The sequence below is a fragment of the Archocentrus centrarchus genome, chromosome 21, assembly GCF_007364275.1.
Source record: "Archocentrus centrarchus isolate MPI-CPG fArcCen1 chromosome 21, fArcCen1, whole genome shotgun sequence".
Taxonomy (NCBI): Eukaryota; Metazoa; Chordata; class Actinopteri; order Cichliformes; family Cichlidae; genus Archocentrus; species Archocentrus centrarchus.
In genome coordinates, this window is record NC_044366.1 from 25,800,091 (window position 1) to 25,941,027 (window position 140,937).

Below are 140,937 nucleotides of genomic sequence, written 5' to 3' on the forward strand. Positions count from 1 at the left end.
CTATTTTCCACTAATAAATCCATACATGAACCTGCTCACGAGATAAAAGCCTCGACTTAGCTGGTTATTTTCAAGGGCAGCATAGTGTTAAATGTGCTTTAAAGGGAGGGAGACAAGTGCAAGTGCTGGAATAGTACAGACTGTGTGTGTGTGCATGCATGTGTATGTGCTGGTGGTGGCATTTAAGGGCTTAAAAGTGCTTCACTTTCCATCAGAGTGTCATTTGTCTGTCAGCATTTCTCTGTGTGTGTGTGTGTGTGTGTGTGTGTGTGTGTGTGTGTGTGTGTGTGTGTGTGTGTGTGTGTGTGTGTGTTGTGTGTGTGTGTGTGTGTGTGTGTGTGTGTCACCCTGGATTCTCAAATGGTTGTTCTGTCCTGCAGCTCAGGCTGTCCCATTCATCATGTTGAGAGGAAACGGTGAGGCCTGGGATATGAGCACTGCTTTATTCCTCTCATAATCAAAGGTCATATTGGAGTCCAGTGTTCAAATTGCTTTACCTCACTGCAAAGAAGACACACACATGCATGCAGATGCACACACACACACACACATACAAATTAGTTGTCATGCCAAAATTATACCATGCCAAATATGTTCAATATTTTCCAAAAACAATCAGCTGTAACACCTGCACAGTGACCTCTAAGTATAATTTCATCTTTAATTCTCCATCTGTATCATTCTAACTTTATTGTTATAACTGTGAACTGTTATGATTAAAGGTTTTCATCCAACAATGTGTGCTTCAATTATGCTTTTACTAAATTCATATTCTTTCTGAACCACATGCTTGCTGCACAACCTCTTTAAGAACAGGAGGACCCAGTGCTTTTGCACACTAACCAAAATTTATATTCATGGATGAGGAGGGTGGGGGGGCTATTTGGATGTTTATTATACTTTAAAATGAAGTAATCCGCATTTCGCTGCCTGCGAGGTAATTAATGTGGGGAAATCTTGAATTAAAGATGTAAATCCTGACACTTTGGCAGGGGGGCCGGTAAGGGACAGTGGTCTCCAAGGTCTAGATTATTCTTAGCGTATACCAATTAACACCATGTATCTTCTTTTATGTTCACTTCAATTAAGAGCCTTTACAATTTTTAAGTTCTTTTCTTCTCAGTAGTTAGAGAATGTCAGAGAGACTGATCAAAGGCATTAGCTGCCGTCCGCGCACCATAGGTAATGCTGCTTTGCATAAAGAAATCTGCATATTGCTAAGAAGGTTTTCATTTCATTTTGCATGAATTACAGAGCCAGGGATGCTGTAGTAGATGGAGATGGAGAGATATGATTGTACACCTTTACACAAAGACCAGAGAAAGCCTTCAACACTGAATCACCAAACTTTGTCAAATCTTGGAGGATTCTGACTTCAGCATCAAGGTGACACTATCGAGATGAAACAGACCAACACCAGTTGAATGTTGGAGGTGGGGGGCTTCCTGTTGTTGTTGCATCTGATTGAGGGTTATGCAGGACTTCTGTTAAAAGCTGTAACTATTAAGAGTGTTAATAAGTTAAAGCATGTGCACAGCAATTTTAACACCCAATAACTCCAGCTCCTGAGGTAATCACACCCTGATTTATGTGGGTGATTTTGGTTCAATTGTCTTACAAGGCTAAGCCTGCTTTCTAGATGACCGCCGTTTAATAGGCCTGCAAATCAGGCTGTCTCCAATAGCGTTTTCCTCCATTCGGGATGCTTTTGTTTTTCCTGCTCTTTCATTTCTCTTTTCTTTGCATTACCTTGTTTTTTACCCTCGAGACCAGCGTCCAGCGTTTAATAATAAATCACATAATACATCTAGCACTTTGAGACCTTTCTCATTTGGTTCAAAAAGTTCAGCAGAACTTTATCTGTGTTCTTGTAGATCCATTCATGTGTCTGCATGTGCATGTGTACTTGTTCACCTGTGCACATTTAGTGCTGAAACTCTGCAAACTGATGCAGGAAAAACAAACAAACAACCTGTTCAGTTGTGATAATCACTGCTACTTAATTCCATTACACTGTCAGCCACCAATAAATCAATGAGCAAATGAACTGACCGGCTTTGAGGAATAGCCATCTATTGCTCGTCTGTGTTATTCTATTGATGTTCCACCAACGGCCGTCCTGGAGATATTGAATGCTCTTTAAGCGAAGTGCTGACATCATAATAAAAGGCCACCATGAACTGGCCGGCTGTGCGGTTTAGGAGCTTCGGGCTAAAGAGACGGACGACTTCTGAAGAAGGAAGAAAGGCAATCTTCAAAGTCAATACAACCAAGTGCTCTATGTGGTCCCATTTACTGCACATAATGAAACTACAAATAGCCTCTTATACAAAGCAAACACAGCACATACACAAATGGCACTGCAGTCAGAATAATTATACATAACTGGAATGATAAAAAAACGTGTTCAGTGGTTTCTTTTGACTTCTTTAGTATCACCTCTGACTTGTTTTGAAATCTGTCAGCTTAGTTGAAGTCTTTCCGAAATCACACAAAAAAAAAAAATCTAGATGTGCAGAATATATATTAGAAATGACATTGCATAGAGTTTATTTTTAAATGCACTCAAATGCACTTTCACCTCCGTGTGTGCGCATCTGTCCCTGACTTTTCTGATGACAGTGTATTTAATCCATTGTTCGTGACTTCATAAAAAAAAAAATTGAAGGGTTGGCAAATTCAAACATCAAAACATTAAGTTGGGTGCTATGTCTGTGCAGCTGTGCGTTTTCATAACCCGAGTGTCTCAAAGCATTATTAACAAAAATCTTTTGCTCAGCCTTGCATTTCTAAGGCCAATAAAAAAGCAGCATGAAGAGGCTGCACCGGTGCTGACACTGAGCATACACAGCACAGACAGCCATCTAGTGTCGGAAATGAGCAGATGCAGGAATCTAGCGAGGAGAAAAGGCACTTTACTGCATCCTATACACTGTGTTTACACCTCTATTTAGTTTTAAGGGCCACAAATGATGGATATTTTAGTTGGAGCAGACAAAAGGAAAAATATTTCAATGAACTAACAAAGACTGGATTAAGCGCTGAGTTATTTGTTGTGTGTCGTCATTACACCCACAAATTGGAAGAAAAACTCTCATGCGCTTTTGTACTCTGGAACCAGGAACAGGAGCTACGCTAATGGCCAGAACTCGTCTTTTCAACCCACACAGAACACGGCGCACCCTGGTTTAGCCTAATAGCTAGCCTACTTAACCTCTCCCAAGGATAGAACTGAAATAACAAGGCATCAGCTCCTGGAGACTGTGTCCACCTCTTTCACGAGAAACCTTTCCTTACTCTTACCTTTTACCCCCGTTTGAATTACAACAGCACAAAATGGGAGTTTGTTAATGTATGCAACCCAAATAAACAAAGATTATAAACAAATGTGTTGCATATTGCTATTGTGTGCATATTGGGAGCATGAATATGGATTTGCTGAGCTTTCAAACAAAGACACAAAGGGAGGCCCAACCTGTTGTCGGCTCAGCCCCTTTTTTTTTTCCCTGCTGTGAAATCCCTGCTCCCTTAATAATCACACATCATTATGACAATAGATGTTAGGCAAAACACATAAGCCACACAAGGAGACAGAAACAGACAAACACATAAATACTGTACTACATTATGCATATCATCACAGACTCCTTCAGCCTTAGCTGAAGGAGATGTTTACTATCTCACTCTTCTCGCTGTTGTAAAGGTCTTGGCCCCTGCAGTCATGCACATGCAGGCCTGCTCCTGCAGACTTATCATCTAATTGTTTTTCATTGATCCTGTCTGATCAGGTGCCTAATGTTCATCCTTTTCCAGCGCAGTCTCCCAAGCTCTTCTGCCAGTCCTAATCTGAGAAGTGTGCATCCTTTTCAGTGCTTATAAAACACCCAGACACAAAAACCAGTGAGACAGCAGAGGATTGTTTTTCATACTGTTGTACCGAATACCTCTAGAAAGGCCTTGTGTGTTTATGTGCTCACAGTGTGTGTGTGCTTTTATGAAACGGGATATCGCTTGGCCTTTTGTCAGTTCCCATGCACAGCAGATGAGGACATTTGTGTTCATTTTGTTGCTTTAATTATTTTCAATGAATTGTGGACAGGCAGCAAAGCAGAGAGGCTTCATTACCTAAAGCAAATAGTCTGTGTGCCTTGGACAAGAGAGCACAATAAAGAGTCTGTTTATTTTGGCTTACAGACAAAGAGGCTCATCCTGTAAGGTGAACCAGCTCAAGGATTTAGGATAGAAACTCCAAGCTCCTCCTAAAGATTAAATGATGTCAGCATCAGAAGTGAAGGCCAATGTGTGCTGGCAGGCGCTGAGCTGGACTTCTGAGGGATATTACGGTGTGTATGACTATGAATGGACAGCAGCGAATGCGGAATACATTTTTTTTTCTGCTTTCTTGTTATAATCTGAACCTGGACTGCAGCCACGAGCCCGTTAAAACACACATGCACAGAATTCATCCGTCTTAGAGGAGATGTATCACAGCTTTGGTTTAATATGCAGGCCAGTTCTTGGTGGTATCAGATCAATGGAGAGTTTTAAGTCAGACAAGCCAGTGAGGCAGACAGAAGAGACCATCTTTGGCGCACATTAAGAGAACACTTTTCTTCCTCTTAACATCACAGTTATTGCTTTTTCTGAAGGAGGCATTGAGTAAGACTCAACTGTCTTGTGATGCCCATTAAAAATATTAACTTTAAAGGTGGAGAGTTATTTTTTTTTTCCCCCTCCAGATTGTAGGATTGGGTTACTTTGAAAGTGATGGCCTAATTACACCAACTTAATGTATTGTTATACTCACATATCTCTGAAAAGGTCTGAAATGATAACCTTGACTGTCTGGAAAAACTAAATCTGCTCTTAATATTTGCTATTTTTCCAAGAATAACTGAATTTCATTTAATGATACAAAACAGCAAGTGAATTTTGTTCATATTTTCTTTCTTCTTGATCCTTTTTTGCAGATATAAAGAGACAGAACATGACATTTCAGAGTGATTTACCATAAAATAGTCATCTAAGCCCTCATACTCTACTGCATGGCCCAAAAACAGCCCACCCACATCATAGTTTACCATAAAGCAAGATTCAAGACACTCTGATCTATTTACCTCACTTTGTGTGTATCCTAACTGTGCCATGTATATAAGGAGGCAATCAAATCATCTGTTACAGACCCCCGTTGAGCCTTTCCCTGCCTTCTCCCGTGCATTATTCAGTCTTCTCCTGAAGTAACAGCCGCCCTCTACACGCAGACAAGTCGACCACTAACACGCCACACTAATGTGATGTAAAAATGAATGATGAAATTCAAGCAGGCCAAATGAAAGAGAAACCTGTGTGTGTTTGTGTATGTGCGTGCATGAGCGAATGCTGGATCTGGTGTGTGTGTGTGTGTGTGTGTGTGTGTGTGTGTGTGTGTGTGTGTGTGTGTGTGTGTGTGTGTGTGTGTGTGTGTGTGTGTTCAAAGGTGAGGCCTTGGGTGATGGAGAGTAGGATTCTCTTACCTCCTATAAGTACAGAGGAGGATAAAAGCCAGATGTAATGACCTTGGTATAATGAAGGCCTTGCTGATTTCCATGATTTTCTTGCTTTCATGCCACGAATCTGCTGTTCCATAGGAGGGGCAAGAAGGAAAAAGACGGAGCTCTGTCTGGCCAAACATTTAGCGACCAACAGCATCAGCCCAAAATCGAACACAAACGCTTGTTCCCATGTTCAAGCCATTATGTAAACGATTACTATCTAGAAGCAAATTAATAGATGAAACACATTTTTCTTAATGGGCTGGTGTTTTATTTTTTGTTTTTTCTAGGTGACCAATTTACTTGCAATTTTCTTAATTTTTGAAGTTATTTAGAAAGTGATGTAATGCTTGCTTCTTTTTATCTTGAAAGCAAAGGCAGCATGTTGTCTAGGGCTGCTCAGTGCAGCTAATATGGCACAACGAAATGAAAGGCTTCAAAAGAGCTTTTCCACTTGGAGCTGATGTAGTGCTGTGGCCGACCTCCAAATATGATTAGACTGCAGTAAACACAACAATAGCAAACAATAAACAACTGGTAATTGGTGTGATCCTCCGTTCCAACAAAATCTTCCTTGATTTGCTATGAATTATGAGCATTAATGTGTCTGCTCACCATGCCCCTCTGAGGATATCAAAAAGCTCCCGCTCCGTCTTGATGGGCCTGTCTCATTAAAGGAGAAATGGGGGCCAATGTGAGAAACTGATTAACAGTGCATTCAGCAGAATAACTGGCATGAACTCACCTCTGATTCATGCTGTCTGTGTGCCTCATATAAGATCATTACACTTGAGTGAATTGTTTGTGTATGTATCTGTGTCTGCTTAGAGAAAAAGTAAGAGAAGTATAGCCCTGAAGCAGCCCAAGTGAAGTGCACCCTCTACAGGCAACTGCTACACATTTTACATCCTTGTATACCATCTGCAGAACTAGACTGAAGAAAATGTGCAAATTTTGTAAAGCCCTTCGACATTTAGCTTGCTTGCGAAGCAACATACAGTATACCAAGTTGCACATATACACTATATAAATATGAGTCTATTAAATATCTGTTGACTCTCTTTGGTATGCTCAAAATCAGGTTTTCCTGCTTAAGCCTTCCAACTCCACACATGCACCTCTTTCATTAATATGCGATGAGAGAGAAAATCTCCAAAGACCCCAATAGGCAGATGCATTGTTTCTCTTTTAAAGTCATCTCAGATGGAAAGAGAGAACTTCAGAGCCTCAGTGAAGTGTCTAATGAAAGAAGTCTCCTCCTCCGCGGCTCCATTTCGCATAGCATATTAGGAATCTAAATGTTGACTGAAGACAGTTTGATTCTGTGTCTGTGATTTTCTTAAGGAATAAAAACAGCGTTGCGTGTTTACAGTGTAGCCATGAAAGAGCTACGAGAAGGCTCATCACTACCCGATGCCATTTTGGGAGGCGGAACGTGAGGTTCATACCACAGTTCATTTGAAAGCCATATCAAACAGAGGATTGTTTAAGACCAAGATCAAAGTGATTTCTGGTCAAAAAATATCAGTAGACTATAGCAACATCCTTGTAAAACTCCTTCTTTATGCTAACAATTATTTCAGCAATGTCTGGAAATAAAACAGACACGGTGCACAATGGGCAGAGGCAAAAAAAAAAAAAGAAACAATGACATTTCAGGACTGCTGTGGTAACTCATGTACCTTGTTTGTATTACATGCAATAGAAATCTGAGAGTTTAAATCACCCTGTCAGCCAGAGTTTCATCACATGGAGCTGTGCAACAAAAAATAATCCTCAAAAATAATCTCATAAAGGCTTGTGAGGATAGGAGCAACTTTTTTGATTATATTAATGCAGTTCAGTACAGGAACTTTGTACTTAAAATATGTGGTGCAAAGTGGGTTCCTGAGCAGTTCCTGCACAGAAACAGTTGCAACAACAGGCACTGCGTTTCATTCATCTGCTTACAAAAATAGCTTTGATTTAAATCTAGTGATTAAACATTGCAATACTACTCCTACACTGAAGGATTTTGATTGATTATAGTCATCAAATAAGTCTACTGTATATAATTTATAAATAAAATTATTTGGACTTTTAATGAAAAATTGTAAATGTACTCTTCCACAACGTTAAAAGTCCTATGGATGAGCAACGAAGATGAAATTTGTTTTTCCAGAGTTCAGTATGGTATGTCTCAAAGATATTGATGTTGATTCAACTAAAACAACTACAGTCGTGTTTTGTACGCAGCGCAGATAAAAGAAAGAGGCGCCTGGGGAGGATAAAACCATGTATGTTGCCCTAAATGTTCAGCTGTTAAAAAGAGGGAAGGCGCTGTCTGCATCAGTATGACTTTTACACACAGTTGCGCATTTACTGCTTACATTCATGCCTGGCACCACAGTGTTCATTTATACAAGCTTAAAAAAACACTGCTAATGAAATATGTTGTTTTCTGCAGGATGCTTTTTTGCATTGCATTTTTAAAGGAAAGTTTGCCTTGCGTGTAGCGGAACATTGCGGCGAAGAGTTATTTTAATAGTTGAAACAATATGTGCATAAAGTGCAGCTGAACAAACAGATTAACTACATAATGGAATACAATTTTTAGCATGCGATTTCTGCCAGTTTATGTTGTGTTTGCAAAATATTTGTGGAGTAACATAACCATAACTTAATAATTGTAAATTATTTACCTTTCACAATCACATCTTTTCAACTCACTATTGTGTTGTATTTATTTAGTTGTTATATATTTAAAGTCATAAAACAGAAAAGAAAATATTAAATTCCTATTTTGCGTATCTTCTGGGAAATCTGTTAAAACTACTTGGGCCATTTTGTCAAATTTCAAACAGATGGAGAAGTCATTTGTTTGTCTGATTGGGGCTTGTTCTTATCTTTGTCTCATACAAAAATGTACCAAAACGTGCTGGTTGATAGCAATTACACAACAGAAGTTGAGACCAGTTACGAGCAATTCAGACAGAGGTGGCAAAGTGAGCTCACAAATATGTCACCGTCCGTACTGAGTGAAAGCCAAAGCTAAAGAAGAAGATGTAGATGTTTGGATTAGTATCATAGTATCAGATCCTGTAAGATGGTCAAGAACAGCCAGCTTGAGACAACTATTAGACTGTGTTTGAGTGCAAGTAAAAGCACTTACGGCATTACAAATTAAATAATTCTTCTATATTTAAATGCCATTTTCACATTTTTACACACCAAAAGTTACCCGTATATTAATTACTGAAGAATGCCCTCCCATTATTTATGTAGTTCATGTGGAACTTCAACCACAAAAAAATCTGACATTTCAAAATGGATCTTTTAAATAAAGAGAAACAAGTAGTATCTGAACTTACCAATGTCAAACAAACTTAAACCTTAAAATAACCATGGCCTATTGCTTTTTCTAGTATGTGAGTATGGTATGGTCCAAATATTTCTCTACAGCACATAACTACAACACAACACTTTTAACTTTATTCACTCCCCTTATTAGAGCAGATTGCTTATCGTCTACTTCACAGAGCACCCATATAGCATAGCTGACAGCAGTAAGGGCGAGCTGCACACATAAACCCCTCACTAACACTTTCCTACGCTAACCAGCTGTCCCCCTGTGGTTTCAGCCTCGGCCAAACCTTTGAAATGTCCTTCAAGGCGTGAAAAAAAAAAACAACATGCACACTGCTTTGGGTAAAATCCTATTTGTACACTATAATTACACTTTGAAAAGTTGCAAAGTCTAAAGTTTCAAGACCTTCACTTTTTCTCTTCTCATTTCGGATATTGATTGGGCTCTAAAACACATGTAAGGCTCGCTGCTCTACAGAACAAAGAGGTTTCTCATTACGTGCCGCGCCTCAGACAACTTTGGATGTTTCAGATTTGATTTACTTGCGTTATCAAGGGAAGCAATCAGAGGAATTCAGTCAATATTTTTCACAACTGCGGAATCGCTGTTAATGCGCTCTTAACAACAAGGCTACAGGCACTTTGAATGTGCTTATTAACGAGATAGAGGTTTGGAGTGATAGGTGTCCCTAATGCCTTTCATGCTGAAAAGAAAGAGAAACATCACTAAAGCCTGTCAGCATACAACTGCATTATGGTCTTCATCAAAAAGTAACTTTTTTTTTTTTTTTTGCTTCAAAAATACATCTCTTATGTCAAAAGTCATGATACTCCAGTAAAGCAAAATAAAGCCAGCAGAAACAAATAATAACACATGGAACAAATGCCAAAAAAAGGGATGCTTAAAAAAAATGTTTACAACTATAATCTGTCAATGCCAAAAGTGAAAGATTAGTCCAGGCAAAATTTGTTCTGTTGGCTGCATAACAAACGTAATTACCCAGCAGCATTGCATTTACAGAAACAAACAGTAACTAACATGTTATTTTTGGCTGCAGTGCTTGTGTAAATGAGAAGAATTCCATGTGAAATTGGCGTGCCATTAATACCTAACCCTGTGATCATGAAATCAGTTTTACTAATGCACTCGTTTCATATCGGCCACTTAAGTACAAAAAACATTAAATCAGTGGTTGAAGCCTCATTCTTAGGTCGATTATAAAACATGCTGAAAACAATCCACTCCGTTTTCTTTTCCCTGCAGGTGTCAGATACGGTGTCAATAATCTAAACTGACCTTTCCCTGTGTTGCTTGCTTTCTATGCATGGGGATGCAACAAGGGAGCCACGGTGTCTGGGGCCACTCTTCCCCACAGTAATCAATAAGTATGTCCAGCTCCATATACCCCAGGTGCTCAGCCCAGCTGCTTTGAGGAGACACAGTGGAATCAGGCACAGATGCATCATTGTTATTCATGCATAGAGTTAGGATCAGGACTGTAAGAGGCCAAATTGGGTACACAGGACTAGTTTTCTGGAAATGACTGCTGCACTGATGAACATCTCTCTCCGTACATGATACAAACCAATCATACATTAACAAAGGGAATGCAGATGTTCAGTGTAAATGAGAGCGTCTAAGCATGCAAGCATCAACAATGGCAACCTCATACACTTTACGCCAATTTCCTTATATATACTTATTCATTATATGCTCATTTAGTTTTACAACTTTAAGTAATACTTGACAGCCATAAAAGCACAAACTTTTTAAACACAGCAGATTGTTACAGATAAGAGTAGGCTACATTAATTGACATCCAAGTAGATGGGTTGCGTTATGTGAAACAATCTGAAAACATCTCTAATAATACTTACTGAGTACTTTTGGCGTTGCTTATAATTGGGAACTGTGCAGTGTTAGAATACGTTTACGTTACTTAAGTTAACGAGAAAAAAACGCAGAGCGATAGAAACATCAGAAACCTGTCGACGATTTTAATTTTAACAGGTGTGCGTCGGCGATAGAGCTCGCAGTTCCCACGGGAGAAACCGGCGCGCTGCACTCGCGATCACCTACTGGCACCCCGAGGACGATCTCGCGATAGCGTGGTGTGGTTACCAGGGGAACGAGAGGCCGAAAAGTTGCTCCTGTCTGCTGTGTTTTCTCCCAGAGGGATGAACACGGGAATTTCAGCGTTACTTTTATGTTTTGCCATTAGCCGAACGTACGTTCAGCAGAGTCGCTTATGAAGGAAATGTAGCGTCATATTAACGTATTTGACTTTGCTGTTCATTCACTATAAGGTGAGTACATTTGTTGGCTAGTTGACGCTAGCTTGTTGCTAAAGCTATAGTAGCTAAAGCTGTTGTGGTCCCCGTTCGTCCATAGCAGGACAGTTTTAAGTGGTGATAGCTACTGAAGTATTTACTTTATGTAGCTGGGGGTTTTTTCATGCAATGGAGTTTAATTAGCTTGAAATATTATTGAAGCATTATGGGTTCCCGGCTTTCGCCTGTGGGCTAAAGCATTGACGGTTCGCGCTAAAATTCAATACCGTGAATGAGTGTTGGTTTGTACTCAAAGCTAGGGCTATTTCTCGGGTCATTTTTGTTGTCAGGCAGCCATCCGATTTAGAGTGACCTACTCTGCTGCTCTGACAGTTTCGTGTCATCCACGGACGTTGTGTTGGAAGCAGAGATCTGTGCTGTGAGATTAAAGATGTTCTTATTTCTACGCAGGTACGTCTGTCAGAGGAGGCTTTAGGCGATATTGAGTAAAATGCCGTCACCACAAGTTCTCCAGCCAGTTCTTAAAATGAAAGTGGATGAACTGTTCCTCAGCTGGTTGAGTGAGCCTGCAACTCAGTCAGTACTCAAAGATTATCTTGATCTAATCAAAAGTGGACAGCCTATTGATTTGAGTATTGGGGACGCCCAGGATAAAAGGTCGTTGAGCTTCAATGAAAACAACAATGTGGCATCCCAAAAGAATCTGGCAGAGAAGAAGCCTGCTCCCTTAAGTACACCTTTCAGCAGCCCATCTACCAGTACCCTGCCATCCCGCAGCAGCAGTAATACCAGAATGACTGGACCCAGTGGAAGAGTACTACGGAGATCTGTTAGCACAAAGAAGGTAAACTGCGTATTCAAACAAGTTCAGAGCTTGAGCAATATATAAATCTTTAGCATGATTTTTTTTGTAAGCATGTAACGAATCATTGTTGAGAATTTTATCCAAAAGTTCTTAAGGTGTCAGGAAGAAATCCACACACATCCTCGCCACTATCCTTTTTTATTATTATATTTTTTTTAATCCCAATGGTGTCACACCCCAGAGCTTTTGATTTACTAATGTCAAAAACAAGGTGTGCCACCCTGTTCTTTTTCTACCTGACGCCACCTGAGATTCTTGTGACATGAGGGTGTGTTGCATAGTAATTTGAATATTTTAAATCCATCACATACTGATAGTAAGCATTAAAAAGACTACACCTTAAAGCTAAAAGGGAAACTTCTCTGTGCTTTCTGGTAAGCAAACTATAAAGCAATCCTAGTTTGGGCATTTTTGTACTGCAGCTTATCAGTTTGCTCAGTTTGTCTTTCTAGCACTAGTGCACTTATATGTGTTTAACTACCAATTCATTGGTATATCTGCGGTATGCTGCAATCCCTGCAGTACGAGTATGACCTGTCCACTGAACAGGAAATGCAGTCACTGTGTGTTACCTTATTTGATAGAAATCTATGGGTTTTCTTGTTGTTTCTGGCCATTTTAGAAACAAATAATGATTATTATGCTCACCAAACCCCAATTCACAAAACTAGTTGAAAACATAAACTGGTGGGTTTTTTTTCCAGTTAATAACCACTGTAGGAACAGCTGTGCTAATGTGGTTTAAATGAAGGAGAGAACAGTTTAATGCACTTATAAAAAGGATCTGCCTGAGTTTGAAATTCTGGGTCGATGTTTAAAATGCCAATTTAACCAAAAGGGGAAGTGTTTTGTAGTGTTGGTCACTCTTTAACAGTATCCAACACAACATTTAACTACTGGAAAATTGATACAACACAACAGGTAAAAATCAGCCTCTGCCATTGGTAAATTACTTTTGCATCAAAATATCTCCTGTGTTCTGTAAACATTAATGCTATCCTCCTCCTTATTACATTTTTTAATTAAAAAAAATACCATCTGAGCCAAAACCTATGCTTTGTCACACATAGCATCCATGTCCAGTTTAAAAATTCTTTTAAATGGACCGAGTGTACTATTAACTTATATTTGCTTAACGGCATTCCTTGTAGAGTTTTCTTGCAATTCATTTATTTAAATCTGTGTTAAACTGACTAATTTAAATTTCTAGTTTCCCTCATTTGGCACTAATGTATCTTCTGGGATCTCTGTTTTCTCTGACTGGCCACAAGAGGATGCTGAATGGCCTACAACATCAAAGGCATTCAGAGTCTGTCCACTGTGCCCTGTCACACTGGAGCCTTCTTGTCTGTAGGCGTATGTAGTGATTATTAGTCAAATACTTTCCAAATGTTCAGGCCTCACCCACGAATTAGTGTGGTATGAGAAGTGGGAGTGTCTGAACCTAGACTGTCCCTGGCACTCTGGTTACTTCTTTCAGTCTGTGTGTTATAGATCTTACTGTGCTGTGACTAAGGTATTTTACTTTGGCTTGTTTAAATTATGGCAGAAAAATAGCTACACAAAACACTTATTTTGTAATCTGCTTAAGTACTCATAATCTGTTAGGATCAGAAGTACAATGTGAAAGCCTAGGGTAGTGATAGATTGTGGCCATTAGTGAGTGTGATGACAGTGAGACAACCTGAGACAGCTGGAGGTCCTCAGGATCCCACCTTCTACATGTTAGTGACATGCTAAAGAGGTGTATGAGGAGACGTTCAAGTAGAGAGACCGATGTGACATCTGAAACACCAAAGCAGGAGAATGAGACCTAATGTTTGATTCAACATACATGTTCATATATTAGAATTATGAGCAGTAGTAGTAGTAGTAGTAGTAGTAGTGGTGGTAGTATGTTATAATAATAGCAGTGCTTAACTATGGCCTTCCAACTTACCATGTACAGATAGATAACTTATTAGAATAGAGGACAATACAGTTTATTAACCAATTAAACATCCATTGCAGTTTTTCATCTATTGTATCAACTACAAATTTTCAGGTTAAGATACAAACTCTGTTTAACAAAGTCTCAATGTGAAATAATTCATAGCTATATTTGATTATTTAATAAACTGACCACAAGAGGTAGTAAATTCATTCTTTCAAACTAGATGGGCTTTCTATGTTTCTGTTCTTCATGTTGAGCCTTAGTCACTGAACAGTTGGAGGGCTGACAGGGATGTAAACTTTTTGATTTGCATCTTTTCCTTCTGTGAAATTTGCCCCTCTGATGCCCCCCTCTCCCCTCATCAATATAAGGCCACTGCTGGACAGTTTGTGTATTCTGCTGTGATGTGTCATGGCATGTGGCCACATTGTGTCACTCAATATTAGAGGGATTGTGAGGGTGAATAAATGCAATACTTCTATTTTAAGACAACAAAATGAATTCCTGCATACAGATGCATTCTTCAAAGGATTACTAAAAAATTCGATTTATGTCACACTGATGCAGCCTGGAACAGCTGGTCTGACTTTGACATCAGACACTGATATAGATAGCCTTGGTTCCCTTGTGCTGGCATTAGATACCCAGAACTCTGCCAGTGAGATGAGGTGTGGCAGCACATTCATCTTCTGCGTAATTTACTTTGAAACTGCTTCCATTAGATGCTGCTCATTGTCGGGATATGTAGTCGCAGGTCTTTTATTTACACTATGTACAGTAAATATCAGCCTTCCCATGAATGCTTGGCTTTCAGGGCTGCTGCGTAGCTCAACATGTAAGATCACCTCAGTGTTAAGAGTCCAATCAGTCAAACAGTGAGTGGTTTGAAATATAGGGCAGTAAGAACAAGTTGCATTTGAGGGTTTCACTTTTTCTCGTGTTGTCTGCATCTACATTTGGTATCGCACATTTCTTAAGATGTCTTTTTATAACATGCTTGGTTAAGCGCAGCAACATAGAAGCTATTTGAAGCAGGGGGTCTGGGGTCACATTATCAGTTGCCTGACCTGTCAGAGAGGACCAGGTGTTAAAGTGTTTCCTGCAAGTGCTATTATTTTGGAGTCTCGGTCATTTGTGTGTCAACTTTGTACAATGGCAAATGTTTGTCTTTTTTTTTTTTTTTTTTCCAACTAGCACCGTGAACTTTCTGTAAAACTACCAGATGCATTGAAAGTATATTTCTTGAGTGGTGGCTTCTCCTACTTTTATGAGATTGGAACTAGAGTCTAGTTTTTGGGTATCTAAAAAGTGCGTCTTTTAGCACTTTAATTCCTATTTCCTAGCTTTGTCATTAGTGTCAGAAAAGTTACTCTAAATTTTATAATCCTACTTGAATATCTTACAGTGCCAATAATAGAAAACAAAGTCTGCTGAACTCTGCATTGGTTAATTTACAGTCTAATCTTTACACAGACATTACTGCAGTACTGTGTGTGGTGACTTCTTACCTACAACTTCTTCCTTTAGTGTTACAGATCCTTTGCTCTACTTCTTGTGCCATGTAGGCTAGACTGATTTTTCTTCAGATGTCTGGATTAGCCTCTGCTATGTGTTTGTTGTTTACGTCATGTTTTATTTTTTGGTCTTCCCTGTAACCACTGTGTTATGAGTTACTTAGTTGTATGTTTGGCAAACATTCACGTGTATCTCAAATCCCCATCTCAGACATCCAGTTGTGGTGATTTGAGCTAGAGCGTTCTGGATTTCACTGCAGCACTGGCACAGTACTCTTGCTGGCAAACAGATGCGGCTCTACCAAAGGGTTGTGATGCTTTAAGTCACCTCTGCTTGGATGTTGAAGTCATGTTGCTGGCAGATAGCACTGGTGGATTTGGTCTCTGGAATATCATAGACTCAGAGTGTAAGTTAGCTGAAGCCCATGTAAAATCCAGCTTCAACTTGCCATCTGAGTGAATAAATTGGTAACATGTAGAGCTGCCAGAGGTGGTATATTTCAAATCTCATCTGTAATGCAATTAAATCAACATGACTTGACACATAGTCTTGTACAGATCATATTTAGCAGATAAGAGAATGGACACATGAGGTCAGCCTGGGTTTTCCTGCTTTCCTATTTACTAAGTGACCCATCAGACTGTGGATGTAGTAGTTTAACAGTTTGTTCGTCTGATAATTGCCTCTCAAGGTGATGTTCAGACAGTTTTCCTGCAGTGCCCCTAAGATGATTTAGTTTGTTGTAATGCCTGTTGGAGCTTGTCTAATCTGGTTAATTAAAAGGCACAAACCTCATGCAGAACCTGTGCACTGTCACTTCTCTTCTCACACCCATGGGGTTATTTTTACATGTGTAAAACAACACATTGTTATCCCTGCTGTGTCGTGATGACTCTGTTTATGGAACAGACTTCAGATTTTGTTTGCTCACACAAAAATAGACTGAACAGTAGATGAGAGTTGATACTTTAATGTGGTCTCGTTTTTTGTTTTTTTTTTGGTTTGTTTGGGTTTTTTTTGTTTTTGTTTTTTTGGTTTGTGTTTTCCTTTCCATTTTTCCTTTGTATTGATGAGGATTAACAAAAGGCAAGTGATATGAAATGATTTTATACAAACAGCTTATCAAGCATCAGCAGCTTCCTATAGGGAGGACAACAGGAACTGGGATTGAGCAGAAAACTGTAGACTTTATGGTCCTGTCATCTAAAAATACAATGAGAGTGCTTTTAGTTTTTATGGACAATGACATTAACAGATACAGATTTAGTTATATAGTCTTCTATGCCATTTCTGTTTAATTAGCACTTACATCAGTAGGTGTCTAGGAGTTGGGATTTCCCTGTCTGCAATTCATGCAGTCAAGACAACTACAGCTGTTAGATCAGTGCATTTAAGGAGAATTGATGTAATTGCCGTCATTTCAGGATAACAGCAATCGGAAGTAGATGTTTGTGGACTAAAGATACACTCGTGTTTTTCCAGATCCAGTTTCTTAGATTGCCCAAACAGTGCTTGGTGGTGCTTTTAATAGGCGCAGACTGGTTCGGTCATCAGTCTTTGAATTTGGCATGTCCCATTGCTCCACTCTATTGCCCATCAACTATAATAAGACATGGAATGGCTGGCAGCCCAAGCTTGCAAAGGGAAGGCAAAACAAAGACCACCAGAAGACAGCATCCAGAATATATGAGAAAATGTAGGGCTTATGACTGTCTATATCATCTGATGAGTTGATTCTTGTTATCTGTTATTAAGCAGTCATATCTTTCTTATTCTCTTTACGTGCCCATGCATCAGTAGTTGGTTTTGGCTGCCTTCTCTTCTTGTGATTTATAGTTTGAGGCCGATTTAGTGACAGTAGAAGTAATGTGCAGCTTTCGTTGTATTCCATCACTTCAGTGGTTTTATTTTGAATTTTCTCATTAGTGACTGGATACCTTGTCAAGAATAAGGGAGTCCATAGCCCAAGTATTTAGCTTTCAGAAGGAAAGCCAGATAACGTGGATAGTGTGACATTGTCATATGGAGATCCATCCTTCAGTTGAACTCTGTGACTACTACTAGCTGCAACAACAGGTCTGTCTCTGTACATAACCTTCAATGAGGACTCAGGAATGCAAACTGGAAAGGGCAGATCCATTGCACACCCCCTCCCATCCCACACATACACTAGGTGACTCCCACACACATGCACCCAGTCCTTCCTTATCTCCTCAGCAGCTTTAAGGCAAGGGCTCCCTGACCCTGCTCTGTGTGTGTGTGTGTGTGCGCGCGCGCGCATGCATGCATGCATGTGCATGTTAGGTAGAGGCTGGGACAGAGCAGCAGGCTGAGCTGAAATTGTGAGACCAGATCTGGAATGGGAGAGAGAGTCACAGTAGCAGCTGCTCTCTTGCATTAAGTGGCTCTCACTCAGACGGAGGACAGCCACAGGGACATACACACAGGGAACCTTCACTGCTTCCACTGCCTTTTAACTTACAGTGGTGACTGCAAGTGACTTGCACAGTCAAGGAGATAACGCTGGATTGAGAGTTGTTTTGTGTATATGTGTTCCTCGTCCTGTGTGGAGTGAGGATGAGGATGAAGGAGCTGTCCCTGCGTCAGGACCCTGACCTGAGGAAGGAGCTGGCTCTGCTGGCACGTGGATGTGACTTTGTTCTGCCCTCTCGATTCAAGAAGAGGCTGAGAGCCTTCCAGCAAGGACAGGCAGGTGTTTGTATAAGTGTACGCTGTGTCACGCAGGCTTTGCTGGCCTGTCAGCAAGGGGACAGATCTATTAATGTTGACTGGTATTTATGGGCTTACTTTCTTGGTATTCAGATGTCAGTGTTGCACAATTAAAGAACAGTAATTGTTTAGGTAAATAAAGACAAATTAGTAGTTAACACTTTCTCTTGACACATTGAAATTTTTGCTACCACACAGCTGTGTCCTGTGAAATGTTATTGTGCAATCAGTTCTGCTTTTGTTTGTGAGGTTACAGTTTATAAAGGTGTTCTTCATTTGTACAGAGATATATGAAATGTGTTTCTACTGCGAGCTTATTAGATGATGTTTCATCTTTTGTGTTATGTTATGTTCAGCTGCCTCTCTGTCCTCTTTCAGACCACATCATCGGTAATATGCAAAATGTCAGGTGGCTTAGCAGTAGTGCTCAAGAGCTCTGCTAACGGTTAGCATGAAGTGGGAGAAAGAGGGGACAGTGCGGAGCAAGGCAACAGGAGATGTTTATGTCCTTTTATAGCCATGGCTGACACCAACACAGATGACAAGAGCAGAGGATCATCAGCATTTATCATTTATTAGAGTACAGCCAAACATTTTCAGGCAGTGCTGACAGTAATACTGGTTGAAGCTGGCAGGGAAAGATTTAAAGCCCTCTTGTGTCTAGATCTGTAATTTAAGGCTTTTTTAAGCCATTGTTGAAAGTTTTACAGACATGATGTTAAATGTAGACTTGGTCTAATAAACTTTAGGTAGAATATGTTTGACCAAAATAAACAGCAAGATTATTATTTGGTGTTTTAACTGAGCAAAGTGTGGGTGTGTGTATGTGGTTATCAGAGGCCTCCCAGAATGATTGAGTTAGAGAATTCTTGACTCATGTAAATAGTCTTTGAGGATGACGATTGAGAGCAAAGCGTATTCTGCTCAGGCTGTTTTTAGTAACTGGGTGTTAAGTGCAGCATAACAACACATTTGGCACTGAGTGCATTATGTATTTTTATGTGTAAGGCTATTAAAATATCCTCATGGCTTGGTTTCTACAGCACAGCTCTATGTGAGTCACAGTGGTGATTTTTGTCAGTGATTTTGATATCTTCATAATATGTCAGCTGTGCTCTGTTTGTGTGGTTAGTTGGATTCACTGTGACATGACTGCCTGGGCCTAATATTATGTTGCCATTGTTAGAATGGAGAATATGCTATTTTTTCACTGTCAGGAAACACATGTTTTCCTGGATAAACAAACGTTAAACAAAGGATAAAAGAACAAAATAATGATTATACAGCCTAACAGCACGTGCTGCAAAGCTCTGTCATACAAAACTAATGTTTTCTGCCTGAGATCACAGTAATAATAATAACAGACACAGGTATATGTAAGCTCCAGTATGTAAACTCCAGCATAAAGGCAGGTTTTTGTATTACTAAGGAAACTGGGCAAATTCAGGCATCGAAGGTAAAGACATTACATACAAGCCTCTGCTGTGTACATACAGTGTGTTCCTGCCTTAATTCTCTTTCAGTTCTGTTTCTTGCCTTTAAGCTCCTGTCAATAAAACAAATAAACTTTATTTGTATAGCATTTTTCAAAACATAGCTACAAAGTGCTTCACAGAACACAATAAAATAGATCACACAATAATAAAGGAGAAAAATACCCACAGGTAAAATAACAACAAATAAAAAGGTAGGCTTTCAGGTTTCTGTTTTTAAAAAGATGTTGCTCTCTTTTTGAGGTGCACGTTCATAACATTGCAGTCCGTAACTCTTTTAGTTCCTCAGTGGTGTTTCCCTCCATTGAAGACAACCAGTGTTGCCATAGATGAACGGCACGGGTTTAAGTAATAACACTGTCACTTGTGATTTACGTGGCTACTTGAAAGAGCCATCCGTAATGTGATGTTTCTGCTTTGTTAAGTCACAGCATCTGCTGTGAACAGACTCATTTATTTTATGTTGGATAGTGTTCCTCTCCACATACATGCAGTTATTAGGAGGCTTGTGTTAAAATCTTGTGCTTATTAAAGATGTCACTGGTATTTTTGAGCAAATTATTTACACTCATGTTAACATGGATCGTAACATTTCAGATGAAATCTTAAAATTCTGTGGAAACAAAATCAAAGATTGGTTTTAAAATGACTCAGTAAAACACACTTGTCGTTTAGACCTCAATCACATTGCACAGCATCACAGAGGCTATTAAAGACTAAATATAGTATAATAACTTATTGTAGCCTGTAATCATTATTCAGTAAGAACTAATGACTACTGCTCATTTCCCATTAAGATTTCAAGCAAAGCACCGTTCAGGCCAATCATTTGACTTATGTAACATGAGTTGTCTGCATCATAAAGAGAGAGTACTACTATGTGTAGATTGCTATATACAGTCTGCTTTTATGACTTCTATAAAGCCTGTAAACAGTTTAATAAATAAATGATTATAAGTTACAAATACTTAAAATATTTAAAATCTTTTATCAAATATGTATTAGAGTGAAATATCAGTCACATGAAAAATTGTGATTGCTGAGTAGTCACTACTCTTCCCTGGTGGCTTTTGGGTTGCTGAGAGGCATGGTTCCATGAATGCCAGCAATGTGTAGAGTTTGTGTTCAGGCAAGCCTCGAGCACATGCTGGCATACTTGAGTGGTCTTAGCCTTTGCTAGCATCAGCAGCTAACAGCTTGTTTATCTGTGTTTATCCCAGGCTCAGGTGAGGACGGAGGAGCCAGTCACCACAGCACTGAGTGAAAGCATTCCCAAGTTTTACTTCCCACAGGGCCGGCCCCAGGCCAACCTTAACATTGACAGCCTCATTTCCAAAATTGAGAAAATATTTTCCCAATTCCCAAATGAAAGGGCCACCATTGAGGACATGGGGCAGGTTGCCAAGGTGAGTATATGATTTGTAGCGTGGAGCTGCCGCACAGCAAATTATTTTCATTTGTGCCGTTTGGCTGTTTGCTGATGTTTAAAACCTGATGTTTATTTCCTTGACTTTGAAGAATGTTAGTGATGGCTAGAGGGGAACCTGGGTAAAGAGAGCAATGACAGCTAGGTTTCCTCAGGGAAGTCTTTTAATCATCAAACACTGATTCTCAACCTATCAGAGTTATGTCTTTTCACTGTTCATTTCTGCATTATCGGTCAGGTGTGTGTTTTATAGAGTTTACATTCCTGTTTAATCCTTCCCTTATACAGTGGTTCACAAAAGTGAGTACACCCCTCACAGACTACTTTTCATTGTGTCAAAGTGTCATTTTGTCAGTGTTGTCCCATTAAAAGATATACTTAAATATATGCAGAAATGTGAGGGGTGGACTCACTTTTGTGATACTGTATCTTCTCTAAATCCTAATCACACACTGCCCCATTTCTTCTGCCTTCTTGTCTCCCCAGGCCTGCGAGTGTCCCCTCTACTGGAAAGTGCCATTGTTCTGCTCAGCTGGAGGCGACAGGACGGGCTTCGTGTCTGTTCACAAGTTTGTGGCTATGTGGAGAAAGTAAGACAATAGCTGCTCTTATTCTCACTAGACCACTGGTGCATTCACTCACAGCCAAATGGCTTATACAATGTCCTCTAAACAATGATGACCACTCGCTGGGAGTAACATACATGGCTATTATCTTCTATTATGGCATTTTCCTTTTCATTCCTAAACAAAAATCTTTGCCCTCATAAACACCACAAGGGGAAAGTTGCTGTGCATATATATATATATATATATATATATATATATATATATATATATATATATATATATATATATATATATATATATATATATATATATAGTGTATAAATGAAAACATCCTTTGAGTGTCTTTCTGCATGAAACTGAAAGGAATACCAGGGGGCTTTTATACTGGTGATTTACACTGAATGCAGTTGTGTGCAATAGGCATGCTCTTGTATTAATGTCTAAGGCTCCAGAGAACTGGACAGACCTGCCCTTTGACTTTAGCTCATGACTGAGCCATTCTTAGAAGAGGCCACAACAGACGCTCTCAGAGTTGCTACCATAACACTCCACGCTCATAATCGCCCAGCAGTGATACCGAATCCTAATTTCAGAATGTATTATACCTGCACTTGAGCACTTTTTCATAAAACAATGTAAAACTTATGCTTTTGAAGGAATGATAAAAAGGACAGAACGAACTTAACAGTTAAAGTGGGAGTAACCTTGCAACCATCTGTTCTCTCTTTTCTTCTCCAGAACTCTGCTGACCTGTCACGATGACGCTTCTAAATTTGTGCACCTCTTGGCCAAGCCTGGCTGCAATTACCTGGAACAAGATGACTTTATTCCATTCCTGCAGGTACTGGCTGCAGCACACCCAGGGAGAGGGCTGGACTTGGCAGTATGAGATGGCAAATAGCATTGGCTTGGGTGGTGCAAACTGGGCTTATTTTTTTGGACTGCCCTGCTGAGACTGCTTTTTCATGTGGCGGAGGACTAATTCAGGGACCTTACTGTAAGCTAGTAATATAGTGATGGGAGATTCCCCTGATGGAGATGAAAATGTGGCTCATGTTCTGAACGCATTATAGTACTAAAATAATCACACACAAAAAATAGACTTATGGTTCATTTATTAGCCTCAAAAGACAGGTTTAATTGAGTGTTTGGAAATTCTTACCATGTGGACCTGCTGTGGTGGCTATTTGTATTCTCATCCCAGCTGACAAGCTGTTGGTGTGCCACACAGGCCCCACCCTACACCTGATTCATTTTCATGCTGGCAGGAACGGCGGTCTGAGCTGAACACCCGTTAGCATACCACCAGAGATGCCTTGTGGCTCACGCTGTTTAATTTGTATGGTTCCACTCAGCGAATCGCCTTTGACTGTTTTGATGAATGAAAGGTGGATTGCAGTGGAGTAGATTTGACTGTCCCCGCCTGTTTCCTGTGCCCTGTGATTTATGTGTTTCTCTATGATTTAATTTCTCACAGTAAGAGTCAAAGAGGCATGACGGCTGCCCTGAAATAAGGCCTTTTAATTTCATTGCCACCTTCACATTTATGTCAACAATTCTTTCCTCCAGTAGAAAGATGGGGTGTAGAACAAAGAAATGACATGAGGGAGTTTCATGGCAAGAATATAACTGCAGTTTGAAATGCAGCACCCTCACTGTGACTTTATTGCATTAGGAAGGAGGGAAGGTCACTAAGTAAGCATATTCTTTGTAACCTTCCTACCACTTTGCTGTCAGTTAAAAAAGGCTCATGCTCATCCCAAAACCAGTTGACCCAGATTTTAAAGAAAAATGTAAAATAAAGGGAATTCTCATTTCCCATAAAGGAGAATTTCTTTACATGGCACAATTTATGAAGCATGCGATAAGTCAGAATGATGTAGATAAACACTGTCAGCTCCTGATGTTTAAATCAGTTGTCATTTTTATTCCTCCTTTGTAAGTCATGTGCTCGGTGTACCTGTAAAGAAAGACAGATGTGGTTTGCCAGAATTTAACTGAACGTTTCTTTTTGTTACTGCCGAGGCCATAGTGTGTCATTGAGATGATCATTATCGCTTGTGTTTGGGTTTTTTTGGCTATATAATCAAGCAGAGTAGCATCAAAGTGAGCTGACTTTACTTTATGTTCTCAGGATGTGGTGAACTCACACCCAGGCCTGGCTTTTCTAAAAGAGGCACCGGACTTTCACTCACGATACATCACCACGGTATACCGCCATAATACACGACTGCACTTTGTAGTGAAACACAAAAATGGCATTATCTCGCCAAGATAACACTGTCAGTTGTTTTTCAGGTGATTCAGAGGATATTTTACAATGTGAACCGGTCATGGACGGGGAAAATAACATGTTCTGAGCTCAGGAAAAGTAACTTTCTCCAGGTAATTATACAGAAATGCATGTTAACTGTGTGGAGTTTGCATGTTCTCCCCGTGTCTGTGTGGGTTTTCTCCGGGTACTCCGGTTTCCTCCCACAGTCCAAAGACATGCGCTCAGTGGGGTTAGGTTAATTGGTGGTTCTAAATTGCCCATAGGCAACCATTCACATGTGAGTATGAATGGTTGCCTATTTCTCTGTGTTAGCCCTGCGACAGGCTGGCAACTTGTACAGGGTGTACCCAGCCTTTCACCCTATGACAGCTGGGATAGGCTCCAAAAGGACGGAAGGATGGATGTTAACTGTTTCACTCAGTTTCTTGTTTTTATGTTGTTTTAAGGTTAATAATTAAAGCTATTGTGTTTTAAAATTGTATTAATTTCTCTTTTGTTGCAGCTTTACAAAGCTAGAAACTATCTTTTTTTAAGCTAATCATTTTAGTCACTTTACGTCCTAAAGGAAACTAGCTTTGTAAATGCATATTTACTTCAATCATTTCTATATGTAATGAAAACCTTGGCATATGACAGCATATGAAGCAAGGGGAGTATACTGTTACATGCTAAAAAGAGTATTGTGATTTATTGAAGTAAAATTATGATGAAAGGCTTTTATACTTCCTGCTGGGCAGAATGTGGCATTGCTGGAGCAAGAAGAGGACGTGAACCAGCTGACAGAGTTTTTCTCCTATGAGCATTTCTATGTTATTTACTGCAAGTTCTGGGAGCTGGACTCTGATCACGACCTCTACATAGACCAGAAGGACCTAGCACGACACAATGACCAAGGTGCACAAACACACCCCACTTTCACACACAAAAGCATTCATTTCTTTAATTTAGTCCTTTATTTATGTCACATCAGCATGTATTTTTGGAAAAATATATATAGCCGATGGAAGAGGAAGAGAACTAAATTAACTTTCCTTAAGTCTTCCTGCCAGTGATAGTGCAGTCAGTAAACTTAAACTACCAGTAACAGGAAAAGGCATCTGTAAATGGTATTTGGTCGGGGCTTACTCCTCACAAAACAAACACACAGCCAGGAAAAAGATTTGTCTTTGACACTACCTTCACACACACTCCACACCACATGTTGTTGGTTGATGGTCTATGAGTGAAGCAGGGGAAATGAGACACAAGATCAATAAGAGTGCAGCATATACGCTCAGTTCCAATGACGCCATGTCTGGAACAATTTCTGACACCATACAGTCGAAATGATGACCAGAGGATTTATAGCATTGTCAAGATTAAAAAAATCTACACTAGCCAGTCTGGATTTACAGTCTGTGAGAATGGGTTACATGTGTTGTGAAAAAGTTGTATAGTAAGTGAAGGAGCTGTTGTCCAGGAGAGGAAATACGTATTTTTTTTTTCCCCAAATAGACTTGATTGTATGTGACCTCTTTATATATTTCTTTCCAGCCATCTCACAAAAGATGATTGAAAGAATATTCTCAGGGACAGTAACAAGGTAAATGTAATCAAGTTTAAAGAGATGCAAGTCTTATCTAGTCTCCACTGCTAGCTTTAATACTTTTTTGTGTGTTTTCCACAGGGACAGACGTGTGTATAAGGAGGGACGGCTGAGTTACGCTGATTTCGTCTGGTTCCTCATCTCTGAGGAAGACAAAAAGACTGACACCAGGTATCACTCAACAACACTGATTGCATCATCCTTTTCCTGAGGGGTTTGATCTCTGCTCACATCAGCCGTCTCTTCTTTGACTTTATCTCTGTCTGATTAGCATAGAGTACTGGTTCCGCTGTATGGACCTGGATGGGGACGGGGTGCTGAGCATGTATGAGCTGGAGTACTTCTACGAGGAGCAGTGTCAGAAGCTGGAGGCCATGGCTATTGAGCCGCTGCCCTTTGAGGACTGCCTCTGCCAAATGCTTGACCTTGTCAAGCCTGAGGTCGAAGGTCAGGATCTGTTTTACATTAATACACACTCAGACATTCACACACAAGAGATATTATAGGTTCCACTTTGGCCACAATCACAGTGGCATGCACACACACACACACACACACATTTTCAGGCCAGGTCATTGATCATTAGCTGAGAGGACACTAATAGATGAGAGACGGACTGCTGCCAGCTGCTGGTGTTATTCACACTGTGAAACAAATTCCCTCCAGCACTTTCACTTAAGTTGAAATTAAATTTATGTCCTGAATTGTTTTGGGTTTTTTTGTTTGTTTGTTTTTTAAGGTTTTTTTTTTTGTTTGTTTGTTTTCTTTGTAAATTTAATATCATCAAATCCAAAAACTTAATAATTAACATTAAGTATAGTTTACTTTTTGAATTATTGACAGAGTATGCTGTAGGAAGTCATTATTTGCAGCCATAGTGTGAAATATTGTAACCAAACTGTGTTCATTGGCAGGCTAAAGAGCTCATCCATAAGTCATGCCACACAGTGAGATGAGGGAAACTGTGAGGTGACTTGGTAGATGTCATAGTTGGATCATCAGTATTATGTCTCAGGCCAAATTTAAAAGCTAAAACCCTTATATAGACAGACAACAGTTAGCTAATGTGCATGCCATAAATGACCTGTTTGAAGTGCCTGGTTTCTATTGTCCAGGTAAGATCACTCTGCGGGACCTTAAGAGGTGCAAGTTGGCTCATATCTTCTTTGACACGTTCTTCAACATCGAGAAGTACCTGGACCACGAGCAAAAGGACCCTTTCTCTGTCATAAGGGTGAGTAAGACTGAATTCTGACCAGATGTGACACAGTATTGTGTCTTGTTTTCCTGTCAGTGGATCATGTAACTTGTCATCTTTTTAAGGAGGTGGAGACGGACGGGCAGGAGCTGTCAGACTGGGAGAAATATGCTGCAGAGGAGTACGACATATTGGTAGCCGAGGAGGCTGCCAATGACCAGTGTAATGATGTGTAAGTGTGAGGGTACTCGTGGATCTGTCAGGAATGGCAGCAGTTACCATTCAAGGCTCGGTTTTTCGCAAACAGTTTTTCTTAAGTAAAGATAAAAGAGAAAAGGATTCACTTTCATGTCCACTTGTAGTCTTAAGAAAAGTTATTTTTTTCTTACAAATTCAAAATGCTTTTACATTTAGGCCAGCACCAGAGGCCTCTGAAGTTTGATGATGAATAGGTGATGCAATATGATAAATTGGAATATGGTAGTTTTAGCCTCAGTGTTTGCATTTAGACATTTTTTTTCTCAGTAGTGCAAAAATGAGACTAAAACTGGGATTGATTTTTTTGTTTTGTTTTGTTTGCAAGCCCAAAAAGCAGCAGCTGTAAGTCCTAGCTCCTCCAGTTTAATTTAGCCTTTGCACTTTGTGACAGTTTCTGATCAATTTGTCCTTATTTGTATATTATAAATAGTATATAATTTATATGGCCGTTATTTTCACATTATCTGTTCACAAAAAATGGAAGACAAACTGGATCTTAGTAAACGTATATGCGATTACTTAGATTTGTTTTAGCTATGTTTTGTACAGTAGGCACATAATGTTTGATATGCAAGTCTCCTGATTGTTTGCTAGAGAAATAACTAACATTTGTCATTATTATTAGTGTTTTAGGTCTGGTGTTGTGAAGTCAATGTTAAAATATAGTCTGATAAAATAAGACATTTTGCCATGTTAAGAGTGAAAATTTGATATGAAGTTTATGTATTCACACAGAGTCATAAGATCAACTGAACTTTATTAAGTGAATTATATATTAAGTTTTAATGTCCCACTGCTCAGAGGCTAATGCGCAGCAGCCGAGCCACCCTGAGAGTGACCCAGTGATAAATGAGACTGTTGACAGCTATGTTGTGTGGCGGTTTTAGGAACACCACCGACTAACACTATAAAGCATGGCTGCTAACCAGAGCAGGTAAGACACTGAGGGTGTCACCAGGGTTAAAGTGTTCTCCTTTTCTTCCTCTGTGGGGAAAGTCTAGTCCTAAACCCACTCCTAGCATCTACCGATCCCCACCCCTCCTGACCGATCAGCATACGGCAGATCATTGTTGTGTCAGCCAGTAAGTGTTGTGTACGTGGCCGCTGCTTAGAGCTGGGAGTCTGTTTTTGGACCGGACAGCTTCTGTTTTTAATCCTTCCTCTTAAATAAGTGAACAAAATGCTTTACTTCTTTTTCCCACTTCTGTTCATGCCTTCACGTGGTGCTCCTGTGTCCTTCCCAAGTCTCTAGAAAAGTACTTAGACATTTTGGGGAATATACTTTCTTGCCAAGAATTGGATGGGAATATTTATTACTTTGTCTGCTGCTAAATAAGTATTCACTTCCCCTCAGCCCTGAAGCTCAGATATGTATACTTTATAGCCTGTTTGTTTAATCTGAATTGTTAGAAATGTTAAAAATTTGTTAAAATGATAATAATAAATTCACCTTATGCATTGATGTTGAAATGTTTGCAACATTTGGTGTAAATGTTGGTCACATTCAACATGGTATTACTCTTTAATGGCTTTGAATGACTCCTCTGACTAGAGGCTGGTGAGGGAGGGAAAAATTGGCTGGCCTCATTCAGTCTTGATGTATTGTAAAGTTTTTATACTGGAAATAGGAAGCTTGGTCAAATGGGCACTTTATAAAATGTTCCAGTGTCACTGTTAAAAACGTTATAAAGTTTGAATAAGGCCTGTGAATTTTATCCCACATCTCTAAATTGGATATGAACAGGAGGATTGACAGTGAGAAAAATTGGTTAATTGTTAAATGTGGATGTCTGACTACAGTCCCATGACAGTTTCAAATTTAAGCCTTCTTTTGCCTGATGACGCTGAGTTGTTTTCTCCTTGTGTCTGTTCAGGTACGAAAATCCGCTGAGCCCTTTAGGGCAGCACATCTCCAGTGAACTGGGACTGACAAAGAGACACTTCTTTGAGATCCCCAGCCCGCACTGCAACCTGGACCTGGATGAATATGAGTATGAGGATGACTTTGAATGATTTTTTTTTTTTTTTTGGTCCTGTAGCCTTTTCCCGCAAGCCTGGTGAGCACCTTCCACTCTCAGAAACACAAGTCATGCGCCTGGGTTAGTGGACAAACGTCAGCAAACGGAGTAAACCAGAAAGATGCGGCTGGAGAAACGTCCATGTTAACACGTATTTGACAAAGAAATCATTAAAGTACATGGAGCAGAGGGTAGTTCAATACTGAACCAGATGTTTTACATTTTCACACTTACAGTAAACACCCCAGCTGACTTGATGTCACGAGTGATGCATTTTAGACCTTTGCTCGTTCCCCACACATTAACAGGTTGTTTTCTGCATGTAATCGTTGGACATCAATAATGTTTGGGGCACGTTTGGTTTCATCTAAACATGAGTGTTGCGTAATCACGCTCACATGAGCCAAATCACTTTTGCTACACACTGGAGCTCGTTGACTTTGTTCATTTTTTTTTTTTTTTTTTTTTTTGGACAAAAACCATGCTGATTGGATTCAGGTATCAAACTCATTGGCTAAGCTTACATTCCAGTGATCACAATAAAGAGTTTCCTATATTGCTGTAAAGTCATCAGTGCAGTCGCAGGGAGGTTACTGTAAATGCCAAACAAGCCACCATTAAGCCTTCTGGACACACACATAAGCACACAGTTTCGATAGTCATACGCAGCACTTGTTGTACAGGCCTATATTCATTATGACTTTAATGTGTGTGTAAGATGAGGTTATAATTTATTAGAGATGAATTTATAAATTAATGTACATATTTATTTTGTGCTTGCTGTGCTGTAAATGATTTGAGCAAGTATTTTAGACCTTTTTTTTTTTTCTATGTCACAAAGTACTTCAGTTGACTACTTTGACAGAACAAAAGGAACCATTTTGAAATGTTTTGTGTTTCTTTAAATTAATAATAAAGCCTTGGTTAATGGAAGACTAAAGAAGACAGCCTGTGCAGTTTAATGTGGTACATGATGTAAAAAAATGTTTTTATGTTGTGTATATATAAACACACACACAGGCAACATTTTTCCAGTTGTCTGTTGTCCAATTTCAGCGAACAGTAGCCACAGTTTCCTGTTCTTAGCTTAGCTCCAAAGCAGTGGCTATTCTTCTCAACAAGGTATTTTCACCGAGAAAGCTGCTCACTGGATATTTTTTCTCTGTAAACCCCAGAGATGGTTGTGTGGGGAAAATCCCAGCAGATCAGCAGTTTCTGAAATACTCAGACCAGCCCATCTGGCACCAACAACCATGCCACGTTCAAAGACACTTTTCTTCCCCGGTTTGAGCTTCAGCGGGTCATCTTGACCATGTCTACACATACAAATGTATTGAGTTTCTACCCTGTGATTGGCTGATCAGATATTTGAATTAACGAGCAGTGGAACAGGTGTACCTAATAAAGTGGCTGGTGAGTGTATGTCAGCTGAAAACTATCAATATGGCATTTCAAGTGTGTAAAAAGCGCTGTTGGTCATACTGGAGTACCATTTACCAGACTAACTGCTGTGCTCAAAAAATGCATAAACGTAAAGCTGCTTCTAAAATAACAAAGTGCTGATTGAATTATTCAAAGTATAAAATACATTAACTAGTATGAGGTATAGTGATTTTTTTTTATTTAAATTAATTTACATTAAATACATAACTTGCAGATATAAAAAAAAAACCTAAAATTCTTGACGCTGTGTCTAAAAACAAAAGAGAAATTATTTAGTGTCATTTACAACAATCAAGTATAGTTTACAGTAAAGCTGTTATGTTTAAAATAATAATATGCACATGCTTATACAAATGGTCCTCAAATTAAAGGGGTCTATAAATCATAACACCAGATTAATGCTGGTATTGGTCATTATTTTTTCCATGAAAAGACCAAAACCAATAATTTGCTTTGACTCACACAGTCTGTATCTCAGATCATTTAGTCACTTTTTTTTTTTTTTATTAAATGATCACAAATGTTTTTGTTTTTTTTCTAAAAAGAGGATCTCAGTCGAAACGTCAGAGCACTCCAGCGTTGGCAAACTTTACCAAAACAGGAGTAACTGGAAATAATATCAGGGACTATTTTCAGTTATGGATTAATACACGTGTCGTGGTTTTGGTCTTTGCATGGCAGAATACTGCCACCTTCATCCTTTCTGATTGCATCCTTCTAAAAACAGGATGTGCTGCATGATCAACATTGTACAAAAAAACACAGCAGTGCCTATCGACAGAGGACGCTGGTTACAAGGTGCATAAAAGTAAAACGTCTCTTGAGGTGTTGTCGCCCAGACGGCAGCACCAATTTTCCCGACCTCCTCGTACTCAGACTTCCACCTCCACGGTGCCATCGTCTGGCTCGTTGCTGATGCTGAGTACGGATCCTTCCATGTGCAGTCTTCTCGGTGGAGGTTCCAGAGGGACAGAAAATGGATCTGTATCAGCTGCCCTCTCCTGATGGCTGAAGGGAAAGCTCAGGTTACAGTCATTCATGTGCGACTTACTTTGTAACTGGTTTGAAAGCACTTTGAGCCTCACCTTGGGCTGTAGCTCGGTTTGCGTATTTTGCTGACTTTGGAATCAACAGGGCTAAACAAACAGGGGGACTTGCTTCCTGAAAATAAAAAAAGGATACCCCTGAAGCAGCTGGTGAAAGTGAGGACATCATTTTGTGCTGTCTTACCTTCCCGTTTTTGTTTGGAGAAGGGCGAGCGATTGGGTGGGTTGCCCTTTCTGTCTGAGCTTACATAGGATACAGCGTCCTCCCCTTCAGCTATAGCCAACAGAGATGCACGATAGTAGATGAGTGGCTGCCAGCACTCCTCCCTGAGGTTAATAATATGCTCAGCAGTGTGTTTTTGCAGATAGGAGAACCTGCACAGACATGAACAGGCTTCAGATTTCTGGATTTTCTTTTCCTTTAAAAACCATTGAAACTCCTGCTTGTGGCTTTCAGCACTCACACTGCTTTCTTGTCTGGTCTGAGCAGTTTGCTGGAGAACTCACTGAGGATAGTCAGGTAGGAGAGGTACAGTGGTGTAGGTAAGTCTGGAGTCTGAGTAAACTCTTGGAACACAAACTCTATGCCATTCCTAAACACATATACACACAGAAGATAAAGAAATATGCTAAAATAAATCCAACAAAGAGAAATTAGGTCATGTGCCAACCTGTGGATGAGGACGACACACTCGCGAAACTTGACGAGGTCCCCGAAGGTGAGGGCGAATCGCCTGGCTAGCTCTTTAATGCTGGTGAAAGTCTGGACTCCTGGTTGAGGCCTGCCGCCGCTCTCTTGCTCCTGCTTTAGTCGTATAAACAGCTGGAAGGTGCAGAGAAGAACATCTGTATCTCTCTGCCAGCTAGTGACAGTGAAGTTTACAGGTGTTTATGGAGGGACAATACCTGCTGCAAACAGAGCACGAGTGTGCGAGCACTCTCTATTTTATCCATCTGCCTGGTGCGATACATCGTCTCCTTGATGATGTCTCCAAAGTCATTGTAGTACTGCGGACAAAGAGGGCGAGGATGATACCGGATGTTTAATCCAGAGGTCGTTACTACAGCAACATTTAAGGGGAACCTGTGCGACTAAGACAACCCAAGCACCCCCCCACCACCACCACCACTGCTCAATAAATAAACACTTTTAGTAATAATGCGCCATACTGCTTCTTGGACAAGTTTAGAAATTGGAGTCTCCATTGAGCACAGACTGTATATAAAAGATGGATGTCACCCATTGGTTTATGGATTACTATTTTGATGTCTCAAAGTTAGACAACCATTCACACCTATGGGCAGTTTAGAATCACCAATTAACCTAACCCCAGTAACTGCATGTCTATGGACTGTGGCAGGAAACCAGAGTACCCGAGGAAAAACCCACGCAGACACGGGGAGAACATGCAGACTCCACACAGAAAGGCTCCAGGCCAAGGTGGATTCAAACCCAGACCTTCTAGCTGTGAGGCAACAGTGCTAACCACCAAACCACCATCCCCTGATAACCCTCCTTTCTGAAACAGAGTATGACCAAGATTTACAAAGTGGACTTTATGTTTTATGTAACATGACCCAAAAAGAGTGACTGAGACCAGAAACCCGGCATCAAAGTGTTTACAGGGGTCCTGACAGAGGGCTGTTTTCCCACAGACATCCATAGGACCAGAAGACTTTGCAACCACAGCTTCCTGGTGGCCTTAAAAAGAGTGCAGGTTTCAGGCACTGTGTTGGCTTCACTTTCCAGACCTGGAAGCTAAACCTGTCTGTTTTAACCAGTTTATGGGGTCAACCAACTCACTCATTTTTCAGCACCACTGGTTGCTGCTTGATTCCAATGTAAAAAAAAAAAAGTCTGTTTTGTGTGTGTATTAAACAGTATATGTTGATAGCCACCTTTCGTTTAAGTCTCCTTCAATTCTACTGAATTACAAAAGGCACATTTTGTCTTCTTCTACAAGCTGAGGACTACCATAACACAGAGCCAGGCCAGCTGTTCGTACTGATTCCAGTCTCTATGCCAAGCAGCTGCTACAGAGTTGCACCCATCTCATATCCTCAGTGAACTCTACTCAAAGGTTTATTAGTGTATTGCCCATCATGTCGCACTGCTCCTTCGAACAGTTAACCTTTTACCTTCATGTAGTAAGTGAAGACCTCTGCTGCCATGCTCATCTCCAGCACTCCGTGGATTATCAGCTTGCAGTAGGCTGCGAGCAGATTCCTCCGTTTGTGAAGGTCCTCCAGCCTCTCCACTTGAGAGTTTTCGCTGACTGAGGAAGCCAGATGCAGTTGAGGCGTGCGATTGGTCGTGAAGTGTTCGAGAGCAAAAGAAAGTGGGTTGGGGGGGTGAAGTAAGAAGAGTGATTAATCATGAGAAATCATATAACAGAAAGCAAAGAACAAAGCAGACACAGGAAAGAGTGTTTTAGTTGGTTTCAGGACAATGGCTTTAGCAGGTGGATATCAAAGATAACATAAGGCTGGAGTTATGGTTGTGACACCATGTGGCTTCAATCTTTCACAAGGCTAATAAAATAGGCTCGGAGGTGAGCCAGAGTTAATGGAATTTTCTCACGGAAAGAGATTGCCCTGATTTTATGATTTAACTCAGTGCCCTTGCCCTCTGAGTGATCTCTGATCCAGCAGCTAATAGAAAACACTGTCTATAGAACAAAATCGTTACCAGGCAAATCCAATAAAACAATAGCTTTTTATTACATGTTCAAAAACCAATAATCCTGTATTGTATTTGGTTGAACATTTAAGAGATTCCCACCAGGACAGTTATTGACTTCTCTAGACTATCCCCATATATGGATGCAATATGTCCCTGAAAGTAGATGCTATTTTAAAGATAATAAAATATTTTAGTTATAGTGAGCTATGGATGAATTCATAAGTTTACCTGCAGGACTTTATAAAGAGGGGGGGGGGGACTATGTATTTCCAAGATGTCAATCTTGTTTTCTTCATTTGAGAGCAGACGGGAGCAAACTGCCATCATCCGCTTACAAGCTGCATCGCTTTGCATAACAAAGTCTAACATCCTTTCTTACAAATTAGTCAACCCTGTTTCAGTCTGAGGACATTGACGAGGCTTCCTTTGTAATTGAGGGTCAATTGTCAGGTCAGGTTGGAAATCAGACCCCATTTACAGTCAGCAGGCGGCTCTGTAGTGACTTATTAAGCCGAACGTGTGGCCGTGCATTTAATATCTGCATGTTTTTACCACAGCAGGACGCCACGCTCGGTCGTCAGGCTGATCCAGAGCAGCAACAGAGTGAGAGTGCCATCTGCTGTGCGGTGCTACAATCTGCTCCCCTGCTGCTCACTTCGATATTCTGCTTTTTATTCAAAAACCATTTTTAAAAACAGCTGCAGTTACTTTTCTTCTTGCCATAAAAAAGAACATTAAATCCTAATACACTGCAATGGGGGTAAATAAATAAATAAAAAATGAAAACCAATGCTTTAGACTCTTTTTTTTTTTTGGCTTTTTGTGCCCCCTGCCATTGGCCCCCTTGTCGCGTTTCAGATATCTATGAGTTGTTGAGCCGTTTTCACCAAAGAGTCATTTCCCTCTAAAGTTCTCAGATGGTTTCACTTAACCACATGTTCGAGACCCAAAGAGGTCAAATTATCCATTGCCTCCCATCCACTGCATCTAAGGATTAAAGAAAAATGAATACAAATTTGTAGCATCGGATTTTTGTTTTCTCCTCTTTCCTGACCCATTAATCCTTTTTACGATCCCCAAAGATTCATGCTGTGAGCCTTCAGAGGAGGCCTGATTAAAAGTAAACTTCGCCCAGCTAATGCTGCTTCAGCTTTGATGCATTAGTATTAACAATCCAATCGTGCCATAAATAATACTCCATCACAGGGAGAGTACTTAAGCTCATTTTGCTAATGATACTTTTATTCCTCTGCTCGGGTCACATTTTTAATGCAGTTCTTTTACTCTCAGTTCTGGTGCTTCTTCATTCCCTTTTCCCCTTATTTCCTCTTTGCTCACAATCAAGCATACACAGACATCTTAAACTCTGATTTAAGGTGACCACAGAGAGAGCCACCCAGTGCCTGGGAACTTAAATCTTTCTGAACAGAGGGGCTAAAATATCCTTTAAGATGAGGTACCGATATGCAAAAATATATTTTCATGTTTTCAGATCTTCATAGATTAAAATCTGCAGGAAGGCTGAAGCAGGGGAAAAAAAAAAAAAGCATTCACTTAAACAGGCTGATGCCTCACCCCTGCTCTGGCTGTCACAGTCTGAGCCCACAAAGACGTGCATGCACACAAAGGTCAACAGCGCCCTCTGCAGCTTGGGACTGGGCGTGTAGAGCAGTGGACCGAATGAGGTGGGATCCCACACGTGTAGCTGGTAGGAGTGGGCCGTCAGGACGTCGCACACACCCAGAAAAGCCTGAAATGGAAAAAATGAGAAGAAGTTGTGAAGGGTTGAAGAAGAAGAAAGGGTTGAAATCATCTGTCGTACCTGCTGCCTCGCGCTGAGGTCGCTGTGGGAGAGGCAGTGATGACTTCTCTCACAGAAAAGGCGCAGCTGGAGCCTCTGAGCTACAGACCTCTCCTGAAAAACACACGCACACAGTTAAGTCTTATATGTGTTAACAATGAAATTAGAAAATAATAAAACATACAATACATCACGCACTCACATAGATTAAACTCTTCTCTTTGGTTGCAACTAATTTACTGATTTAGAAAATTCAATCTGAAACCCAAAGACAACCAGTTTACCGTCACAGAAGCCTAAAACAAACAAAACAAAAGTTTTTGTCACTCTGCTTAATTAATTAATTAATTAATATATTAAATAAACACTAGATCCATAAATTAATTCTCTGACTAACTGTTTCAGTCCTAATTCTTCTGTGTTCTGGCTGCTTGTAGTCATTTGTAAATATGATTTTAAGCTTCTTCTTCTGTTGATTCTAAAACAGTAATACACCCACAACAAATCAATGATGAAAATAAAATAAATACAATAACTTCTTCTTTGAAACAAAAAACACTTAAGGTGTTAAGGAGTGAAACTGTCAGTTTAGGGTTACTTAAAATGTCCTTTTTAAAAACAGAAAAGAAAAAAAAAAAACAGCACATTATTTAAACCTCTTAAATCATTCATTCTTTTCCACAAAATATTTCCTTAAGTATAAGGAAGGTAAATCTAGACAGTTGTCTGAAGCATCAGCATCAACCAGCTTAATTAATAAATCAAAATGGGGGAAAAATTACCAGAGTATTCTTGTTCTAAAAAATGCAGATTATTATATATGTTACATTGCTACTAATGCAGGACTGCAACAGTGTGTGCTACTCCCTTTACAGAAAGGCTCTAACCAGAATACAAAGATTAGCACTGAGTACATTAGAGCTTGAGACACAGATGCATTACAGTTTCATAGTTGGCTGCTTCATTAAATTTTACTCATACAAGCCAGACTGTGCTGATTTGTCAAGGAAGTAGTACACACAGCTGTACAGAAATGTATTTCAGCAGTTCCCTGCGTGGTGTAGCCTTCAAAGCCTTAGAAGTTCTTTTTTGAGACTATATTAAACCCAGAGAGTTTGATGCTACAGCGACTCAACACAGCAGATTTTACTCTTGTATAATCAGTAATAAAAACAGTTTCAGCTGATAAATCAGCCTTTCAGAACAGCACAAAATACCACTGACAATGGGCCTCTGTGAGCCTAGGTAAATGCATCCATTTTCTTCCGCTTATCCAAATCAGGGTCGCAGTGTGGCTGGAGCCTATCCCAGCTATAATAAAGTGTACGCCGCGGGCAGGTCGCCAGCACTCACGCTCATCTACAGCCACATGAGAATCACCAATTAACCTAGCCTGCATGTCTTTGGATTCAAACCCAGGACCTTCTTGCTGTGAGGTGACAGTGCTAACCGCTGCACCATCGTGCCGTTACCCCCGATTACAAATCAGAAATGATTTATGATGAATCATTCTATTAATTACAATATTGCTGACCAGTTTTATTTATAAATGGATTAAAATGACAATTAAAATGTCATTTCCAAGGACATTTCTAACTGACCCCTAACCTCTGAACAATACTTTGTAACTCACCCTGCAGGTCAGAGTTTCACTGCTGGTGCTGAGTGACCAGAGCATGGAAAAGGACAAACACTGCAGTACTTCCAGCAGCACCTGCAAACACAGTAAAGTTACACAGATATACTGAATATACAGTACAAAGACTACATCTGGTTACCCGGCGGGCAGGGACGATACCTCAGGTGGAGCTCCTTCCAAGCTGCTCTTTACTGACAGGAGAGGAGACAGCAGATCAAACAGACGCCACTGACTGAGGTCATGGCAGCTACAGAAACACGGAGAGGAACAGGCGCGCACGGCACATAAATACACATCAATGGCACAACACTCAGGCTTCAGTTTGAGCAACTGTCAAGTCTTACTTGTAGAAAGCTTTAAGTTTCCTCAGCGTGGCTAAAATCTCTCTTATTTTCTCCTCATCAGCAGAGAAACTGTCGTCCTATGAAAGAGAAGTCAAACTTCACAGGTTACCCCGTTAAAAGAGGTTTATTGTATTTATGGGGGTTTAGCATGCCTGAATATCACTGCTCTTGATCACACTTGATGGGTTGTGACCTTGGTTGAATTGTGAGAAAAAAAACACCACAGAGCGGTTTTCAATCTCTAACGTTTCATTTCAAGGTTTTGAGGCCTGATGAGGTAAAAGTATCAAATATTTTACAAGAAAAAGGCAAATGCAGAAAAAAAAAATCACTCATTTTTCTGGACACTTGAATACAAGCCTGGCACACAATTTAAAAAAAAAAAAAAGAAAAGAAAAGGCAACATCATGCATCCACATATATTCGGCACTACGGTGTAACTTTGCTCCTCACCTTGAGCGAGTCCCCCAGCAGTGCTGTCAGTTTGTCCGCCCAGCGCTGGACCAGAGAGTCTCTGGCAGCTCGGGCCAGGGAGCACCAGGCTGCCTCCTCGCTACAAAGAGACAGCATCGCACGAGACGCCGCCTCCAGAAGAGCCGGGCCTGAGTGGAAGTCTGAAACAGCTTCTATTTCTGTCAGCAGGCCGGACACCGCCTGTCCAAATCACACGGGAGCAACACCCACTCGTGTTATACGTTTAACCAGTTTGAAAACATCACAACTGCTAACAAAGTCATTTTACAGGCTGTGTGATGTATAATGAAATTTAAGAAGGATAAATTTACAGTCCAGCTCAATATTGGGGTTGATATTAGGTGACAGTAGGCTCATTGAATCTCTGCTGACACCTGGGCTGAAAAATGAGGAAAACTGGCAGGATTTTGACAATGCAGACAAAATCAATTTCTCATTTAATTCTGATCATTGATTCAAGTAGCAGAGATCTCAGTATTTTCTGGGATTTTTTTTAATTTTATTTTCATTTTTCAATATTTTGGCTCAATAATTTAATACAATAAAGATAAAATAAGTCAAATGTAAATAAAATTATATTTTTAATTAAATATAAGTTGAATACAATATAATAAAAAGGCAATAAGAAGAAAGCTGGCTCAAAGGGAGGGCACCTCAATGGGAGAGGAGCTAACAGGGCTCTGTTTCAGACAGTGGATGGACTGTGGAGCTGCATCAAGGCCCACCGTTAGATAAATGAGGGTTACGCTGAACTGTGAATCATGCAAAACTACTCGACGAGAGTGCATTAATAAAAACACGACAATGAGCAGGATAGGTCTCCAGTGAGGATGAGGAAAGTGCATCATCACACTCACATTTTTATATCATTAAATAGCATAAACTGGATGTGCAGATGTGCACCCTCACACACACACAAACACACACACACACACACACACACCCCTGTGTGTTTTCAGCCTGTGGACACTCTGGGAGGAAGTGCTGAGGAATCCTCATCAGGGAGGCAAGGATGTCACTGCTACCTGAAAACTGTCCAATGAACCGACACAGAATCATAACATAACAACCAGAATTTCATCTGGATATAGAATCAAACTGATCTGTATGTAAGTAACAGCTACATGTGGAGTAAATACCTTAGACAGCAGCTTTGGAAGCACCGTGACGAGATGCTCAGTGAGCTTCAAACAGTCATCAGTCTGAATTTTCTTTTCTCTGGCATTCATTACCTAAAACACAAAACAATAAACACTTAGACAATTTAGACATCACTCGAGTTTTCTGTCAGACTTAATCTATGATGAGTTATGCGTGTGCTACCAGAACTGTCTCACATAGAAAGTGATCTCCCACTGACCTTCTTCGCTCCACTCCTCCCTGCCAGCACAGGTCCCTCTGAGGCCTGACGCACTGATGCTACCAGGATCTCTACAAGCACTGCCTGTTCAGCCGGGGTGAAACCTACACACACACGCACACACACACAGACACACACTTTGAACAGTAAGATCTAGCAGAGGTGCACATACTTTGTGGAAGAAACGAGTGAAAACCAGGATGAGGGTGATGAAGGTTGTAGATGATTTTAAACAATCCTTTCAATCCACAAACAAATCTTTGGCGAGGTCAAACGTTTATGAACTGAGAACACACACATTTCCTTACCTGCACTGCATGACGAAGAGTCCTGCAGCAGTGCAGATGTGAGTGAGGGCCAGTCCTTCAGCAAAGCTCCACCACAGTCCCACAGACTGTCCACCAGGTACACCACATGGCTGTGCATCTGAAAGTATACACTTTAGCTGATCCACAGCATCACAGTCTGGATGTAAACTAGGCGATAACACGAGGAAGTACAGCAAGTCCTTTCTTATCTCAGACTGGAGCCCTAAAATGAAATAGCCAGTGTATGGTCACCTCAGACTCCTGGTAGAACTGCAGCAGGGCCTTCAGTCTGGCAAAGGTTTGCTGCTTACACACCTCCTCTTCATTCATTCCATCCTGAGTATCAGATGCATTGAGAAGCCTGACAGAGACAAACGATATCAAATGGAAACACTAATAACCCATTTGGTTGTTTTTCAAGTGAAAGAGGAAGGCTTACCTTGAGAAGAGCAGCTCCCCCGCAGTGGTTGCAAGAGGCCGCTGTGAGGAGTAAACAAACTGGAGGAGGTGCTTGTAGTCTTCCGGAGTGAGCGCGTCGTCAGATGTGCTGAGGAGCGAGGAGGAGTTGGATGTGAAGAGCAAGAGAATACAAAAATGAGTGAGAAGATCAGATGACAGATCAAACAAACTCACTTGGAAATGAGCACCAGGAGTTTCATGGTCTGCACGGCCACTTCGCTGTCCTTATCCAGGGTCATGGAGACCATCCGGTCCTGGAGAGTATAAGAGTAAATATTCTGCATGTGTGAAGCACTTTTTAATGCTGGTTTTGATTTAAAAAAAAAAAAACTACACAAATAAACACAATTAATTATTATTGTGTATGAATAGTGCTTAAAACAAAGACTTGCCCAGATCTGCACCTATATGGAGCTTTTTACTCTATTTAAAGGGACAATTCACTCCAAAATGAGCTGTCTATTTGTTTGTGTAACTGGGTCACGATTTCTGTAATAGACAATGCTGCTAAGTTAAACGTTCTTTGCCATGAGGCAATTACCATTTAATCCAATTATATTAAAGAGAAAGACAGAAATCTTAACAACTGTTATCTCCAAAAGTGAGCAACTGACACAAAACAGTCGTAAAGGATTAATATTAATAACACTTCATGCCAGAAGCAAAGTTAGAAACCAGCAAGTGAAGAAACATCTATAGATAAGCAGATATTGCTGCTGTTGCACACCAAACCAAGCCAAGATGATACTGGACTATGATTTTTCAAGTGAACAGAAATGAGACCCCACATGAAACAATGAAGCTCTGTCATCTAAATGTATAAATATGAATATACAGTGCAGTGAAAAAGCATTTGCCCCCTTCCTGATTTATATTTTAGATGATTATAAAACCCTGTGATACGTGATGGGAGTGTATGTAATTTGGATTTTACTGGTCCTGGTGGAGGCTCAGTTACCTTGAAGCGGCTGGTGAACAGGTCTAGTTTAGGCAGGAAGAGAGGATCTCCGTACAGACCCTGCAGACCTAACACACACTTGAGACGCACATCCGGTATCTAAAATATACACAGCTTTGTAAAAATCACCACATAATCCGTTAGGTTTGTGTTACTTTGCTGCCATTTACCTTGTCGTGCATCATCCAGCCCATGTATTTGAGGTAACTGTCGTTGAGAAACACAGAACTGTAGAGTTTCATCCACAAACCCAACTCCTCCATACAGATGCAGCGGATTTCTGGAAGCACATCACTGCACGAGCACGCAAGCACACACAAACACAAACTGAATTAAAATAATAATAAAGGAGTATAGATTAAAAAGTTCAAATGAGAACTATGTCAGAGAAAAATGTACCGATATCGCTTAAGGAAAACCCCCTTGAAGATGATGTCCATCATGCTCTCGATCTCCGCTCGCTTCTCCTGCAACTAGAGGAGCATCAGAGAAGCCACACTGTCAATAAAAAGAACAGTGCTTTAAATGTATTCATGCTCATTCTCCGTGTACCTCTGTGATCTTCTTCTGTATTTTCTCCAGCTGCTGCGCACTCTTCGGCCTCATGGTCTTTGTCTTTTGCACCTCATACAGCTTCTGACTGTTTTCAATCCCAACGCTCAGGCTGAGAGCCACGCCCACCAGAGAGCTCAGCAGCTTCACAGCTGATCGGAGATGTCCACATCAACAGTACAGATTAGTTTATCCAATAAGGTATGCATCTGAATGCGCATTCACACCGTTTCTCTCTTACCAGCTAGCGTGCAGGTGTGTCTGAACGCTCGCACATAAGAATCTGACAGCTCGGCGAGCAGCGAGATGAGGGTGTTCATCAGGTACCCGTCAAAGATGATGCTGTGCTGACACTGAGCCACCAGCACTGACACAAAGTCACAGAACTCAGAGTGAAACCAGCGGCCGTATGCTCCTGACTGCACCAGAGGATACTCAACACTGTCCTACAGGGGAGAGAAAAAGAGGCAGCAGGTTTATGAAGTTAAAGCCCTTTAAAGTGGCCAGCATACTTTCTCCAAAGAGTTATTGAAATGCTTTGGGAAACCCCACCGCAGGGTCAGATTTTGGATTTGTTTCCTAATTCCGATAACTTTTAAAACCAGACAATATGAGTTCAGATTGGAATTGGCCCGGTGTAGGTGGTGACACGAGTCACTGATTGTACCTCCCTCTCCTTGTTCCCCCCATGTGTTCACTACTAAACAGTATATCAGATTTTTACCAAAGGTTTTCATGAATAAGAAAATTCATGCTAATGATTTTGCAATATCTACAGAAAATCAGATAAAAATAATAATAGTGCTGCAAGTCAAACTCCTTTCAAACTTTATTTATTTGTCTCTTTTTTGGCAAAGTGAACAGAGCAGTAGTTCAAGCGAGTAAAAAAAGTCAAGCTCAGCCACAATCCCGGGAGACCAACTGATCTCAGTCCCAGCCCACAACAGCTTATGGCTCAGATGATACTCGTCTATACATCCAACTAGTTATTATCAATACAGGAATACTGCATCACCCCTACTACAACTACAAGACTTAATTGTCAACACAGTACAAGCCACTTCTTTTCTAGTATGCAGTTGTGGTAAGAAGTTTACATACACTCATCATGGGCTTTAATGTCATAGTATATATATATATATATATATATATATACACATAATTAATTATTTGGATTGAACAATACTCAAAATAATGGGAAAGTTCAAGGAACTCAGTGAAGATCTAGGAAGGAAACCGCAGATTTACACAACTTCGGAAAAACTCTTGGAGACATTTCTAAACAGCTACAGATTCTAACATCATCAGTTCAAACAATTGTAGATAAGTACAAGTTATTTTGACATGTCACCACTTTGCCAAGATCTGGAAGAAGAAGACCTAAATTGTCACCCTCAGATGGGAGGAATTTGGTTAGGATGTTCAGGAATAACTCAGGAACCACCAAGACTCAAGCCTGCCATGAACTGGAAACTGTTAGAATACCACCATCACTGTCCACAGTGAAGTGAATTTTAGATTCTCATCGACTGAAAGAGTGCCAACCAAGAAAGAAGCCCCTGTTCCAAAATCAACACCTCCAAGCTCCATTTAAATTTGCAGCTGCCCACACTGACGAGCCGAATGCCCTCTGGAGAAAAGTTTGATGGTCAGATAAGACAAAGATTGAGCCATTTGGCCACAATGACAAGAGGTATGTTTGGAAGAGTAAAGGTGAGGCTTTCAAACCTAAGAACACTGTACCAACTGTCAAGCATGGTGGTGGTAGCATCATGCTTTGGGCTGTTTTGCTGCTAGTGGTACATTGCACAAAGAGGATGGAATAATGAAAAAGGAGGACTACCTTTTCAACTTCACCTCAAATCAACAGCTAGATGATTGAAACTTGGATACAACTGAGTGTTCCAGCAGGACAATGATCCCAAACATACATCAAAACTGGATGGAATGGGGGACGCAGACTAACATTAAGCTGTTGCGATGGCCTTCCCAAAGCCCCAACTTCAACTCTATTGAAACTTTGTGGACTACGATTAAAAGCTGGCTCTATGCAAGGAAATTCAATTCAATTCAATTTTATTTATATAGCGCCAAATCACAACAAACAGTCGCCTCAAGGCGCTTTGTATTGCGGGTAAAGACCCTACAATAATACAGAGAAAACCCAACAGTCAAAACGACCCCCAAGAGCAAGCACTTGGCGACACTGGGAAGGAAAAACTCCCTTTTAACAGGAAGAAACCTCCAGCAGAACCAGGCTCAGGGAGGGGCAGTCGCGACCAGTTGGGCTGAGGGGAGAGAACCAGAAATTAATAACAATTAATGATTAAATGCAGAGTGGAGTATAAACAAAGTAAATAAGGTGAATGAAAAGAAACAGTGCATTATGTGAACCCCCCAGCAGCCTAGGCCTATAGCAGCATAACTAAGGGATGGTTCAGGGTCACCTGATCCAGCCCTAACTATAAGCTTGCTCAAAAAAGGAAAGTTTTAAGCCTAATCTTAAAAACAGAGAGGGTGTCTGTCTCCCGAATCCAAGCTGGAAGCTGGTTCCACAGAAGAGGCGCCTGAAAGCTGAAGGCTCTGCCTCCCATTCTACTCTTAAGTATCCTAGGAACCACAAGTAAGCCAGCAGTCTGAGATCGAAGTGCTCTGTTGGGGTGATATGGGACTATGAGGTCTTTAAGATAAGATGGTGCCTGATTATTCAAGACCTTGTAGGTGAGAAGAAGGATTTTAAATTCTATTCTAGATTTAACAGGGAGCCAATGAAGAGAATCCAATATGGGAGAAATCTGCTCTCTCTTTCTAGTCCCTGTCAGTACTCTAGCTGCAGCATTTTGGATCAGCTGAAGGCTTTTCAGGGAGCTTTTAGGACAGCCTGATAATAATGAATTACAATAGTCCACCCTAGAAGTAATAAATGCATGAATTAGCTTTTCAGCATCACTCTGAGAAAGGATGTTTCTAATTTTAGAAATATTGCACAAACGCAAAAAAACGGTCCTACATTTTTTTTTGGGGGGGGGGGGGGGGTCACAAATTTAAATTTGTGTACCCAAGTCATTAAACATGTTTGCTGTACAGTCACCCTGGAAAAAAACAGTTCAAAGAAATCATTACAAGCCCAAAATTGAAAGTGATGAGTGGGTGTAAACTCCTGACCACAATGTAACCCCGCCCTGCAGCTCTGGTGGTGCTCAGTGCTCACACTTATGAATTACAAGTGAAAATGAAAGTAACAGAGTGACATGTAAACACTGTGTTCTCGCAAAACAGGATTCATGCTCATTCACTTGTGAACAAACACACTGCAACACTGAACTGAATACAACAGAGTGGAGACTTCCACTTTCTGCAGGTTTACTGTCTGTGTCTGTCTGAATCCTAACCATTCAACTTATACAATGTACAGATACCTGAAAAATTCCTACATTTGAAATAAAAAACAGCAGTCAGCCACATAATGAACACCAACAGAAACCTCTTCTCGCTAAAAAGAACATGGCAGCAATGACAACTGCAATTTTATTTACATGGCTCATTTCATTACATGCAAACTCAATGTGCTTAATATAGAAGATAAAAACCTAAAACCTGTGTAGGTTTACTATGGGCAGTAAAAACAGCAAAATACAATAAGATGAAAATGTTTTAAAAAACCCTACTGAGTGAAGGCCTGTGTAAATAAAAAGGTTTTGAGTCATTTTTTGAATGTACCCACAGATGTATTGATCTCAGAAGGCAGCTTGTTCCAAAAAACAGGACCACAATGACTGAAAGCACCTTAAACGCACTTAGATCTAATTCTAGGAACAGATACAAGTGCTGCACCTGATATCCTGAGAGGTCTGACTGGGTTGTAAACAGTGAGATATGCACTGGGGGGCCAAACCATTGAGACCTTTGAGAACTAATAAAAGCATTTTAAAGGTAATTCTATATTACACCAGGAACCAATCAAGTGCCTTCAATACTGGGGTAACGTCAAATTCTAAGCACAGCATAGGTTTGCAAAGTTGCATCTGAACAAACTACCAGACTTCTGGAACAATGTCCTTTAGACAGACGAGACCAAAGTGAAGATGCTTGGACATAATCCACAGCACCGTGTCTGGAAAGAACCAAACAAACACACATGATGTGCATACCAGCACAGACACCTCATACCACCTGTCAAGCACGCTGGTGGAGGAGTGATGATTTTGGCTTGTTATGCAAAAACAGGAAGCCTTGCAGTCACTCTGTATACCAACATATTCGAGAGTCAAATGTGAGACCATCTGTTTGACAGCTAAAGCTTGGCCGAAACTGGTTCGTCCAGCAGGACACCGATTACAAGAAAGAAGACAAAAAGAAAAGAAAAGTTAATTAAAAAAAAATCAACTGGTCTTCTCTGCCATGAAGCACATGAAGTACTGGAGAAAGTGCGGTGAGTGGGTACTGACTGTATCCATGGGCCACGTGACTGTGAGGATCCATGGAAAAGCCAGAAACTTCTTATACTGCAGACCAGCAGCCTGAAACACGCAAAAACACATTTCTCCTCCAAAGAATGCCAAAACGTGCTTCACGTATTAACATAAAAGAAAGGCTGAAATCCTCTTACCTCATCCAGCTCCTCGACCATCTTACTCATGACCTCGCTGTCCTCTTTGCTCTGACACATCTCTGCTGTGACAACACCTAAAAAAAAAAAAAAAAAAATACATATAAAGCCAGTTCTTGGTATTCTACATATGTTTGTGTGTTGGCAGGTACTGGTACATATCTGCTTGCCTTTGCACCCAGAACACTGAATGAAGAAGCTGATGAGGTCAAGAAGAGAGGAGTCTCTGTCTGTCACATATGCCTCAATCCAATCATCTATCACCGCCTGCGCATGCAGCACAGAGGAGCCAGTGAGTCATAATGTTATCTTATGCCATCAAGAATCCTCAGCTGTTTTCACACTTAGGAAATGTGATTTTTATAGCCTAACAACTCACTTGCTGAATATCCAAAGAACCAGAAAGAAATCAGAAGCTCTGACAGATTATGAACAGTTTTCCCAAAGTGATCCAATATGGAGGCATCACAGTTTAGACATTCCATTAAAGATGGCACCCATCATACCTGCATGGCACTCCTGCCCATGGTGATCACCTCAAACAAGGTGACGGCCTCCACGTGCTTCTGTTTGCCGTGTCCCCTTCCTGCTCTCCTAGCGCCACTGCAGCTGGCTTTGGGACTTTTGCACTTGACATTCTCGGAGCCCTCGTGCACTCTTTTCCTTCGTCTCTGTGGAGTTTGGAAAAGTGACCAGTAAACAAGAAAATGCAGGCGCCCGAAATAATTCACTCTGATTTCTGAGGAAACGTCTATAATCAAGGTGCCATTTCAAAGAAAGTCAGTCAAGGTAGAATGAAAACCATTGACTCCTCCACCCTTATTAGTAATTAATTGAAAGGTTTATGCGTTGTGAATGAGAACATTTGTAGCTTTATTAATCAGCCATTTTGTTTAAGTCTGAGAAATAGTGACAAATGGCAAAATTAATACACAGAGCCCACTGTGGCATCTTTAAAGAGAAGGTTTGGAGCTGGTGGCACTGACAAAAAGACAGGAGGCTGAGCTGAAGATGTTAGTATTTTTATTGGGAATGAGCGGGATGGACAAGATTAGAAATGAGCACATCAGAGGGACAGCTCAGGTTGAGCGGTTTGGAGAGGCAAGGCTGAGATGGTTTGGACACATGCAGAGGAAGGATGGTGGATATACTGGGCAAAGGAGGTTAAAGGTGGAGCTGCCAGGCAGAAGGAAATGAGGAAGACCTCAGAAAAGATTCATGGATGTAGTGAAGGAGGACATGTATAGGGTTGGTGAGGCAGAGGAGGCTGATAGGGTGGGATGGATGCAGATGATCTGCTGTGGCGACCCCTAAAGGGAGCAGCTGGAAGAAGAAGAAGAAGAGTTTTTCTTGTGCAAGCCTGCTGCTCTTCTCCTGCTGCTCTGCAAAAAACAGCCTGCACAAAGCATCACAGGATAACACCTACCGCACTCTTTTGTCTATTCTCATTCCCAGAGTCCTCTGAGTGACTGACGGCTTCAGAGGTGTTCGCCTCATCACGACAGTTCTTACTGGGAAGGCAAAAACAGGAGAACGGATTACACGAAGGGAAAATGGGAATTAAGAGACGCACTGTCAAATAACGCACTGTCATTTTTGGTAACTTACTTCTGGCCTGAGGACCTGGATGCAGCTGCAGCTGTGGCCTCTGGTATCATGTCTCCCTCAGATCTTCACACAGGGCTCAGGTGTGTGTCTCTGCATCTGCAAACATGGTATCAGAGCATCTGTGCTTGATCATGCTTGATCAATATGAATCCCACATTTTGCATCCAACTGATTTTCTGCGTGTTCCCTCCGCTGGGAGGAGCTGCCGGGGTAAGCAAGGGTTACTTAAAGACACTTCGGCATACTGACTGCTTGGCCCCATGAAAGCTGAACAGTGCACTTTCCTTTATTACAACAAAAAATATGAGTAATAATTTCCAGGACTAGACTCGTCGGTTTACAGAATATAACAAGCACAAAGACGGAGAGGTCGCTGCTAAACTTTTCAAACTTACCCTCTTTACACAAACGCATCCCTCCCCCCCGCAATGTTTATGAATGCATGTCCTTGAATACGAAGCTTGTCAGAATGATTTAATTCAAATACTTCCACCGAAATCCTCCGTCTTTGCCCCCAACTCTCACAGTCAAGTTGCCGGACAGCCTAACGGATCCTGATTGGCCAACAAGCCCAAATAGAATTATGTGATTGGCTGTTGGGAAACGTCAGTCTGACTCCAGTCTCCCCGCCCTCCTCTGGCGGCTGTGACAGAAGGTTTTTTTTACCGTGTGGTTTTGTTCGTGCGGCAGCTCTGTAAACATCTGTAAGGAAGCAGCTCATCGACGTGCAAACTTTTAGCGAGTAACAGGAAGTTTGTGCCTTACATGCTGCCACTACACAATAATGCAGCACAGCGTGTTGCATTGCTGCTCCTGCTGTGAATTTTAATGTAATATCTCTTGCACACCCCGGTCCCAAATGCGCTTTCTGTGTAATTTAATTAACCAGCTGGTAATTCAGGAGGGAGATACCGTGGCATTTCCTGGTTTTTACGAGTTTGCATGAGTTGACCAGCAGGGGGAACCATTTACTCATCTTAGGCGAGCGCCATCAGGGGAACCGGTGTTGTCATTTATCCGCATTAGACTGCCATGAATCTGAGCGCCGATACTACACTGCTCAAAAAAAATAAAGGGAACACTCAAATAACACATCCTAGATCTGAATGAATGAAATATTCTCATTGAATACTTTGTTCTGTACAAAGTTGAATGTGCTGACAACAGAAATCACACAAAAATCATCAATGGAAATCAAATTTATTAACCAATGGAGGCCTGGATTTGGAGTCACACACAAAATTAAAGTGGAAAAACACACTACAGGCTGATCCAACTTTGATGTAATGTCCTTAAAACAAGTCAAAATGAGGTTCAGTATTGTGTGTGGCCTCCACGTGCCTGTATGACCTCCCTACAACGCCTGGGCATGCTCCTGATGAGGTGGCAGATGGTCTCCTGATGGATCTCCTCCCAGACCTGGACCAAAGCATCCGCCAACTTCTGGACAGTCTGGTGCAATGTGACGGTGAATTGAGCGGTACATGATGTCCCAGATGTGTTCAATCGGATTCAGATCTGTGGAACGGGCAGGCCAGTCCATCAATGCCTTCATCTTGCAGGAACTGCTGACACATTCCATATATATATATATATATATATATATATATATATATATATATATATATATATATATATATATATATATATAAACGCCAAAGCACAACAAGCACTTGGCGACAGTGCTTAGCAAAAACTCTCTTTTAACAAGAAGAAGCCTCCAGCATAACCGGGGGCTGCACCCATCTGCCGCGACCGGTTTGGGGTGAAGGGGGGGAGACAGGACGAAAGACATGCTGTGGAAGAGAGCCAGAGATTAATAATAACTAATGATTAAATACAGAGTGCTGTAAAAACACAGAGAGAATAAAATCTGCTGCAGCTAAATGCTGAAAATAAGTCTCATCAGAGACCAACATCTTTTCATTCGTATTTGAGTGCAATTAATTTGCCAGAAACAGACAAAATGCACTATCCTTGTTTCTTTTTTAATGCTCTACAATAAACAAGTAACCTGTACACATGACAATATTGTAATTCTGTCTTAGCACATAAGCTGAGGTGTAACTAATAACAGCATATCCATAAAGCATGCCAGTGAGCACGATAACCCTCCTCACTGCAGATCTGATGACATGTAGTAGCGGGAAAGCACAGGAGTAATTAATAAGCTTAATTATTGATAGGTGCACTCGTCCAACATTCGCATTTCTGGCATCACGCTGCCTCGTTGGATCACTGCACGTAAGTGAAACCGATGCAACATTAATGTCAAATTCTCACAACTTTTTCACTTGTCGTTGGTACGACCATGTTTCCAAAAAAGTTCTGACATTGTGTTAAATGTAAATCAGAAGCAGAATGCAATCATTTAAAGCTTATGTGTAACTAAAAATAGTTTTATTTTTTATTCGGATCCTTTTTTTTTTTTTAAAAAAAAAAGCTCTTCTCACAACAACGCTTTGCGAGTATTTGGGTCCTCGGGAGAGCAGGTGCTGTGCTTTCAGAAAGCCAAAAGTCCCCCCCCACACACACACCCGCTCTTGCTTGAGATAGGATTTCAACCTCGTTTGAGACTGTCACGGCTGCTGCGGCAAACTAGGCAGGAGGGACCTCAGAGCAGGACACAGGAGAGTGCAGGATAGATATTTGGGTTTTTATTTACAGTGTCTTTAACTGAGATGGCTGAACAGAAGGCAGCCAAACAGGGAAAACCCAAACCTATACATCCAAAACTGGAAAACTCGAAACTTGAAATCTCAAACTAGCAAAACTCGAAAACACGAAAGACAGCAGAAATGTCACATAGACATAAAAATGACGAGGACTCGAACAAGGGCTTAAATACACACAAGGAAATCAGGGAGCGTGGAAACAACAGGGGACAAAGGGGAAGCAAAACTAAACACAAAACACAGGGAACATGAGACTACAGAATAAAGCAGGAAGTGACTAAACATAACAGACACCGACCTAAACACAGAAAGCCTGACAAACTGAGCATTACACAAAGAAACAACAAAGGAAAACCACACACTCAAACAACAAACGATAAGAAACAACTTGAAAATATACAACAAAAGAAAGCTACACAACAGAAACTCAAAACGCTGGGCCACCGGCCCAGGACCATGACAGAGGCCTCCTTTGAGGCATGCTCTTTTTATAACAGCTCACATTACTTACCTGTTGCCAATTAACCTAATTAGTTGTGGAATGTCGCATGATATTTAAAAAGATAAAAATTTACTCAGTTTACACCAATGACTGTAGTAAACATGCTTTCATACAGTCGTTGGTTCACACGTTTGGCGTCTGCGCTATCTTGAATGAACTGAGGGTTTTAAAGAGTTTCAACTTTTTCATTTTCATGTTGCTAATAAAACATTTGTAGCATTTAAAATGGTTAATTTTGTTACTTTGTAGTGGTTTTGTGGTCATTTCAATTTTTTAAAATTAAATTAGTTAATTCTAGAGAATTTGAGCTGAGTTTATGTTATTGATGTAATAACTAAGTACTGCTGTCTACAAACAGTGGAGGAAATAAGTATTTGGTTTTGTAAGTTTGCTCACTTCCAAAGAAATGAACAGTCTCTAATTTTTTATGTTAGTTTACTTTTAATGGTGAGAGACAGAATATCAACCAAAAATCCAGAAAACAACACATTAATCACAGTTATAAACTGATTTGCCTGTCATTGAGTGAAATAAGTATTTGATCCCCTACAACCCAGCCAGAATTCTGGCTCCCACAGATTGACTGTGTGCTCATGTGGCACGCAGATTCCAATCAATCAATCAACACGCTGTTATTACTATTCATGTACATTGTATATAGTGTTATTATTATTAGTAGTATTAAGGTTAATATTGTTTGTTGATTTTATATATATTCTTTTCTTAATAGTGTGAATTATTATATCTTTATTTATATTTATAATAACTGCGGCTGCTGTTACACCCAAATTTCCCCTCTGTGGGACAATAAAGGCTGTTTCTTCTTATTATTATTATTATCAATTACGAATACTACAGATACTCTTCATGTGTATAAAGCACATCTGTTCACAGAATCTGTTTCTTCCATTCTAACCTCAGGGGCGAGACCCAGAGAGCTGTCAGAGGACATCAGGACTTTCACATAAAGGGGTTTATTTTTTTCTGGATTTTTTGGTTGATATTCTTAATTTATTTGTAAGTGAGCAAACTTACAAATTCAGCAAGGGATCATATTAATTGTTTCCCCTACTGTGCCAAAAATCTATATCAGAATTTTACTGGTGCACAATACTAAGGACCCCATATTATAGCAATTTTTAACTACACTGCTGCAAAAAATAAAAAAATTAAAGTAAATTAAAGGAATGCTGAAATCACACATTGGATCTTGATGAATGAAATATTCAAATTGGAAATCTTTATTGTTGTGCAAGTTGTTGTGAACAAAATGATGTAACAACACTCAGTGGGAACCAAAATTATCAACCCTTTGAGGGCTGGATTCAAAAATCATACCAAAAGTCAAAGTTAAAAACTGAAATCACAGGCTGATCCAACATGCATCATAATGTGCCTCAGTAGTCTGCATGGCCCCCACAAGTCTGTATACAGTCTCAAAAGTGTCTGGGCATGCTCCTAATGAGACAGCGGATGCTGTCCTGGTGGTCTCCCACACCTGGATCAGGGCATCAAGCGAGCCCTCTGTTGCGCTCTTGGTAGCATTGGATCCACTGATACATAACATGTCAGAGGTTCTCAGTCAGATTCAAGACTCAGGAACGTGAGGACCAGTCAGTGGCATCAGTGTCTTCATCATCCAGGAACTGCTTACACCCTCTGGCCACACGGGGTACCCCACACCAGGAGGAACCCAGGGCCCGCTGCATCTGCATAAAATCTGACAGTGGGTCTGAGGATTTCATCCCCAAACAGCACTCAGGGTACTGTTGGTGAGCACATGGAGAACACATCGTCCACTCCCAAACCTGTTATGCTGGATGATGATGTAAGCAATGTAACGTTGGCCACGGCGTCTCCATATACTGTCACATGTACTCTTTGGGAACCTGCTCCCATTTGTGAAGAGAGTGGGGCGCCAGTGGTGAACCGGCCAGTTCTGGTGTTCTCAGATGAATGCCAAATGAACTGCACAGTGGTGGGCTATGAGCTTAGGTCCCACTATGACAGACCCTCATGCCACCATCATGGAGTCTGTTTCTGACAGTTTGGTCACAATTATGTACATTAGTGGCCCATTGGAGGTCTTTTGTAGGTTCTAGCCTGATAGGTTCATGCATCCATGAGTTTAAGAGCCATAAAGAGCAAACATGCCATTCAACTTGGGTTCATTGCATTTAATTTTATTATTCCGCTCTAGATTTAAAAAAGTTAACAGTAGTGCAAGAAGGGATTCAGTAAGTTTACATTCAGTTCCAACCAGCTAACTCACCACAGGGACTAATAAGTAAGTAAAGTAAAATAAGTAGGCTAGCCAACCCCACTATTATTCAGGAGAATCATATTGTATAGCACCTTTTCACGATCATAACATAATCAGTTCATTTTGAAGCAGGAGAGCCCTGGAGAAGGATTCATAGATACAGAGATGTTCCTTAAGGGGAGTCAGGACAGGAACTGAGACACGAAGGTCACGGCCTGGTGAACGTCTTCTGTTAGCTCGTCTGGCAGTGACAGTACCAGTGATGTTAAGCTTTGAGTTATTTCTAATATCCTGCACAGAGAACAGAACATGTTTGCCATCAGATTGTTGCTGAATTAATCATCACCTCAGCCCCAGCTAATTATTTGAGTCTGAACCCACCAGTTGATATAATGAGCAGCCAGCTGAGGCTCATGCCTAGAGCCTTCCTCTACCACCAGAGACTGTTTCATCTGTTTGAAGTTGGCCTCAATATCCTTCTTTATTTCTGAGAAGACCTGAATTCCCCTGAAAGAGCTGAGGACTTGCTGCGAAGCAGAGATATTAAAATAAAACGCACACTACAAATTTTAGTGGAATGAAAAAAATGCACAGATGAAAATCTGTAAAGGGCACAGCTAAAAAGATTCATTCTTCTTACATATATAACTGAGAGCTGGTGGGCAATGTACTTATGACTTCCAAGGTGCCTGATATCCTCTTCTAGCTGTTGACTCAGCACCAGGAGCTGGTTCAATTTGGCAATGTGGAAGAAGTATTCTGCAACAGAAGCATCAAGGCAGCAAAACTCCGTGTCAAAATGCTTCAAGAAAAGGAAAAAGTCCTACAAACAAAAGTAAATCTGCTCTGTTAAGCATGCTATAAATATTAAAAGTAAGTTGTTGTTTTTTATAGACACATTGTTCAGTAATAAAGGGGCGTCCACACAGGGAGTGATTCGCAAAGACTTGGCAACCGCAGACAAGAGAAAGTTGACGGCAGTCTGCGAGATCACTGCTAGTGACACTAAGTGGGCGGTCCCAGGGTAAACTTTTCTCAACTTTGAGACAAGTGAGTGAATCAGCTACCAATGAGAGTGCGGGATATCATTTAGTGACATGTGACAGGGTGGCAAATACCATAGATGGTTACCAAGGCAACTGGAGCCTGGATTAGCGACAGAGTTATGCATGACACGTGAATCGCTCGCTGCGTGGATGCAGCTTCACAAAATAATTCAAGTCGAAGCGAATTTTAAATCCTTAAGGTAGATGAATCTATAATAATGTATCATCTGAAAGCAATTTTTTTGTTTTTGATGAAACTACCTTACAGCTGTCACATGGACTGAACTGTACAAGGCAGTAGAGTTTAAGTAAAAGTGCTTGAGAATTTTACTGGATTATTTAAAGACCCCATATTATGGATGGTCTTTTCTCATTATGCCAAAACAAGGAAAACTTTGCACACTATGCCCCCTTTAGTTTAGTTACTAATGTAACTTATAATACAATAAAATGTAAAAGTCCATATATGTATATATTTATGACTTGTAAACAAACATGTATCTCTCACCATCCATTGGGGGCCTTTCCAGCATGTCAACAGGACTACCTTGAATAAGGAACACCTCCACTCTGGGAAACATTGCTGACAGTCCCACCATGTCCAGGTAGTCCTGAGGAAACACATACGCCACCTGATCCTTAATGCAGCATTAACACTTACATCTCAGTCTTTTAGGGGGGTATAATATGTGAAGTGCTCAGGTGTTCCACGGCATGCTATAAAAGTCCTGTTTCATTAGGACAGAACTGTGGAAGGTCATACCTCTAGCTGTGGCATAGGCTTTGGTAGATGTTCAAGGCACTGCAGCATCTGGTCAAGAATCTCAGATCCTTTAAGGGATATAAAAAGAAAATGCCCAAAAAAAAAAAAAATTAAACATACAGAAGATTTCCAAGACAGCTTTTGTACTTAGATACTACTTCATGCACATACCTTGAGCCTGGAATGTGTCTGACTCCTCTGGGCTACAACCTTGTCCTAACTGCTCCTGGAACTGTAATAGAGAAACAGTTCATAAACATTTATACAGTATGACAGACTAAACAAAAGCAGTTTATGCATGTCTAACTTGGAGTATCTGGAAAAGACCTCCTCAAATCTAATCCTTTTGTGAATGCCTTAGTTATAGGACAGGCTCGCAGGGACAATTCAGCAATCCAGTGCAAATAATACGGGAAAGAGGGACGGATGCAGAGGAAGTTGGATCCCGATCATTTTTCCTGTGAGTGAACCGTTACTCTTCAGTTAATGTGCAAAGGATGTCAGCAGAAAAGGGATTTCAAGAGACTCAAATTACAGATAACAACTAGGACTGTTTCCTGGTGTGAATTAGGGTATAATAAACAGTAAAAAAATAAATAAAAAAATTAGTTTAAAATTCGAGAAAAGCTGCTGGAGAGAAATGGTGGTGATGGAAAAACCCATGCGCAAGTTCTGTTTCAGTTATATAAGCATTAATTTGCTCATTAGCTTGCCGTCAAGTGCACTTCTTGTTCTCTTAATACAACAAGATCTATGTATGACATTATACAGTAATTAACGAGCTGCCCACCCAAAACTAATTGACTAATTTATTGGGTGTGTAGGAACATTAGCTGTGCATCCAAGATGACTCTTTATTTGCTTAGTTATGTGGAGGGCCAAGAGCACCAAAATGAAATAAATAAATACACAATTATGTGTATCATTGATGAATTAAAGTATAGTATGACAGACTGATGCAGTGCCACAGTCAGCTGATGGTGGTGTGGACTTTGGGCAGCCAGGTATCCCAGAATGCATTTTGAAGTACATTGCAAGCGCCAATCACAGAGGAAAGTGCCCCAAACTGTAAGTAAACTTTTAAAGTACTGACGTTTCTGTCACCAAATATCTGGTCGATAGAACCTATCCCAGCTGCCATGGGGCAACGCCAGCCTGTCGCAGGGCTAATACAGACAGACAACCATTCACAGTCACATTCACACCTATGGCCAATTTAGAATCACCAATTAACCTAACCCCAGTAAGCGCATGTCTTTGGACTGTGGGAGGAAGCCAGAGTACCCGGAGAGAACCCATCCAGGCCCCGGCCAGATGGCGGATTCGAACCCAGCATATTCTTGCTGTGAGGCAACAGTGCAAACCACCACTGTCCTGTACACAGAATTTTTTTTTTTTTTTTTTTTATTCTTGTAGACTTCCCAGTGAGTATTATGACTTCCAACCACCCAGTCAGCTGATAGCTGCAGAGGCAGACTGGCTGTTACAGCATTGAGACATCATATCTCTAAAAGCATGAGAGCAGCTTTGTGAATAGGCTCTGTCTCAGCAAATCAACTAGACATTTGAAGATTATGCCACTACATTCTCACCTAAAAATCTTAAAGTGTATTTGATGATACAGAAAGAGTAGTATTTCAAAACTTTACTTACAGTTTGGCACTTTCCTCCACCACTGCCACCTGTGATTTTGTTCAAAATGCAGACTGGTATACCAGGCTGCTTCAAGTCCACACCACCATCAAATTGTTTAGTTAGTTCAGTGGCGGTTTCTGATATGGGCGACATGGGCAGCCGCCCAGGGCGGCATTTCATCTAGGGCGGCCTGAGCGCCCCCCTCCCCCCAACGCATTGCGATCGCCGCAGCAACGCCTACCGCACTACTCCACTTGTGGGGTAATGGGCGCCCTCTGCTTGCTGTGTATTGCATGTAGCTTTCTGCCATAGTCAGACAGGTTGTAACAGAAGAAAAAGGGCAGGCGGGGGATTCTCTCTCTGTCTCGCTGTCACTGCTTCACTCGATCGTCACACACACAGCGCTGCCCCGCCCCCTTCTCCTCTCAGCCTGGGGTGCGAGTCGAGTGAAGCAGTGATGGCGTGAGAGTGAGACTGTCAGCCGGGTTCATTCATTCATGCCTGTACAGTTTGGGCCTGGTTACAGCCAACAGTAACCGCTGAATTATAAATAAAGGCGACTTTTGCTGGCAGTCTCTCGCCAAACCTTTCATCCTCACGGACACTGCCATATCAAGATTAACGCGAAGTGTATGTCCTAATATTGAAAGTTTTGCGAGATCTCGCAAAAGTAACTCAGGATCTCGCAAAACTTTTGCGAGATATGCAAAACTGACTCTTTTTTTTTTTTTTCCTCCCATGTTCCACAGAATGAATCTGTGCGTCTAATAAAATTAGATGCACACAACTGATAGAACACAAAGCCCATTTCATTTATAATACTGTAAATATGGTCATTAAATCACAGTATTTGTGTGAACCCGAATCCTGATAAAAAAAATAACACAAATACGAATCTAGACAGTTTGGACAAATGTTGGTGGATGGCGCAGTGTTGCCAGATTGGGCAGCTTGTGAACACATTGGGGTGGAATATTATATAGATATTTCTATATAATTATAAAATTATATAGATATATAATTTTACAATAAAAACTTCCTAAAAACCTACCAAATATGGTGAAAAGCAGCCAAAATTTTAACAAGTTACCCAAAGCTTGTATATTTAAATATATATCACACCTGGTGCTATTAACATGAGTTTCAGTGGAGGTTTTGTTGTGTTGGGCTGGCAACTGTCAGTCAGATCTGACAACCCTGGGGATGGGCGGTGGTGGTGGCGAATTGTGGCAGATGGAAAGGAAAAGGTCAAAGCCATCAGGTGCACAGTTTAGGAAAAAGAGAAAAGAAGAAGAGGAGAAACAAGCAAAGATAAAGGTAAGCAGAAGCTGTGTAATATTTCAGTTTCTTCCATGTTTTTTCAAATAAAAATTTAAAAGAAATTCTGAGTGTGCCTGTGATGGTGGGGGGACCTTCTGTTAAAGCCTGTCTGTCAGACCATGGCAGAAAGCTACATACACCACACAGCAGTCGCTCATTACCCCCCCAAGTGTAGTAGTGCGGCGATCGCTATTGTGTGTGTGTGTGTGTGGGGGGGGGGGGGGGGGGGGGGGGGGGGGGGGGGGGGGCGCCGGCGGGGATGCTCGCCCAGGGCGCCAAACAGGCTAGGACCGCCACTGAGTTAGTTAGTTCATTTTGGCACTCCTGGCCCTCCATAAATTTCAGCACTGGGATAATTAGTGTTTGATGGAACATTTGACTAAAGTTTTTACTTAGAAACGGATGAAAACTAACTAAAGTTGAAGACACAGACACATACCTGCTGCATCTGTGCCCTGATGAGGAGGTCCAGCTGCCCACAAAGACACAGCATCTCCAGGCCCACCTGCTCAGGACTCAGCTGGACAGGCATCAGAGGTCTCTTTACCTGTAACTCCACTGACCACACAGCAATCATATCACTTCACGGCACTTCCCAAATCATCCCTTAAAAAATCACAAGCACGCAGGGGCACCACCGCAGCCCATGAATCAATGCGCACACGCTGCCTATTCTACAGGTCTCCAAGGAAGGATGGTTGATGAGGGCTGAAGGGGAGTGGTCAGTGTGCTGGAAGGAGACGGAGCCTGCAGGGCGCACTCATCCGAGATGAATTTGAAACGCCACAAATCGTTGCCTCCATCGGATTTAAAAGCGTGATGCTGGGACTTACCTTTAAAAGCTTCGTGGTAAACGCAGGGCTGACAGAGCGGCTCCGATATCCTCACTGCCATGGCTTGAAGCGGCTGTATTATCACCCCTATTCTCCTAAATTTGTCCCGCCGATTAAAGCCATATGAGGCCAATGAAAGCGCCGGCAATTTGCTAGAGTGGGACTAGATGAAAGGAGATTAGGTCTGTTGGTTTATTTTATTGCATTTGATCGGAAGTGTCTTTCGCAGGGGGTGCGTTCGAGTGTCAAACGTTCAGGTGAAACAGTGTTTCTTCGTCCCTGATTCCCCCGCTGCCTCTCAGATGACGATGCCCACACGCGCTGATGAAAGCCTTTACCTCGGGGGATCCATGCAGCCGCTGAAAGGTTGACGTAATGAGAGTAACAATAAAATACCAGCGCCCCTTTTGCAACAACAGCGGTGCAGTCACAGTCCGTGATTTGCAGCATTGAACGCCCCTCAAGCGGCGCGCGCGCGCGCACACACACACACACACACACACACAGAGGACCTGCCTTTCACAATGATGTCATGCTTTAGGGATGAAGATCCCAGCATCACTTTGGAGGATGCAGTCAGAGGTATTTTCCGATAAGATTATTTACTGAGAAACAAACCAGCTTTGATTGAATTTATTTCATAGGCTGTGGCCTACTTAAGCATTTTAAGTTTATACTATTTACACTCAATGTTCTGAAGGACTTATTGCAGAATACCTTTTGTTGTATCATTATTAATAATAAAGACAATTATTATTAATAATAATTTTGTTTTGGCTGCAATTGATAATGTGCTTAAAAAAAGAAAAAAAAATTTCCTGAAGTCTAAGGTGTCCAACCTGATGATAATCATAATAAATCACACAAAAAAATGCAACAAATCCTCACAACTAGGATGTTGAGATTAATTTCCAAAATTATTTCCTGAAGGAAATAAAACAAACCTTCAGCCTCTTATAGTGAAGGAATCCAAAGGCTCTTCTTTATTGTGGGCCATTTCGTTGACGTGGTTTGTGTCCACTGACCTTTTATCCAGTGGTGAGACATTTCGGCCCTAATGGAAGAGATCTCTTCCAGGATGACAGTCCCTGCATACCTAGGGCTACTGGGGGAGGGTGCCAGAGAATGGCTTGAGGAGCGTGAATGAGATTACTCCTTTGCTGTCACCAGATCTCAGCCCATTTGAATGCTTTTGGATAGATTTTTTAAGACCGTGCTCTCTATCTAATCAAAACACCAGATGAAGGAATATCTATCAGAAGAATCAATCAATGGCATAATGAGCTGGCCCAACAACTGAATGAGACATTTTGGTGGTTTCACCTTTGACTCCTGTCTTAGACAGCCACTGCATCACCTTGTTATAGTATCAAAGATTCAGGCTTTTTTTCTTTAGACTCTTTATTTTTGAATCAGTGAATGATCTGGTTATTTTCCACTGGTAGTGGAAAATCCTCAATGCATGAATCAAATCAGGATTTGGTTTTAATTAAAATAGCAAAAGTCAGAAAAGATGTCTCAGATCCTTTAATCAGGACTCAAAATGGTTCTTAATAAAATACAACTGGCTTATAAAGTTTATCACAGTTTTTACAGTATCCAAAGTGTACGTTTGAAATTAGATTGCAGAGGAATGACAATGTAAAGGCAAGAAGACAGTTAAATAGTGTGCTAAGGAAAATACCTCCTGATACTACAATAATATCAGTTTGATATAAGTCTGGCATTATTCAAAATAAAATAAAAAAAAAAAGTCAGGGCTGTAGCAAAAATTGATCTCACCTCATTCTTTTAAACACTTAAATATTCTTATTTCTGTAAAAAAGAAAAAAAAATTAATACATAAATTGTTTTCAAGTGCACCTGGAGGAAAAACAAACATACATTTATATCCTTTTGGATCCAATGTCATCCTGGTTCCAAGATCTACCTGAATGGCAAATCCTAAAGAGCGTCTCCAAGACTGTACATATTTGAATCCCCTTTGAAATTATCCATCACATCAGAAGTCCAGTGGCTGAATCAAAGGGGACGCAAGCTGGGTTTTGACATCTTGGGACCACAGCTTTTACACTCATGTGTCGAGCAAGCTTAAGGTTCAGCTCATGCTCCCTCTTAAAGGGACTTGGGGTTGAGTTTCCACATCGGGTCTGACATGGTTGTTTCTACTGTCGGGTGCCGGGGGGGAGGGTGAGGTTGGCCATCAGCTCATGAACAGATGCAAATATGGTGCACTCACCTGGGCAGAAAAAAACACAGTCAGTGTTAGCAAAATCCTTTTACATCTAATCAGAATATTCAGTTGGAATAAAATTATTCAGCACTGTCAGCTGAGTGACGGCAGAGTCTCACCCTGCCTGGCAGGATGCAGCTCATTGAACCTCTTGAGGATATTAGAGACCATGAGTGCTGCGGCTCCAGAGGAGCTGTGCTGTCTGGGGATGTCAGCCTGCTGAGTGAGGCCTGTGGCCATGTCGTAAACAATGGGTACGATAATGCTCACTGGATCCTGTGGTACCGGGATACGCTGGGTCAGCTGCAACTGTGACCACATACAAAGGGGTGAGGTGGCTTCAAGAAGTCTTATTAAATATGATGTGCTTTTTCATCAACTGAAAATAAAAAGAAGTGTTTAAAAAGAAATAAAACACTGCAGTGACTTACAAAGAAAAGCATCTTAGACTTGAGCACCACAGCAATGGTTCCAGGAGGGGCGATGGGCGGAGCACTGGGGGGGATGGTGAGGCAGAACTGGACATTCCACTTAAGCTGTGCAGCCTGGTCAGGGAACTGCAGAAGAAATGGGTTAATCATGCATTACGTTTCACACACAAAGACAGTCCAGTATTAAAGGTTGAGATGAAGAAATGCATTATTGGGACATATAGTTTACTCCTTCTGTATCTAGTAATGATGTTTCCATTGTCTTTTGACAGACTATACTGCTAATATTTCCAGATGTTTTCCACATTTTGGGGAAAAATAGAAAAAAATAGGTAAATTTAAATACAATCCAGTCCCATCAGTGCAATAAGACACCATATAAGAGAAGTTACTCACCAATTCAAGCTTCATGATGCGCACACAGTCCCTAAGGATATTAGTGGGTGCACCCAGCAGCTTTGTGAAGGCATTCAGGGTGTTGTATTTAAAGGGAGGACCAGCAACCTAGAGGGGAGGACAACAGAAGGATTAATGATAATATCATGGATGCAGATATATGTTGCTATAAATGGCCTTAAAGGAACGACCCTCCAAACCCTCTATTACAACCATGTTTTTAAATATTTACAGAATAATACAGGACTTTCAAGTATGATCAGTGGAGCCTCAAAAATAAGCAAGACTTACACGAGTCTCGAAGAACCTCTCCAGCACCTGAAGCTCCTCTTGGGACCAGGGACCTGTGTTTTCTGGAGTGACTTTGAGCTGCAGCGTCTGGTAGTTATTTGGGTTGAGAGCCACACGACACTTGAGCACCTCAGTCTTGAACATGATAACCCCTGGCTCATTAGAGTTCACTATAGTTAACTGGAGGAGAGATGACACAGTAGGTAGGAGCGGTTACTGCACAAAAAAAAAAAAACCTGGCAATCAGGTGGTTGTTGAGTTTGCATATATGGACTTCATATATCCAACTGACTAATGACTAATTTATATTTCACATCTACACATAGTTTAGTCTTCTTCTTTTCAAATGGATGCTCAATCTGTTAGAATGACTCAGGCTGAAATGACAACGTTTTCTCCTGAAGCTCCGGAGGGAAAATTACTGCATCATAAGGCTTCAGTTAGCCAATGTTAACTTTCATCAAATGATGCAATAATCAAATCAGTAACAGCCAAATATGTGTTAATATTTTTGTGTTTATTCATCTCTATATTATATATCCTTTATATATTAACTGAGTGCATTAAAAAAAAAAAAAAAAAAAAAGAAAGGAAAAGTATCCTGTAGTAAGTGGCTGTACCTGCAGTTTCTTAACGGCTAAGCTAATGTAAGGTGAGGAACACAATGCACTCGTTTTTGGGATGCTTGCTTTTTTTTTGCAATTTTAGTTTATATTTTTCTACTAAACACTTTGCTGCAGCTCTTTACTGTTGATGCGGCTGCTCTGTTGGAAGAGTGTGAGCAGTAACATTACCAGCACATTGCTGCAGCTACTGTAAAAGTACATGCTGACAAGATTCAGTGCAACAGGAATCCAGATGTTGTGTATCCTTTTTGCTAGCCCAGATAATGAAATGAAATGAAAGCCTTGAGCTTCCAGTTAATCTTAGCAGCATCGAGCTTGTGAGACACCGTAGTGATGACGTGGCCTTCATTTCACTTTGTGGGACAGCAGACACCATGGATGGGATTTAGAAAGCTTTTACACTAAAACTCAGGCCTGTTCAGATCTCTGTTTGCATGCATTTCACAGAGGCTGAGGCTGTGTGTTGGAAACGTCACTTCTCTGAATGCTCTACCGCTCTGTGCTGAAAATGAAACGGCTTTCACGCTAATGCATAATTTGATATTTTGCATCTCTCATCCCTTTGAAACGCAGTAATCATATCCTCTTCTCACCGAGCATCACTACAGAAGCTCTGTTACTAGTGAATATTCAAACTGTGTTTACTTTAAGCTATTTAAAATTACATTTTGTTGTTTTCAAAAATATTGTGAATGAAGAATCCTGTAAATATGAATAGAAATACAGTAAAATAACAGTAATGTTAGAAGAATATGAAGTATATGCAACAGCCTTTTGAAGACAAATCTTTTTGAATCTTAAACAGATCAAGACGTGTAGTGATGAGTCTGCAAATCTTGAAACACGTCACTTGTCAACAGGTGACACTACACAGATGTCATGGATCTGCTGCAGAACTTCAGTGAGCAGAGTGAGAGTTATCGAATCGACCAGCTCCCTGAGCACTACGAGCTCTTTTCAGCCACATGTTTTTATTCCCACATGTGGCCTTGAGCGCCGTAACAGTTAGCTAGCAACACGGCCTTGAGCATGGGGCAACTGAACATACTCTACATACAAAGTTTAAAAGTACACATAACCATTTCATGTTAAATTAACATGAGATCGCCATAAAGACATGAATGAAAACATAAAATGAACATAAAATTGATATTAAATTAAAATTGTGTAATTACAAAACAGAAAACTAATGTTGACTAAAACAGCCTTACTGCACGCAGCTGATGTGCATATGCCTCTGTTTGTCACTCACATTGGCTTCCTGCTGGATGATCCTCTGTAGGTGCCGTCTCATGATAACTGAACCCAGAAAACGCTCCAGAGGTGAGCAGAGGTAGCTTCCTGCCAGGCCGGGCACATGGCAGGGAGTTGGGGAGGGGAGCAGAAGCACATGCAAGGCATTGTGGGTGAGGATAGTAGGAATGGAGGCAGCCCAAGGGCGCTGAGGTAGCTTGCGGGGTGGAGGCATACTGGTAGGCATGACTTGTGAACCTAAACCAAAGAGAGAGAGATGTGTAAAAAAAAAAATTTTTTTTAATAAGAATTTCTAAAATAATTTTCAAGTTAATAAATAATAAGAGCTGATAGAAGTACTTACTGGACCCAGCACGTGGCGAATTAGGGTCAGGAATGGGTGAGTTCAGCGAAGGATTGCCAGGGGACATGCCATGGATTCTTGCCCCAGGAGAAGGCCCTGAGACCTGAGGTGAACCTGGCCACTGGCCCCTGTTACTGGGAGACACCATGGCATACGGAGAGCTGGGGTCCAAAACACCTAGGGTGAAGTAGAGCCGTCCATCAGCAACACAGCAAGACTTAACATACAACAATAAACATCAGATAAACCACTGTGTGCCCGTGTTTTGCAGACTATTTGTCCTACGCTTGTTAATGTCTACAGCCTAGAAAAAGATAGTAAGTTCAGCCCGTTCCAGCACTTGCCTAGAATTACCACCAGGCCAGTATTTATCCTGCTGCTTACCGTGGGGACTGGCAAAGCTGGTCTGGCCCATGGCTATGCCCAAAGAAGACGGGGACGGGGTTGGCCCAAAAGGAGAGGGTGCCCTTAGAGCTCCACTAGGGGAGCCAGAGGCATGGATGTTCCCTGCACACATGCGCACAACATGCACGCACACACACACGCGCATACATCAAAGGACTCATCAGACTAAGGATGATAGGTACTCTTTACACACTCGCTCCATGTGCACACAAACTAAAGCTGGGCGGAAGGGCTGTAGTCTCTGGCTGGCGGGCTGAGATGGAGGAGAATGGAAGGAGCATGACTAAATGCATGCTTTGTTCCCTTTTGGCTGCGAGGTGTTCATGTTGCAAGAGAAACAACTGACTGCATGATTTCGCAAAATTAAAATGGGCACACATGGTTGCGCAATCTCATTCTTTGGCACAGTTTGCTGTTGCAACAAATGCATACGTTAGTGGGGTGGCTGATGACAGAATGTGGAGTGAGAAAACAATGATGTATGGCAACTTAATAAGCTCACATGACACAAACAGTTCACTGACATTCACACACGCATATTTAGCCAATTAAAGTACCACACGTCACATTACCTGGTGATGGGGTGGGCATCATGGATGGTGAGGGAGTTACATTGGCATAGTAATTAGGTGGTGGTGATGTTAGGGGAGGATACACCCCTCCCGGACCCCCTCTCATAGTCTGTGGTTGCTGTTGAGCCTGCAACTGGTTCATAAGACTGTCCATAACATCTACACCCACAGGTGAGGGCGGGTTGTCATCTTCGTTGACCGATCGCCTGCGAGCATCCTGATTGCTGTCTACAAACATGTTCAAGAATGTCTGCAAAGAGGAGAAAGGACAGAGAGATGCAAGAAGTTAAAAACACCATTACATCCAGTTGATGGTCCATTTTAATGTTTGACCAAATCAATCAACCTCTGGGGAAACTGGCTTATTCATGTGCTTGACAAGAGGCAGATTACCTATCCCTGCAACAGAGTTAGGTGGGGCATCTCTTTGTCTAGTCTTTACAGTAAGCTAAGCTAATATGCTGCAGGCAGTGGTTTAATAGTTAGCATCCAACAAAGCATCCTTTCAACAGGTCACAATGCTTGTAATGGCAACTACAATTATAGCTCTTTTTTTTTTGTGTGTGTGGCAGTTCAAACATTAATTTACACATAAAGATTCTACTGCATAGTGTGTTACATTATGCTGTGCATGTGAGCCTGATATACCTTCAGTCCTGGAGCAGGGTAAAAGCCCTCTACAATCTTAGTGTTGTCAAAGAGACTGTAGGCTCCATCTCTGATGGCTACCACTCCGCGGCTCCGGCAATAGATGTCGATGCAGTACATGTTTCGGAATGCCAGCCGGATGTGTGTGGGTGACTGCGGCAGGATGGAGAAGCACTGGTAGGCAGTGTTTGTGCGCTGGGTGAGGCCCAACATGGGTACCGTAGGTAGCTTGTTGATTGCATTCAGAGGAGCCTGCGTGTCTGAAAGCACCTGAAGACACAAAGGAACATTAAAAAATTTTTTTAAAAACAGGACTGTAAGTAGATGGCAAAAATAACATTTTCAGGTACTTTATAAAGCTGCATGAGGAGAATGAGCGAAACAAAGAACACTGAACAATTCAACTAAATGTATGTGTGACATTTTTTCTACATCGAACTTAACAGACAACATAAAAGTATCTAATAAAATGTGATTTCAGTTAGCAAATTAATTCTGCCCAATGCAAAAGCAAATCGGTAGCAAATATGGAATATTTATGTCAGAAGTCCCATGCCAGCTCAAGCAAAATCACAAGCAAATAATTGAATTTCATGGGTGCAGGTATTCATTGTCACTCGCACAGTTAAATTCCTTGTATGTAATTTAAACAACCTGTAGAACTCAGCAGCCCATGAGAACAAATCAACTACTACAATTACAAGAGCGTCTGCTCGGCGAGCGCTGCAGCAGATTCACCCTTTCACAGGTAGCTCTGCTCTCAAAGCTGAACTCTGCGCAATCACCGACACTTGACTGCTTGGAGGGCGGAGCCCAAAGGAAGACAGCTGAAGAAATCTTAAAACCTGAGGATCCTAAGGCACGTTTTGAAGCACACCCATCCCGTGACAGTACCTGCAGTCACATGTGTTTGCTGCAGATTGGGCAACCTTTTGTGCGCAGGTATATATATGCCTCCATTTTGGCTATAATCCTAAAATTAAAATTTCTAGATCCCAAGGCTCATTATTAAGGATTTTTTAAAATCACAATGAGGTGTGTGATATTGTACCAAAGGCTAACAGGTCAGGAGTGCGGAGGCTTCTTGCACAGGACCTTTAACATAAATATGATTCCATAAGAAAAGGAGTGTCACAGGAAAAACTGATAATTAAAAAAAAAAAAAGAAAGAGGTTGTGTCTGACTTGTTTTTGGGACCATTTCTCCCCCACCTGGACCAAAAGCACAGATGTTGAAGGTGTGTGTAATCCACTGCAGTTCAATAGCACCACAGTGCTGCATGTAATATGACACTGCTGCATTCACTAAGCCACACCCAAGGTTTTAAGCAATCCAATCACATCTGTTTGATATAATTTAATTTGAATTCTTCCTTTAATCCAGCTCCAAAAGTGCACATGTGCATTCTGTGGCTACATTTGTGTAACTGCACCATAGTGTACCTGCAGTAGCTGCATCACATTTGGGTTTTTGTTGAACATCTCCTGGAGTTGATGGAGGATGATATTATGGCAGTTGGAGCAGCCAGAGTTAGGTCCCACAGTTCCCAGGGCAAGGTGGAAACGCTGAGTGCTGGAGTTCCACTGGATGGTGACAGAGCTGCCCTTGGTGGTGCCATAGCACAGCACCAGCTTACGGTAGTTATACAGCCGCACCTCTGAGAACATACTCAAATAAGATGGCATCTCTGAAGGGGAGAAATTCATAATGTGCAGCTATGTTAGACAGGTGGTACCAGTGATAATCCAAATCTGGGATTACATTATATTCTTTTTTCCTCCACACAAACGCTCAAGACTAAAAAAAAAAAAAAAAAAGATTGGATTTTTAGTCATATTTTCTACTTTAACTGTAGCTGACAAACATCAAAGCAGGGCACTTTGGAATCTATTGCATTTCCATGAACCTGCAGCAAACATATTAACCGATTTAAAGGGGACTCGGTATGCCAGAAAATTAATCAATGGGCCGCACTGAAGCTGCATGTATTCCCAGTGTGTTCTTTCAAACTGAGAATCATAGTTGAGTCTAAGAATAAAAATGTCAAACTGGGAATAAGCACAATAGCTTCTTTTAGGATAAACTGACAGATCCTAGATTTAAAACACTGTCAGTTTATTTACATATAAATGCAATCAATTATTGGCTTTTGAGATGAACACGCACTCACCTGGCAGTGCACGAGAGAAGTTGAGGACACACTGGTAGAGTTGACTAATGGCATTCCAGTCATTAAGGAACATCTCAACGACCTTCCGGCCGCCCACGGGCTCCGAAAGGGGGTTCTCATAGGTCAGATACACGTGTCGCGTGGAGGCTAATACAGGAGACAGACTGGGGTGTTTAGAAACACTAAATGCATTTTATTCTTTGCTACTCCAGTTTAGGGCTTAGCCTTTTATGGTTACATTTGGTGTTTGTGCTGCTTAATTTGGACATAACATCCATAAAAATATTAATGTCAGAGATTTTTAAAGACTAAAGCAAACTACATAAATAGCACTCAGCAAATGATGTGCACCTTGCTCCTTGCTATGTGTACTGTTGAGAGGGCAGTTGGCCAGCACCAGTTCAGCCACCCAGGTTCTGTTGTTCCTGCCCTGCAGGCGGAAAGTGCAGTCAAGTAGGGAACGCTCCAAAGGTCTCCTGGTCTCCTCTCCTACACCTTTACAAGGAGGAATCCTGTTAAAGGAGAGAAAAAAAAAAACAACACACTGTAAATGAACTGTACACATAACTGCACATTTGTATGTCTGGGACTGTATTTATTACTTTATTAGACGTATTGCATGACTGCTGCCGTCTCCTTCCACTTGGACACCCTGATTTGGAATCTCCATGTTGGACAGCTACAGAAAAGCACAGAGAGGGATGCAGCATCAGCCAGAAACACACACACGGGAATGATTCAAAGTATCCTAGAACTGTGAATTACCTCTGCTCTAAGGCCAATAAAAGGCATGTTGGTATCACACATTGCAACAAGGTGAGCCAGCTCTTTGTTGAAGGCACACATTTCTCCAGACCGCTTAGGCTTCTTTGGCTCTGGCTCCACTTGATCTCCAATAATCTATAGAGCAACAGAAACAAAATAAACAAACAACGCATCTTTCCAACTGAGCACATATGTTTTTGCCTAGCAATGCCACACATGAGGAAAATGAAACTCAAAGCAACATTCTTTTTTGTGCGATGGAAGCTGTCTGTACAACTACCTTTCTCTTAGTCCCAGGCTGAGCCCCTTTGCCTGTTGTGTCCTGAACAAGGTGTTCTAGATTGGGTTTAAAATGCTGCAGAAGCTGTGCACACATGGGTCCATCATCTCCTTCCAGCTGAGACACTGACAGGAAAGAGTACTTGTACTGCAATGCTGTGGGACTGCTAGGCACTTCAAGCATCTCTACCACCTAAAGGAAAAAGAAAAAAAAAAAAAAGGTGAGAGGAAAAGATCCAGAGTTAGAAGGAGCACATGAAAATCTAAGTAACAGAGTAGTTTTAGCTCAGTCCTTTTCAGCAACGTACTGGCCAAGAAACTCACAATGTAGTACTGCGGAAGCCGTGTGAGCTTGATGAAGAGTTTGTGTTTTGACAGGTTGCCAACAGGGTGAGAAGCTGAGTTGGAGAGGTGAAGGACGTCAGTGCACACAGTGGGAAGGTGTTTCACAGACTGCCGGCAGCGCTGCTCCCCCAACCAGAACCTGTCCAGAGAGAAAAAGTATCATCGTGAAAGCTGAGTTGCAATAACTCCAGGGCTTGCAGCTCATACTAACTGTCCAATCACTGTTCACTCGTGCAAGACGCACAGCACGGACAATTCATCTCAACACCCATCATCCCACCTGCTGAGCCAAGTGTTGCTACTGACTGCAATTAGTCAGTTTTGACAAGCTACAGGCAGGCGTCAGACTCTCTCTCCTACTACTGACACTTTTGTGCTTTTCTCTTTCTTTCCTGTGTGCTAAGAACACTTTGTTCTCTTAGCTGTAAAGATGTACTGTTCTGTTTTTCAGCTCTATTTTGACATGGACTTACTTCAGCTGCTGAAGCCAAGAGATAATGCGCTTCATATCATCGTTGATGGTCTTTTCAATGTCATCCAATATGGACTGATCTAGAGCACAAATAAATGATTCCTATTGTAACAAAGCACACCATGAGCACAAAAACCTTTCTGGAATCAACACGTGAAGTAATATTTACTCCTGCTTACCTAAACCATACAGCATGGGCTGGAACATGCCAGAGTGCAGGTCTACGAAAATGTGTAGGCACTCTGAGCGGCCGCAGGGCTCAAGTATTGGAATAACAAGTGTGGGTAAAGCAGTCTCGATAAATGCTGAAACAAACAAACAAACAAACACTTGAATGTGTCTTTTCACTGCAAATGACTCAAAGGACTGGTTGCAGATATTAGTTGACAGAAGGAGAATGTGGGTTGTGTGGAAAAAAAAAAAACTTCTCTAAGCTCTGGGGTTTTTTTTTTTTTTGGTAACTCGTAACTACAAAAACTCATCAGTCTAATCTGCAGCCAGCTGATAATAGCTGCAGCTGACAGAAGGAAACAGATGCTTCAATGGCTTTGCTAAATAAACAGATTTAAAAAAGGATAAAAGTGAAGAGTGGATGCATACAGCTGTCACTGGGATTGCTGGTCTTTAGAATGGCCTTCAGTTCCTGCAGCTTCTGATGGGACCGGGCATGCACGCTGTCAATCAAAAGCTTCTCCACTGACAGGTGATCAATCTAAAAAAAAGAGAGAGAGAGAGGAAAAAGCTTCTAAACTGTGAGGTAACAGTATAGTAAAACACTGAAAATAAATTATACTCATGTGCACTCCACCTTCATAGCTCTCTCCATTAATTTAGAGTCAGAGATGGGAAGAGGGGGTTCATGAGAAATTTGTAATGGCTTCGATCCATCTGATTCATCAATCCTGATAGTGACCTTATGCACTGATGCTGTACCCGTTTTCCTACCCAAAACCTGTTGGCTGGAGAAACAATGGAAAAGGAAACTGAAACAACACTTAATGCATTCTACCATTTTCTGCATCATGTCATAATTCTGCTTCTCTGTGTCATTGTTCATACATGCGAGGACCGTTCATTAGGTCTTACTTCCAAACAGAGAGCGTGAGGTATTTTGCTGGCACGTATCTCTCCTCCTGCACCAGGTCTCCCCAGCGCTCTCTGATCAGCATCAGAGTCTGAGAGTGGAGCACTTCGAGCTGCAGTGATAGACAGAAGGAGTCTGGCAACAATGAGGTTAAAGAAAACACACCGTGGGAAAATACCGGGCCAGGTGGGTAGAGGTAGAGTAATATACCCATCTTCCCATTAAAATTCTGAACACACAGTCCAATAGTAAAAGAGGTGTTTGTGCCTCATACAGACTGCTCTTTGACATGCTGGGGGGGAAAGGCGGAGCAGAGATGTACTGATTAGCATTGTGATAAGCACAGTTGTGCTCAGCTCGCATGCTTGATTAAGGACTTTGATGAAAATGTGAATTCTCACTATCAGCTGTGTCCCTGTGTCATGTCTCTGCATGAAAACCCATCAAATGTCTGAACATGGGAACAAATTACATGCACTATCACCACTGCCTAACAAAACACGTTCACTCACATGGCTTTGATGTTGACAACACATGCATTTTGTAGAAAATTAAACTTTGGTGGATTTTCAACAAACAAACACAATCAAAATGATTTTTTTTTCTCCATTGCCACTTCAACAGGTGTTGAAGCCCACATCTTCATGGGCGACTTGTTATAGTAAGAACAGCGCTGCTCTTTCCTTGTCATTAATAAAAGGCCGTTTTAATGAAAGGGGACTACGCAGGATGCAATTCTGCAGCTGTGTTTCTCATTGGAATTCTACACTCATCTGCTTGACCAGTCAATACTCTATATGCTCTGACACATGCTCCCGCCCTACTGCAGCACTTCAGAGCAGACTGGGATAAAAGCCAAGTGGTTGCAGGCAGGACATCCACAAAATGTGTATGTGTGTGTGTGTGAAGACAGCAACTTTTACAAAAATTTTAAAAAAGGATACGCAAGCAGTTGTACATATCTTGCAGAGGTTTTTCGTCAGCACAAAGACGTGCCTGGACCAACTCGTGGATGAAGTTCACCTGCAAACTGTGGACCAGGGCTCGGCCATCTGTCAGTATGGAGCGGGAGGAGGGTGGGATGGATGAACAGTGGGAATGACAGAAAAACAAACCAATTGAGAGTGAAAGGGGGGAGCATTAGCACTTAAGTATACTATTAATTAGCTGGACATGTGCTCCCCCTTACCTCCAGTTTCTTTGTCCTCCACCAGAATATCCAACTTCAGCAGCCTCCAGGGAATATCGGGATCATCCCCCATCACGGTCAAGGTGGCCTCAAACTCTCCTTCCACACGAAACTTTACACGCCCGTTAGCTACACAAATATACACAAGATCTTTTCAGCACAGATGACATCACGAGAACTGCTGTCAGTTAAAAACGCCACTCTGGGATTTACACAAACTGCTTACCGACTGTGAGATTTGCTAGCTGAGGCGGCAAGTCTGTAGTGACAAGGCGGTGCCGTAGAATCTGATTAAGCTGGTTGAGGGTAGTCTGCTTCTCAGCCTTGGTAATGGGGTCTGGAGGAATGATCTTATCCTAAACAAATGGACACAGAAACAATCGAGCTGACGCACCGAAAATGTTCAAGAGAGAAAGTTTTAACTACAATCATCGTGTTACACAGGGAACAAAGTCTAAGACTCACTCTTATGCAGGTGGGCAAGCGTGGGTACGACCCTGTGGTGAGCACATCGATGGCAAAAGGGATGGCAAAGCTGGGCAAACGAGCATGAACCAAGGCATCTCTGGCCAGTGATGCCAGTCGATCAGCTGTGTCCACAAACAAAATGGTCTGCTGATCCAGGAAGCTGGAGATCATCTGTTACCATGGAGAGGGTAAGCATAACTTAATTTAGGGCGCTGATGAACAGAATTCAGTTTCCACCAACACACTATAATGTTACTAATCCACACACACACACAACATACCGCACACTTCTCCACTTTCCCTGCATTGCTCGCCCACTTCACCAGGGCCAGGAGACGGACAAACAGCTGCCTAGTGCGACTTGCGAACTGAACAATCTCAATTTTCCTGAAAGTGGGAGCAGAAGTCATTTATTATGGATTTTACAATGTCACATGACAGAATGAGGCAATGAGTGGATAAAGAACAATGAATGAAATGTGAAAAAAAAACCAGAAATACCTCTCCATGTCTGTTTTCCTGGGCAGCCTGGAAGAACAAATTAAAATTTTTAAAAACATCCTTTATTAAGCTCTCAAACTCAAAATATATGTCCTGTCAAATTATGTATCTTTACATCGGAAATGTTATTTCTAATAGTATTTTGGACAAAAGGTACCAATGCCCTAATCTTGGCACAGCAATCTGCACCTATGTTGGCTCACAAACCTTTAGTATGATCTTCATTCATATACAGCCATGTGTTGTTTATGTCTACGCCCCCTCACATAACAGCAGTTGCCTGTGCTACTGCGCTAGCTTTCTACTCTATTAGAGGTTTTTGCTCCTGTGAATATAAAACAATAAATCTGATGGCCCCAATTTTATGAGCCTGTAAGGGTTTATTTTATTACCAGTTAGAAGAGCGTCCTCACAGTTTACCAACGTTAGATAGTTAGCACTTAGCTTCGAGGCCTGCAGCAGGTAAATGCTACTTACAGTTCCGCCAGTGTGGTGATTTCCTGGTACGTCCTTTGGAGAAGAAACTCAATAAGCATGCTGAGTCGGACCCCCGGTGTGCCCGGGGCACCGAGTGGTGGTGCCTGTGGACCCGAAACAATCATACCTCCGACTTGGACGAGCGGCCCGTCTGAACCGATCTGCACCGGAGCCATTTTACAATGACGCTACAAAGTAGTTAGCTACACCGCTGCCAGCGCTCCAACAGAAAACTGCTGTAGCAGCTAACTCCCGGTAAAAGGACGCTTTTCTGTCTCGCAAAATCTCCTCGACGAGAAGAGTTTCTCCACACGGACTTGATTTCCTTGTCCAGAAGAAAACCGAATAAACAGACAAAATTTGATAACTCATTAAAGAGAAGACTTAGTGCCGCTGAGCCGCCATCTTTTCTGTCAGGTCTGATTACCTAGCAGGCGGTCGGATAGAAAACCCAGACAAGAGCTCTGAGGAGCGGCACTCATGGAAACCTCTCAGTTTATGTTTGTCTCCCGTGCAAAAAGCTATGGGGCAAAACAATACGTTTAACATCAGTTATAACACTATAAAAAGTGCATAATGCGTGTATGTTAACGGGCTCAGCTTGAAAGCGTTTCTCAGTCTCTGAATAAAAATTCTAAATTACAACGACGCGCATTCTGAACAGGTGCATTATTTCTTCCAACAACTTGTACTTAAAATAAACAACACAACACAATCTAATATTACCCATTTAAACCATTCATCTCATAATAACTGCTGGATAAGCAGACTGAAACACAGCTTCTTCCCAAAAGCTATAACACTGCTGAAAGTATTTATAACTTGTTTATTTATTCTTTTTTATTGTGATATATATATATATATATATATATATATATATACACAAATACTTACATAATCACCACTTTTTTTTTCTACATTTCATGGTCTCCAAATAACTCGTGTTCAGTCCTAATGTGCAATATTTTCATATTCAGTCTTGTTGTTTACATCCTTTAAAAATATATGCATTTACATACATAACATAATATGTATGTAGGCATGCATATATGCGTGCATGTGTGTATGTATGGGTATATGTATATATATATATACACTTCTTATATGTTTTTGCTTAGATTATATACAGTTTATATGATAAAATATATATTATACATATATGTTTTTATACATGTCAGTATATTTAGCTGTTATTCCATTTCATGCATCAAAATGGAATAACAGTATAACTAATTTGTCATTATGATCACATAATGACAATAGTCTTGAATTCTGAATCTATATTAGCAAGCTGTGAATAATAATATCTACCATGTAGTGTAATCTTGTTAAGTTCTTGAAAAAACTTAAATTGCAAGACAGTTTGTTCAATACGGAGGGCCAAAAGTGTCAAAAAAGGAATAAATCTGTTAATAAATGACTAGTGGTACAATTGAAATATCAGATAAATAAATATTTTTTTAATTATATTGAGCAGTCGAGGGCAGCACCAACCATGTGGTAAATTTGGCTGGGAATTTACCGGGGACAGTCCCCTGATTTGTTTCACCAAAGATTTATGTCTGTACCTTGAGCACGTGGATCAAGGTTTGAGGGGCATATGCATGTAACTTTTCAACCAAATATGCCTGGTTCCTAAGAACTAAGCCAAGCACAAAACACCTCTTGACTTCAGTTACAGCCATACTGAGTTCATCAAAAGTTTTTCATTTGTTCAGGGGGTGCATTCTATTCCCTTAACCAAAAGTGACACAGATGATCTTCAGATCAAGCTCACAAACGTTATCAGATGGCTCTTCAAAACGGCTTGTCTGTGAAAGACAATTTAAATTGCAGTGAAGCAGCCATGTTGAAAGTAGGGACACGTTTCGTGCTTTGATGTCAAACTCGGTGTAAAGTCTCTGCACCTTCCTGTGCTTGTCTAAAAAAAATCTTGCATCATTTGGCCTCTGCAGCATGACAAAAAGTGAAAACCCATTTTTTCAAATTACTGCTTACAGCTACACTTTTTATGATCAGTCAAACTGCCATGGCAACTATGCCCTACTGAACCGCTTGTACCCCTCACTGCCACTTACAGCTATTAATAATTTTGTATTTTTTTTTTTATCAGTTGTCTCTATTTGTAATTTACTGCTACCTCTCCCCGCCTACATACATTTAAGCCTCTCTTACCAGGACCTCTTTGTGAAATTGGACTTATTAAAATAAAAAGTATTTTTATTAATTCTGATGCTTCTAATTCACTGAAAATTCAGAAGAGCCTGAGGCAGGAGCCTAATGACTGCTTCGCTGAATGACTTGGCTGCTATCAGCCTTGTTTTTACTGTCTCGTCTTGGGGATATATGTGAAGGGTCTGTAGACAAACTGTCTTCATGTTTAGCATTTCCGCTAATCCTTATCTGTAGCAATTTAATTTAAAAGAGCCGTGGATAACACGCTAATAAATTACAATTAAATTGTATGTTGTCGCATGGCTCTTGTATGAGATTGTGTCATTTTTTTCTGGTAACCCACTGAATCAAGCAACTGCACATGCAACATCAGTGTGCACAGAATGATGCATTAGTGCACTTTGATAAGGCAGAAAGGAAGAAGTTTGATATCCATCAAATTAGGAACAAACTTGTGAGATTTGTTTCCTGCTTAGTTAACATGTTCACAAAGGTTAACCCCATACTGTGCAAAAATACCATGTGGTCCTCTGGCTACGACTGATTTCTTCATCTATATTGGGGCACAGGCAATCTGGGAATTCATCAGCTATTCTGCTGACTTGGCCTTTGAGAGATTGGTCAGTTTTGTGGGACCACTGATTTGCCGGCAGATATAAGATTCAAGATTTCAGTTTTCATTCTCCGGTCATGCAGATGAGGAAAAAAAAAAGCTGCATAGTTATTAGATCAAGGATTTAAAGATGGCATTTCAGCACATACAATTAAACTTCAGTAGAACTTCCACCAGAAGTGGAATGTGCCAACACATTATTCATATGCAGTTATCTTTTTGTTCACGTTATGATACAGGAAACTGTAAAAGTGCCCGAGCCAATTTTCAAAGCTGCATTCTTTTCTAACAAAAGTGTTGCCGGGCACAACAAACCCCACCCCGGCAGATGTTTTAGCTGATTTGAACGTTGGCTGTCTCACAAACACGTCACTCTCCAAACACTGAATCACCAAGATTTTCCTTCGACCTTGACCTTGAGGTCATGATCACCGACATTCAAACTCATCCGAGATTTTCAGTAGATGCATCTATGGTGTGAATTTGAACATCCTAGATCCTTGAGTTATTGCATTCACAAGATTTTCAGAAAACTTGGCATCTGTTCTCTGACCTTTACCCAGTTATGGCAAAAATGTAATCAGGTGATCTGGTATGAATCGGACAGGTAGTTTTGCTGTAATACTGTTAACAAACAAACAGACAAGCAGACAGACAAACATACCAAAAACAATAACCTGTTCCCTGCTCTGGGGGTGGGGTTATTAATTTTCTTGTTTCCTTTGGGCATTTAAAAGACCCTGGAACCAATCTTGAATAGCCTTTTATATATGATGTATGGTCTTACAAAAATGTTTTGGATGTGGTTGTGTGAGTCTTGATTTGATTTCTCTTCAGTCATATGGTACTGTACAAAAGTATTGAGCCACTCCACATATGTTGTTTCCAAGGAGCCAGACTTTATTGTAATTTTTTTAAAAGTGGTCTTGAGCAATAGTTCTCCAGGCTTTCTGAAGGTCCTTCAAAGTTTGTCTTTGGCCACAGGCTGCTTTTTCACTCATTTTCAGTCCAGTCCTTGTACCTGACCATTTTCAGAGGAATATTTTGTTGTTGTTGTTTGTTAAGTCACTGAACACTGAGCTATGAAGCATCAAGAAATTCACCTAACTCAGGCACTTTTTTACTAGCAGCCTGTTGCAAAAACTCATTATTTGTTCCAATTTCTTCAGCCGAATCTACAGAAAAATGCCAAGACAGTTTGACAGATATAAAATTTGATTTTTGAACCAACAAGCTGATTCCCAAAGATCTGTTAGCCAAGGACTTGGCATATCTCAGCATGGTGTGCAGTATGTCCTTAAAAATAACTTGAGGAAGCTGGAGTGGTGGAGGACAAAAGAAGAAGCGGCAGACCTGAAAAACTATCTACAGCAGAACAGTACAGTGAACAGTATCTGAAAGTCATGACCTCAAGAAATAAGAAACAAATCCAGCAAAGACCTGCCAGAGGACCCTTCAGTTCATCCATCTGTTTACTGAAGCCTCACCAGAAATGGTCTCAGTGGAAGGGTGGCTGTCAAGAAGCCATTCTTAAGGAAGGGAAACAGGGAGAAAAGGGTAAAGTATGCCAAATTACACAAGAACTGGACTGAAAATCAGTGGCAACAGGTCTGATGCAGTGATGGATCCGAATATGAAATTTTTGGTTCAAATCACCATCAATATGCACGGAGGAGGTATAACAGTGTCTAAACCTGTAAAACACAGTGGAGGCTCTGTCATGGTTTGTGGCTGTATTTCAGCCAGTGGTGTTGGAGATCTTGTCAAAACTGATGTAATAATGAACACAGAAAAATACTTTCAGATTTTCATCCACCATGTAATATAATCTGGAGAGCATCTAACTGGCTTAATTTTTCAGCATGACAATGATCCCAAACACACTGTCAATGAAGTAAAAAATGGATAGAAAAACACACAATGGAACGCTATTAGTCGTGGATTGGCCTCCCCAGAGCCAAACTGTGTATTTGCCTTAAATTGTGCACGTTTCAACAAGTCGTTGCACCCATTTCCCATTTTCCTAACAAAACATAAAGAAAAGAGGGTTGGCTCAAGACTTTTGCACAGTACTGTACTTTCTTTGGTAAATGCTTAGGTTTGAATTTGCTTGCAGTCTGTTTTTAATTTTCATAAAGCATTACCTTTTAATTTATGACCACCCCAAGCGACAGGAGGCGATATAGCCAAGTGCATTGTGTCGCTCCGCTTTTTTTTTCTGCGCCTGGTTTTGCTCAAACTGCGGATCGGATATATCGTTACTGGAACGGGAGCCTCTTATCGGAATCGAGAAGGGTTTTATTCGCTTTCCATTCAGCGGGTGTTGTGTTAGCTGAGCTGTGCTCGGTTGCGGTGCAAACTAGCTTACAGACATCGCTGATCGGTGGAGTTCACACTAGCCGTCTGGCCTGTTTTTTTACTGAGCAGCATTTGTGTCCGACTGCGCTTCCGCCATGTTGAGCTGAATCAAGTTGTGACTGACTGCTGGGACCGAAGTGACAAGCCCCAGAAATCGGACTAGATAGAGTTAGGGGGGCTGTTACCGCGCCGGTGACGCAGGAAAAACACCCAGAAGCAAGGGGAAAAAACCCGTAGGAATTAGATCTTTCTAGTAACAGGTTTGTGTCCTGCGAAACTGTCACCGATATAGGGCACGTTTATGTAATACACGACGACACCATCGTTCAAGGCTGGACGTAGCCCGTGAATAGAGGGGGAAGTCATATCAAATTCCTGGTGAGTTGTTAGCCGACTAGCTCGGTGTGCTGATTGTTAGCTGGCTGATGCTAGTACTAGCGTCAGCTGTTGGTGTATGAAAGGTAACATTATAGCATTTCGGGTTATTGGTGTTATTCACTTGCTGGCGGAGTTTTCTCTGTTAGCTGCAGCTTACTAAATCATTGATAATGTCAGTGCGATTAAATTGCAATTCACGGTCCTAACAGTACGTGTAGGCTGGCTAACTCATCCCGCTAGATTCACTGAAGTCAGCTAGCGCTAGCTACCTACAAATGGTCCTGTCTACAGACTGAGAAGGAACCTTTCCTTTAAACGTCTAATGTTTACAAGTTGGCGAAATATAAATACCATCTACCCAGAGTTGTTAATTATTTTATTACAGCGGCTTTACCAAAACTACATTGCAGTTAGCCCTTTCTATAGCCCGGGCCTCTGAGATGTTATTTTCTGTTTGTTTTAGCTAAGTTAGAACTTAGCGTTAGGCGATACGGGTCAGGACAGTCAGTTAAATTTCAGGAAATAGACGACTCCACTGTCACTGACATTTTATGCGTTATCCCAGAAAGCTAAGATGGCCACGAAGTGGCACTGAGCTGAACAGGAAAATGATAATTTTATAGGCTGAACACTAATTAACTTGTCGAGTCATCTCAGCGAGGTGCTTGTGAGAAGAGAAACATTAGCTACGGTGAATGCATTTACTTAAGCACAAGCTAGCGGTTGGCTAACATTAACTGTTTAGATTAGTCCTTGTTAGCACGACTGATGTACACTGCAAATGGCGTTACGGTAACACAGTCGGTCGACAGCACTGAGGAGAAACGCGACGTTAGATCGGTATCGGTTCTAGCTGTTAACCAGATTCTCTATGTATTTGGGCTCCTCTGTTATGCAGCAGAGGTTTGCAGGGCAACTATAACGTCAGGCCTGAGCGGATAACGAGGCCTGCGTGTCTCAGCGCAGTGGGTTTTGGACGACCAGGCCTTCACCGCTGTGCTGTCTGGGTGGATCGCCTCGCAGGCTAACCATCGTTAGTTGCCGCAGCTAGCTAGCAGCAGGCGTTATTAACTAACTAGACCACCAGCTGTTAGTGTTAGTGGTTGACGGCGCTAGTTTGCAAAGGTAGTTACGTAATGTCACGTTTACTTCATATGCACCTGGACTGTGTGTCATTTTGAAGGTATTCCATAATAGAGCATATAACATTACATGACCGATTTACCCGTTAGTAATATGTCTGTAAATAACACTAATATTTCAAAGCCGGGTTGCTCCAAAAGGCCCCAGCTGCACCTAGCATAGAGCTAGCGTTAGTTGTGGCTGTTATATTTGTGTATCAGTTTTTCACTTTGGTGATCAAACATGATAATGTGTATTTATTTATTTATTATGCGTCATGAACGTAACCCACCGTCCCCGTTTTAGCAGATAGTTAGCTACTGGCTTACTTAACTGATGGTACACTTGGCTAAAGGCTGTGACATTTAGTTTCCTGCAAGCTAAAGATACTCCTCAGGTTTGGCCTTTATTAATAACTGTTGTGGACTGTATGCTACCTGATGGTGCAGCAGGTAACGTGAAGTAGGAAATATGCTAGTTTTATCTCTGTTATATTAAGAATACAGTACCGGAGTAGATGAATAAAAATAAATTAAATCATTTAATTTTGTACACCCATGTTAATTTGTTTTCAGGCATTCGGGATTATACAAGAGGGCGGGACAGCAGCCGATCTAGTTCTTAATGTTTATAATTTAAAATTATGGTTTGTCATATATGTATCTATTTGTTTTGTATAATGTGCAACCAACAGTCTGCTTAATATTTTTTTACCTGTAGTCACATGTTTATCTGCTAAACCCAGTTGAGCTGGGGTTTGAGAAAGACATTGTTTGACTTTATATCATGTTAACTTTTTTGAAGATTTCAGCTAGTACAATAATATATATATATATATATATATATAATGTTGATATATATATATATATATGTTGATATTCCCTCATTATTAAAAGGGAATCGCAGGAGTAAGTGCGCTTTGACTTTAAATCTGACATAGCCGCTCCATTTTGATTTGTGGGGGGAAAAAATTAAAATAAAGACATTCTCTGAACATGAATATATCCTAATTCTGCATTTTAATAACTGGAAACCTAATAAGTGTGGACCTTTGACATAACATTTTTATTTGTCTAATTTGAAGAATTTGCCTTTTCACTTATTTTTGACTATTGTGTCATGATTTTCTAGTGGTGGGGTTTGGACAATGTAAGAAAAGCAAATTAACTATTCAAATATTTGCTGTTTTCTTTCTGTACCTCTTGTGAATATGAAAAAGTGTCAAGCTTTAGATTACTTTATGTAATGAAGGTGATTTAAAAGACTGAGACTCTAAGATTGAAAGGCAGGAATAAGCTTAAAGGATATTTATTTTCAGAAATATGTGGTCATCAAATACTCAAGTGCCAGCGCCAAACTGGAAGCCGCCATAATGCTGTACTGATGAGCGAAGCCACACTTAAAAGTGACTATGGTCCCATGTAACTCAGGTCTTATTGTCTTTCATATGGATATTTATTTTGTGGTGCTCACTAAGTTTGTTGCTGTCATGTGTAAAAGCCATGGCAATGACCAAAATAACTCAGATGAGGCTAGGAACATTTGGTTAAAAATGTGAATGAAAGTGGTGGCATCCAAACTCTGGTAAACATCCTTCACAGTTTACAGACCAACTTCCTAGTTTAACTTTGTCCTGCTGTTCTCACAACAGTTGCACATGGATGCATAGTTTTGCTGTGCAATGGGAGAATACTACTGACATAACAGGTTTTCCATTTAAGTAAAGTGAGTTAAATAATGTGGCCAGGCTGCTGTACCGTCTAACCCCGTGCTGCTTGGGGTTCTTGCCTCATTGGACTGTAGTGTTTAACAATGTCATCAAGGTTCTCAGATCTCAGCAATTACTTTGGCAGGCACAGTTGTATTGTAATCTCAAAAACGATTGGCAGACAGATGAAGAGTAAGAAACAGAATAGGTGTGAACTAAGATATTGTAAGCTCATAAATGATGAGTCTCGAAAGCTGTTTCATGTTGCTGTAAAGGCTATAATTATCACTCTTAAATAGTATAGTTTAAAACAATGGATCAATTAGCTGAGCTCCTGTTAATATGCATTGCTAATAACTAATGTGGTGATACTAAAACAGATAAATCTAAAGCTGTTTTCCCTTTACAGTCCATCACTGCTACCTTGCCCCTTCGTGCACAATCTGATGTTTGTCTGCCTTTAAGATGGTTATTTTTCCTGTTGTGGGATTCAGACTGGCAATCTTTTGATTGCGACTTCTTTGCGACTGTCTGGGGGCTTTGTTAGTATGATGCAACTTAGTGTCATGGTTTAAATGAAAACAGGCTTTTGGATGATTTCTTATGATTTGTATTGCATTGGTATATGTACCAGGGGTTAGACAAAATGTTAAAAATACAATTTATCTATTTAGTTTTTGCCTCAAAGAATGTTGTCTACGTTTTTTGGCGGCTGCTGTGACAAAAATCACAAAACGTAAGTGGTAGTGTTATTACTTTAAGGCTGGATGGGCTGAGATCGGCCTCTCCAGTTTGTGTCCTGTTTGGCAAATCTTCTTGGTTTCTGAATAAAAGAGAGAGGGGTGCATGCAGTCCGTCACTGAAAAGAGAGCTTTTGTTAGGTAGCCAGTGGTTCACTGACACGCACAGCTCAGTTGAGTTTCTTTAGATTGTAATTTCTACAGTACATGTTTAACAGTCTGCTAACCCATTTTGCTTTTACATATTATGTGTAACTTAAGCAGTCAGCTGATAATTCTCACCTTTGCCCCCTCTTCCCTGCTCTAGGTTATGCAATGGTCTCAGCAGCACGCACAGATCTCCAGGTGCTTGTGTCCCTCTCTCGTGTGTTCGGGCTCTCTTCCCTCTGCTCTACAGCTGAGGTGGCTGTGATTTCCCTCCTGGCCAGCGCTCCCTAAGAGGCCAAGATTGCCAAGATCTGCCCTGTGGCGAGCATGACGGCCACCACGCGTGGCTCTCCGGTGGGGGGCAATGACAGTCAGGGCCAGGGCCAGGCACCTGATGCTCAGAGCCAACCCACACTGCCACAGAACCAGGTCAGCATCATCTTTCTAACACTCTGACAAATTAGACACAGGAAATGAAAATAACTGATTAAAGTAAGGAAAAGAGAGGTTTATGTTTTCCTTTCTTTTTTTCTTTTTTTTTAAAAACCCCTTTCCCAGTCAAGACACTACAGCACAGTCCCCCCCCCCCCCCCCCCCCCCCCCCCCCCATTTTCTTTTACCGATATTGCTCATACCTAACCACACACAGATGCCCAGGGAGATGAAGAGAGAGGGGAGGCAGGGGCGGAAAAGAGGGAGAAAGGGAAAGAAGGCGAAGCATCAATGAACAGAGCCTCCTGAGTGATGGATGAAGGGTGTGTGTGTGCGCGTCTTTGTGCGTGTGCAGGCCTGTGTTGGTTAGAGATGAGCTGTGGTGAGACGTGAGAGGCAAGCTGCCTATGTAGGTCAGCCAAGCAGAAGGAGCCTTCACCACACACCCCCACATTTTATATTTCTCAGTTATGCGTTTCTTTCTACGATGAGTATCCCTCTTTTACTCTTATACACAGCTGCTCACACCACCACCACCACCACCACCAATGTTGATGTGCACTCATTAGATGAGGGTGGAAATAAAAAAGTGCTTAAATGCACATTCATGGATGCGCATTTTTGCTTTAGTTTCTGTAATACTCTTACTTCCAGTGTAGCACTAAGATACTCCCACGTACTAACACATTTATACTTCAGCCATGTCAGCTCCCTTTTTGTTTCCTGTATGATAAAATGAGGAATATTTTGTATGCAACGTATCAGAGGTGTGATCACTTGAATGTCCTTTTTTTAAAAGCAAGCTTTTCGGGAAAGACACCATAAACAAGAAGTTAGGAAATTTCTATAATAGGAGCAGGTGGGCACTAATGAGCAAATCCTGCCCTAGCTGTTTTTGTAACCGTAGTAATCAGTGTTAGGACCTGATCTGGGGGGGGGGGCTTTACAGGTAAAGTTTCTTTTTTTTTCCCCCCAGCCTAACTTATTTTGGGAATCCAATCTGCTCTCATGTTAGAAAATCCTGATTACTCAACATCGCATGTCAACTTTACTGACACTATCTCATCAAGCCAGACACAGTTCGTAATCTGTCATTGGAACATCTATGGTAGAAAGCGTTTGTTTCAGTCAATTCTTCTTTTGGAAACTATGTAGTGCAGTTTTTTTTTTAATTGCACCATTATTGGAAGAGTCTTATGTAGCCTCTCCAAAGCTGGCTGTAGTTGTTTCGCTCAGTGCAGGATCATGGCTGCGCTAGCCTGTATCTCCTAACAAGCATTTTTGACATGACATTGTTAGGGTTTGCCATAAGTCTCTTAGTGAACATGTTCCACTTGTTGACATTTCTTTGGCTGTGTAAAAGCAGTAAAAGGGCAGGCATGCAGAATAAAGAAATTGAAAGTTGGCCTTTATGTAGATTTATAGCAGCTGTATTCTACTGCTAGGAGCACACAGGATATAAAAAAAGTTTTGTCATCAAACCACAGACCAAAACAAATAAAATGGAGGCTGTACAGGCTTTCAACAAAAATTGCTCTTAAATATTAATACGGGGTTAGACAAAATTATTCAGTCCTTAACATGCTGCCCATTGTAACTTTTAGCTTTTTGTTTTAACTTAGTTGTAAACAGGGTCACTGATAGGGATGTTTTTAAGCAAAATATGGGACTTTGTTTTAGTTCCTGTCAGTGCAATGGTCTCTGTCTTTTGGCCTTTGCCTTAAGTAACATGTTGACCTCACTTGACCACTGCATGCTTATGTGTAAAGGAACTACTTGCACCTCATCCAGTGGTGAAACTCTGAACCACATAAGTTAGTGAGATATCAGAAGCAGCACAATGGGAAATTGGAGCAAAATATATTTCTTTTACCAAGTGTGTTCCCAGTAATAAAAAAAAGCTTAAGATTTTTAGGAAGTTTGGACACTTGCATATCTTAAATCAGGATTAGCACCTCTAATACCATATTGGGATAAATCCTATCCTATACTCTTTCTGTCTTAAGACTTAAGATTGAAAGTTTATTTTATACTCTGAACACTCCTATCAAACAAGAAGGGAGCCTTGTCTCTTTACTGGCATATGGCACTATAAAGACAGCAATCTTTAAAGTTACACTCACTGGCTCTTTCACTTTTTTGTTCCTTAAACAAAAACTAACTGAATTTGAGCAGAAATGTTTTTTGTTTTGCCGTCCATGGTTTAATGCAACATATAAATGGGATGCCATGCTTCAGGAAAGTCACGCTCAATTGTGATCTTATTTGTTTGCTGCAGGCATACCAGCAGCCAAAAATGCCCCATTGAGCAATGCATGAGCTTGTTAGCAAATGACCAGACAAGAACTCAGATTGAATAAATATCTGCCTACAGCTTCAGATCGTCATTGAATGTGGGCTGCTAGGCAAACCTGGTGGAAGTGGCATATGAATGTATGAATCTGTTTAGTTGCTGAGGTATGGATAATCAAAAATAAAATATAAATAAATGACAGTCAGTAAATAAATGATTAAGCCTTAACACACACCACAGTAATATTAAAATGTCAGCAATAATTTGTGAAACATGAAAAATTCAGTAACTTGTTTCTATTTATGTATCATTTTGTTAAATTCCCTATTTATGTATTTATTTTTTATTGTAGAAATTAAGCTATAAAGCTATGCAATCCTTCACAACATATTTTCTTAACACACAGATTTCAATAATATGCCACTTGCTGCAATTTTTAAAATGCATAAAACCCTATAAATCATGACAAACTCACTCCAAGAAAAGTAAAGTGTGATTTTTGGCTAGATGGCTGCTGCAAGTTGCTGGCAGTTATGTGAAATTGCCGTAATGGTAAATGGAGAATGTTTGCCTTCAAAGTAAAAATTGTGTCTTGGTTTCTTTGGGAAGTCATTACTTTTGCTCTGAAGGCTGATGTTTTTGATTTCCAGTTTGTTTGGTTTTTTTGTTTTGTTTTTGGGGGGTGCAAAGGGCAAAATTATAGATTTGAGTAAGTGAATGGTTGGATGGATGTACTTAAAAATTCTGTTTCAAATGGGATGTTATTTAAGGTTATTTAAATTTTGGACTTGTTAATGTTTTTCTGACAAATGGTGTCTAAGAGATGTGAGTCTCTCAAATTAACTCGCACTATATTACTGATTTGGGAAAATAAATAGTAGAAAAAAAGAAGGTGGGGGGGGGGGGGGGGGGGGTGCGCGCTGTTTGATGTCTTCTGTCTTTTGCCCACTGAACTGAAAATGAAACATAACTGACTGTTACATGGACTACATTTCATAAAGGTAATTGTCAGAACACATGAGAACAGTGAAATTGTGTTAGACTATGCTGCTTTTTAAGGTTAGGTTATTAAAATTTAAATAAAATGAGGAAAAATGAAAATTTAATTACCTGGCCAATATCACTAGTTGGATGTGTTAGTAAAAACAAAGGAGTGAGTGTGCTGGAATAAAGCCATTGTTTTCCAAAGTGCTGCCCAGGCGGAGGTCTATTGAAATGAAATGTACTGCGCATCCAGGGCTGTGCTGTAGTGTGTGTGTAAGCTGTTCAGGCATTTTCTTTATGTCAACTTATTGTTTAGAGCACTTTTTTGGTGAATTTATTCTGATTTGTAGAAGGTAAGAATTTTTCCTCAGTGTCTATTCTGTGTTTATTTTTAATTACATTTGTATAACATCAGGTCTTAGTTACTTTTTCTTTTGGTACTTGCATTTTATATTACTTTTAGATTTTTTTTTTTTTTTTTTTTTTTTGGTAGCAGGATACATCCAGAAAAAAATATAAGCTGCGATTTGATGGTCTATGATTTTTTTTTTTTTTTTTTTTCCCTCCTTCCTTCTTAGACATCATCTCCTAACTCATCTAATGAGAACTCTCCAGTGAGCCCACCAGATGACCAGGGCCAGGGAGATGGTCCCCCTCAGCTGGAAGAGGAAGAGCCAGCTTTTCCTCACACTGACCTAGCCAAGCTCGATGACATGATCAACAGGTAGGTCACATTTAAGTCAGTTCTATGCCAGAGAATGAAGTACATATTGTTGTAAACAGACATTTTTTTTTACTCAATTCAAAATATTTCTCAGTTGGGTAGCATCCGTCTGTTAACTGTGTGCACCCCATTTAGAGTTTGCTTCATGTTTAGTCTGAACACATCACATCATTCATGTTCACACTCTCACAGGAGAATTGCCTAACAGGAAGGCAAATATAGCTCTTTGGGGTGCAGGTAGATGCTATACATATGCATTCTACACACATTGTTTTTTCTGGCTATTCACGTCTTTCTGTTCTCTCAGGCCTCGTTGGGTTGTTCCAGTTTTGCCAAAAGGAGAGTTAGAAGTCCTCTTGGAAGCTGCTATAGACCTGAGTAAAAAAGGTAGGAATGTACAGAATGTTGTTTTCCATGGAGGTGCTTTGTGGTACTGACATCCTACAGTCTGTGCTTATGGCTTTCAACTATGATTTTCTTTCTTTTTTTTTTTTTTTTTTTTTTTTGTCAGTCTAATGTTGTGAAACATTGAGCAAATACATGTAATCAATAACATTGTTCTCCTTGTATACTTTATACATCCAAGACATCCAGACCAAAATATTTTAAATTTACAGTGAAAAAAAAAATAGAAAATTACAAAATCTTCATGTGTGAAGTTGTAAATGTCGAATGCAGGTGTTTTTATAAGTAACTGTTTAATTTTGTATACCATATTGATTTTTAAAAAGATTAAAACTAAACCTATTCCCATTTGGTACCTTGTTTTGCTCTTAATCAAATACATGTGACCTTTCCTTTTACTTAATCTGCAGTATTTGCGTAATCATGTAAAGAGAGTGGAAAAAAATGACCTTGTTCTTGCAGTGTGAGAATTCAGCTCAGTCATTTCTAAAAAAAAAAAGTTTTAATGTTCTCTTTATTGACCTGAGATTTACAGTTATGCAATCAAAAATATGTTAACATATGTTTTGTACTTCATATATGAAGTATAACATAGGGGCGTAACTTCTAAATTGCATCAGTTATGATATTAATCTCATGCATAGTGCAGCCGTCTCTTTTTGATGTCCACCAGAGTTCAGCAAGGAATCCTCTCAGAGGAATCAAAAAGAGGGCGTTATACACCCAGACATTAACTCTGGATGATACACCCCTGACTCTGCTACTTCATATGCATTTCTGTATAGAATAAGGATTTGAGGTTTTGTCTTTTATCCTTTAAAGTGAAATTGTTGTTAGCAAATGTCTTCACAACCAGTTTGGACAGGAGGAATGATTACAGCAACCATAAACTCTTTAAATGGTGTCTATCGGGGTGTCTGTCCACTGACAGCATTTTCTTTTTTTTTTTGCACTGGAAATGCCCATGACCTCAATTGCAGAGGCTTCTCTCAAGTGCTTGTTGTTGCTAGGTTACAAAAACCGTCTTCTTTAAAGTTTCCTCCTTCGTCATTATTTATAGTGTTGATACTGTAAGTTGTGCCCCTTCTTGAATTCGATTGGTCTGTGACAGAGACGTGACATTGACGAGCGCAGCAGTATTCCCAAAGTTGACCTGTTTTCAGCTGAGAGTTCTGTAAGCGCAGCGGAAAAACTCTGTGCGCCTGAGGGCATTTGTGCTCTGAAGACTTTGACTGGTATCAGCGCTCAGCTTCATAGGATTTCTATAGAGAAGATATGTTGAGTGCATAACGCTGCCTGTGGACATAGTTTGGACACAGGTCCTTATGTTTATGTTCATTGAACAAGTTTAGAATTGTTCTGACTCTTCAGATGGTTCTAAACACTTTGTTTTCAACTGTTTTGGGTTTTTTTTTCTACTCTTGGCTCTGGATGATGTCTAAAAGAAAGGAAATCTTTACTATGGTCATCTCAGGCACACAGCTCACCCGCCTGCTGCCCAGACTTTCTGTTTATGAGGGGCAGCCAATCAGAAGATAATTGACTTAAGGGGAGGAGGAAGTGAGCTAGTAGAGCTATTGGACAATGAATGAAATAAGCAGCTGAAGCAAGGACCAGTATCAGATAAATAATTGTTTTAAACTAACTGAAACATAGAAATATTCTCAAAGTCTAAGAATAAAAATATCAAACTGGAACTGAGCATAATAGGTCTGCTTAAAATGAACACGAGCATGTGTGTCTTGTCAAGTCTAGATAGACTTGAATAAAATATAAACATAGCCTATAAAGTTTTTTAAATATAACTCTATAAATCTGCTCTTTAAACTTAATGTTTTTACAAATCCAAATATGTTTTAACTTACTACAATGTTTTAGATGAATGGTTTGTTGTTTTTGTTTTGTTGTAATGGATGTCTTTCCTTGCAGGACTGGATGTGAAGTGTGAGGCATGTCAGAGGTTTTTCCGAGATGGTCTGACCATTTCCTTCACAAAAATCCTCACAGACGAGGCAGTCAGTGGTTGGAAGTTTGAGATTCATGTGAGTTTTTGGTTTTGGTTTGCTGTTTAAAGATGAGTGTATGTTTAAATAATGACAATAATCAAACTGTATAGTACTTTTAAAAACATTAGTTCATTCTTTGACATCTTTGTCTTCATCTCATTAGATATATCCATTGTTCAGAACTGGGGTTTGTCTGTAAAGTGAGTTGCTGTGTAGGAAAAAGGCAATTCCAGCAGTGATCAATGATCTTTTATTTCAAGGTGGTGAAAGTAGCTGCTGTTGGGGTAACTGATCTGTGGAACCTTTTTGATATAAACCAGTGAGACAGATGAGGACTTTGCCCTGATTTTCTTTTTTTTTTTTTTTTAAGTAATCTTTTTCAGTGCGTTATACATCATTGTACTTGTCATCTGTAACTGCTTTTAAAATTGTACACTTGAGAAGATGAAGCAACCAGAGACTTGTAAACTCTAAAAGCTTGCTGGGAATGCTGTGATGAGTCACTCCTGTATTGATTGCTCATATCTGGTTTCTACAGACATGTGAACTAGCCAGGAACCGTGCAGAAAAGCCTAGTTGTTGGAATTTGACCAATGGCATAACTAGCAGGCGTGCTCTCTTTGTTTGCATGGCAGTGTAATTTTTTGTTGACTATGTGAAATCATGATTAAAGGCAGTTAACAAAATGTGGGTGTAATGAGTGAAATATGAGATTTTTCTCTAGTTTAGGAGTAAAGTCTGTTGGACTCCAGGTTAGAAGTCACGAATAGTAAACTGTTATATTTTTAGGAACATTATTATAAAGGGTGCAGTTATAAGATAAATTTGCAAAAACTGAACTAGTAATGAGCATGAATGAAAACATTAATCCAAACTGATTAAATGTAGTTTAATCTCATGTGTGTATGGCTTATCATGGCATTGCATTAGGTTTGGCCACTTTTTTTTCCCCCTCGTCTTCTTTTTTTGTGATAAATATTCAACATAAAATGCTTTTATTTTGGGATTTTAAGAGCTGAGCTCCCTGCCTATTTTCTGTGCTAACATGATCTTCCAACTTGCTGCCATTATTTTAGGTTGGCATTGACTCGATATAGTTTAATTTGACTGGTAAAGAAATTGTTATCGTCACTAAACCAGAAGTTATTCTTGGCAGTCTTGAGGCTGGGCATTTACCAGTTCATCTTGCCTTTCTTTCTTTTAAATCCTGGTTTTGTTTTGCAGAGGTGTATCATTAACAACACACACCGGTTGGTGGAGCTGTGTGTGGCCAAGCTCTCTCAGGACTGGTTTCCTCTACTGGAGCTGCTGGCGATGGCCACCAACCCTCATTGCAAGTTCCACATCTACAATGGCACACGGCCCTCTGAGACTGTCCCTGCTGGAGCACAGCTGGCTGACGATGAACTCTACGCCCGACCACCAGACCCACGATCTCCCAAGGTGACTCACTATAACTGCTGACCAAAAAAAACCCCTGTAAAGTAACTAGTTTATAATCTGATTCTTTCTCCTTATTAAGTGACCCACTTCTTAAAACCAACCTTTTGAGTTTTTGTCTATATTTCATTTATAAACTGGATTGTGCTAATTTTCTTTTACATATGCCTTTGTATTATACAACAAATGCTTAGGCTTCTAGAAAATTGTAAAGATATGTCATGCAGAAGATGAGCTGTTGTTTTTTTTTTTTTTCTTTCTCCTCCTGAGGAGAGTTGGCCTGTCTCTGTTCCTCAAGACAAACTCTATTGAGTGACATTTTAGCCTCACCCTAAGGGCCCTTTTGAAATGAAGAATCCCCCTCAGGAGTTGCCTGATAAAGAATAACACGGACCTCACAGTCCATAAGACACTTAATGTTTATGTCAGAAAGCAGATTGTATAAAAGAGAAGGTGGATACACTAGAGAATAGGAGTTGTACAGTGAAAGAGTGATGAATGCAGTGTGGGCACAGGGTCAGTAGAAGCCAGCACTGCAGCACTGCTTGCCTGTCTGCCTGTCTGTTGGCAGGAGGCCCAGGACTACTTAGGTATCTACTGTGCAACTGTTAAGTCATATATTTTTTTTTTTTTGCTGCTGTCTTATTTTGTTTTTTGTTTTTTAAAAAAGGGGTTGAAATAAAATCAGTCATTACTAAATATTTAACAGCAGTGTCACATTTAAAGTTATTTATTGGCTGAAGGAAGAGCAGTTACATAAAAAAAAAAACAAACATGAATTGTTTGAAGTTTGTTTGCCTTAGCGGTGTGCCTCTTTAACAAACCATATCAATTGAGAATAAATGTGAAAACAAAGGAATAGACACTTTTTTAAAAGCTTGTCAGTGGGAATTTAGTTGGAAAAAGTAGCTAATTCTCTCAAAGAAAATGATGCTGATTGTAGTTTCAACTCAACAAGTCTCTGAATGGAAACTGATGATGATTCAACCCATGTAACCAACTGGACCTCTCACTAAAGGTCACTTATACAGTGTGCTTTTCTTTCCTGTTCACAGGGCTGGTTGGTGGACTTAATAAACAAATTTGGCACGTTAAACGGGTTTCAAATTTTGCACGATCGCTTCATGAGCGGCCAAGCGCTGAACGTCCAGATCATCGCTGCACTTATCAAGTAAGTGCTGACGCAGCACCAGGTTTTACACCGTGCTGCAGGGTGAGTTTGGCACAACTGTCTCATTTGTGGAGCTGAATTTGTGTTTTCTGTTTTGCAGGCCTTTTGGCCAGTGTTACGAGTTCCTCACGTTGCACACAGTAAAGAAGTACTTCCTTCCTGTCATCGAGATGGTTCCCCAGTTTCTAGAGAATCTCACAGATGAGGAGCTAAAGAAAGAGGCCAAGAATGAAGCCAAAAATGACGCACTGTCCATGATAATCAAGTCTCTGAAGAATCTGGCATCTCGTGTACCAGGGCAGGAGGAGACTGTGAAGAATTTAGAGATTTTTAGGTTAAAAATGATTCTTAGGTAAGCATCAAACTCAATCTTTTCTGATGAAAACTTTGTTCAACTTTGAGATTGATCGAGATTTAACCATTTGTTTGTTTTTTATCACCAGGTTATTGCAAATTTCTTCTTTTAATGGCAAAATGAATGCACTAAATGAAGTTAACAAGGTGATTTCCAGTGTGTCCTACTACACTCATCGGCATAACCCCGAGGAGGAGGAGTGGCTGACTGCAGAACGTATGGCGGTAAGCTCTAACATTTGTACTTTTCATCAAATATTTTCATGTCTGTAAAATTCATTTCTCCTTTATACATCTCCTCGTGGTGCTTCAGGAATGGATCCAGCAGAACCACATCCTGTCCATTGTGCTGAGGGACAGTTTGCATCAGCCACAGTATGTAGAGAAACTGGAGAAGATCCTTCGCTTCGTTATCAAAGAGAAAGCGCTTACCATGCAGGATCTGGACAACATCTGGGCTGCACAGGTACTGTGCACTAAACAGATTTTTTAGCCAAACAACCCTTTTTTTTTTTTTTCCTTCTTTAAATTAGTACAAGCAAATTAAAGTTATATCCTTACTTTTTGTAAGGAGTTATAATTGAAAATTGGTTAACTCCTTCAACACATGCTTGCCTTCATGCACCTATGAACTTGAGTGACATCCCATTCTTAATCCATAGGGTTTAATATGATGTCGGCCCACCCTTTGCAGCTGTAACAGACTTTGCTGCAACAAAGGCAACTCCTTTCTCTTGGACACACGGCCAGTTGTCAGTGTGTAGCAGCCCACAAGCGCTCCTGAGCTCTATGGTTGTGCTTTGCTCTGCATGGCAGCAGACTGACATTGCACAGCACAAGCCATTAAAAATGATGGCTTTCAGAGTGCAGTGTGAAAGCACCTTTAAGTGTGTGGTTTTGTTGTTTGTTTACTAGAGAGACATATTCTACTGGTGGTTTCTGAGAATCCGTAAGGTTATAATTGTTTTGGACAAGCACAAGGGTGCCTGTTTTTTTTTTTTTTTTTTTTTTTTTTTTTTTTTTTTTTTGGACTGTTGTTTGCAATTTTAAGTTTTCACACCTATAGTCAGCCAAGAATATATACATCATCTTTACAATCTTTACTGCATACATGGGGAATGTTACAGACTATGTATAAACTGGATGTTGAATTGTAGTTTTAAGACAGGAGACTTGAGGACGATTCCGGAGCAGTCTTGACATTGAATGAAGTTTATAAAGTAAATTTGTCATTGTACTAAAATGGTTGGACACAATTGCTTACAGTTAAGAAGTATTAAACTTTTTCATAAGTTATAAAGTGTGGTGCTCTATGGTAGACATTGTTGTAGTTTTTTTTTTTTCTTTCAGCATGACAATAAAGGGTATCAGTAAAGGGACAGACATCCTTTATTCTGAACAAAAAAAAAAATTCTGGTTTAATCTTTAATTTTAAGTCTCCCAAGTCTTCCATCAAGCAAAATACCTATGTATTTGTAAGATTGTTTAGAGTAATTTGTCTGTGGTTTTGGAGGGCTAGTTAGAAAGTATCAAAAGAAAGGTGGGGTGGGGTGGAGCCTGAGAGATATAGATTACTGTCATCACCAAGAAATGGACATGGTTTGGAAAATAAATAGCTCTGCACCAAGTATGAGACCCATGTGGATATGGATTTCAGCATATTTCATGTAATTCCAACATGCTAGTAGAAGGAAACTGACTATATTATCCAATTCCCATTAACAGGAGTGTGCGTGATGAGTGTTGTAGACGTCTATGATGTTGCACATTATGGTGCAACCAGACCCCCCCCCCCCCCCCCCCCCAAAATATAAACAAGTAGCAAATGAAGACACCATTTCTGTAATTCCTTTCATCATGTGATTGTTATAATAGCCAGAGTAAACCCTTCATCGCAGGGTTTCTGGTCAGAATATTAATAATGTGACCGTTGAACTGTTCTATGTACCCCTCTACAGGCCGGTAAACACGAGGCCATCGTCAAAAATGTCCACGACCTGTTGGCTAAGCTGGCGTGGGACTTCTCGCCAGAGCAGCTTGATCACCTTTTCGACTGTTTTAAGGTGACTAAGAGTTATTCTCAGTTACAGGCAGTGAAAGATTTTTATCCACAGCATATATTTTTCATTCATCGCACTGCAATTTAATTGTTACATCTATACTACTTTAACTCAGCATTTGTATTTTTTTTCCCCTTCTAAAGGCAAGCTGGACCAATGCCAGCAAGAAGCAGCGTGAAAAACTGCTGGAACTTATTCGCCGCTTGGCTGAGGATGATAAGGATGGGGTAATGGCCCACAAGGTCCTCAACTTGCTGTGGAACCTGGCACACAGCGATGATGTGCCTGTAGACATCATGGACCAGGCTCTCAGTGCTCACATCAAGATATTGGATTATAGTTGCTCACAGGTACATGCTTGGGATTGTCTTTGAAGGCGAAAGACATAAAAGTAATAGGCTGGCCTTATTTAACCCCACATACTAATGATGTTTAATTTTCACTTGCAGGATAGAGACACGCAGAAGATTCAATGGATTGATCGCTTCATAGAGGAGCTACGAACCAATGACAAATGGGTGATCCCTGCCCTGAAGCAAATCAGAGAAATCTGTAGCCTCTTTGGAGAAGCTCCTCAAAACCTTAGGTAAGATCACTGTGGAAATCAGTTTTACATAAATGTACATACAGCGCAGTTCTAATGTTGGCAAGTATTAGTAGTTTGTTACTGTATTATTTATAGTACTTTTAATGCTTTATTATGAATTATTAATATTCATTTTGCGCAGAATGCCTGAACACTCATAAAAAACATAATTTCAGTGTTTAAGCTGAGATTATTGGCATTTTATCACAATGGCTGAGGCATGTCAATCTTGTGTTCCAGAAAATAAATGGCATTGCAGTTTAAAATGACACCGCTGCCACATAACATTTGAGTTTTTGTCTGCAACTCATTTCAGTGCACTAATTATCCATCAGCACTAACCAACAAAGCTGGACATCATTTTTTTTTTTTCCTCTCCTTGTTCTACATCTCTCAGTAAATCAATCAAGCAGCATGGGTTGGTTGGAATCATTTTGTTTTGAATACACTCAAAGGAGCTGAAAAGCTGCACCTTCTGCTTGATTATGGACCAAAAGCTTTTACATATACTCAACCAAACAAGATCACATTGCCCCAGTCAAAATGCACACTCCTGAGTACATGACACGCTAGTTCTGTCCAGTGTAGTAGCTGTGCTATGCACAGTAAATATTAGTATTTATTTATGCTAATCTGAGAGACTTTACAGCACACAAATTTACCTTCTGTAATAGAATTCAGCCATTATCAGTTTTATTATTTACACTTGAATTTTTTGTACCGTTTAAGTCAAGCGTACTTCAAAGCTTATTCTGAGTGTGAATCAGGTGATTATGCGTTTCTGGTTTGTTTTTGGTTTTTTGTTGTTTTTTCTGGAGCTTTAGCGGTCCAGAAACCCAGGGTTTTAGGGCCCCACAATAGCATTGATTTTAAAGTTACTGTGGTAAATTCCTTTCAAATTGATTGTACAATAGTAATCATAATTGTTTAGACTTGGAGTAGTGTTTTTAAATAGTAACTGTAGAAAATATGTAGCACACATGCCTGTTGTTTTTCAGAAAGAAAATGCCAATTTACATACAAACGAACTTAGTGGGGTAAGTTGAGTGCTAATTCCAGGGTTCTTCCTATTTCTGTGTTACGTCAAGTCTAACTTCCTCTTTGACATTTTTATAATGTATACAAAATGCAAAATCCCTGCCGTGAATCCGCTTAAGCAATTCCTTCATGGGTTTCATCTCAAATGACTTGTTGCTTATTCAAGTTTGTGCATGTGTTGGTCAGACAAGATTACAACAGCTCTAAATTGTATTGGTCTTTATCGTTAATGTTTTGTTGTTTGAAACCTTTGTGACCCAAGGGAAAGTGTTTGCTTAGCTGTCACATTGTTTATAGGAGCAATTGCCCTTAGGGGGGGAAAAAATGAGGCCTACAGGGAATTATAAAGACCAGGAGGACTCAAAGTTGCATCAGTTTTATGTAACGTACTGTATCGTGTGATTCTATAACAATAAAATCACCTCTAATCAGTTTGACTGTTGCATAATTTTGGTTTAGCAGGGGGTTTTTTTTGTTTGTTTGTTTGCTTTTGAAGTCACATGAGGCTACAGCTTCTGACGGTTTGGATTTGACAGTTCTTTGGAGGTCTGTGACCCGGTTACATATGTAACTAGCATTATGTTTTCAAACTGCCAACATTCTGGGAGTATATCAGACAGAGGGTGAAAGGATGTGCTGCGGCAATGTACAATATAAAAACCTGATTATATCGTTTTTCCAGATGCCAGATAATAAAAAGGCGTTCCTGATGAGGAAATTGGAAATGTTTCGGTTAACAAAGAGGGCTCTAAAGCACTTATTTTTAAAATATGTTTGTAGAGCTGTTTGTTTTAACCCTATAACTAGTATATAATACTGATAGCGGTGTTTTTAAATGTTTGCCAGAGATGATCACAGTTCACTCTATTTTGATGTAGGATTTATGTGTAATCTATATAATAATGATTATAAATAACAGGAAATGCACAGATTTGTGTCAAGTAATGCAACGCAATGCCATGTTATGCATAGAATGACCATTCTGAGGCAGGGAAACCCCTTTTCAGGTAATCTGATTTTTTTTTTTTTTTTTTTTTTTTTAATTAAATCTTGTTTAAACTCAGAAGCCAGAATCTGGCAGTCCGGTTAATTAACAATAATACAGTTGGGGTGTGGTTGACGTTTTAAAGCCAATCCCTAAATGGAATGAAGTGTATAAACGGTGAAGAGCAGCAATCACTGGATAAACTCTAGTGTGTTTAATTTCTCTACAGACTCTTGGTGGGAGCCATGGTGCATACACAGAGTACCCATTTAATCTAGTCAGTTGCACAACTAAATGAAAGGTCCTTTGAGATGGAGCCCCACTCTTCCTGATGCCTTTCAGCTCAAATCATTCAATGCAAAGTATCAGGGGTATTTCATGCCTTGGATCCATTCAGATTTGTAATTGGTTTTTATCACTGTACTACTTTTCTTCTTGTCTTATAATGTTGCCACCCCTAATAAGTAAAATCAAATCATAATGTGACTACATTTAAAAAAAAAAACAAAAAACCTTATTGTTCTAAGTATGCTGCGGATTCCCACAGTGCTCTTAATACTCAAAACTGCGGGTTTGCAAGCTTATTTACTTTCCGACCAAAAACACTGTTGTGGACATAAGGCATGAAATGGCCTTTATTGACTTCTTCTGCTGGTTATTCTATGCATACACACACATACACAGATGCAACAAAAGCTGCTTTATTTATGTCCCTAATACAAACATGAGAAATCAGTAATGCTATGTTTTCTCAATCAGTTGTATCACTCAAAGTATGTAAATTACATTTCAGTCTGGTCATCTGTCTTTCTTACCTTTTCACTCACTGTTTTTAAACCCCCTGTATCCACCAATCCTCCTGTTCTCTCTTCAGTCAAACTCAGAGAAGTCCTCATGTGTTTTACCGCCATGACCTGATCAACCAGCTGCAGCATAACCACGCTCTTGTCACGCTTGTGGCTGAGAACCTTTCAGCCTACATGGAGACCATGAGGCAATTGTCCAAAGGTACTTTGCCCAGACCAGAAATGGTCCTCTGTGTTAGACTGAAAGTTCATTAATTTTTTAATTTTTTTTCTTTTAGTTGCAGTAGTTGAAATATGTGCCATCTGCAGTCTGACTCATAATATGTGTGTCTTTTCAGAGGAACAAGCAGAGTTTGACCCCCAGACAGTTAGACCAGGAAGCCGCTACAGCCATGTCCAGGAAGTCCAGGAAAGGCTCAACTTCCTGAGGTACGTCACATTGGGCATTTCATAGTTAAATATGTAAAATGAGAGAGAAGTACCCCTAAAATTAGGATGTTGTATAAATGAAAACAGAATGCACTCAGTGAAACATTGCGCATCTAAATAGTTTAATTTGTGACATTAATGGGTTTAAAAACAGCATCCTAGAGTAGCTAAGTCTTTGAGAATTAAGTTCAGGCTGGTGCTTCACCATGCTGTGTGAGACTGTTAGCAAACAGTTTAAAAGGTCAAAAATAACTGTTCTTAACATAAAATAACATTCATCATCAGGGATCTAGCAAGACAAAACTCACAGCCCAGTGGTATCAGAGGATCTTTTTTTGTGTGTTTGTTTTTAGGAAGGATGAAGTGTTACCCAGTAACTTATTCCCCACTGGCAATTATGATACAAGTCTGGGTATACTGTTGCCAACTTCACTCTAACCTTCTGGTCACCAGTGTCCACTTTTGAGTTTGATTATTATTTTTTTCCCCATTCCCTCAGGTTTCTGCTAAAGGATGGCCAGCTGTGGCTGTGTGCCCCTCAGGCTAAGCAGATCTGGAAGTGTCTGGCTGAGAACGCAGTGTTCCTCTGTGACCGGGAAGCCTGCTTTAAATGGTATGGTTTGATTTCTCCTTGGCTTTGGTATAATTACTTCCTTACATCTGATAATCACCAAGTACATTTTCTGAATGCTGTTTCTTTCCTATCACCCAATAGGTACTCCAAACTGATGGGTGATGAGCCAGACCTGGACCCAGACATCAATAAGGACTTCTTTGAGAACAATGTTTTGCAGTTAGATCCCTCTCTGCTGACAGAGAATGGGATGAAGTGCTTTGAGAGGTTCTTCAAGGCTGTCAACTGCAGGGAGGGGAAACTAGTAGCGAAGCGCAGGGCCTACATGATGGATGACCTGGAATTAATAGGCTTGGACTATCTCTGGAGGGTGAGGGGAGAAGTCGCAACGGGCACACATGAACATTTTTTTGTTTTCTTTACATTTTTTTTTTCTTTTCTTTATGCCATGCATTTTGATTTGGCAGGAAAAAAATGAATACATTTAAGACTGTAAATTGTGTTCTGTTTTGTCACTTAAAACCACTCAAAGCCCCAGAGCTGAGATGTCTGATTTTTGAAAGTTTCTGTTTAGGCAATTTTGCAAAAAATTGCTGTCCATGCTCTGCAGCTTTTCACCTTCACACAACTAGCTGATTAGTACAGAGAAATGGTTGTCACTGTTTTCACAAAAATTGTAATGTCGTGCTTCAGATATTCACATACGCCTTTCAAGATCATTTGTTCATTCCACTAGTAATGTTCTCAGTGATAAGGCTGCTGTGTACTTAACTTGAGACATCCAGATACATGAGTGTATGGAAGACTGCCCTGCAACTCTGACTTTGATACAGTGGGCGTCCTGAAATATTGACTTATTTCTCTTTCTCCCAGGTGGTAATTCAAGGAAGTGATGACATTGCTAACCGAGCCATAGACCTGCTGAAAGAGATCTACACCAATCTCGGACCAAAACTACAAGTTAATCAGGTATTCCGACTGAGCTCAATTAAACGATTAATCTGCTGCTCTTTATGTGTTTATCAAATTGTTAGTGCACATGTATCAGCTTACAGGTTTACTGTAGATTAGATGTATTGCTGAGATTCTTGGCTTGTTTCCTCTCCCATCAGGTTGAAATTCATGAAGACTTCATCCAATCATGTTTTGACCGCCTGAAGGCATCCTATGACACCCTTTGTGTTTTGGATGGGGACAAAGACAGCATTAACTGTGCCCGTCAGGAGGCCATCCGCATGGTGCGAGTTCTCACTGTGCTAAAGGAGTACATCAATGAGTGTGACAGTGACTACCATGAGGAGAGGACTATATTGCCCATGTCAAGGTACAGTCGCAATTACATTGTTGTTATAAGCACTTGTATCTCATTTGTCGAATGTCATCTGGCTGACGCTTTCGCATGAAAACAAGACTACAACACAAAAATCTTTTGCCATACTTCTTTATGAGATCATTTCATTGTTTTAAATCTCTTTACTCCTTTTCTCTTGCAGAGCTTTCCGTGGGAAGCACATCACATTGATTGTACGTTTCCCCAACCAAGGTCGTCAGGTGGATGATTTGGACATCTGGTCACACACCAATGACACAATTGGCTCAGTTCGGCGTGGCATTCTCAATAGGATAAAAGCTAATGCTGCCCATACCAAGATTGAGCTCTTTATTGGTGGAGAGGTTGTTGATCCAGCTGACGACAGGAAGCTGATTGGACAGCTCAATTTGAAGGACAAAACGGTGAGAAAGTGCTGTTCTCTTAGACTGATGAAAGAAATATTTTGCTGAAGCTGCTGTGCTGATTAGTTTTTTTTTTTTAACATGCTCCTATTAAGTTTATTTTTGCTCTTTGTTAATAATGTTTTATATTGATGTAATCCTGCCTATGCCAGTATTAACACTTTAAAATCAAAATGTATCTGTGCACTTACAATGGTAACTGTTTTTATATAGCTTATCACAGCCAAGCTGACCCAGGTGAGTGCCAACATGCCCTCGAGTCCAGACAGCTCATCTGACTCATCCACTGGTTCTCCTGGTAACCACGGCAACCACTACAGTGATGGGCCCAACCCAGAGGTGGAGAGCTGTCTTCCGGGTGTGGTGAGTAAACGGATTCTGTATAAGCTGCACATGCAGAACTGTTTCCATGTTTCTCCTGTATACATGTGCAGCACTAAGCAAGTGCTGATTAATAATTACTCACTTACAAATACTTATATATAGCATTACTTAATGTTTGAAGTCAGAATTACAATGTGAAAATGTCATTTAGCCCTAATGATGGCAGTGCTTTGTCTTGTATCCCTTCTACATATAATGTAGTAATGCAAGTCTGTGCTGATCAGTATGTAAACAGAAGCGCTATAACACCTTCTGCTCTGTTTTAGATTATGTCGCTGCATCTGCGCTACATTTCCTTCCTGTGGCAGGTGGCTGACCTGGGGTGCAACCTCAACATGCCCCTGCTTAGAGATGGAGCTCGAGATCTTATGAAACTCATGCCCCCAGGTATTCCATGCACCTGTGCTTACAATTTCCTTGTTGCTTGATGATATCATATCCCTGCGCTAATGCACACAGACAGTGTTATCTCATGGTCATGTTTGTGCTGTTTCCGTGTCCTTAGATAACACTACAGTGGAGAATCTGAGAGCTGTGTGTCTGGACCATGCCAAGCTTGGCGAAAACAGCCTGAGTCCTTCACTGGACTCGCGTTTCTTTGGCCCCTCACCCTCACAAGTGCTCTACCTCATTGAGGTGAGTGTCATTGTGGCCTTGCTTCACTTCCTGTTGGACTTTGTGTTCCCTTTGAAGTACATACCCCTCATTCTCAGATTTATGTAAATGATATCCCACTGCACATTGACCAGCAGTGTTACAACTCCATTAGCACCTATAATGTAATAGGATATACATATATGTATTTAACATTTAAACAGTTAACAGGATTTCTCAGGAATTTGCTTTGTAAGACATTTTATTGTTTTTTTCTCATGCTGATTGAAAACACTGTTTTTTTCTCCACTGATAAGGCATGCAGTTACTGCCAGTGGGGAGTTTATTATTTAGATTTATTTTTATTCTTGTCTGCATTCCAGGTTGTGTATGCTTTGCTGATGCCAGCCAGTGCTACTTTGGGCGAGGACGCCAGCGACTTCCAGTACAACTTCTTGAAAAGCGGTGGTCTGCCCTTAGTTTTAAGCATGCTCACTAGGAACAACTTCCTCCCATCAGCCGACATGGAGACGCGGCGTGGGGCTTACCTCAATGCGCTCAAGATCGCCAAGCTTCTCCTGACTGCAGTAGGATTTGGACATGTGAAGGCTGTAGCTGAGGCCTGCCAGCCTAATGCTGAAGGAAATATTCCTGTCTCTCCGGTTAGGTCACACGCGATGCACGCATAGACAAACCTGTATTACTGGTTCATCACTAGCACATATGCTAGTGGTGTATTCTTTACATGTCTGCTTCTTTTCTCACGTTCCTCTACAGATAAATCAGGCCACTCATGACCAGGCACTGGTCCTCCAGAATGCCCTGCAAAATATCCCCAACCCTGCCTCTGAATGCATGCTGCGAAATGTAGCCATTCGTCTTGCCCAGCAAATTTCTGATGAGGTAAATTTCAATGAGAAAAGTTAAGGGAATTGATTTTCTATTTATTTATTTATTTTTGCAGTAGAGTGTGAGATCATAGTATATTACACTTTCATTTGCAAGTTTTTTTTAAAATAATGGTTAAGTTATGGTTGCATTGGTTGTATGGATATTATATATTAAAGCAAACACTGGATGAGTAGACCTATTTGAGTTATAATGCCTGTAACAATAGATTTTCTGGAACTGTTTTTTTCACTAGAATTTCTTCCAGGCATCGAAGTACATCCCGGACATTTGTGTGATCCGAGCTATTCAGAAAATAGTGTGGGCATCAGGCTGTGGTACAGTGCAGCTTGTTTTCAGCTCCAATGAGGAAATCAGCAAAATCTATGAGAAGGTAAAAATAAATTTCTGAATGTTGAGGTTTTGTTGACTGTATTCCAACAGCACATTAAAATGGCTGCCATACAGGTGTTTCTATGAGGAAGGACAGCAAAAGCTTGATCAACAAGTCTAAATTTGTAAGAGATCACTGTAGTGACCTTTATCTGCCTTTCTTTTTGCAGACAAATGCAGCAAAGGAACCAGATGGAGAGGATGAGCAGGTGTGCTGTGAGGCCCTGGAGGTGATGACACTGTGTTTCGCCCTCATGCCCACGGCTCTGGACACACTCAGTAAAGAGAAGGCTTGGCAGACCTTCATCATAGATTTGCTGCTACACTGCCACAGCAAGTAAGTACACCAGTTTGCATTCCAGCCACCTTCTGGGGCATGAAATTCAAGATTTTGGGAAGGGGTGACATGATGCTGATTTAAAAATCTGTTTTCAACAGATCTGTGCGTCAAATGGCACAGGAGCAGTTCTTCCTTATGGCAACTAGGTGTTGTATGGGCCATCGACCCCTCCTCTTTTTTATCACCCTCCTCTTCACAGTACTAGGGGTTAGTGGCTATAAGTTTTGTAATTTAATCATAATTGAACCACAGTCCACATTACAGAATCCTAATTTAATATCATACATATCTGTGTCCAGAGTACAGCCAAAGAGCGCGCCAAGCATGCTGGGGACTACTTTACGTTGCTCAGACATCTACTGAACTATGCCTACAACAGCAACATCAACCTGCCAAATGCTGAGGTGCTGCTCAACAATGAGATCGACTGGCTGAAACGAATACGGGTAAAAACAGCCTTTTAATCACATGTTAATGGTTCGTTTTTGGTGTCCCAAAATATTTAAGCCATTATGCTGTAAGCTGCTTTTCAACTCATCATTTGGGGCAGAAGTGATGATGCACCGCATGTTTTCATTAACTAGGATGAGGTGAAGAGGACAGGAGAAACTGGTGTGGAGGAGACGATCCTGGAGGGCCATCTCGGGGTCACCAAAGAACTTCTTGCCTTCCAAACACCGGAGAAGAAGTATTACATCGGCTGTGAGAAGGGAGGAGCAAACCTCATTAGGGTGAGACAAATATTTACTAAAATAGTGAGAATATATCCATCCTGTAGTTTTTTGTGTTCTTTTTTTTCTTCTTGCACATAACATCACTTAAAATCCATTTCTCTCCTTTTTTTTTTTTTTTTTTTTGGATTAGGAGCTGATTGATGACTTCATCTTCCCAGCATCTAATGTTTATCTGCAGTACATGAAGACTGGCGAGTTCCCCACAGAGCAGGCCATCCCAGTGTGCAGCACTCCTGCTTCCATCAATGCTGGTTTTGAGCTTCTCGTGGCACTGGCTGTTGGCTGCGTCCGCAACTTGAAACAAATAGTCGACACTCTGACTGACATGTACTATTTAGGTACAGAGACATCACTTTGGCTTCAGAGACAAAGCCCCTAAGCAGCTTGTAAATTACAGTCTGCATGAGGGTGTCTTTATTTTCTTCTCCTTCCAGGTTGTGAGACACTGACAGAGTGGGAGTACTTGCCTCCAGTGGGGCCGCGGCCCAACAAAGGCTTTGTAGGTCTGAAGAACGCCGGGGCCACCTGTTACATGAACTCTGTCATTCAGCAGCTGTACATGATCCCTCCTATCCGCAATGGTATCCTTGCCATTGAGGGCACAGGCACGGATGTGGATGATGACATGTCAGGGGATGAGAAGCAGGAGAATGAGGTACAGTAAGAGTTTGTGTTGCAAGAAATGTATGTCCGATGAAGATTTTGTAGGTCATGTAGGTGGAGGTTGGAACTGAGGTTGGCATAATTACAGAACCAGTTCCAGATAACAAATTGCTTCGCACAGTTACTTCCCTCCTCACGTAGTTGTCACTGGGCTACTGTGTCTTGTTTCCCCAATAAAACAGCCACAGTTGAAAATAATGAACAGTTACAGATTTAAGGAGACAAGCAGAAGAGGATGGATGGATGGAGATCGTAATATCTCATGTGCATATTTTGTTTCCACAGAGTAACGTAGATCCTCGTGATGAGGTGTTCAGCTACCATCACCAGTTTGATGATAAACCTTCCAGTAAGTCAGAAGACAGGAAAGAATACAACATCGGTGTACTGCGTCACCTACAGGTCATCTTTGGCCACCTGGCTGCATCCAGACTGCAGTACTATGTCCCCAGGGGATTCTGGAAACAGTTCAGGTATTGCAAAGATTCAGTCATTTTGATCGGTTCAGCAGTTTGCTTGTTTACCTGTTAATGTCTAGCCGGCCTATTATACTCGGTGCTCTCGCCCACGCGAATGGCGCTATATGCCAAAAGGGATGTTACATCTGCTGGCACACAAGCTGTGCTTTGGTGGTGTTTCAGGCGATTGTGCAATTTTTTTCTTACGTTGTCTGGGTGCCGCAGTGGCTCGGTTGAAGACACAAGTGTATGATTGTGTCAGTTTTCAAAGCCATGTCAATGACATGTTGGTACAGAAGCTCAGCAACTCCCAGAATATACAGCAGGAGATGTTGCAACAGCCTGAAAAAGAAAAAAAACTTTCTGGAGAAAACTTTGGAAATGAAAAAAGAAACTTGTCAATTTCTTTGCTCTCAGTTTCAGCTTCTTTAGGTAGTGACACCTATCATTTAGGAGAATATTGCAGTGGGTACCTGCACACTCAGTGCTGGTATAAATGGTTGCAGAGCTTTGGTGAGTGATGCAACCAGTGCGTAATTGGGCCTCAGTTGTTTTGTGTCCATATCATCCTATTTTAGGTTATGGGGTGAGCCAGTTAACTTGAGGGAACAGCATGATGCACTGGAGTTTTTCAATTCTTTGGTGGACAGTTTAGACGAGGCTCTAAAGGCACTGGGCCACCCTGCCATGCTCAGTAAGGTGCTGGGAGGATCTTTTGCTGACCAGAAGATCTGCCAAGGATGCCCCCACAGGCAAGTACAGTTATTTCCCTGTGCTTGGTTATTGCATGTATGACTTGTAGTTTAAGAACCCAAATACTTAACCTACAATAATTGTGCTGTCAGATATGAGTGTGAGGAGTCGTTCACAACCCTCAACGTAGACATTAGAAACCACCAGAACCTGCTGGACTCCATGGAGCAATATGTAAAAGGAGATCTGCTGGAAGGGGCCAACGCCTACCACTGTGAGAAGTGTAATAAGAAGGTGAGAACTCAACATCCTTCTGGTTGCCAGCCAGTGTTAGAATGCGATGCTTGTAATTGCTCATGGGAAGTTCGCTCCAGCTTTGCCATCATTTTCACACTGAATTTTGTTGTGAAGAAACATTGTCCACTGTTTAACTTAAAGGCCTTAAAAGCCTTTTTTCCACGTCAGTTTGTATTCTTTCGTTTAAAGGAACCGTGGATAATCTGTGATGTTTGTTCTCCTTGTCAGGTGGACACAGTGAAGCGTCTGCTGATCAAGAAGCTGCCTCCTGTCCTGGCTATCCAGCTGAAGCGCTTCGATTACGACTGGGAGAGGGAGTGTGCCATCAAGTTTAATGACTATTTTGAGTTCCCCCGGGAGCTTGATATGGAGCCGTACACAGTAGCGGGTGTGGCCAAGCTAGAGGGCGATGATGTAAATCCAGAAAACCAGGTGATCCAACAGAACGAACCCTCTGAACCGACGCCACCAGGCAGCTCCAAGTACCGCCTGGTGGGAGTGCTGGTCCACTCAGGTCAGGCCAGTGGCGGACACTACTATTCCTACATAATCCAGAGGAACGGGGGTGACGGAGAGAAAAACCGCTGGTATAAATTTGATGATGGTGATGTGACTGAGTGCAAGATGGACGATGAGGAGGAGATGAAGAACCAGTGCTTTGGAGGGGAATACATGGGCGAGGTGTTTGATCATATGATGAAAAGGATGTCGTACCGGAGGCAGAAACGCTGGTGGAATGCCTACATCCTGTTCTACGAGCGTATGGACTCAATGGACAAGGACAGCGAGCTTGTCAAATACATCTCAGACTTGAATATCTCCTCCACTAAGCCGCATCAGGTCAAGATGCCTGGTGTTATCGAGTGCAGCGTCCGCAAGCAGAACGTCCAGTTCATGCACAACCGAATGCAATACAGCCTGGAATATTTCCAGTTCATTAAGAAACTTCTGACCTGTAACAGTGTCTATTTAAACCCTCCTCCAGGTATGCATCAATTTTGTGTGTGCAGTTAAATTCAGAGCTTATTCTTTCAATCAGAATTTTTGCTTCCTATTAACACAGAAGAAGTGAATGACTCTAGTTTAGGTACTTAGTCTTTGCACAGATATGCTCAGGCATAGTTTACAGTTAATGGAAACATCAACTGCAGCACATGTTTACAAAGCAAGCTGCTGGCACAGATATCATACTGGTAAATCATGGTTGCTGATACAAGCTAATGTAGCTGTTTGCTTATTTTATTAATTCAGGTAAGGTCCATTAATCTTGAAAACCTCTTAAGGGAGGGAGACCTGAACAAGATGGCACCAGATAAAACAATACCAGCAAGGATTAAATAAGCATAATAACCTGATAAGAAATGACAGTTCAACCATACAGCTCATGTTGACAGGTTGTATGAAAAATAGTGGCATGTATTTCATTCTAGATGCACAGAATCATGTTGTTCCTGCAGTTATGGCCGTACTCTCCCCCTGAAACCTACTTTGATCTTTTGATTAATTCCTCTTTGTATCTCTTCTGTGGCTTTCAAAGCTTTTCTCTTATAGCTGCTGCCATAATAATTTATATCTCTAATCTCTGCTTTACTAAAAAAAAAAGTTATATTTCAAAGCGATGCTAATAAACAAAATCCCCCATTGGGGTGGGGGGAATTTCATGTTTAGTAGTTTAGCATGGACTGCTGTATACTGCACTGCCTTTGTATTAGGCATTACAAAGCTCTAATGCATTATTAATTGAACCAGAGCACAATAATGTTTGACAGAAAAATACGCATTTGAAGGAAGTCATAGCCACAGAAACACTAACTGGATTATCATAAGAAAATATAGTGCATCAACTGTCTCCCTCTCTGTGTGGAGTTTGCATGTTCTCCCCGTGCCTGCGTGGGTTTCCTCCGGGTACTCCGGTTTCCTCCCACAGTCCAAAGACATGCACTTACTGGGGTTAGGTTAATTGGCCACTCTAAATTGCCCATAGGTGTGAATGTGAGTGTGAATGGTTGTCTGTCTCTCTGTGTTGGCCCTGTGACAGGCTGGCGACCTGTTCAGGGTGTACCCTGCCTTTCGCCCTATGACAGCTGGGATAGGCTCCAGCCCCCCACGACCCTGAACAGGATAGGCGGAAGAGAATGAGTGTGTGTGTGTGTGTGTGTGTGTGTGTGTGTCTATATATAAAAAAATATAATATAATAATGAGAGATGTGGGTTAGAGACTGTCCACTCACCCAACATACGGTTTCAGTTCTGTTAGTTTCACTTTGTATTTGAGCTTCCTCTGAGCCTTTAAGTCGCTGTCTCATTTTTTGAACCGAGAACTTCCCATCTGCTGTTGCACCGTGTGCATTTCATGTTTCCTCTGCCTTCAAACAAAGGAAAATCTCTCTGTGTCTACTATTTACAGACTTCAGTGAAGTTGCATATTTCAGTTCCTTTGTGTGCATCTTGGCCAGCTCTGTTGATGTCCAGTAGTTGCTTTAAGGAGAAGTGGTTGGGTGCAGGCATAGATGCATATTAAAGTACTGGAGAAGAATTACATGGAATATTTTCATTGTGTTTTGGTAATTGTTGCTCTCTTTCTTGTAGGACAAGACCACCTTCTGCCAGAGGCAGAGGAGATTGCTATGATAAGTGCTCAGCTGGCTGCTAGGTTTCTCTTCAGCACAGGTTTTCACACCAAGAAAGTAGTACGGGGTCCTGCCAGTGACTGGTAAGCCTTGCTGTCTTTCTTTTTTTCTCCCCCTGTGTTCCTGTCTTTGTCTACACACGTTTATCTTGCTCTTCCTTCTAGGTATGACGCCCTTTGCATCCTGTTGAGACACAGTAAGAATGTACGCTACTGGTTTGCACACAACGTTCTGTTTGCTTACCCTAACCGGTTCTCTGAGTACCTGCTTGAGTGCCCGAGTGCTGAGGTCCGTGGTGCATTTGCCAAGCTCATCGTCTTCATCGCTCACTTCTCCCTGCAAGACGGCCCCTGCCCCTCCCCGACCGCCTCGCCTGGACCCTCTGCTCAGGTTGGTGCCAGACTGCGGCTGGGCACTGGAAAAAGGACTCTAATTGTCTCTGTCTGGAAAATGCGTTTGTCTCACTGTGCTTTTGATGAACTCTGATGTGGTTTGACTGATATCATGCTTGTGTTTCAGGGCTGTGATAACCTCAGTCTAAGTGACCACTTATTGAGAGCTGTCCTCAACCTACTCAGACGAGAGGTTTCTGAACACGGCCGTCACCTGCAGCAGTACTTCAACCTCTTTGTCATGTACGCCAATCTGGGTAAGGAGCACACAAAGATCGTTCACGTCATGTACATCTGTTCCTCAATTCTACAAAGTTTATGTAAAGTGTAATTAAGTTATTTGGGACTTGCAATGCTTTTTCTTTCTTGTGACCCCTCATTACTTCTGCCACACACAGGCCTGGCTGAAAAGACCCAACTGCTGAAGCTGAATGTTCCTGCTACCTTCATGTTGGTCGCTCTGGATGAGGGACCTGGCCCTCCAATTAAGTACCAGTATGCTGAGCTGGGCAAGCTCTACACTGTTGTCTCTCAGCTGGTCCGCTGTTGTGACGTCTCCTCACGCATGCAGTCCTCCATCAATGGTGAGTTTGTTTTGTTTTTCTTTGGTTTTTGTGTTTTAGTCACACCAAGTTGTATCATCTCAGCTAAGGTGACCAAGTGATTATGTGCGAAATGGGTTAGTGAGAGCCCAATGAGGATTTACATCCTTGCTCAGGATCTAGTGACTGACAAAACAGCCACTCTGAGCCTCTGTGCTGTGTAGGCACAGCTTGGAGCTGAGGGCTCTCAAAGATAATGAATGAGGGACTATATATTTGTCTCTGGTATCTGCCTGCATTTTCAGAATAGTTCATCTTAACTTCTTTTCTCCCTGCAGGTAATCCGCCTCTTCCTAACCCATATGGGGACACCAACCTGACCTCTCCGGTGATGCCTGTGCAGCAGCTGGTTGCAGAGATCCTGTTTGTGAGGACGAGTTACGTGAAGAAGATCATTGAGGACTGCAGCAACTCTGAGGAAACAGTGAAGCTGCTTCGCTTCAGCTGTTGGGAGAACCCTCAGTTCTCCTCCACTGTGCTCAGTGAGCTGCTCTGGCAGGTAAACCTCTAAGCCTTCTTCAAACCAACAAGATATTCAGAATTCCACAGGTTGCTTACTTATAAGTGTCTGCAAGTGCTTGTGTTTAGATTGGACATGTGTTGTCTGCAGGTGGCGTACTCGTACACCTATGAGCTGAGGCCTTACCTGGACTTGCTGCTACAAATCCTGCTCATCGAAGACTCCTGGCAAACACACAGGTCAGACTCGATCGCTAAGCGTGTGAAGTTATGATTTTAAAATTTGAATATGGTTTTAAAATTCTGCTTTGCCTCTTTTTGTGTGGAGGATTCACAATGCGCTGAAGGGCATTCCCGATGACAGAGATGGACTTTTTGACACCATCCAGCGCTCCAAGAACCACTATCAGAAACGAGCCTATCAGTGCATCAAGTGCATGGTGGCCCTTTTCAGTAACTGCTCTGTGGCTTACCAGATCTTACAGGTAAATTTGCACTCATATGGGAGCTGTTTTCTGCCACTGTTATAGACCAAAGCAAGCAAGTGGTTTCTGTCTGTTCCCAGCCTTTTCACATATCATCACTAAAATAATTCAATTAAATGTCTGTTACGTTTCTGTACAGAGTAACGGTGACCTGAAGCGAAAGTGGACGTGGGCAGTGGAGTGGTTGGGCGATGAGCTGGAGAGGAGGCCATACACAGGAAATCCACAGTACACCTACAATAACTGGTCCCCTCCTGTTCAAAGCAATGAGACCTCCAACGGATATTTCCTGGAGCGCTCTCACAGTGCACGTATGACACTGGCCAAGGCTTGTGAGCTCTGTCCTGAGGAGGTAATACCATTAACCTTGTACCGTACACACCCACAGATTCACATTAATACTATCTTGCAGTCTTAGGGAGAGATAACAGAAAAATATTGTAAGACTCAGCCTGAACTGAATGTGTATCACGTGACTTCAACACAAAAGCCCACTGAATGGTCTAACATGACCAGCAGTTAACTGCATATGTGTGTGTGTAATGGCACAACAACTAATCGAGGACTAGGTTGAGCAGAAAATTTGACATTAGTGTTGTACCATTTTCTCTATCTCTTGTAGTTACACACGAAATATGTTTTGTATTTTTAGCTTTGTAACCTGATAAAATATACAATATAAGAGTAAAATGTCTGGAATTTAAGTGCTCAGTTAAATTAAACTGAGCTTAATTAAAGTACAGTTTACCATGTTTGCCTGTTTTTCTTTTTTACATGGCTGCAGTTCACAATACACACAAATATCATTGTGTTGTTTGCACTTAAAATGCGTTACTTGTATTTTTTATGAATGGAAAATCCAGTCAAATGACACACTTCTCCTGTAATATTCCATACACAGCTCAAGTGTACTCAGGGAAGCCCAGGGAAGGTCAGTATTCCAGGCACCACGACATAAAAGAAGGAAGTGAGACAAAACCTACCAAAAGAATCAGCAGAGAAACAACAGTTTAAGCCTCCAACACATTTAACACTAGTTAAAATTGCACAGCTTTGAGTTTCTTGTAGCTTAGTCAGAGACTAGAAACACTGTGATGATGAGCCTTCATTTTTTCTTAACATTTTGCATGTATTTGTGACACAAATGTCATATAAATAAGAATGTAAGGGTAGCGTAAAAGATTTATAAAGAACTGCTGCAATTCTGTACATGTCCACATTGGGTAGGTAAAAGCAGACTGCGAGCGTAGATAATATTTAAACAAAACATTATCAGTTGTTGACAGCTGAAGTAAAAGGCAAGGTGGACTGGCCGCTGGTGAGATATGAGATGCTATGTAGTGTAACGAGCATGAGAAGTCATGTTACGCAGCTGCACACAGTGAACAGGTCTTTGTTCTCTTCCTGTCCTGCTGCCCAGTCTCAGCAGCACTGACATAGCCAGTCTTCAATCTCAGTCTAGTGCTCCTTTGCCAGTTTTTTGCTTCCTCCCCAACTCGCAGTGTGGTACGGCCAGCCACCTGCATCTCCTAGCCTCAGCTGTACTTGAGTATTCAATGGCAGTTACAGTATTTTAACTGTTAAGCTGTTGTGCTTTTATGGCTGCCGTTTTGCAGATTTGTAGATCTCAGAAGTTGCATGTTACTCTTAAAGGCATAAGCAACCACGAATGTAAAGCTGTCACTTTTTGTATTTGCATAAAATCAGCTTTAAGTTTTAATCGGTGGCTTAAAAAAAAAAAAATGAATGAAAGCTAAATTAAAAAGTTTAAAAGCACATGACGTTTCAGATACCTCACAGGTTCTGTCCATTACACCGTGCTGTAATGTTTGTGTATGTGACCTTGCCTCAGAGATAAAACTGTAAAAAGTTGAGGCTGATGTTTTTTAATATCGCATAATAAAAGTACAAATGAGCCTTGTCCTTTAAAAAAGACGCACTGAAATTACCTCAGCAGTAGAGGCTCATGTGCACCTTCTGTTAGGTCTATTTTTCATGCTCTCAGCTGTAGACACTACCCACACACACAACTCAATTTCCTAAACCTTATTTACTTGATGACACAGTAGGAAGTTTGACTTTCCCACACAATCTACTCTCTATAAAATGTCAAACTATTATACTTTGTTCAAATAGATGAGCAGATTTCCAGTTTGTGTCTTGATTTGTGATTTCAAATGTATCTCTCTTTTATTCTAGGAGCCAGATGAACAGGAAGCACCTGATGATCAAGACTCCTCCCCACCCGAGGACACCTCTCTGTATCCGCATTCTCCTGGAACAGCCCAGTTTCAGCAGGTAGTGTCTCAGAGGAAAGTTTACTGCCCGTTTATGATAACTTTGTCACCATATCCAGCCCATTATCAAAATAGAAAGTCTTGTGTCCCATACCCAAACTGGGAGCTGGTTCCACAGCAGAGGGGCCTGATCATGCAAGCCTGCAGTCTGAGAACAAAGTGCTCTTGGGATAGTATGATCCTATGAGGGGGCGTCTCCATTCAGAACTTTGGATGTGGGAGGAAGGATTTTAAGATGAAGATGGGATTTAACAGGGAGCCAGTGCAGAGAAGCCGATATGAGAGAAATGCAAACTCTCCTTCTAGTTTCTGTTTGGCAACAATTTTAGCTTAACTGCAAGCTTTTCAGGGTGCTTTTAGGACACAACCTGATACACCTGAAATAAAATTACTTTGGTATGTTTTGTCATTATATTCGGTAAATTGCCACACCACCATATACCAGACATACTGAGCTACTTCCTTTCATCAAACACCTCATCTGTCTTTGAGGTCAAGTGCAAGTAAAATGTAGACAGGAAGTGGCATGTGGCTTTACCTTGGGTGACTCTGTGGCTCACAGGGCATTTATCCTTCCTGAAGACGCATTTCTAATCATAGATCAGATATTGTTTTTTTTTTTTGTTTTTTGTTTTTTTTGTGAATAGATTTTGATTCCCGAAAGGCAGAGTAATTTCCTGTGTAGTGCATTTGCAGCAAGCAAACACCAACTGAAAAAGAACCTGTGGTGCACATGTTGATTTATTATGAAGATGTGGCTCACTGGTGTTTCAGTGGTTCAACAACAGAAATAAGATTGGTTAGTTTGGATCAGTTATCGGTCCCTGCAGCATTACACATGCCCAAAACACACAGCTGTGGGTGCATTTCATGTTTTCAGTTGAGTGTATTTCTTAAGAGATGCAAATTTTTGTTGCTGATTTTTTTTTTTTTTTTTTTTCTTCCTTCTCTCTTTCTCTTTTTTCCTCACTCTCTCCTCCTGGACAGAACAACCACCCTCATGGGCAGCCGTACACCGGGCCTGCTGCCCAGCACATGAACAACCCCCAGCGTCCCGGTCCGGCCTCTGCTCCGACCCCAGGCCCGACCCAGACCCCGACCCCTGGCCCCGGTCCCACTCCTGGAACAGGCCCGCGAGCACAAGAGAACTGGGAGGGCACAGAGGAGGTCGCCCCTGCGCCCACCTCCACCCCAGCACCCGCCCCGCCTAAGGAGTAACCTCCCCCTCCCTTCCTCTGCTGTGCCTCAAGCCTCCATCGTCCCGCTCTCTCCTCCCGCCAGGCCCCTTCTGTTTCTCTCTCTCTCTCCCTGGCCCCAGGACAGGGTAGCGCCAGGCCACTTCTCTCTCTCTCTCTCTCTCTCCCCTCTCCCTCTCCTCCCCCTGCTGCGACAGCCTGTGGGAGGAGCTCTTCCCTGACCTGAGGCCGCCTGACCGTGCAACAGGGGCCTGCTGGCGGCTGCAGAGGCGAGGGAGTGGACAAGAGTTCTAATAAAGAAAAACAAATTTACCTGGAGCTGACGATGCTGACGCGCTTGTCTACACGACAAAAAGGTGTACATAGTATGTTCATGTTTTTGACTGTTCAGATCCCCCAGGAGCATAACTCTGTGTGGTTTGCTGCTGGGAGATGTTGCAGATGTTATGAAAAACAAAATGGATATTATAAATAATAAAAATCTCTCCCCTCAACCCAAAAAAAACAAACTGTAAGAAGACAACGACTCCTCTTTGTTTTATCATCCATGCTCAGCAGTAAAAGTTTGTTCTGCCATCGGACGGTTTCTGGTCATTCACCTGTAGAAGGACGCATTGTTATTATCATATTATTCTTCTTAAACTCCTTGGCAACCTTATGACCCATGCCAATTTAACTCGCGAGCTGTGGTTGGTTTTAGTGCAAGATGTGGAATGGTTGGGTGGACTTTATGGTGTTTGGTTGATGTGAAAAAGCATTGATGCAACATTGTTCTAAAACTCATTGCCTTTCTCTTTTCTTTCTTTTTTTTTTTTTTTGGTTCTGTTAATTAATTCAATCCTTTTTGAAGCTCTAGTTAATATGCTGTAACATTTAGCATGGCTTCTCACCAGAATAGTGTAGCCCAAGGGAAGACTTGTGATCATAACAACCTAAAAACTGTTCTTAATCCACATCTCCAGAGGGGTGTTGTTACCCTTAGGATGTTTTTTTTTCCTTTTTTTTTTTTTTTTTTTTGTTTCTTTTTCTACTCATCTACCCTATTTACAAAGAGGGCGATATTTTGAACCAATGTGTGAATAAGTGGCTTTTCAATTGCACATTATAATCCTCCAACTTCACATTCGGCAGTTTCGGTGGGTTAGACAGCTTAGCTTTCATCTATAGGAACTCTGAAAAATGAACACATATGCAACAGAACTGCTGCACTGGGCTTTCTGGTGTATAATAGACTGTGTGGTTTGCTTCTGTCTCTTCAATAGAGCCTAGTTGTAGGCAGACTTTGTTGCCCATCGGCCTCCTTTCTGCCGTGGAGCTGGTCAGGTTTGGTGTCTGGCTGCGGTTCGGGATGATGTGACTGATCCTGAGCAGCAGCGAGCCCCCACCCCCCCGCCTGCCCTTACCTCCATTGAGAGTAAGTCCCACGGCAGGGTTGTACCGTAAGAATAGCGGCTGGTTAGTCATGTTGCAACTTGAGGTAACTTGTGATTATGTAGGAGTAAAAGGTAAACATCAGTAAATACTGTATTTAATTGGTAACTTGAATGCGTGTATTTTTTGGATTCATTTTTTTCTTTTTCTTTTTTCTTTTTTTTTTTTTTTTGTCTAAAACATACCAAATACTCCTGCAAATGAAAATATTCTGCCCACCGTATTATATTTAAATATTTTGCTCTTATTTTATAGAATTTATTTTGTTGTATTTCACTAAAAAAAAAAATAGAATTTGATTTAAGAGGAACATTTTTGTCCTTGTGTTATTTTTAAAGAAGATATTTGACTGTACAGAGTTCTGCGCCCTGTTTTTTGCCGACTTTTGTTTTGGCCATGGTGTGACGTTGAATTCTGGAGCTACAGTCGCGATGTGGACTTTCACTTTGTGAGGTTTTTTGTGCACAGAAATATAACAAAAAAAGCATTGCGCCCTTAGCAAATAAAGAACATGGAATCTTGCCTGCGTCTCATTTTTAATCGTTGGACAGTTCAGAACAATATTTGACTTTTTTTTTTTTTTCAATTTTTGTGTAAACTGTTGTATTGATTTGATTTGTTGCGGCAGAACTTTGAAACATACAGCTGAACTGCTCGGCTCAGATCCTGTGAAAGTGAGCCAACTGTACTCAGTACCTGGAAACAGCTCACCTAAATGGAATGCACCTGTAATCAACTACACCTGTGGTGCTCCTGCTTTGACAGGCCAACCTGACTGCTGTGAAAAAGGTCACAAGTTATGGCTGGCTGACTCAGTGATACTGCGCAGTGAGGAGACCACACTCCTGACAGAGGACGCTGTCACAGAGACGTTCACCTTTTTCATTTCCTAAATTTCATGTCAATTCCTCTCCTTGCTTCTTGGTCCCTCCCACCAGAGCTAAAAGGTAGCAATTTAAAATGTCAATTAAATATGTTTGACACAACTCCAAGTTTGATCATCTTAAATACTGAAACAACTCATGATATAAAAGGGGCTGGTTGTTTAAATAGCCCTCCTGCCGTGGTTTGTATATTCCAGCTGTGCAGTGTGGAGTTTATAATCGCTGAAGTAAAACTGTTGAATCTGTGGATTCATAAAGGCCCAGCTTAAATGAAGTCACACTTATTTGTTGAAAGTATGAATCCCACATCATAGCCGCAATTGGAGCAATAGTTTCTTTAGGTCCTTTATGAACGCTGTCAAGGATACATCTGTTTATCCTTGGTTGTGCCTCCTCTCCCTCTCTGCCCTTCAGATGCATTTTAGTAGTTAGTCCTTAAACACTGGAGACAGATTTCTGGGTCACAGGCAGAAAAGATGAGAAGGCAAAAACTGCACAGAAATAAGAAATGGCCATCGTACTTCAGCATATTAATAGATATCAATCCCTGCCCTGCTAATAAAGTGCCCTCTAGTGTTTAGACGTGATCACTACAGAACAGGAAAGATCCTTACACTTCCCAAGTGCAGTTGATTTGGAAAAAGTATTCAGACTAAAAAGACCTTCACCTGAATAAAAGATTAAGATGGGGTAGCAACTGGCAGTGACTCAACATAAATTGTATCACCAAACAGTAAACGAGCTGCTACTTATAAAGTGCCTTTCTACTCAGTTGAGTACTTGGAAGTGCTTCCTCAATCACATTTATGCAAACTCTGGGTTTAATGTCTCCAGTAACTTCATACAGATAAATATTCACTCATCGAGCTGAAGCTCGTCTCCGGTGCATTATTGGCCAAAAATATTTTTAATACTTGTGTCAAGTCAGCAGTGTCAAGATTAGATCATTTCACAGCTTCACCTTCACTGTTATTTGATTTCTTTGATTATCCAACTACTGAGTTTCACGTCACAAGAAAAACCTGATCATTTCACCACCTCACTGAAATTCTTGTCCTTATGTGCGTGGTCTCAGGAATGAAGCCAGCCAATGAACTGTTTTGAAAGATGTTTTATTATCAACACAGTCAGATTTAGTTCTCCTTCTCCTGGACGGTCTTTGTTCCGCGCAGTCTGCCTGTACGACGGGCAGCAATAAGACCGACCTTGCGACCAGCAGGTGCATCCCTCCTGATTGTTGAGGGTTTGCCGATGTGCTGATGGTTACCACCACCGAAGGGATGTTCAACAGGCTGCAGGTAGACGGGGAGAAAACACAAACAAACATCTTTAGTATGAGGACCTGCAAAGGGGACTCATCCTCTACTTTTTTCTCCCCCACTGACTTATGTACATGATCTCTATTTACAGCAAGCACACAGTCCAGGTATGAAAAACATCCTTTTGTCAGCCTCTCAGCTCTAAGAATCCAGAACCAACAATCCTCCATTAGATACATGTTCATTACACATTGAGACTTTCTGTTCACAAAGAAAAACAAACAAGCAAATGCTGCGAGATTCTCCCACCCACAGACACGCTGCAGTGTGTGAAAAGTTCTGCAGACTTGTTTGGAAACCCATTAATGTAACTATAATACCGAGTGATTAGCCATTATCTCCACCTCCTCTGAGAACAGAAAATCATCTGCATCAGTGATGACACTTTTCATGAAGCTCATTATTAAACTTTTCTAATGATTCAGTGAGAACGCTGCTCAACGTGTCCAGAATTAGACTGATTATTTCCATGACGACGCGTCTGTTTTCATCTCTCTTTCCTGTCAGTTCTCACGTCTCAGTCTTAAAGTTCTGTATGTGTTTCTACTCGTTTGGCATCACGAACAGCACAGTGATGGTACATTTATGTTCACTTACGTTCATAGCCACACCACGGACACGTGGCCAGCAGTTCCTCTTGGCCTTGTACTTGTGGTAGGCACGACCGGCCTTCAGGATGGGCTTGTCAATACGTCCACCTCCAGCAACAACACCTGTAACACAAAGGGTGGAGCGGACATGGTCAAACACTTTCTTCAGTTCAGACAAACGCACACATCCTATGCTACAGTTTCTTACCAACGACAGCTCTGTTGGCAGAGGAGATGACCTTCTTAGAGCCTGAGGGCAGCTTGACTCTGGACTTCTTGGTCTCGGGGTTGTGGGAGATGACTGTGGCGTAGTTTCCTGAAGCGCGGGCCAGCTTGCCCCTGTCACCGGGCTTCTCCTCCAGGCAGCAGATGATGGTTCCCTCAGGCATTGTGCCAACGGGCAGGACATTCCCAATGTTCAGCTGAGCTGTGGGAGAAGGGCCAAGAAGACATTCGTTAAACTTTCACCTGACAACGCAAACCCAATTTCACCAAAACAGAAAGTTAAAAAACAAAAAACTTGTCTTGTTAGCTTGACTCTCATTATGGTGGCTGCCACATTTTACTGCAGGCTGACTGAAGCCTCTAGCGAGTGTAATCAGAGATAAATAATCCCAAATAATCAGCCACTGATTATAATCCAGAATTATTCTGCTCCTTTCAGGCATGTTATTAACAAGCTAAAGAACATGCAGCAATTCAATTAAAACTAACATTGAGACTGAAAATTATCATTAAGGCATCACATGACATCTTCTCCATCAACTGCAAACTGCAAATGGAACTGAGATTTATGATTTTTAGACCACAAAAAATATTTAAGAATACAGTTGAAGCTAGAAAATGTGCTCCTCTGTTATTTAATAAGCATGCACTGCATGCTGTCAACCCCACTCTGATCTCATTAAAGTCTAACTTCATTCCCCTGTGTGACAGGCTGAGAGGGGTGAGGAATGTGGGAGTCACCCACAGTGACATCCTCTGGCCAGGTAGTGACAGAAATGCAGGGCAGTTCTGCTACAGAGGAGGTTCCCCCACACCAGAACCTCTGATGTAGACATCAGTGAGGCTGAGGGCCGCAAAGTCCTGAGCAATATCAGAATCGAGCTGCTGGCTCCAAACTCAACATCTGAATCCAGAGCTCTCTGGACCAAAGCACTGGAAATGCATGAGAGTGACTGTCCTTCCATCTCCTGCTACCAAACCTGTCCTGTGGTGCTGGTCAGCTGTACAATGCACAAGTGTGGACCATGGAACTAAAACCTAAAAATACTAAATTGAGAGTCAACTAATGAGATTCTCTCAGCAGATATTTAAAAAAAAAATAAAAATCACAGACTATCAGTTTAACTGTCAGCACTGGGTCTGCAACATGGAGCCAAAATCAACCCATGAAATGACCATTTTTATTCGCGTAGAAAGAAATCACAACACAAAAAACAAAGTACTGTAATATCACTTGGATTACATCCACAAAAGAAAGCATCTATAATAACGCCCTACAAAATCTTTACTCTCTGGTGTGTGACAATGAAAAGTGTGAAGATAGAAAAAACCATTTGTTTCCAGGACTTTTCCAAACCAGCAAAGTGCAGAAAACATTTGGGAAGCTTCCTGTTTTGTCACTGTGTTGCATATTCTATCAACTGTTATGCTTCCTATTATCATTAATCCTCTAAGCCACTTTTTAGCAGGCAACAGTCAAATCTTATTGTACCTGGCTCTCTGTAACTACTGCCAACACTCGTTAAAGAGGGAAAGGCGGCTCACTCTTAACAGGAAGTTTAAAATGAGCACTCTGAGGCAGCTTGTGTTAAAGACAGAGGTCCCAATTCTCTACTTAGGGTTATGAAATAGCCTGGGTGATGGATGAAAATCTAGAAACAGCTCAGTGTCTTACCCTTCTTGCCGCAGTAGATGAACTGTCCGGTGTGGATGCCCTCAGCGGCGATGAAGAGCTCCGTCCTCTTCTTGAACCGGTATGGATCACGGAAGACCACTTTGGCCAGGGGGGCGCCACGGCCGGGGTCATGAATAATGTCCTGGCAGAAGGGGGGGAAAAAACAATCACAAATGCGTCCACCTCTCGCCATCGACCACAACACCTCCGATCTGTCATCACGTTACCTTCACAATCCCCTTGATGTAACCATGGCGTTCAGCGAAGTCGACATGACGGAGTTTAGCTGCACCTTTCCTGTGCTTGACATGGGCTTTGAACACGGAGCCCGCACCTTTTCTCTGTCCCCTGATCACACGTCCCATCGTGTACTGAAACACACAAAAGCTTTTAAGAGAACGTTGCATTTTAAAGCTAGTTTATCATCTAATAGAGGATAAAAATGCAACCCTGCCTCTCCATCAGGCCAAAATAGAGAGGAAAAAACCTGCTAATTGTTTCCCAGCAGAACCTGTTACAATTTCTAAAGATAAAGCTCCTTCAAAGGGCACAGCCTGAACTGAAAAGTTTTAAAGCAAACACATAAACTACTAGTGGTAAAACCCCATTATTAGAACTGGAACTGGAGGCTGTAATAAGCTTTTAAAGGTTTAAGACAAGAAGACATTTGCCGGCTTTATACCAATGCTAGCATTGGTATAAAGTTTAATTAATTTCTCCTTCATAGAAACTTAAACATACAGCTTATGTGACGGTGTATCGGGGCTGAGATCCTGCAGAAAGCAGATAAATATAGAAATAAGTTTCTCATACTCTTAGTACCAGAAACCTATTTCTATATTTACAACAGCTAAGAGTCTTAGCTGTCGTTAGCCCAGCACGCTAGCTTCGGTTAACTGTTTGTTCAGGTGTAACACACACTTCATTTATTCCAACATGTACACAGTTATATACAAATTTAATTATTTAGAGCTTCTCAAATTTGCTCGTAGGCTGCCGGCCTTTTAGCTACTAGCACACCGCTGTTAGTGCGCCATGTCACCCAACAGCGACGTATAAGCACGAAAAAAATCTCAAAAACAAAAATCTGTCGTTAAAATGCTCGTTAGGTCTTAGTCTTATATGCTTGCTCCGCATTTAGAAATGTATTTTTAAATTGGATGACCCAATAAAATCAGGATTTAAAGCAGATTTTGAGGACGGACATCAAAAAGTAGCTCTCATACCTAAACTCCGTTGACGGAAAGAGGAAGTACAAAGGAAAAGACAAGGTTTTCTTCCGGAGAAATCACCGTGGGGGCCGATGGGAAATGTAGGTCATCTTTTTCTTTCAAATTGATTGAAAGAGTCCCAGCGGAATAAGATAAGAATAAACTCAGAGCTGTTTAAACTGATTAAAAACGAGGATATTTTGAACACTCGATGTGTTTAATAACGGGAGCACAATCTCAGCATAAACAGGACTACAGAATAAATAATTATTCCATGAACTCTACTTGGAAGGAATTTGGCTTACATGCATAATTTTAATATTTTTTCCCACAAATAAGTTTTAAATGTTGAATGATAGAAAAAAAAAACAAGTTAAATAAATGACAATATTAAATTCATTCTTGGCTATATTTGTATTTATTCAGCTATTTATACTGGTTGGGTTTAGAGCCTATAGTGAGTTTCTTTCTAAATGTAACCTGTCACTTATACCAACAGGGGTGTTTGCATCTTTGCCAATTGATACAATGACATTTATAGACACAGATGCATTTGCTAACAGGATATTAGCTGGAGGAGAAATAAAAATTATTGATTATTAATTATTTATATGAAAGATTACTGCAGAAGCATGGGTTCAAGTCCACCCTGGGCCTTTCATTTCCTATATGTTATTTTTCCTCTGCTGTCCTGCTAAAATTAGAAGAATTCTTCTTGAAATCAAGAATATGACACTTGCACTCAAAAAATAACCGACAAACTGAGAGTGTAGGAATGAAGTAACTCCAGGAGATGGCAGTAAGACAACAACAAAGGGATTTTTAAAGGACGCACACAGAAGCACCTCTGTACAGAGCTGTGAAGAGAATTTTGGCCCATGTTAAATGATGTTAATATTATTTAGTGAAATGAACAGAAAAGCTGTAGTGTGAGCCCACTATTTGTTTGTATTAGCTTTCTCCCTCCATATCCAGCCTTGCTTACTGTTTTATTTTGCCCTCTGTCCTTCTGCAAAAGAGTGAAACATTGTTTGTTTTCTGGAAGCCCTGATGGAGAGAAGAAATACATTTATGAACACTTACTGACGCTCTTGCTCCCAACAACAAAAAGTTGGGAGAGATTTAACAGATTAATCTGGCCCTGAAACTACTCCAGTAAATGTTCCCTTCATGGTCCTGAAGAGATGGTCCATTTTGGTGCCTGAGGTGAGTTGAAGGTCCAGCATGTGATCAGTCATTTAATACGCTACTAATAAGCTACTGGGATGCAACAATGCTGATAATCTTAAAAATGTACGGCTTCAAGTAAATGGTATACTAACAGATGATATAAGTAAAATTGTTAATATGTTCAATTGACAAATTAACAATGCATGTCAAACATCCTGATATCTCATACAATTCTTTAGATGTTAGTAAACCAGTATTTACTATACAAGAAATCTCTGTCACTGATGTAATAAAAATGATAGCGTCTCTAAAAGGCTCAAAGGCTAGAGACATATTTGGCTTGACAAGTTATTTTTTCAAGCTTCATAAAGAGGCACTTGCAAGTCCAATTGCACAAATAATTAACCAATCCTTTAAATATGGAGTAGTACCATCAACATGGAAGATTGCTAGGGTTATCCCAGTGTTTAAGTCTGGAGACAAAACAAATCCAGAGAATTACTGTCCTATAAATATTTTGCCAATCATTTCAAAAATTGCAGAGAAATGGGTTGCTGCACAGTTAGCAGAGCATTTAATTAACAGCCCAACTTCTCTCCATCCCATGCAGTTTGGGTTTAGAAAGTATCACTCCACAGAGACAGCGACCTGCTATTTTCTGGAAAATCTAAAACTTCATCTAGATCAGGGCGGCTTTGTGGGTGCTGTGTTCCTTGACCTGAAACGTGCTTTTGACACCGTCAATCACAATGTCCTTCTTGTTAAATTGACTCATTTTAATTTCTCTAATAGTGCCCTCTGCTGGATGAAATCATATCTGTCTGGCAGAAAACAAGCAGTACAAATGGAAAATTCACAATCTACCTTTCTAACCTGCTCAGCTGGAGTCCCACGAGGCTCAATACTGGGACCAATATTATTTAGCTTATATGTTAATTATTTACCCAATGTCTGCAAAACTGCAAAAATACAATTATATGCGGATGATACTGTACTGTATGTTCATGCGAAAACAAAAAATGAAGCTGCTGCAGTACTTTCTGACGCCATGACACCAATATGTCACTGGCTAAAGGACTTCGGTTTACATCTTAACATTATAAAAACAGTTTGTATGCTTTTTTCTCGGCTGCCAGCAGATAGCGAGCAACCATCTGTGTTGGTCAATGGAGAGACATTGGAAGTGGTTGATCAATTTAAATACCTTGGAGTAGTTTTTGATTCCAATTTAAATTTTAAGCATCATGTAAAGAGAATTTCAACCATAATTAAACTTAATCTGTCAAACTTCAAACATATAAGACCTTCTCTGACAACAGAATCAGCAAAGACTTATGATATTCAGTCATATAGCTTACTGTTATACTACATGGTCTCACACTTCAGAGACCATTTTGAAGCCCTTAAAGTCTCTTTTTAAGAAAACACTGAAAATTCTCGACAAAAAGCCTTTACAGTATCATTGTTGTAACATCATAAGCAAGTACAATATTTTGGATTTTGATAGTTATCAGATTGCTTTATTTTTAAAGTTTTAAATGGACTTGCTCCCCCTCCTTTAATGTATTTTATAAGCAAAAAAACAAGCAAAAACACAAGAGCACTGACCAGAGGCGATTGTAATGTACAGTGGCGCAGGACAAAATTTGGCCAAACAGTGGTGTCCATTAGAGGCACACAGTTGTGGAACACACTGCCAGCTCATATCAGGACCTGTGGCACCTACTCTAGTTTTAAAGACTCTTTGAAACATTGGCTGAAAACTAACTGGAGGTGCAGTCATATGTAGATTACTTTATTTTGTTGGGGTGTCTTATCTTTACTGTAATTTTGTGTTGTTTGTGTTATGTGTGTATCTCTGCTCTTTATTTTGTTGGATGTTTTTTGGTCTTACCTGCCTTAGGACAACGGATGAAAATTAGCTTTTGTGCTAACTCCGGCATATTTACATTGATGCTCATTGCAGACATGTTGATTAATATGCATTGTCCTAATTTAAATAAATGAAATGAAATACAAACATTATCCATCCATCCATCCATCCATCCATCCATCCATCCATTTTCTTTATTTAATTTAAACCTCTATTTAAATCCAGGCAAATAGATTGAGAACAATTTCTTATTTACAACTGTGGCCTGGCAAAAGGCAAAGTAAAAGTAAAACATCTACAAACATCCTTAAGAACATTTTTCAAATGGCTCTTAAAAATGGGAACTGAAACAAACGTAGTCCTTTTCAATGTTTTCTGAAACAAGTTCCAGTCATTCAGAGCAGCAAAAGCAAACACCATCAAGCCTAAATGAGACTTGGTCCTCGGAGTCTTTAACAATAAATGTTGTGAAGAACGAGTGTTGTATCTTGTAACTGCAGTAACTGACATAGGTATGAAGGTGAAAAACCAGAATGGTCTTATAAATGAGAGTAAACCAGTAAATATTTCGGCGAGTATGTAAGGAAGGCCATTTAACCGGAGAATAAAGCTGACAATGAAAAGAAGCATTTGTGACAAAGTAAACTGCAGAATGATAAATTGTATCCACCTTATGAAGAGTCCCTTTACATGCATGTCTATACACTAAATTGCCATAATCAAATAAAGGAAGGATTGTTTTTTCAACAATGTTACATTTTGCAGCCAAGGTAAATGAAGAACAATTTCTGTACAAGTAACTAAATCTCGGTTTGACCTTTGATTGCAATACATTAATATGATGTGAAAGAGATAAAGCAGGATCAAACCATATTCCTAAGTATTTATAAGCTGTTACTGTTCTATAGTGTCACCCTCTATAGTGATAAAATTCACTGAGGGTGAGGAGGCCCCATTCCCATGACCAAACCACATGACTTTGGTTTTCTTAACATTTAAAAACAAATTCAGCTCAGGCCAGCTGTATTACATGGAAGGCATGAGGAAGTGACTTTACAACCTCATCAGCAGTGGGACCGGTTGCATATAAAATGGCATCATCAGCATACAGATGGATTGAAGCCCCAGTGACAGATTGTGGAATATCATTAATAAATATTGAAAAAAAGTGTTGGACCAAGAACTGAGCCCTGAGGCACACCACGCTTATCTGGGGCCGAGTTGTGGGGGCAGCATCCTAAGCAGAGAAGCCCAGACCTCCCTCTCCCTAACCACCTCTACCATCTCATCCGGGGGACCCCAAGGTATTTCAGCCAAGAGATGTAATCTCTCCAGCATGTCCTGGGTCTGCCCCTGGTTCTTCTCCTGGTAGGACATGCCCAGAACACCTCACCTAAGAGGCGCCCAGGATGCATCCTAGTCAAATGCCCAAACCACCTCAACTGGCTCCTTTCGATGCAGAGGAGCAGTGGCTCTACTTTGAGTCCCTGCTGAATGGCTAATACAAACATGAGTCATGCATATTTTAATTACAGAACAGCCAATTTTGATATCTAAACCCGATGAGAATGTGTCCCCACACACCTGAGTGTTTTTATCTAGCTTTCCCTGACACGTAGTGGACACTGAGAGAAGATATGTGGTATATGAGGAATATGTTTGAAAAGAAAACAAAAGAATTAAATAAGGTGTGCAGTGTTAAAAAAAAAATGCAATTTCAAAAGAATTTTTGTGGAGACACTTTACAGGATCAGTAAAATACTGTGATAAACAACTATAAATAAAATGAGTTCTAAACATTCATGAAGCGATGAGGTCATGAGTTAGTTCTTCCTATATCCTCTCGTCCTGCTGTACATACTGACAGAAACCACTTTTGAATTTACTTTTTGGATTTATTTATTCATATAAAGATGACAAAAATAACAATAATAATACAATTCAATAGTACAAATTTATAAATTGTAGTGTTAAAACCTTAACGAGTAAAAAGTTTAAAACGTTAACAAGTAAAAAAATTCAAAAGTTCACATGTAAAAAGTTCAGAAAGGTAACAAGTAAAAGGTAAAAAAGCTAGACTAAAATTAATAAAATTTAAACGTTCAGCGTGAAGTTAATTATTGATACAACAGACTTAAGTCTATTGTAGACAAGTCTGCATGAACAGGGTAGGAATCAGTGGCAATGGCTTCAAGGGGTTGACGTTCAGAGGCCACTGATGTGGATGGAAGTGAATCCTGGTGCACTTGAGGACCAGTGCAGGGGTCTGAGGGAGGAAATAATGGGTCCTGTGTGGCAGGAAGGAGGGGACCATGTTTGACTGACAGAGGATCCTCTCCAGTGGCTCCAAAGGATGCCTGTCTCTGGGGTTGAATGGCTCCTGGTTTAGATGCAGATGCTGCAACACAAACAAAAATGCAGTGAGACTTCTGAGACTTTTAAAACCACCTTCAAGACAAGTTGTTGATTCTTAAACCCACAGTGAGCAACATTTAATGGAAACATTGAATAAATTGGTATGAAAGTCAGAGCGAGGTCAGTTCTTCAGCATATGAGGAGGTTCTGTACGTCAGTTGGATTGTTTTGGTGGAATTTGTTTTGTCATCACATTTCCCATGAAAAAATCCCTGTGATTCCCAGAAATCTCCTCTTACCTGTGCTGCAGGTGCAGCTGTGGCTTCCCTTCCTCTTTTTGCCCTGAAAACAAACACATCAGACTTTTCACGAGCTGATACAAGTTGTGCAGTGACAGTGTTTCATCAGCTTCAGTGCAGTGATGTGTACATGTATGATTTGTATGTTTTCACTTTGGACTCACGTAGTTATGTTTGGTGGACCAGTTTGGGTATTTTTGGGCATGGAGCCTTTTCTCCTGGTCAGCCTGCTGGTAATATTTTGCCTGCTGGTCCCACGACAGCGACTTCCACTGTGGACAGAAGAATACACTGTCAGCATCCACACTGCTATTACACATAACAACTGGTACACAGGCACAAACATGAGCATAAAACATTAACAGATGCATAAATCTATGTACATTTACACACTTACCCTCTTTCCCATGACTGCATTAACAGCAGCATTATCACTGATGTTCATTTCTGCCTTCACTTTTGCCCTCTGCTCCTTTAGAAAAATCATGAAGGCATTTGGTGGCTTTTTGATGTATGCCCCGCCCTCTTCCTGACGCTTCCTCTTTCTACAGGAATAACACAGACTAAGAGCACATTTTACCGCTGTGTGCAGCTGTGAAGCTGTATAGCTGAATCAAAGCTCCATTAAAGGAGGCTGAATACATTCATGCAGGCAAGTGCAGATAAATGACAGATAGGCGCAGATCATGATCCAGTCCCAAACAAAAAAAGTCAAGAAGTAGCAGAGCAAACTTACTTTGGAGTGGGTGTGTTGACTGTAGAACAGGATGGAGTGAAGTCGCACACCAACACGCCGTTCCTACACAGACACAGAGAGACATATGAGATAACACAAAGAGTTTATGAAGATGCAGATGTTCAGCAGCTGTGTTCACTTATGTGTTTGTGTGTTTTACTTACAGTACTCCAATAGGACGGAGGTACTTCACCATGCTATCTGGAATCTGCAGTATGTTGTTACTCTGGAAACACTAAAACCACAGAACAGGTGATCACTCAAGATGCAATAGTATCATCTATCCACCAGATGGCAGTATTTACCCTCTCTATTAGATGTAAACACTGAATCTGAACATGTGACATCTGTGAGATGAAAACACATCTGAAGGACTGAAATATGCAGGCGAATAATCACAATGTGCCTCAATGTTTCTGCTGAGGCTCACAGAGGTCAGTAATATGAGTGAGAACAGGAGCTTACTGGGTTTGCAGGAGCAGCAGGAGGAGGAGCAGTGGCTGCTGTGGGAATGCCGCTCACAGGCCAATGATACAACAGGTTCTGTGGAGGGATGGAGAAAGTTCAAAATCCATAATACTGACAGTACGGCCTTTCAAAGACCACATGATGAGCACCATAGAAACATAGAGTATGTGTAGAGAGACTGAACCCTTGGTAATCTAATCCACACCAGATTCAGAGACGATTACATGAACAACACAGAACATGGTGATCAGTGGGAGGAGAACATCAGGAGCCTACTGGGTTTGCAGGAGCAGCAGGATGAGCAGGAGCAGCAGGAGCAACATGAGGAGAAGGGCCAGCAGGAGGAGGAGCAGTGGCTGCTGTGGGAATGCCGCTCACAGGCCAATGATACAGCAGGTTCTGTGGAGGGATGGAGAAAGTTCAAAATCCATAATACTGACAGTACAGACTTTCAAAGACCACATGATGAGCACCATAGAAACATAGAGTATGTGTAGAGAGACTGAACCCTTGGTAATCTAATCCACACCAGATTCAGAGAAGATTACATGAACAACACAGAACATGGTGATCAGTGGGAGGAGAACATCAGGAGCCTACTGGGTTTGCAGGAGCAGCAGGATGAGCAGGAGCAGCAGGAGCAACATGAGGAGAAGGGCCAGCAGGAGGAGGAGCAGTGGCTGCTGTGGGAATGCCGCTCACAGGCCAATGATACAGCAGGTTCTGTGGAGGGATGGAGAAAGTTCAAAATCCATAATACTGACAGTACAGACTTTCAAAGACCACATGATGAGCACCATAGAAACATAGAGTATGTGTAGAGAGACTGAACCCTTGGTAATCTAATCCACACCAGATTCAGAGAAGGTTACATGAACAACACAGAACATGGTGATCAGTGGGAGGAGAACATCAGGAGCCTACTGGGTTTGCAGGAGCAGCAGGAGCAGCAGGATGAACAGGAGCAGCAGGAGGAGCAGTGGCTGCTGTGGGAATGCCGCTCACAGGCCAATGATACAGCAGGTTCTGTGGAGGGATGGAGAAAGTTCAAAATCCATAACTGACAGTACAGACTTTCAAAGACCACATGATGAGCACCATAGAAACATCGAGTATGTGTAGAGAGACTGAACCCTTGGTAATCTAATCCCCACCAGATTCAGAGAAGGTTACATGAACAACACAGAGTACAGGGATCAGTGGGAGGAGAACATCAGGAGCCTACTGGGTTTGCAGGAGGAGCAGGAGCAGCAGGATGAACAGGAGCAGCAGGAGGAGCAGTGGCTGCTGTGGGAATGCCGCTCACAGGCCAATGATACAGCAGGTTCTGTGGAGGGATGGAGAAAGTTCAAAATCCATAACTGACAGTACAGCCAGTCAAAGACCACATGATGAGCACCATAGAAACATTGAGTATGTGTAGAGAGACTGAACCCTTGGTAATCTAATCCCCACCAGATTCAGAGAAGATTACATGAACAACACAGAACATGGTGATCAGTGGGAGGAAAACATCAGGAGCTTACTGGGTTTGCAGGAGCAGCAGGATGAACAGGAACAGCAGGAGGAGCAGTGGCTGCTGTGGGAATGCCGCTCACAGGCCAATGATACAGCAGGTTCTGTGGAGGGATGAAGTTCAAAATCCATAATACTGACAGTACAGCCTTTCAAGGACCACATGATGAGCACCATAGAAACATAGAGTATGTGTAGAGAGACTGAACCCTTGGTAATCTAATCCACACCAGATTCAGAGAAGGTTACATGAACAACACAGAGTACAGGGATCAGTGGGAGGAGAACACCAGGAGCCTACTGGGTTTGCAGCAGGAGCAGCAGGATGAGCAGGAGCAGCAGGAGAAACATGAGGAGTAGGAGCAGCAGGAGGAGGAGCAGTGGCTGCTGTGGGAATGCCGCTCACAGGCCAATGATACAGCAGGTTCTGTGGAGGGATGGAGAAAGTTCAAAATCCATAACTGACAGTACAGCCAGTCAAAGACCACATGATGAGCACCATAGAAACATCGAGTATGTGTAGAGAGACTGAACCCTTGGTAATCTAATCCACACCAGATTCAGAGAAGGTTACATGAACAACACAGAACATGGTGATCAGTGGGAGGAAAACATCAGGAGCTTACTGGGTTTGCAGGAGCAGCAGGAGCAGCAGGATGAACAGGAACAGCAGGAGGAGCAGTGGCTGCTGTGGGAATGCCGCTCACAGGCCAATGATACAGCAGGTTCTGTGGAGGGATGGAGAAAGTTCAAAATCCATAATACTGACAGTACAGACTTTCAAAGACCACATGATAAGCACCATAGAAACATAGAGTATGTGTAGAGAGACTGAACCCTTGGTAATCTAATCCCCACCAGATTCAGAGAAGATTACATGAACAACACAGAACATGGTGATCAGTGGGAGGAGAACATCTGCATAAAACTACATTCATCCATAGTTTTTATTGTTCTTGACGGCTTCAGTTTGCTCTGCTGAATTATTACTTTTGAATCATGACTCACTGGCATTGATTACATTTACTGATCAGCAAAACGTCACATTACAGTTATACATGACTAAAATAAAAGGAAGGTGACAGCAGACTTTTTTCCTTTGGCCTGAAGCATCCAACAGTTTTAAGTACCTTTATCAATAAAAATCTAATGACACCTGTCACCACCTCTGCATGTCTTACCTGTCCCTGGCTACCTGTCCCTGGCTGACTATAGATGTAAGCTGGCACTGTGGTGGGGGGAGCAGTTATTTGGGGAACTTGCTGCAAACGTGCAGGGGGACTATCTGCTGCTGGCTGAGGGGAGGCAGGTGACCCAGCAGGCAAAGAAGGTGGAGGTGAAGGATTTATTTTTTCACCACACAGGTCATTTATGGCACCCTCAAGCAAGGAATTCAGGTCTTTCCACTCCACTCCCTCAATGGCACGTTCGAACTCTTCTCTTATGTCCATCTCAATGACAGTGGGGGGGAGGGGGGGGGGGGGGGGGGGGGTTCTGTGCTCTGTCTGAACAAAAGAATAACAAACTGTCTGGGATCCTGTGGCACACATTCATAGGAGGTTTTGATCCTCTTAGAAAGGGACCAACATCTTATACATCTTACAGAATTAAACTATGGCCAAGTATTATGTGGGAACAAGGTACAACTTACCTGTTAAATCAGTTAGTTTTAGAGTATTTAGCAAAAACTTTTATATAAGTACTGAACTTTAAATAAAGAAGTAAAATACCTGTAAAAGTGTTGTATTTATGAATTAACTGAAACCAAACGATAGTTCTTACTTTGTTATATAACACGATCAGTCAAGTATAATGCACTGTTACACATGCAGACACCCAGTTATACATAATATAGTGATTTGTTTCATGTTTTTTACATATATATATATGTTCAGTTCAGTTGTTTTATATATACATAGTCACCCCTCTTTTTTATATATTATCTTTATTAATTTAATAAAACTAACAAGGTACATGAGCATTTACATTTTGATTTGATTCAACAAAATTCCTTTCTTTTAGTTCAGCTTCAGCTCAACCAGTCACAACATTAATACAAATACTGACATTTATGATTTGCTGATTAAACGGAACTATATTGCAGAGGGAAATATAGTACATTTATTTAACAGCTGTAGTAACAAGTTACTCTGCAGATTAAAGTTTTACAGGCATCTCTGTGACAAACTAATACTGCTTTGATGCATTGTTAGAAACAGTCCTTGGAAATCATAATATTTTATTTTCTATTTGGCCAATAATAATAATAATAATAATACTTAAAGTAGTTCATCAGTTATTGAAGAAAACAGCTGTTATTCTTTTATAAAGTTCTTTTATAAATGATAAGTCCTAGATTTTTTTTCCCTTGCGGTTGGTTAAAGACTTCAAACACATAATGATACTGGGGCAAGCGGCAGCGTTGGGGGTGGGGGCAATGGTTTGCTGGTCTGGTTGTTTATTTTTCCTCTATCTATCCATCCATCCGCTTTCTTCTGCTTATCCGGCCGGGTCGCGGGGGCAGCAGCCTAGTGAAGCCCAGACGTCCCTCTTCCCAGACAGCTTGTCCGGGGTGGGGGGGGAGGGGGGCTAGGAGTATTGTAGGCGCCAGATTTCTACTTTATATTTTTGGGTTTAATATTAAGTTCATGTATGACTAATAATTGTTTGGATGGTTATAATTGCATTAATTGGTCATTTCAAGATTAATAATTTAAACAAGTGTGTCATGTTTTGTTACAGTCTAAGGTAACAAAACTGTATTGTTTGTGATTAGAAGCTAAAATAGGTGCCAAACACTTCAAGCATGGAAGTGCAATTGCAGCATGGGAACCTGTGTGGTTTGATGAGTGAAGGAGCATGGGCTGAGGGATGTGGAGTCTCACAGTTTTTCTGACCGTGTACATGAGTCTGTTTTTGGGAACTTTCACATAACAAGTAAATAAATCTTTAAAACGTAAATGCAAGTGGAAGACATTCCTTTTCTTTTTTGGCCATCACCATTTGTAAACTTGGTTTATTGAAAATGCCCCTACATCTTTAATCAGAAAAACCTCTTACTCCGTGTGAAAGGGAATACTGAAAAGGATAAGAGGCTTATGGAAACGATTCGACTGTCTGGAGGAATCACGTTAGCAAAGAATATCCCCGTGTAAGGTGGATTGAGGATAATTGCCCATCTGGAACCACGGTAAGCAGTGAAAATTTTGCTTGGTTAATTGTTTAAATTTGCCATAGTGGACAAGAGTGATGATGAACTAGCTTGGGAAAAAAAGGCAACCGAAAATAACAGAAAAGGCTGTCGAGGAAAAATTGCACAGGCTAACTTAAGCTAGGAAGGCTAAGCTAGGCCAGCTAACTAGCTGAGCTAATCAAGTTGAACAGCTAATGGAAGGTGATGCTAATGTGAACACAGTTAAACAGAAATTAGCCTTGGATTATCAAGACTTGTTTGGGGAATTGCGTAAGATAAATGATAGCTTGAAACAGTTAATGCATGAGGAAAAATTTGAGAAGTAGCAAAGTTTTTGGATCCAGTGCAAGCCGTGATCGTGGGTTTATGCAACATGCGGAGATGTGGATTAAAGCAGTCGAGAACCGCGGAGAACAGGCTAGACAGTATGATGCAGACATCCAGCCTTCTGCCAGCGTGTCCGCGGTGTCTCCTGCTTTAAGCAACAAGAGCAAACGGCATGGGTTAGCTGCGGGGAGCAAGGTGTCCACTGCCTACGCCTCAAAGCTGAAGTGGAGAGAGCCACATTGCTAGCACAAGCTACAGCTCTCAAGCAAAAACAAGATCTAGAACGGCGGGAAGCTGAATTGATAGCAAAAAGAGAACAGCTAGATCTGAAAACTGCTATTGCCCCCTCCGATGCAAAATTAAGCATTATAGAAGTTTTTGAATGATTATTGATTCTGGATTCTTACCTTTGCTGTAATTCAAACACCAGTCACCGATACAGAAAATTGACGTGGAGAATTAATGCCTTTTCAAACTGCTCATGCACAACAATCTAGAGGGAATTTTGCAGCAGGTGATCAGCATGGGAAACACTATGCAGTGTTATGACACGACAGAATAATATAACAGAGTTGATGGTGAAGCAGCAGAAAATTATGACTTTGCCGCCTTTAGACATACCTTCCGTTGTGATCCTCTAGATTACAATACATTTGTCCGCGCTTTTGAGCATGGAGTAGAATTACGCAATTTCCTAGAGCAGTTCACTAGTGGACAACATAAGAAGCTGATAAATAGCTGCCTTCATATGAAGCCAGATGCAGGCTACCGCAAGGCCAGAATTGCCATCGCCTACATGAACAAGGTCTTGAGCTGGACGCCTATCAAGCCAGAGGATGCACAAGTTTTAAATGCATTTTCACTCTTTCTGACAGCTTGCTGTAACACCATGGCTGAAGTTAGTTACATGGAGGAGCTTAACAATGTTGGAAACTTGAAAGCCATCTTTGCAAAGCTTCCATAAAAGTTATGTGAAAGGTGGAGAAGTGTTGTAAGTGGTATGCAAGAGTAAAGTGACAGAATAGTCAAATTTAAGGATTTGGTGGCGTTTATTAATAAACGAGCCAAAATTGCACTTCACCCAGTCTTTGGTGACTTAAGGGATATCACAACTGTTAAAGCATCCACAATTAAACAAAACAACGACAAGGATTCAATTCAGTTCAATTCAATTCAATTTTATTTATATAGCGCCGAATCACAACAAACAGTCGCCTCAAGGCGCTTTGTATTGTGGGTAAAGACCCTACAATAATATCAGAAAAGGGTCATAATTAAGAAGTCATTCACCACAAGTGCCATACAGTTGGACAATCAGGAGAAAGACACAAACCGGGGAAGACCACTGCACACTTGCTATAGTGCCTGTCCAGGTCAAAGCCAAGAAGGGAAGTGTGGTGGTGCAGACTTGCGCCTTCTTACACCCAGGAAGCTCAGCCACATTCTGCACAGAGGCATTAATGGACAAAGTGAAACTCAGTGGAAGGAAAACCGACATACTACTGAGAACCATGAATGAAGAGAAACCTGTCTGTACTTATGTGGTGGCAGGCTTGGAGGTCAGTAGTTTGTCTGGTGATGACAACATTGATCTTCCAGATGTTTTCACATAAAGAGGGATACCTGTAGGTAAGGAAAACATACCAATACAGAAAGATTTGGAAAGGTGGCCTTACCTTAAAAAAAATAAATCTGCCTAATAGTGAGTCTGACAAATGTAACAAAAGCTATGGAGCTGTGGGAGGTGGTGAGCAGTGTTGGTAATGGACCTTACGCTGTAAGAACCAAGCTAGACTGTGAATGGACCATTGAGAGAAACTTCCAGTCGTGGAGATAAGAAGAACCCAGCTGAGGCCATGGTAAATCGCATATCAGTGAGCAGTTTAGAGAACCTGTGGCTTCAATAGTTCGAGGTGGATTTTCCAGAGGGAGGAAAACATGATGAAGTGGAGATGTCAAGAGAGGACCATCAGTTTATGGATATGGTTATGGAATCTGTAAAACTGATTGATGGCCACTACACTATATGTCCATCCATCCATCCATCCATTCGCTTCCGCACATCCTGTTAAGGGTCGCGGGGGGGCTGGAGCCTATCCCAGCTGTCATAGGGCGAGAGGCAGGGTACACCCTGAACAAGTCGCCAGCCTGTTGCAGGGCCAACACAGAGGGACAGAGGGGCAGCACGGTGGCGTAGTGGTTAGCACTGCTGCCTCACAGTTAGAATACCATCTGGAAGGCCTGGGTTCGATTCCACCTTGGCCCAGGCCTCTCCCTCTCTCTGTGTGGAGTTTGCATGTTCTCCCCGTGCTTGCGTGGGTTTCCTCCGGGTACTCCGGTTTCCTCCCACATTCCAAAGACATGCACTTACTGGGGTTAGGTTAATTGGCTAATCTAAATTGCCCATAGGTGTGAATGAGAGCATGAATACACTATATGTCTACCTCTGAAAAACAGATTGGTCAACGTGCCAAATAATCGCCCCATTGCAGAACAGCGAGTACATAACTTTAGGCGTAAATTTCTCAGGAATGACTGCTTTTGATGAGAGTACACAAACTTCATGGAGGACCTGATTAAGAAGGGCTATGCAGTGCAATTGTCAAATGATGAACTGACACACATGGAAGGGAAGGTGTGGTATATACCATAACATGCTGTATACCACCCTGTGAAGCAGAAATTAAGAGTCGTGTTCGACTGTGCAGCGTCCTATCAGGGCACATCCCTGAAGGATCAACTTCTTCAGGGTCCAGAGGTGTCTTCTCAGCTGGCTCCTCGCGATGTGGTGGAGCTCTAATTCGAGTCTCTCCCAAATGGCTGCATTCCTCACCTTATCTGTAAGGTGGAGGGCAGCCACCCTTTGGAAGAAGCTCATTTCTGCCACTTGTACTTGCTGTCTTGTTCTTTTAGTCACAGCTTGTGACCATAGGTGAGGGTAAGGATGTAGATTGCCTGGTAAATTGACAGCTTTGCTTTCATGCTCAGCTCCCTCTTCACCACGACAGACCGGAGCAGTGTCCACATCACTGGAGACGCAGAAAAAAGAAAAAAAAAAGCAGACACCAAGACGCACACCAAGGCCACAGAAGGTGTGTCAGTGGGATTAAGGAGGTCCTTGAAGTATGCCTAGGGCTGCAGCTATCGATTATTTTAGTAATTGAGTATTCTATCAATTACTTGAGTAATTGGATAAGAAATACTTTTTTCGTATTAACAGTTCATCTGCATATTTTAACTTCCGTACTGCAGTTTTTTGCTGTTTAAAACAAGCAGGGTGGATGGAGCAGCTACAAAATTCTCTTTTCTTCACTTATTGATCAGGTGGTTGATGAAGGACCTCCAGCTGTTTCCTAGTAAAGGTTTAATGGTGGTGGTGGTGGTGGTGGTGGGGGGGGGGGGGGGGGGGGGGGGCTTCTTTTGGATGCTAGAAAAACATTTACTTTTCCTCCACCTGAGCTCACCGTCTCTATAACAGCTCCACCTCTTTGCGCAGACAGACTGCACATAAAACAGTGTGTTGTGTTATCAGTGTTTTTGTTGAAAAACTGGGGGCTGCAAGAGCTTAATGTTGTAATGCTTTGTATTCACAAGCTTTCTCCTAAATAAGTTTCTACTGCAGATCAGCGCGGGTCGACCCCTGGACAACGTAGCTCCTGTCTGGGATCACTGGGACACACAAACCCCTCCACCACAGTAAGGTGGCAATTAACAGATTATTTTTCCTATATTTCTTCATTATTGATTTTCAAGATAGAGCAGGGCGCCAGGGAGGGCTACAAATAATTACTCTTTTTTGTTTTTTTTGCTGAAGCAGCGGCGCCACCTCTGGAAGATTGTCACCTTAGGCAATTGCCTATATTGCCTATACCCAGAGCCGGCCCTGTTCTCACCACAGAAGAACATGAAGAGGTGCTGAGCAACAGATGGAGATCAGAGCCTCCCGCTGGTGTAACCACTCTACTGTGATTTATGGGAGCGCACACAAACACACACACACAAAGCTGACACACACACACACACAAAGCTGACACAGCACATGATAAATAGGTGGTTCACTTATTATGATGCTTCATTGTTTTATTAAGTCCCACAGGTCTAAGATGCATAAATGCTTCACACAATGGATATGTGTGGATTGTATGTATTTTAACTTATACTTGGTCTTCTCCCTCTAAATGCTACCTACCTACCTTCCTGCCTTCCTTCCTTCCTTCCTTCCTTCCTTCCTTCCTTCCTTAAGCAAGGTTTTATAGAACTTGTATAAGGCTTTGACTTCATGTGTCTTAATTGTACACACTACTAAGGGAGATGCTCCAGATTTCTATTCTATTCTAAATTAAGAGGCTGTTGTTCAGTTTACTCAACCGCCAGATGGCGCTGTTGATCTTGGTGGCACTCCAAATGCAGACACATTGACACAGCTGGCAACTCAAGTGGAAAATTCATAGCAGATCAGCATCTTATCCTTTTCAGGGTCACAGGAGCCTATTCCAGCTGTCACACAGCTAGAGGCAGGGTACACCCTGGACAGGTCGCCAGCCTGTCGCAGGGCTAACACAGAGAGACAGACAGCCATTCACACTCACATTCACACCTAATTTAGAATCACCAGTTAATCTAACCCCACTAATTTAATGTCTTTGGATTGTGGGATGAAACCGGAGTACAGGGAGCACTACACACAGGAAGGTCTCAGCCAAGGTGGAATTGAACTCAGTGCCTTCTTGCCTTGCTAACTACTGCCCCACAGTGCTACCCAGCAGATCAGCAATTAAAATAAATGAAGATTATTGAGTGAATATTTTTGAGCTTTTTGTAGCAGCAGATAGACACAAATAGCATATAAAAGAAAACAAGCTTTGCTTCTGAAGGTTATGCAGGTTTCACTGACTATAACCTTTGACCTCTAATTACTGATTTGCTTTGTGCATACACAGAAATAATTGTGGTCATTTTCACATTTTATTCTGTTTATTGTTGCAAAGGATTTTTTTTTTACTGAAAGTAGTACCTAAAATGATAATATCAAAAGACAAGAGTTTCAGCTAATTGCTCGTCTGTCTGGTTTTCAGCTGCAGTCATGATTCACCGCCACTGTTCCCGTCAGCATTTTGATAGGCAACCGTTTCAAATGGAACAGCCATGAAAAACCCACAATGCCCTTCCTGCTCAGCATTCAGCGGCATACAGGTACAGGTGGAAATGAGCTACTGATGGTGCTGGAGCAGAAACAGTGCAAATATTGGGCTTAATTTCCAAACAACAAACAGCAGTAGAGCAACTCCAAACAAATGATGTCACTGATAATTTACACATCCTGATGTAAGAGAACAGCTGCTTGCTAACACATGAAATTAATAATGCATCATAACTTATTTCTGCTGCTTGAAAGCTGCACAAAAACCACTTACTGGAAATATACATTTAAATTCTGTTTTGTTTACTCCTTTTTCATTCTCAGCCTCCTGAGGAAACGAGTGGTGAATCATTTTAAAATAGCTCTGATTGAATGCATTTTATCTACTGTTAACTTTAACAGTGACTAAAATGAGGGGGAACAGGGTCACTTCTAGTGACAAACCTGCAGAGAATCATGTATGCAATTTTCTTATGCTGTGCAAGAGTTGTGTACCTAGTTTCAGATGATTGTTTTGCTTTACCTAGTTGCTCCTATGACATCAGTGAAAAGCAGAAGCAGCTAATTTATTGTTATATGGACAAAAAAAAAATGAAGCTAAAGTGTGAGTGCTGGACCGGTATCAGGTGGATGCGGCTGTCATAGCTATATCATCTCTATGAGGTGATAATGTTGTTCTCACAACTCATTCTGTTACTCTGCAGTGTTATATAACACAGATTTAAAGGCTGCTTAATTTTTTAAATGGTGGAAAGACATACCTTCTGCTATTCACGCTGACGCTCATTAATATCTTATTAATAAATGCTGCATTATACGCTCAACAGCTACTTCTTTAGGTAGATCTGTTCATCTGCTTGTGATCTCAAATATCTAATTAGCCAATCACATGGCAGCAACTCACACAGTCAAGCCAACAACCAAGGTATGCAGAAGAACATCTCTGAACCCAAAACATGTGGAACTTTGAAACAGATGGGCTACAGCAACAGAAGACCACACTGGGTGCCACTCCTGTGAACCAAGAACAGAAAAGTGAGGCTGTAGTCCACACAGGCTCGCCAAAATAGAAGATCGGAAAAATGCCTGATCTGATAAGTCTTTATTCTGTTCTTTTTTTTGGGGGGGGGGGGGGGCACAGCAGCTTTTATTTACAGTGGAGAGTGACAGGGGATTGGGGGGCAGAGATGCAGGGGAGGACACACGGGGGATGGCAACGGGCTGGGATTCGAGCCTGCACCGCTGCGCGGCGTATGTATGTGGTTGCCTGCTCAACCTCTGAGCCACCCCGGCACCCCCAAGTCTTCAGTTCTGCTGCAACATTCAGCATGAACAACATGAAAGTGGCACGGTGGAGTGGTGGTTAGCACTGCTGCCTCACAGCTAGAATGACATCTAGAAGGTCTGGGTTCAATCCCCAGACCTCTTGCTGTGTGGAGTTTAGGCTCCAGCCCCC

The 140,937-nt window shown here is 41.1% G+C and overlaps 7 protein-coding genes and 1 long non-coding RNA gene across 29 annotated transcripts; 2 read left to right on the forward strand and 6 right to left on the reverse strand.

Moving 5' to 3' along the window:
• Positions 1-10,997: 10,997 nt before the first annotated feature.
• Positions 10,998-29,961, forward strand: ppp2r3b (protein phosphatase 2, regulatory subunit B'', beta). Of its 7 annotated transcripts, none has more exons than XR_004021729.1 (15): positions 10,998-11,183; positions 11,619-12,012; positions 20,925-21,110; positions 21,617-21,720; positions 22,438-22,540; positions 23,834-23,908; positions 23,998-24,084; positions 24,712-24,868; positions 25,508-25,556; positions 25,641-25,730; positions 25,831-26,006; positions 26,675-26,793; positions 26,883-26,989; positions 27,817-27,949; positions 28,890-28,965. XR_004021729.1 is itself a non-coding variant. In XM_030758986.1 (15 exons), exons 2-14 carry the CDS (start codon positions 11,659-11,661, stop codon positions 27,916-27,918), a joined length of 1,623 nt encoding a protein of 540 aa, XP_030614846.1. In that variant the 5' UTR covers positions 10,998-11,183; positions 11,619-11,658; the 3' UTR covers positions 27,919-27,949; positions 29,055-29,961. The 7 variants fall into 7 exon arrangements, 6 of the variants coding, with proteins under 6 accessions (XP_030614846.1, XP_030614845.1, XP_030614843.1 ...); XM_030758986.1 differs by lacking the exon at positions 28,890-28,965 and adding an exon at positions 29,055-29,961 and having other exon boundaries at positions 27,903-27,949; XM_030758985.1 differs by having other exon boundaries at positions 27,903-27,949; positions 28,890-29,015.
• A 1,006-nt stretch (positions 29,962-30,967) lies between these two features.
• LOC115801049 (cohesin subunit SA-2) lies at positions 30,968-48,859 on the reverse strand. 3 transcript variants are annotated; one of them, XM_030758750.1, is made up of 32 exons: positions 48,713-48,859; positions 48,318-48,413; positions 48,136-48,220; positions 47,216-47,380; positions 46,880-46,976; positions 46,710-46,786; positions 46,549-46,620; positions 42,342-42,546; positions 42,101-42,252; positions 41,948-42,021; positions 41,719-41,842; positions 41,549-41,647; positions 40,765-40,844; positions 40,571-40,678; positions 40,384-40,492; positions 40,132-40,249; positions 39,824-39,927; positions 39,603-39,695; positions 39,409-39,495; positions 38,443-38,643; positions 37,990-38,066; positions 37,805-37,892; positions 37,640-37,720; positions 36,028-36,120; positions 35,781-35,955; positions 33,662-33,798; positions 32,429-32,530; positions 32,194-32,345; positions 31,987-32,115; positions 31,707-31,897; positions 31,562-31,637; positions 30,968-31,484 (listed from the first exon to the last, which is right to left on the reverse strand). In XM_030758750.1, exons 2-32 carry the CDS (start codon positions 48,365-48,367, stop codon positions 31,349-31,351), a joined length of 3,537 nt encoding a protein of 1,178 aa, XP_030614610.1. In that variant the 5' UTR covers positions 48,368-48,413; positions 48,713-48,859; the 3' UTR covers positions 30,968-31,348. The 3 variants fall into 3 exon arrangements, with proteins under 3 accessions (XP_030614610.1, XP_030614611.1, XP_030614609.1); XM_030758751.1 differs by having other exon boundaries at positions 31,562-31,897; positions 31,987-32,028; XM_030758749.1 differs by having other exon boundaries at positions 31,562-31,897.
• A 4,003-nt stretch (positions 48,860-52,862) lies between these two features.
• LOC115801137 (uncharacterized) lies at positions 52,863-59,567 on the reverse strand. Its single transcript, XM_030758857.1, has 8 exons — positions 59,355-59,567; positions 58,961-59,079; positions 55,738-55,798; positions 55,567-55,634; positions 55,312-55,414; positions 54,398-54,516; positions 54,139-54,284; positions 52,863-54,048 (listed from the first exon to the last, which is right to left on the reverse strand). Exons 1-8 carry the CDS (start codon positions 59,413-59,415, stop codon positions 53,940-53,942), a joined length of 786 nt encoding a protein of 261 aa, XP_030614717.1. The 5' UTR covers positions 59,416-59,567; the 3' UTR covers positions 52,863-53,939.
• A 1,298-nt stretch (positions 59,568-60,865) lies between these two features.
• med14 (mediator complex subunit 14) lies at positions 60,866-74,746 on the reverse strand. 3 transcript variants are annotated; one of them, XM_030758871.1, is made up of 29 exons: positions 74,304-74,746; positions 73,827-73,853; positions 73,607-73,712; positions 73,323-73,496; positions 73,084-73,213; positions 72,858-72,986; positions 72,613-72,720; positions 71,671-71,803; positions 71,393-71,543; positions 71,185-71,296; positions 70,764-70,889; positions 70,586-70,664; positions 70,092-70,251; positions 69,769-69,960; positions 69,489-69,623; positions 69,326-69,402; positions 69,075-69,235; positions 68,724-68,870; positions 67,996-68,240; positions 66,554-66,823; positions 65,906-66,155; positions 65,313-65,435; positions 64,929-65,105; positions 64,584-64,822; positions 62,706-62,885; positions 62,415-62,522; positions 62,019-62,144; positions 61,707-61,896; positions 60,866-61,593 (listed from the first exon to the last, which is right to left on the reverse strand). In XM_030758871.1, the coding sequence occupies exons 1-29, from the start codon at positions 74,477-74,479 to the stop codon at positions 61,520-61,522; spliced, it is 4,305 nt and encodes a 1,434-aa protein (XP_030614731.1). In that variant the 5' UTR covers positions 74,480-74,746; the 3' UTR covers positions 60,866-61,519. The 3 variants fall into 3 exon arrangements, with proteins under 3 accessions (XP_030614731.1, XP_030614730.1, XP_030614729.1); XM_030758870.1 differs by lacking the exon at positions 65,313-65,435 and having other exon boundaries at positions 67,996-68,210; positions 74,304-74,745; XM_030758869.1 differs by lacking the exon at positions 65,313-65,435 and having other exon boundaries at positions 74,304-74,744.
• Positions 74,747-79,348: 4,602 nt separating this feature from the next.
• On the forward strand, positions 79,349-117,023 carry usp9 (ubiquitin specific peptidase 9). Of its 11 annotated transcripts, none has more exons than XM_030757569.1 (48): positions 79,349-79,827; positions 83,705-83,973; positions 87,832-87,977; positions 88,285-88,364; positions 90,312-90,424; positions 91,613-91,831; positions 92,884-92,999; positions 93,100-93,351; positions 93,443-93,578; positions 93,667-93,819; positions 95,312-95,416; positions 95,557-95,763; positions 95,863-95,999; positions 96,998-97,036; positions 98,897-99,030; positions 99,167-99,257; positions 99,757-99,870; positions 99,973-100,201; positions 100,705-100,800; positions 100,944-101,155; positions 101,325-101,565; positions 101,779-101,928; positions 102,216-102,336; positions 102,455-102,585; positions 102,927-103,205; positions 103,321-103,446; positions 103,700-103,825; positions 103,995-104,161; positions 104,263-104,371; positions 104,464-104,610; positions 104,749-104,895; positions 105,029-105,236; positions 105,333-105,553; positions 105,847-106,034; positions 106,598-106,771; positions 106,865-107,006; positions 107,238-107,994; positions 109,599-109,722; positions 109,804-110,029; positions 110,159-110,288; positions 110,430-110,615; positions 110,912-111,132; positions 111,244-111,332; positions 111,421-111,577; positions 111,717-111,929; positions 112,479-112,508; positions 113,777-113,875; positions 114,862-117,023. In XM_030757569.1, the coding sequence occupies exons 2-48, from the start codon at positions 83,872-83,874 to the stop codon at positions 115,090-115,092; spliced, it is 7,821 nt and encodes a 2,606-aa protein (XP_030613429.1). In that variant the 5' UTR covers positions 79,349-79,827; positions 83,705-83,871; the 3' UTR covers positions 115,093-117,023. The 11 variants fall into 11 exon arrangements, with proteins under 11 accessions (XP_030613429.1, XP_030613422.1, XP_030613430.1 ...); XM_030757562.1 differs by having other exon boundaries at positions 79,350-79,827; positions 103,688-103,825; XM_030757568.1 differs by lacking the exon at positions 79,349-79,827 and adding an exon at positions 79,895-79,910 and having other exon boundaries at positions 103,688-103,825.
• Positions 117,024-118,481: 1,458 nt separating this feature from the next.
• Positions 118,482-122,525, reverse strand: rpl8 (ribosomal protein L8). Of its 2 annotated transcripts, XM_030758672.1 has the most exons (6): positions 122,421-122,525; positions 121,422-121,565; positions 121,195-121,336; positions 119,503-119,721; positions 119,302-119,417; positions 118,482-118,677 (listed from the first exon to the last, which is right to left on the reverse strand). In XM_030758672.1, exons 2-6 carry the CDS (start codon positions 121,557-121,559, stop codon positions 118,519-118,521), a joined length of 774 nt encoding a protein of 257 aa, XP_030614532.1. In that variant the 5' UTR covers positions 121,560-121,565; positions 122,421-122,525; the 3' UTR covers positions 118,482-118,518. The 2 variants fall into 2 exon arrangements, with proteins under 2 accessions (XP_030614532.1, XP_030614531.1); XM_030758671.1 differs by lacking the exon at positions 122,421-122,525 and having other exon boundaries at positions 121,422-121,592.
• Positions 122,526-127,479: 4,954 nt separating this feature from the next.
• Positions 127,480-129,949, reverse strand: LOC115801178 (transcription factor 7-like 1-A). The gene is made up of 8 exons (XM_030758921.1): positions 129,907-129,949; positions 129,304-129,381; positions 129,003-129,073; positions 128,839-128,901; positions 128,500-128,647; positions 128,267-128,374; positions 128,103-128,145; positions 127,480-127,846 (listed from the first exon to the last, which is right to left on the reverse strand). The coding sequence occupies exons 3-8, from the start codon at positions 129,032-129,034 to the stop codon at positions 127,566-127,568; spliced, it is 675 nt and encodes a 224-aa protein (XP_030614781.1). The 5' UTR covers positions 129,035-129,073; positions 129,304-129,381; positions 129,907-129,949; the 3' UTR covers positions 127,480-127,565.
• Positions 129,950-131,149: 1,200 nt separating this feature from the next.
• On the reverse strand, positions 131,150-134,876 carry LOC115801179 (uncharacterized). Its single transcript, XR_004021720.1, has 3 exons — positions 134,749-134,876; positions 131,448-131,549; positions 131,150-131,248 (listed from the first exon to the last, which is right to left on the reverse strand). It is a non-coding gene; the product is annotated as an uncharacterized LOC115801179 (long non-coding RNA).
• Positions 134,877-140,937: the final 6,061 nt, after the last annotated feature.

What these genes read in the sequence shown, in the direction of transcription:
- usp9 (XM_030757562.1), top strand. Translation starts at nt 83,872, where the DNA reads ATGACGGCCACCACGCGTGGCTCTCCGGTGGGGGGCAATGACAGTCAG. An exon ending in AAGTGCTCTACCTCATTGAG is followed by an intron (nt 102,586 to 102,926) that starts GTGAGTGTCATT and finishes TCTGCATTCCAG; the next exon opens with GTTGTGTATGCTTTGCTGAT. An exon ending in GAGGAGCAAACCTCATTAGG is followed by an intron (nt 104,896 to 105,028) that starts GTGAGACAAATA and finishes TTTTTGGATTAG; the next exon opens with GAGCTGATTGATGACTTCAT.
- LOC115801137 (XM_030758857.1), bottom strand. Translation starts at nt 59,415, where the DNA reads ATGGCAGTGAGGATATCGGAGCCGCTCTGTCAGCCCTGCGTTTACCAC. An exon ending in GGAAAGGCCCCCAATGGATG is followed by an intron (nt 54,517 to 55,311) that starts GTGAGAGATACA and finishes CTTCTGTTGCAG; the next exon opens with AATACTTCTTCCACATTGCC. An exon ending in ACCAGCTCTCAGTTATATAT is followed by an intron (nt 54,285 to 54,397) that starts GTAAGAAGAATG and finishes TCTGCTTCGCAG; the next exon opens with CAAGTCCTCAGCTCTTTCAG.
- LOC115801049 (XM_030758749.1), bottom strand. Translation starts at nt 48,367, where the DNA reads ATGATACCAGAGGCCACAGCTGCAGCTGCATCCAGGTCCTCAGGCCAG. An exon ending in TGCTGGGGGACTCGCTCAAG is followed by an intron (nt 38,067 to 38,442) that starts GTGAGGAGCAAA and finishes TCTCTTTCATAG; the next exon opens with GACGACAGTTTCTCTGCTGA. An exon ending in GTGAAACTCTGACCTGCAGG is followed by an intron (nt 36,121 to 37,639) that starts GTGAGTTACAAA and finishes TGTGTTTTTCAG; the next exon opens with GAGAGGTCTGTAGCTCAGAG.
- med14 (XM_030758871.1), bottom strand. Translation starts at nt 74,479, where the DNA reads ATGGCTCCGGTGCAGATCGGTTCAGACGGGCCGCTCGTCCAAGTCGGA. An exon ending in ATCACCACACTGGCGGAACT is followed by an intron (nt 73,854 to 74,303) that starts GTAAGTAGCATT and finishes TTGTTCTTCCAG; the next exon opens with GCTGCCCAGGAAAACAGACA. An exon ending in TCATCCAGCAGGAAGCCAAT is followed by an intron (nt 62,886 to 64,583) that starts GTGAGTGACAAA and finishes TCTCTCCTCCAG; the next exon opens with TTAACTATAGTGAACTCTAA.
- LOC115801178 (XM_030758921.1), bottom strand. Translation starts at nt 129,034, where the DNA reads ATGGTGAAGTACCTCCGTCCTATTGGAGTACT. An exon ending in GTCAACACACCCACTCCAAA is followed by an intron (nt 128,648 to 128,838) that starts GTAAGTTTGCTC and finishes TTATTCCTGTAG; the next exon opens with AAAGAGGAAGCGTCAGGAAG. An exon ending in GGTCCACCAAACATAACTAC is followed by an intron (nt 128,146 to 128,266) that starts GTGAGTCCAAAG and finishes GTTTGTTTTCAG; the next exon opens with GGCAAAAAGAGGAAGGGAAG.
- ppp2r3b (XM_030758983.1), top strand. Translation starts at nt 11,659, where the DNA reads ATGCCGTCACCACAAGTTCTCCAGCCAGTTCTTAAAATGAAAGTGGAT. An exon ending in TGTCAAGCCTGAGGTCGAAG is followed by an intron (nt 26,007 to 26,674) that starts GTCAGGATCTGT and finishes TCTATTGTCCAG; the next exon opens with GTAAGATCACTCTGCGGGAC. An exon ending in ACCCTTTCTCTGTCATAAGG is followed by an intron (nt 26,794 to 26,882) that starts GTGAGTAAGACT and finishes CATCTTTTTAAG; the next exon opens with GAGGTGGAGACGGACGGGCA.
- rpl8 (XM_030758672.1), bottom strand. Translation starts at nt 121,559, where the DNA reads ATGGGACGTGTGATCAGGGGACAGAGAAAAGGTGCGGGCTCCGTGTTC. An exon ending in CATCTACTGCGGCAAGAAGG is followed by an intron (nt 119,722 to 121,194) that starts GTAAGACACTGA and finishes CTTCTCCCACAG; the next exon opens with CTCAGCTGAACATTGGGAAT. An exon ending in TGCCAACAGAGCTGTCGTTG is followed by an intron (nt 119,418 to 119,502) that starts GTAAGAAACTGT and finishes TTTGTGTTACAG; the next exon opens with GTGTTGTTGCTGGAGGTGGA.